The sequence below is a fragment of the Hydractinia symbiolongicarpus genome, chromosome 10, assembly GCF_029227915.1.
Source record: "Hydractinia symbiolongicarpus strain clone_291-10 chromosome 10, HSymV2.1, whole genome shotgun sequence".
NCBI classification, from domain to species: Eukaryota; Metazoa; Cnidaria; class Hydrozoa; order Anthoathecata; family Hydractiniidae; genus Hydractinia; species Hydractinia symbiolongicarpus.
Genome location: NC_079884.1, coordinates 11,640,535 through 11,774,450, shown reverse-complemented (window position 1 = coordinate 11,774,450; position 133,916 = coordinate 11,640,535). Strand labels below are relative to the sequence as shown.

The 133,916-nt window shown below is 33.3% G+C and overlaps 15 protein-coding genes and 2 long non-coding RNA genes across 24 annotated transcripts; 9 read left to right on the top strand and 8 right to left on the bottom strand.

Moving 5' to 3' along the window:
- Positions 1-7,587: 7,587 nt before the first annotated feature.
- LOC130612727 (beta-1,4-N-acetylgalactosaminyltransferase bre-4-like) lies at positions 7,588-9,053 on the bottom strand. Its single transcript, XM_057434076.1, has one exon. It carries the CDS (start codon positions 9,018-9,020, stop codon positions 7,827-7,829), a length of 1,194 nt encoding a protein of 397 aa, XP_057290059.1. The 5' UTR covers positions 9,021-9,053; the 3' UTR covers positions 7,588-7,826.
- Positions 9,054-14,325: 5,272 nt separating this feature from the next.
- On the top strand, positions 14,326-16,001 carry LOC130612503 (uncharacterized). Its single transcript, XR_008975474.1, has 3 exons — positions 14,326-14,430; positions 14,787-14,825; positions 15,289-16,001. It is a non-coding gene; the product is annotated as an uncharacterized LOC130612503 (long non-coding RNA).
- Positions 16,002-34,339: 18,338 nt separating this feature from the next.
- LOC130612860 (transient receptor potential cation channel subfamily M member 2-like) lies at positions 34,340-38,719 on the top strand. Its single transcript, XM_057434201.1, has 7 exons — positions 34,340-34,943; positions 35,650-35,730; positions 36,993-37,022; positions 37,416-37,474; positions 37,586-37,724; positions 38,024-38,191; positions 38,315-38,719. The coding sequence occupies exons 1-7, from the start codon at positions 34,929-34,931 to the stop codon at positions 38,717-38,719; spliced, it is 897 nt and encodes a 298-aa protein (XP_057290184.1). The 5' UTR covers positions 34,340-34,928.
- Positions 38,720-38,757: 38 nt separating this feature from the next.
- LOC130612635 (transient receptor potential cation channel subfamily M member 6-like) lies at positions 38,758-40,370 on the top strand. Its single transcript, XM_057433978.1, has 4 exons — positions 38,758-39,078; positions 39,170-39,236; positions 39,377-39,543; positions 39,704-40,370. Exons 1-4 carry the CDS (start codon positions 38,782-38,784, stop codon positions 40,076-40,078), a joined length of 906 nt encoding a protein of 301 aa, XP_057289961.1. The 5' UTR covers positions 38,758-38,781; the 3' UTR covers positions 40,079-40,370.
- LOC130612859 (transient receptor potential cation channel subfamily M member-like 2) lies at positions 40,316-50,874 on the top strand. The gene is made up of 20 exons (XM_057434200.1): positions 40,316-40,363; positions 40,450-40,518; positions 40,630-40,841; positions 40,940-41,183; positions 41,314-41,438; positions 41,548-41,662; positions 42,093-42,221; positions 42,400-42,651; positions 42,997-43,174; positions 43,766-43,895; positions 47,224-47,408; positions 47,521-47,641; positions 47,782-47,884; positions 48,413-48,544; positions 49,025-49,101; positions 49,189-49,275; positions 49,351-49,456; positions 49,729-49,896; positions 50,023-50,136; positions 50,380-50,874. Exons 1-20 carry the CDS (start codon positions 40,316-40,318, stop codon positions 50,494-50,496), a joined length of 2,712 nt encoding a protein of 903 aa, XP_057290183.1. The 3' UTR covers positions 50,497-50,874.
- Positions 50,875-53,052: 2,178 nt separating this feature from the next.
- Positions 53,053-54,721, bottom strand: LOC130612238 (uncharacterized). The gene is made up of 2 exons (XM_057433544.1): positions 54,328-54,721; positions 53,053-53,845 (listed from the first exon to the last, which is right to left on the bottom strand). The coding sequence occupies exons 1-2, from the start codon at positions 54,365-54,367 to the stop codon at positions 53,064-53,066; spliced, it is 822 nt and encodes a 273-aa protein (XP_057289527.1). The 5' UTR covers positions 54,368-54,721; the 3' UTR covers positions 53,053-53,063.
- Positions 54,722-56,600: 1,879 nt separating this feature from the next.
- Positions 56,601-60,379, bottom strand: LOC130613142 (uncharacterized). Its single transcript, XM_057434470.1, has 2 exons — positions 60,245-60,379; positions 56,601-58,292 (listed from the first exon to the last, which is right to left on the bottom strand). Exons 1-2 carry the CDS (start codon positions 60,285-60,287, stop codon positions 57,496-57,498), a joined length of 840 nt encoding a protein of 279 aa, XP_057290453.1. The 5' UTR covers positions 60,288-60,379; the 3' UTR covers positions 56,601-57,495.
- Positions 60,380-61,201: 822 nt separating this feature from the next.
- Positions 61,202-68,756, bottom strand: LOC130613139 (acyl-coenzyme A diphosphatase NUDT19-like). Of its 5 annotated transcripts, none has more exons than XM_057434467.1 (7): positions 68,269-68,756; positions 67,540-67,907; positions 67,012-67,254; positions 66,467-66,569; positions 65,815-65,998; positions 65,095-65,140; positions 61,202-61,331 (listed from the first exon to the last, which is right to left on the bottom strand). In XM_057434467.1, exons 1-6 carry the CDS (start codon positions 68,395-68,397, stop codon positions 65,106-65,108), a joined length of 1,062 nt encoding a protein of 353 aa, XP_057290450.1. In that variant the 5' UTR covers positions 68,398-68,756; the 3' UTR covers positions 61,202-61,331; positions 65,095-65,105. The 5 variants fall into 5 exon arrangements, 4 of the variants coding, with proteins under 4 accessions (XP_057290450.1, XP_057290449.1, XP_057290448.1 ...); XM_057434466.1 differs by lacking the exon at positions 61,202-61,331 and adding an exon at positions 62,668-64,859; XM_057434465.1 differs by lacking the exon at positions 61,202-61,331 and having other exon boundaries at positions 62,668-65,140.
- On the top strand, positions 63,709-65,039 carry LOC130613143 (uncharacterized). Its single transcript, XM_057434471.1, has 2 exons — positions 63,709-63,856; positions 64,638-65,039. Exons 1-2 carry the CDS (start codon positions 63,844-63,846, stop codon positions 64,973-64,975), a joined length of 351 nt encoding a protein of 116 aa, XP_057290454.1. The 5' UTR covers positions 63,709-63,843; the 3' UTR covers positions 64,976-65,039.
- Positions 68,757-68,913: 157 nt separating the features above from the next.
- On the bottom strand, positions 68,914-69,580 carry LOC130613144 (NADH dehydrogenase [ubiquinone] 1 beta subcomplex subunit 7-like). Its single transcript, XM_057434472.1, has one exon. It carries the CDS (start codon positions 69,328-69,330, stop codon positions 69,004-69,006), a length of 327 nt encoding a protein of 108 aa, XP_057290455.1. The 5' UTR covers positions 69,331-69,580; the 3' UTR covers positions 68,914-69,003.
- Positions 69,581-70,077: 497 nt separating this feature from the next.
- On the bottom strand, positions 70,078-71,613 carry LOC130613141 (DNA repair protein RAD51 homolog A-like). The gene has a single exon (XM_057434469.1). The coding sequence runs from the start codon at positions 71,359-71,361 to the stop codon at positions 70,351-70,353; it is 1,011 nt and encodes a 336-aa protein (XP_057290452.1). The 5' UTR covers positions 71,362-71,613; the 3' UTR covers positions 70,078-70,350.
- Positions 71,614-75,919: 4,306 nt separating this feature from the next.
- On the top strand, positions 75,920-99,178 carry LOC130613138 (spectrin alpha chain, non-erythrocytic 1-like). 2 transcript variants are annotated; one of them, XM_057434463.1, is made up of 56 exons: positions 75,920-76,271; positions 78,569-78,694; positions 78,793-78,933; positions 79,057-79,140; positions 79,268-79,372; positions 79,615-79,706; positions 80,610-80,754; positions 80,838-80,954; positions 81,042-81,106; positions 81,274-81,382; positions 81,500-81,739; positions 82,372-82,482; positions 82,575-82,652; positions 82,722-82,877; positions 83,316-83,520; positions 83,727-83,839; positions 84,183-84,251; positions 84,344-84,587; positions 84,667-84,719; positions 84,800-84,869; positions 85,114-85,181; positions 85,292-85,441; positions 85,698-85,790; positions 85,865-86,145; positions 86,275-86,389; positions 86,545-86,628; positions 86,917-87,021; positions 87,113-87,204; positions 87,358-87,502; positions 87,925-88,106; positions 88,200-88,299; positions 88,429-88,577; positions 88,746-88,929; positions 89,234-89,337; positions 89,469-89,631; positions 89,781-89,865; positions 90,394-90,578; positions 90,832-91,046; positions 92,011-92,109; positions 92,393-92,635; positions 92,756-92,987; positions 93,170-93,329; positions 93,618-93,694; positions 93,823-93,879; positions 94,516-94,652; positions 94,727-94,799; positions 94,871-94,987; positions 95,097-95,212; positions 95,346-95,409; positions 95,565-95,677; positions 95,772-95,826; positions 95,919-96,013; positions 96,853-97,008; positions 97,294-97,440; positions 97,945-98,095; positions 98,605-99,178. In XM_057434463.1, the coding sequence occupies exons 1-56, from the start codon at positions 76,014-76,016 to the stop codon at positions 98,728-98,730; spliced, it is 7,299 nt and encodes a 2,432-aa protein (XP_057290446.1). In that variant the 5' UTR covers positions 75,920-76,013; the 3' UTR covers positions 98,731-99,178. The 2 variants fall into 2 exon arrangements, with proteins under 2 accessions (XP_057290446.1, XP_057290447.1); XM_057434464.1 differs by lacking the exon at positions 93,823-93,879.
- A 1,935-nt stretch (positions 99,179-101,113) lies between these two features.
- LOC130612185 (protein max-like) lies at positions 101,114-101,923 on the bottom strand. Its single transcript, XM_057433482.1, has one exon. The coding sequence runs from the start codon at positions 101,809-101,811 to the stop codon at positions 101,287-101,289; it is 525 nt and encodes a 174-aa protein (XP_057289465.1). The 5' UTR covers positions 101,812-101,923; the 3' UTR covers positions 101,114-101,286.
- Positions 101,924-104,986: 3,063 nt separating this feature from the next.
- Positions 104,987-111,525, top strand: LOC130612333 (high choriolytic enzyme 1-like). The gene is made up of 6 exons (XM_057433638.1): positions 104,987-105,256; positions 109,023-109,331; positions 109,657-109,777; positions 110,457-110,632; positions 110,919-110,989; positions 111,132-111,525. Exons 1-6 carry the CDS (start codon positions 105,181-105,183, stop codon positions 111,396-111,398), a joined length of 1,020 nt encoding a protein of 339 aa, XP_057289621.1. The 5' UTR covers positions 104,987-105,180; the 3' UTR covers positions 111,399-111,525.
- A 6,257-nt stretch (positions 111,526-117,782) lies between these two features.
- LOC130612685 (uncharacterized) lies at positions 117,783-124,035 on the top strand. 2 transcript variants are annotated; one of them, XM_057434038.1, is made up of 6 exons: positions 117,783-117,993; positions 120,821-120,967; positions 121,370-121,506; positions 122,388-122,465; positions 122,885-123,061; positions 123,772-124,035. In XM_057434038.1, the coding sequence occupies exons 2-6, from the start codon at positions 120,937-120,939 to the stop codon at positions 123,982-123,984; spliced, it is 636 nt and encodes a 211-aa protein (XP_057290021.1). In that variant the 5' UTR covers positions 117,783-117,993; positions 120,821-120,936; the 3' UTR covers positions 123,985-124,035. The 2 variants fall into 2 exon arrangements, with proteins under 2 accessions (XP_057290021.1, XP_057290020.1); XM_057434037.1 differs by lacking the exon at positions 117,783-117,993 and having other exon boundaries at positions 120,782-120,967.
- A 5,744-nt stretch (positions 124,036-129,779) lies between these two features.
- On the bottom strand, positions 129,780-132,801 carry LOC130612183 (uncharacterized). Its single transcript, XR_008975404.1, has 3 exons — positions 132,664-132,801; positions 131,453-131,636; positions 129,780-130,087 (listed from the first exon to the last, which is right to left on the bottom strand). It is a non-coding gene; the product is annotated as an uncharacterized LOC130612183 (long non-coding RNA).
- Positions 131,478-133,353, top strand: LOC130612182 (uncharacterized). 2 transcript variants are annotated; one of them, XR_008975403.1, is made up of 4 exons: positions 131,478-131,651; positions 131,763-131,944; positions 132,552-132,983; positions 133,276-133,353. XR_008975403.1 is itself a non-coding variant. In XM_057433481.1 (3 exons), the coding sequence occupies exons 1-3, from the start codon at positions 131,483-131,485 to the stop codon at positions 132,618-132,620; spliced, it is 420 nt and encodes a 139-aa protein (XP_057289464.1). In that variant the 5' UTR covers positions 131,478-131,482; the 3' UTR covers positions 132,621-133,353. The 2 variants fall into 2 exon arrangements, 1 of the variants encoding a protein (XP_057289464.1); XM_057433481.1 differs by having other exon boundaries at positions 132,552-133,353.
- Positions 133,354-133,916: the final 563 nt, after the last annotated feature.

Below are 133,916 nucleotides of genomic sequence, written 5' to 3'. Positions count from 1 at the left end.
GGGCTCAATTTGCCAACGAAGGAATATAGAACAGTCATTTTCTAACCTTTTTATTTTCTACAAGCTTTTAAAATTGTAACTTTTATTTTCATATGTTAAGATAAATATATTGTCACGTTTCCTAGCTATATATAAATCTTAATCAAACCAATAGATTTGAAAAAAGGAATAACTAGATAACTAGCGTTATTCATTGCCATTCTTTTCAAGGTTTTCAGTTTGTTATAAGTAATTCTTATACTAGCAATCCTAGCCAGTTGTTATGTCTTATTGTGTCATCTTAACCTATCTGATTTTCTGCAACTGGGGTTGTGGCTATTAGCTGTTAGATACCTCTAGCTAAAAACTAAAAGTAGCAAAATACCAGTTGGCTGCAACAATGTTTTTACATAGTATTTTTGTGGTAAATGCAGTTAGTAGCTACATCTCATACTGTAATAAACTTTGGCGAAAATCTAAAGTCTATTGATTTAAAAGGAGACAACAGTCTCAATTAAATTGTGATACTTATAACTAGGGATTTTTTACCCACAAATTGCTTAGTGGTTGTTTAGGCTGGGGGGGGGATGACGGGCTGTTTCCTGTATTTTTATTCAAACCGAAGTTGTGAAAGGGTTTTACGCCTATACCGATGTGCGGCACGATACTTGCATTAAACACTCAGTGTCACGATTAATTTTTGAACTTTCACGGGAACATATTCCGCAAAATAAAAAAAACACTGGTCGACTGTTTTTCAACACCGGGTCTCTGTATCGGTGGGAGCTCTCCACTGGATTTGCGACAAGAATTATACCCATGCTAAAGCGCCCAGCCTGGATACATCCAATTTTACACTAACTAAGACCGAGGAAGGAGTTACAAACAAGAACCTCGAATTGGCCCAAGAAAACCTAGAGAAAGGTAAGAAGTTAATACGCAAACGTGTGAAATTGATTAGACTGGATGAAAGAGAAAATTGGGCGATAGTTAATGAGTACTTAAGCGATGATATGGCGTCAGACTCTGACGACGAGAAAAGGATAAGCAGGGCAATAAGATCAGCCAACGCGAAAATAGAAAACAGAAAGAAATCCAGAAGTGATAAGAGAGGCTTTGATAAGTCTAATGCGCTTCATCCTTTTAAGAGAAATTACAAAGGTTATTCGAAGCAGAGTTGTTGGGGTGGTGGTAGAATGGAGATTTCTATTCGCAATACCCATTCAAAAGAAATCCGAGCAGTTCAAGTTCTTGTAGACATTCTGCTTCTTTAACCAGGACATATAAAAGTTAATTATTACTTTACATGTTTTTGTAATTTTTGTGGCTTAAATATGCGTTGAAGTTTAGGTATATATAGTCCGAATCGAGGAAATCGACTTTTTTATTAGGGATAATTTCGGAGCATCAGGAGACTACGCAAAGCGTTGTCGGAAAAGTATCGAAAAATTACAAATTCTGTCGAAGCGACCTCGAAGCATCACCTTTCCTTTTAAGCATGGTTATGCATGGATATAGATTACCTTTTTCTTCAAGACAGATCCCTTCTTTCTACGCTAAAAACAACGCCTCTAGTCTAAGACACAGCGATTTCGTTAAGGCCAGCATAAACAAGCTTCTACATCAAGGTTGCATCGAAGAGGTAAAAAGTATGCCATTTTGCTGCAATGCTTTGACAGTTGCCGCAGGAAAAAAGTTGAGATTAGTCATAGATTTGAGGCATGACAACGAATATTTAAATTTTTCAAAGTTCAAATACGAGGATCTAAAAATTGCTAGACAGCATCTGGAAAAGGAATACTATATTACTACTTTTGATTTAAAAAGTGGTCATCACCATGTTTCTGTTCATGACGAAGACAAAAAATATTTAAGATTTGCATGAACATATAAAAATGGCACAACAAGATTTTTCAATTTAAAGCTTTACCTTTTGGCTTATCCATTGCATGCTACGCTTTCGCTAAGCTTACTAAACCTCTAGTGAAAAAAATGGGAGGAGGGGACGCTTATTTACAAATATTTTCCTAACCCCGGAGCGCTTATTCGACAAGAGCGCTTAATAGACACGGAGCGCTTAATCGGTCATTTACGGTAAGCTGGTAAAACATGTTTTAAGTAACAACCCCGAAGGTGCCACCTGCTCTATTGTTTTGTCGTTAATTTCGTTTTCCAAATTGCAAAAACAAAAATAATGGTATTCATTTTAAAAGGATATTTTTGTTGACCATTTGAATCTAGCTAATAATAGTTAAATTTTTTCAGGCGGGCGTGGTCCAAATGCAATTTAGTTCTATTTTAGTATGCTGTGATGATCGATCGAATTACTGTGCATTTTCACGGGCTTACAACTAGTCTCTTTAATAATAGCCGTATTCCGTCTGTTTGAACGTCCGCGAAAGCCACGTCCTGTTACGGAAACACAAAATGCGATATATAAAGGACGGGCAACCTCATGGATTTTTCCACGGGTTAACGACTAGTCTCTTTAATAAAAGCCGTCGTCTGTCTGTCTGTGCATCCGTGAAAGCCGTGTCCCGTTGCGGAAACACGAAATTTTTAAAATTGGCACTAATATCAAATGCGATATATTTTTGTCCACTTTGCTGCAACGGGTTAATTTAAAGGACGGGCGACCCCGCGAATCTTTCCGCGGGCTAACGACTAGTCTATTTTATAATACTCGCTGTCTATCTGTAAGCCAAATTGAAATCCGGGTGTTTTGTACGCTGGTCGAGAACGGCCACATGAAAACACTGTTTAAAATTGCGTTTTTAATCAATTTATCTATAATCAATTCTCTTTCATTTTTTATTTACTTTTATCTTTTTATTTTCTTCCAGATGTTCACCTTCTAAAGAAAATAGAGCAACAAGATGTCTAACACTACACGTTGTTATGATAATACAGAAACCAGGTGTCTAAATTGCACTATGCAATAAAGTTGTATATTTTTTTGCATCTTTTCTCACATCAGGACGGCGATACGAACATGACACTGGCGCAGGGCTGTCGTTTCTGGGCTGTGATTGGATGGAGTGATTTCACTAATTGATGCGTTAACGCGGCTAGTTACTTCAAACTGCTCTCCCCCCACTGGAGTAAAAACAATAAAAAGACATGGTGGATGGTCGTGAGTTCAGCTGATACTAAAGACTACTACTTGATTTAAATTATTTGAGAGTGACATTTGAACAATTTATGTAACTCTAGTTAGTATTAACTGGAGGTGCTATAAAACTATAAAACTATAAAACTATAAAACTATAAAAACTCTTCTAAATATTGGTCAGAACATAGTCTATAGAAAAAAAAACTCTGGTCTGGAAGCGTATTGTTTTATCTCTTTGTATAAAGTTCAAATGGTCACTTGACCAAAGTAGATGCACGCACGCTAAGCGACAGTTCACAACAGAAAACAGTAGACCTTTTGATCGATAGCGACGCCATTTTGAATTTCCCGCTTTCGCAATGCATCTCCGGACGACTGGGGTATCTTAGTGTCAACAGAAGAATTTGTTGGATTGTATTTGTTTTAATCATGGTTTTTACTGAAAAAGAATTAATATAATGGAATGTAGAGGCACTTAAGAAATATTTGTCTTCCCGAGGTATATCTTTATCTGAGGGAGGGAGTAGAAAAGCTGATTTAATTAAGACAGTCCTAGCTGCTCAGTTACTTGAACTTCCAGTGTTTACGTCCTTGGAGGAGAAAAGCAGAGAGATACAGGATCGAAGAGGTGCAAAATTATGTGGTGACTGTACCAAAATTCTTTTTTTCTGAGGAATTAACATTAGGCTGGATGAATTCCTTCTTATACTTTCCACACATCACCACAAGCTGTCTCAGGGACTATGCAAAAAAATGTATTTCAGAAAACGGTTGCAAAGAAGGCCACAATATGATGTTTGCAGGTCATGTTAGGAATGTTGAATTTAACAATAATTCAAGTTGTTTAAAGTATTGTCTCATTCGAGGTAATGTAGTGCCACAAACAACAGTTAGTGAAACACCCTATAATGTACAAGGATACAACGAGTCGTACAAGCATATTTTCGCACTGTTACATTTTGTCGAAAATAAAGTATCACTGGGACTTAACAAAACTTGCACTTCTAAAAACAAAAGTGGCAAGAAACTGTACCAAAAAGGTTAAAGTTCATCAGCCTGTACCCTTAAACTTAGTTAACTTCAAAAGACCTCATCCAGAAAACAGAGATCTTCCTATAAAATGTCCGAGAAATATGTTTGATCCTCGTCCATCTCAAGAGCGACATTCAACTATTAACTGGAACGAACTTGTATCAGCATCAGAAGGCAAAGCTTCTGTTCTGTGCTTCAAAGACAGTAATATTGTTTGTGAGCACAGTTATAATGAAGTAACACCAGTGGCAAGCAAACCATTAAATATGAAGGAACTGGTGGTCGGTAAATTGAAGGGAGTACTTGAATATTATTTTACCAAAGGTGGTTGCATATTTAATATTGCCCCAGCTATTGTCCAAATGTGGTCACATAGATCAGTCATTGATACTGATAAAGTATTACAAAGGATTCTAAATTCCTTTAATCTTCCCATCACTCCTTTTATGTGGATCCTTGTTCTAGCAACACGTTTACCATGATATACCTCTGATCGAGTAAGCTGTCTCTTTTGACGAACCAATGGGGGCAAAACACAGGTTACCTGATGTGATAAGAACAAATCTTGTATGTTAAAACCTTTTTGATAAAATTAGGAGTGACATTTTTGTAACATTTGTGTCTTCTGTTATGAATCGGTCACTACATGAACCAGCATATGCAGGTGATATGTATGATATGGAACCAGATTTTGTGCAAAATATTTTTTTTTTAAGGTGTTATGACTTTTATGTGTGCTATAAGTCTGATATTGTGCAGCAACGTTGTTAGAATGTTCTATCCACTGTTCAGTACAATCCCCAATTCCTTCACACTTGTTAAAGGTCCCAGAAAAGTGATTATGCTTGTATGATAATGTCTCATCAGGACCAATAAATCAAAGGTTCTAGCCCTAAACTAAGAAATAAGTCGTCCGCCATTTTGATCTTTGTGCATTCACTTTTATCACGTGATGTATTTTAAAATTTGCGCGAGTTATGTCACAGAACAATGGTAAAAAACAATGCGCTTCAAGACCAGAGTTTTTTTCTATAAACTATGGTCAGAAGGTACAAGTGAGGTGAATCATATTCTATTAAATCAATAGAGGGTTTAGATCTTGTAACAACAAAGCAATTGATGTATTAGAAAATCTCGTTGCCGGTTATGTTTTGTTCTTAATCTTTCAAAACTATTTAGGCGGGGAGGAGGAGCAATTGTCCCTTCCGCCTCAGCTTACCACCAGTTTCTACAGGTACGTCCGTTATTTAGTCCACAGAAGTGGTGCCTTAAAACATCTTCGCTGCCAACAGCATTACGTACCCCTTCACAACAAACTTTCTTTAGCATGTCTAAGTAAACGAACTGACACTGGTGACATCATCCGCAGAACTAACACATTTGACGTAAGAATTGGCGTACTAAGAAATCAACTTTGTGGTAAACAGTTTGCACACATCGATACAGAACAACATAACCCTGTCAGCTAATTTATTACACCTTCTTTTGTAGTGCCTTTCCTCATAAAAAAGCGATATAGAACCAACGAGCACAAGACAATCACACCAAAAGAACAGAAGCAATCGGAAGCCAGTCTTCTTTTTTTTCTTTCATATACAACATCATGTCCACAGAACGACCACCGACGTTGTCTAAAAATTATTTACAAAGACAGCACGATAAGACAGATAATGCACAGATTTTGCATCCCGGACAACCCTGCAAGACAATCCACTCTGTATATAATCGTTAAATTGTGATCCACATTTTTCTCGCGTATTGCATAGCCAAAGTCTGTGGTTCCTAGCATTCTCTTTTCCCAACCTTTTCTGTCGCCTTGAGACTGCAGAATACACCAGTAAAATTACTGCAGAGTTGGACAACTTCCTGAAATCTGCTGATTGGTGCCTACCAAGTCATTCTATACGAAGGGAACAAATCCTTGTTTAAAAAGTTTGATGATACCAAGGCTTACATTAGCAATTGTCTCAATTCGGCCTATCAATCTGAAAGCCTTTATAACATTGATGGTGCTAATGGTGTTTATAGCGGTTATGGCTTAAAAGCGTTATCAGCGTTAAGTTGTGGAAAAGGTGTTTTCGTGTTAAGGTGTTAACTAATTCCATTTACACTACGTTAAGGATATAACATCGCTAACGCAATTAGTTCTATGTTTCATCTTGTCATAGTTGATAAAAATGAAGAATGCGATGAAAAAAGCAGCAGCATCTCATTTACTTCTGGTCTTACGATAGGATTAAAGGAAAATATTTAGGGAGGAAAACAGACAGTATGGTCGTTTTCATGCACTTTATTCACATTCTTTACGTTTTTGTCTTTTAATTTTTTATATTATTGCTGAACAGTTTCGGACAATTTATGGTCTGTTTGTTCCGCCATGTTGCTTAGCAAGAATGTTTTCATTCTAAAACATTTGATTTTTGACGTAAAAAACGTTCATTTTGTGAAGTGAAACATTTGATTTGAAAATTTCTAAACTAACACCGCCCTAGTACGGAAATAAAGGAAAGTTTCAACACTGTTAACGCCAACCATTCACACTGCATATTTATTAACGCCTTTAACGCCTAACTCTCTGAATACCATCAGTGTGAGCAAGGTTTAACACATCATTGTATGTCAACACAGGCTACTAGATTCATTTAAACTCATATGACATACTCATACGACAACTCATATGGTATTATTTTCAGTATTAGTGGACACTCATATTGCATTACGTTTTGTTGAAAATTTGAAGTCAACTTAACCTGTACTGTCTGTCTCTCAATAAATGCGACAGTTTTACAATAAATAATACTAATATTTATTCATTTATTTAAAAAGGTGGTAAGAATACTTACTGTATTTGTGTTTTTTATCCAATTTGTGCCTGCCCATGCTGTCCGAGAAGGTTTTTTCTGGTTTAAACAACTAGTATGGCAAAATATGGGTAAAGGTTATATGCCTGCCAATGTTGTCTGGAACAACTAAGACAATATTGGTAAAGGCTTTATGCCTGCCCATATTGACCAAGAAGGGTTAAGACCATATAGGTAGGAGGTATATGCCTTCCCAAGTTCTATGAGAATGTTCTTGTTGTTGTAAATTTCAATAAAAGGTCTTATTGAGGGTCTGAAAAGATATATTTGTTGAAAATTAATCAAGCGAGAAAAGTGTATTTTACTTATCCCGACAATTTGGGATGGATTCGGACAATATGGTTGTTGCCGTTTTGCGGCCAAGATGGGTCAGCCAGACAATATGTGTCGGAACACAAGGAATTGCTGTCAACTGCACTAAGAAGTAGCCATTATGAGATTATTTTTTTCTAAAAATCTTCTGAGCGTTACGATCAGCCATGACATGAATTTCAAGCAACTGAAAGCACCTGTCAGTTGCTCGAGCTTATTGCGGCACTTAGCGGCATTTAGATAATAGATATAGTGGCTTACGGTACTGGGATCAATACAAGAACTAACATATGGACAACAAGTATTTTTTAAATTTATACTTAATTTCAAATATGGTCGCTAAGTTTTTAAAAAAAAAATAAAAGTTAAAATTTGATATGTGAGAATTAAACTAAAGGCTGTTTGTTCAGCTTCTACATCTTTCAATTTTCGAGATACCACCTAACTTCGTTGATAAATAATTTTAAAAGTTGATGGTCTTGATGGGACATAGCTGTGGTTTAACATTATCCGGTAGCTAATCACTTTTCTTAGCGTGGAAACTCGCCTACCCCAAACAGTTTATCTCTGTCTTTTCTTAAATCTACTTTAATTAAGGTAAAAAGCGAATGCTCTATCCTATCGATGAGGTCATATTGAAGATTACCCAATCCGTCCTGAACAAAATAATTTAAAGAGTTCCTTAAGAAAGACGTTCTCACATCGTGCGGTGGTGCATTGTCTCGATTATCGTGGTGCTTTAGCATGGTATATCGAGCAATTTGTATTGACTGTCTGTGTATTGTCAGGTTGTGTTTTTTACATCTCCTGTATAAGTTATCGTCCTCCGCACCCCAGTTCCAAAAAGAATTAGAAAATCCATTTATTCTTTTGAAATCTTGCGACAAAAACATTTCTATTCCTCCAAATAATTCAGGGTAAGTGAGGATATAGCGGAATTTATCTATACCTACAGATAAATGCATCGGAGAATGTTTACAAGCGTAATTTATGCGATCATTTTCGGGGATTAAATCGACATCATGAAACACAAAGCACGAGTATGGAAAATATTTACCAGCTTCTTGATAACCCACATTCATTAGCTTGGCTCGATTAAATGTGTAGTTGTCACTTTGCTCAATAACGAATATTCTGTAATGTAAATTGTTTCGATAAAGTATTGGATGAAGCTGACGAAGAAGAATGGCAAGATGTTCTTCCCTGTCTCGAAATGGAATCACAATCGCGGTTTGCTGTTTTTCGTGACAATCTACAGGACTCCACCAACCGCCATTGTTGACAAAGCTGAGCTCTGTTTCATGCAGCCAATCTAAGGTGATTCGCTCTTTGTGGACATGCAACGGACCAACTAACGTATCGCTAATGCATGTTGTTTTAACTGAACTATTGCAGTGTATTCCATGATATGTTTTAATTTCTTCTTGGTTGTCGTATCTATCATCACGTTGATGCCAACGCTTAAAATCACCGCTACAAACACCAACCAACTTTCGTTCTTCTTCCTTTTTGTCTTTGCGAATATTGTTATTGTGTTTATGCTCAGGAAATTTCTTTCTGACGTGTTTGATGCTTCCGTTACAGCACTTAACATAAATATTCTCTAACGAACAATTTCTGATATTTTCTGACCATAATATTAGCATACAAAACATAAAACCTAAGAGAAAATTAAGGAAATATTTTAGTGTTTTTTCCATGCTATGTCTTCTGACAATTAACATCTATTAAAAGGCCGAAATTCATCGCTTTTTATATGTCAACATGATATGCATCCGGCATTGCAGGGGCATATCCGAGCGGTTACCTAGCAGCACTGTCTCTTTACGACAAACCTGTTTTGTAATTCAAATGTTCTTCGCAAACATCGCACGTGTTAAAATAATTACGTGGTAATCATTCTATAGTTAAAAATCAACAAATAGTATATTTTTACACTATGTTTGCGAAAATATTAATTTGGTTTTTCCTGACCATATATGGTACCTACGCACAAAAAAGAATGATCGCGTACTTTAGCTAAATGTTGTTTTATAAAAGATTTCAACATAATTTATATAGCGAAGTCTTAACTTTATTACTATTCAACAACCACCTTTTTAGAATTAGCGCGCTCTTTCAAAGCGTGCTGGGGAAAAACTTCGTCCCCAGGTTTTTTCCTTTTGGCGTCAAAGGATGGCGGCAAAGTTAGCCGTTATAAAAGGCGCTAGCGGCTTTTACAATAGGCATCAAACCCTGGGGATGATGGGATGATTTTAAAAGGCGCAAAAAACACACACCAACAGACGGCTGTTTCTCTTGAACGATTTAAGTTTTTTTTGCTCTATAGATTAAATTTTTTTTTTAAATTTTTAATTTTCTATTATTTAGCGTCTACCGTCATGGACCTATGCGTCTATGCCTTAAAGCAAGTATGTTCGGTCAAATATCTTTCAAGTGCATTGCTGCTGTATCTACATAACATGAATCAGGTTGTTTTGAACGTGAATTTTTTCATTATAGCACTTTTGTCATAGATTTTTGATTTTTGACTCGGCGGCAAATAAAATATGAAATGAAATGCTAAAAAAAGGAAAATATATTTTTAAAGAAATGATGATGTCAGAAAAAAATGTTAACAATACCATCGACTTTGGAATTTCAAATTATTGCCTTTAATTTTTAGTTAGTTAGTTATTGTGCACCGTTTTATGCATACCACCCCTTTCCCTCTAAAAGTTACGAAGAAGACACCGTATAGCCACAAAAATTGGCACAAACATGTGTGTTAGCTCATTGGGATACGAAAGCCATAAAAAAAATTTGCGCGACATCCTAAGTTCAACAATAACATCATTCTAGCTGGAAAACCACTTTTAATTAGGTATTATCTGAAAAATTTTTGCGCCTTACTTGCAACAATAAACTTTGTGCAATGCAAATAATATACTTTTGACATTGTCACGTAAATACTTTAAGCACCAATCGAGGATTGAAATCGGTATTGACAGTAGTGAAATTGTAGTTGAAAAGCACGTCTTAGAGCGCCTTTAGTTTGTTTGCTGATAGTTTATAGATTTTGCTAATTGGGAAAGTTCAGATAGGTTAATAATTCTTCTTCTTCTTCTTTTTGCGTTTATTACAGTACTTGATCAAACAAAAGCGAATTTTGAGCAATTTATGTTATGCTCAATAAACGTGACTTTAGAATCAGCATTTCATCAGTCATCCATCATGCTCAAAGAAGTAGTCCAGCAATTTGAAATTATTGACCGTTTGGTCGAGACTTTAAAACAAGGTAATATTCAAATAACAGCTTCCACGAAGAACCCTGTAAACAAAATCTGAGCTCGATTTCAGTATTCAGTATATACACGAATATGGAAACAGTTGCACAGCGGGGCACTTGTTGGTAAGGACACAATTGTTGATTTATAACAAACCGTATTTACGAGGAAGTTATTTCATTTTGGGTTCCTGGTTCCATAAGGCATACAACGTCTGATACCAGTGTGATGTCGATTGGCGCATCAGCCTAACTGGACGTAAACTTGAAATTTCCAAGTATATAGCGAACATTAAGCCAAAATTTTGTGTTGCTTATATGAAAAAAATTATAAAAAAAGATTTGTTTTTAATAATGAATAGGAGATTTCTCCTTGGTCAATCTGAATGTTATTTCACAGACTAATGCGAAGCTTTGAAGATTTTTGTTTAGTTTTATAATATTTTGTATTTTTATTTTAAGATTTCGGTCTATTATCAGAAGCGAGAATACTTATCTCTGAAGCTCTCAACGATATACAGTACGATGGAAATAGCGCCAACTTGCAAGATAAATTCGTTTTAACTTTGAAGTCACTAAAATACACATACATTGAAATAAAATCAACCGTTACGTTAAAAATTTTATGTTTTTTTGTTGTCTTATAACGCATGCTGTTGCATACTGGTAATCTTTCTGTCTTTATTTTTCGTAAAATACTGTAACAATAATAGAAATTTTCTCCTTTCAGGAATCTATGATATAACACCCATTCTTAGAATCTAGCAACTTTTTTTACATTAAGCCGGATGTTTTCTTGTATGGAACAACAAACATGTACAGGTTCATACAATATTTTTTTAAATCTAAAACAAACAAGAAGAAGCATAAAAGAACAAAAAATGTATAGACAACAAACAAATGTTTTTGACACAATCTTAGTTGAACAAATAAAAACGGCGTCATTTATTTTTCCTCCCAATCCGGCTACTAAAAGGCGTTATTTTCGTTATTCTTCGTATTATTCGTAACAACTACTATTTTTTTCCTCGGATAATGTTCCAACCTTTAAAATTTAGTTATGTCAGTATGCTCTTATCTTTTTACAAAAGGTCAGCCTAAATGTTTTTGAAAATATAAAGGAATAACTCAAAAAATCTGTATCAACTTGATGTACTGCAGGTTGAAAAATTTTAACGAACGCTGTAATAATGTACGAGCGAGAGCGAAACAAAACACCTATTAATGCTGGCGGTATAAGCTTAGCAAACAAACAATCATTTAGCGATGATAAATTTATAGTTTTCGAAGTAGCCTTAAAACTAGAGTAATTGCTAAATTTTAACATGAAATGATATATAACAATAAAGGTCTTAACATGTTGATTCAAGTAAACAATGTTTATCGTCACGTGATCTAATAACAAAAGTTAAATTAAAAAATGGCGGCACGATGTAAACGTACGCCGAAAACCAAACAATGATGATAAATCGGCACAGGGTTTTGTTAGTATGTAATTACTGAAGAAATCCAAAAAAATACAACATATGACGTAAGACAAATATTCATGTTAAGGGAAATATGATGAATTTGGAACTATTAATATTTACCGCGTCTTAATGTTAGGGTTAGAATTATGTTGCCTAATGTCTTAGGCTTACATGCATAATCTGTAATTTATCTCAATCACCATAAAATATACAATACGGCACATAGTCAATCACCTGACTAATACACAAATCGTTAATGCCTCATAAACCGTCATGGACCGAAGGCAGTAAGGTCCATGTAAATAACCGAGGTTGCTTTTTTCACAAGTAGCGCCCGGCTAAACGGTTGATAAGTTATTTAGTATCTAAAAGCCTGCTGGAAACATATTCGAAATAATTTATAGCTAAAGTACATCAAGTCTATTTAGTCACGAGAAAAATGGTAAAAACTGGTAAGTCGTCCGTGGCTAAATCCATGTGTTCGCCCTGCTTTTATTTACCGTATTTCGTGTGTCTCGCTCCTGCAGGTACCATTTTGCTTGACAGACAGACGTATTAGGTATTATGATATAGACAAAATACAACCATGTCTTCTGACAATAGTATACGTTTGACTAACTGAAGGCAAATAATTTCATTTCATATACGAAAAAACATTTTCATAGTTTTATTCTATAAGTTTTAAACACTGCTGTGGTGTTGGTGGAGTGGTTGTGTTTGTTCAAATTGTCAACAGGAATAAACAAAAAGAAAAAGACTGTTAAAACATCACACGAAGGTAAAGTGATGATTTGATGATAATAGGGAGTGTTTAGCAAGTTTACTGATTAGAAAACAGTGAGTTTTGTTAGCTGTTAGTAGTTTTTGTGGCATTGTCCATATTTTATGACCACTATGTTGCCGACATATATACTTCGGATATGTTGGGATTTAACAGTACCTTATCTTTCTACTTAATGATTTACTTATTTTCCTCCAACCAAGGCTATGAGACTTTAGTTTAAAACTTGTGTACAACTTGTATTCTTATAGACATGTTACAGCTTCTGAATCTTACTAAAGTTAGTTTACCTTTTTTGTTTAAATTTTTTGCAGTCACTAGAAAAAACTACCGGCAGCTAGCGTGATCGATATAAGTATCAAAATGTCAGATATGTAAAGAACATTACGTATACTATGTGTTCTTAATATTCACGCTAGATAAATTTTATTGGTTCTTATTTTGAGATGTTTAAAATGTATCCTAAAATACTGTTGTATTTGTTTCATAGGCTTATAGACTGGTGCCCCTTTAAAATTTCTTTTAAAGTATCCCTCTTGTTATAAGACTATATTATAAGACTAATTAAGGTTGAACTAATCCAGTTCACGAACATTAAAATTTAAAAGACCAAAAATTCAAGGCAAAAGAATATTTTTTCGGGCTTCTATGGAATAGTCTTTTATTAAACCTATTTCTATAGCTATACCTGTACTTATCTGTTTGTGAGCCAAATTCGACTCATGTAATCTTTCAACTACATAAAAAATGAGATATATTCTTATCAACTTTGCTTTTGCTTTGCGGGCTAACGACTAGTTTTTTATAAAACGTGTAATATCGTACAAAGTCCAGAGATCTGTGGTTCCTAGAATTCTATTTTTTCAACGTTTTCGCCTTAAGCCTGCAGAACGTCAAGTAAGTTGACAACTGTCAGAAATTCTTTAGAAGCAGTGCAGACTAGTGCCTACCAAGTTATCTGTATGACAGGAACAAATCCTTGTTTAATTTGATTGATGATAACAAGGCTTACATTGGCCATTGTCTAATTTCAGCTTATCAAATAGGCCTGTATATATAGCCAAAGATACCTTGTTAACATTAATGGCGTTAATAGCGTTAAGTTATAAAATAGGTGATTTCGGTTTAAGTTGTTAACTAATTTCATTTGCACTACGTCTAGGTTATAATACCGTTAACGCAATTAGTTTCATCTTGCTATGGTCCACAAAAAAGAAAATCCAAACCAATCATCCACAAAAACGAAAAAGTTGTCATGTTTTCCGCGCTTAACACAAAAATGTCAAATCTGTTTTTCCTAGATCTACGTTTACCGACCTGAAATATTATCAAGGCATGCATAAAGCTGGCTCATTTTTTGTGTGATTGCTTTCTATTTTCAAATGAAATAGAATCGAAAGTCTGATTAACCGTCTTGGCTCTTCTCTCCTAAAACGTCTTTTTGTACACGAAATTAGAACTGCTACGAAGGAGAGTTGTTAATAGGGCCTTAATCATTTAAATGCGACGAATTAAATATTATTTCAAGTTTGACGATGTTATGAAGTGAAACATTAAACCAGAGCATATGGAGTATGAAGCTATGTTTAAATTTTTTATATTCTTACTTTGCTTTTGCGGTATGTTTTCATATCTTTAGACATTCTTATTAGCAACCAAGTTATAAACAAGTCAGCGTTGAGTGTAAAAATAAAAACTTCCATACTAGAAAATTTATGCACAACTTTTATCTCTATTTTTGAAGACCGAAGATAACGTTGATGTCAGCAAAGTCACTCGGATTAGGAACTTGGTTAGGAATTGTAGCAATTATCCGTGCGATGTTTTTATCTGATTGTGTAATGATCACGTGACAATAACAGTGCACAAATAGCAAAATATACCTTTTTTGAGAAAGCCATAATTACAAGCTCTGAGAACGAGGTTGTGAAAGAAATTTTAGCTACGGAACTTTTGATAAGTATACTATTTTTAGTTTGCCTGTATTGTTCTAAAGACGAAGACCTTCCAAAGGGTGAGCCTTATTTGTTTGTTTTCTCCCAAAATATAACTCTTTTTTCTTCGTTTTGACAGCTATTGATACGGAAGAAATATGGCACTTTTTTGTTTGTTGTCAAAGAAATCAAATAAAATGCTAAAAAAATTAAACATTCTTTTTGAGTTCTTTGTGAAGCAATGGAAATAGTGAATAGACATGTATATTACACTTTACAATCACGAATGTTAATTTTAATGCAAAGGTGTTTTGCTCGTTAATTCTTCCCATAATCCACAAGAGAAAGCAAAAGTTTAATTTTGCTGATAAATCAATATTCTGTCCGGTGATACAACACAATATTGTAAATCTAAGTTTGCAGTGCAAATTACGTCTGTGTAACATAGAAACAGTTTCCTTGTGCGCCTTCTTCAAATAATTCCTTTTAGCTTGGCCAGAAAAATCAGTTAAAATGTCTAACATATCTATTCAATTTTTTAAGAAATGAGGGACAAAAGCAACGTTCAAGTACATTTCAACGACAGAGATGGAAAGTATTGGGGGAAAACGCAAATGAGACGACGGAGAAGATTTGGTTATCGAATATCACGTGATATGTTGTAATTACGAATCATTTGTTAATTTTTGTCACGCATGGACTAACTGTAACTTTTTATAGCTTTGTTCTATTGTTTTACCTAAAATACACACAAGAAATTGGAATAAAAAAATTATTTCCACATTCGTAGAAATGTGTGATTTGGTATGGGCTGCGGTCTGTCATGGTGGTAACGAAAAGTTAAAAGGGGCGCGAATAGTATCAAAATCAAAGCCACCACAAATAGCGCGCTATATTAACCAAAAGTTTTTGTTTCTGTATTGTTTTTGCGTACAGCAGCGTTTTGTTGTTGTTTTCTCATTATTGTGTAGCTTTATATAGTATACCCAAAATAATGAAATCAGTAGATATATATTCTGTTCGAATTTCGAGAAATCTCGCATCAAATGAGGGTGTTCATTGTCTTGAAATGATTGTTTTCATTTACTGTATGTTGACAATGTTATAATGTTCGAAATTGACTCGAGTTGTGTGCTCTCCAGCCATATCTCAGTTATCGAAAAACAGTCACAACTTTTAATATGATTCAATTTATCATCATCTCTTTCTGTAAGTTTGTGCCTTAATTTTTTATACCAAATTTTATCATTGTATATTTTATATTTTAATAAATACATTTTTATTATCTATCATCGTAGTGTTGTGTGAGTGTTCAAACTGCTTCAGTTCTTGTTGTTTTTACATGACACTTAAAATTTGATTGACAATATTTTATGTTAAAACTTGGATATCATGTGTATGTGTACAAATTAAAGCAACATTTTACGACGTTTCGGGTTTCATACACCCATTTTCGAGTAAAATAAAAATTGTACAACAGGTCTATATAAACAAGAACGTTACCATAGATACAAGATATATAAACATAATCAATACAATATTTAAGTATAAACATGTATACAATACGAATGTGTGATCAAACCGGACGGTTTTCTTGTTTAATTTCATGTTGGGCGGTTCAGCAGTGATTTTTGAGTTGTAGGAGAAATAATAAAAATGGTAGCTTCTGCTGCAAAGAAATACAATAAAATTTAAGGCAAGTATTGGCTCTTGAAATTGATTAACTTTAAAAAGAAATACTATGTGTGTCTGGAGCAACTTTTTGTTAGGTTCAGTAAACATGATTTTAAAATAAGCATTTCAACAGTCATCCATTATAGTTACTCAAAGAAGCAGTCCAGCAAGTTGAAATTATTGGTCGAGACTTTAAAACAAGGCAATATACAAATAAAAACTTCCACGAAGAACAATGTAAACATATTCTATGCTGGATTTCAGTATTCAGTATATACACGAACATGAAAACAGTTGCACAGCGGGGCACTTATTAGTAACAATGGTTGATTTATCACAAACCGTATTTACCAGGAAGTTCTTTCATTTTGGGTTCCTGGTTCCAAAAAGCATACAACGTCTAATAACAGAGTGATGTCCATTGGCGCACCAGCATAAACTCGGCAAATAAACACGTAAATTTTAAATTTTCAAGTATATAGCGAACATTTAGCCAAAATTTTGTGTTGCTTATATCACAAAAAAATAAAGAAAAAAAGATTTTTTAAGTAATGAATGGAGTAACTATAGCTAAAGGGGGATTTCTCCTTGGTCACTCGCCATGTTCTTTCACAGACTATTGCAAGCTTTGAATGTTTCTTTTTTAGTTTTATAATTTTTAAGATTCCCGTCGATTATCAGAAGCACGTCATCGAAGGAGAATACTTATCTCTTAAGCTCTCAACGATGGAAATAGCGCCAATTTTCAAAATAAATTCGTTTCGACTTTGAAGTCACTAAAATACACATACATTGAAATAAAATCAACCGTTACGTTATAAATTTCATGTTTTGTTGTCTTATAACGCATGCTGTTGCATACTGGTAATCTTTCTGTCTTTATTTTCCGCAAAATACTGTAACAATAATAGAAATTCCCTTCAGGAATGTATGATATAACAACCATTCTCAGAATCTAAAATCGTGGACAAAAATGTTGAGACTAGGCAGTTTTTTACCCATTATCTCATTATCCAAATATGGATAACACAGTCAAATAGTCAATGCTCTCCGAAGTAGCCTCGAAATCAAAGTAATTGTTAAATTTTGAAGCTAAGTGATTTTATTAGCTCTTTTCACTGGTCGGTGTAGTGTAAATTGTTTTCCTTAAGCTGCATCGTTTGATTTAAGCTCAAAGATAATACCTTGATAAAAAGATGACATCATACTTATAAAAATAATATGCGATGACATACAGCAATAAATTTCTTAGCATGTTGATTCAAGTAAACAATGCTTACAGTGACGTGATCTAATAATAAACGGGGGACGAAGGCAAAACAATGTTGATAAATCGGCACAGGGTAATTTAGTCCATACTTACTTAAGCAATCAAAACAAGATGCAGGAGCTTCATCTTGCACGTCAATGTCAATTACACATTATCACTGCAACAATATTAACGGGGTGATTTCACAAAACCTAAAAATTGATTTACAGCATTTCATGGCGTGAGGAATCTGATGTATGGCTATGATAATTACTGAGTTTTTATATTTAATTATAAGACACCTACATAATAATAAAATATTTAAAAACAAAATACGAACTAAAGATTGAGTTCCAACAATATACATTTATAAAAAGCTCCTTGTCTTGTTATAAACAACAACCTAACGGGCGCAACTAACACCACGCTGTTAATCTTCTTCAAACCCGATTAATGTTCCGAGTAATAACCTGGTTCCCGAATTCGTTTCCGAACGAAAGAGTTGATGGCGTTATTTTAAAACCTTTGAGCATAAAATAATCTAAGTAACCATTCGTCGAAACATAGAACAAGAGATCATATACATATACATTTTCATAATCACCTAATTGATATGCAGAGACTTTTAATATGAAACAATCTAAGAAAATCAGATCAGTTTTTGTTGCCGTATAAACCGTCATGGACTGAAGGCAGTAAGGTCGATGTAAACAACTGAAGTTGGTGTTTTCTCACAGGTACCGCCGGGCTAAAGGTTTATAAAGTATTGAGTACCTGGAGGCCTGATAAAAAACATGTTTGAAGTAATCTATAGCTAAATTAGATCTACGTTTATTTAGTCACAAGAAAAATGACATTCAGTAAAAACTAGTACGTGGCTCGTGCATAAATCCATGTGTTCGCCCGGCAGACAAACGTATACGGGTATTATGATATAGACTAGCCGTCAACCTGTGGAAAAATCCATGGGGTCACCCGTTCTTTATATATCGCATTTAGTGTTTCTATCATAGACAGACAAACAGACAGACGGCGGCTATTATTATAGAGACTAGTCGTATGGGATCCTCCGTCATTAAATACACGCTATTTCGTTTGCCCGTTGCACAACACTTGTCATGTGGGCAGACAGACACAATACGGTTATTATTATAGGATAGTCGTTAACCCGTGAAAAAATTCACTTGGTCGCCCGTTCTTTATATTTTGCATTTCGTGTTTCTGTAACAGGACGTGTCTTTCGCGGACACAGACAAACGGAATACGGCTATTGTTAAAGAGACTAGCCGGGAAACCGAAACGCTGGGGTGAGCCACAAGTCAAGGTGTGACCCGGAGTTGAACACTCTGTGGAACGCTTAATAAGACCCGTAAACTGTGCAACACGGTCAGATGGAGCGCTTTGGTACATGTATGTAGTATATCGTTAATCAAGTGAAGCGCACCCACCATTGTAGTGTTGCAATTGTAACATAATTTTCCAAAAATGGTTTTCCGCAACAAAAGCCGAAATAAAAACAGAGTTTACAAACTGTTGTTACTCCGTCATAGCAAAAACAATCGGTCAATATTATTTTATTTTGCGAAATAAGTTTCAGTAAACTTTAACAAAGTAACTGTGACATTGGACTGAACGCTTACTGCAGGTAAACCGTGTCGCATATGTTTTTAGACTTAATAAGCTTTTCCAAAAAACTATATATTACAGGTTTGGTTTACAAAACACAGGATACACTCTTTTGAAATTCCGGGTTAAGCCACAAGTAACTGTGTTACCCGAAGTGACACCCGGATGAGTGTTTAATAAGAACAATCAACTATGCACTGGACTAAGCGCTAAGTACAGTTAACTGTGCCGCACAAGAGAAAGGCTTGACACCATTTTTAAAAAAACTTCATCGCGACTTCAGTTAATAAAGTCCAGGGAACTGCCTGTAGTTGTGATGTTAAGTTAAGTATATATACCCATCAATTTTCATGGCGAATCATACCAATGCTGAATATTGTTCTTTTGTTCTCCAGAATTTAAAAATTATGGCACTTATCATCTTTTTTAAGGCGTTATTTTTACTCCAAAATAGGACAACATTTAAACTTTATACCTTTGACTGTTAGGTAAAACATTAGGCATTAAACATTTTTAATTCCAAAAAGCAGCCCTTAAACTTGAGTAGTAGACTAAATTTCTCACATGATATCAGCTTTTTGTATAGCATTGGCATTGGCCTTCGAACAAACGTCATCGAACCGAGTGGTATATTTTTATTACTGCTGTTTTGTTACTAGAAAGATAAGTATACATTTACAATACCTTTTGCAAGCTGTAACAAGCCTTTCCTTTTCATATCAATAATATGTATCTACTCAAGTGGGGTCATTTAGTTGCACTATACATAAAAGTAGAGCTAATAAAGGTATTAGAATGTATTTTTACAAGGGGAATTTTAAGAAGTCTTGGTTCCTTGACAGTGAATTTTAGTTATAAAGTGAGAAATAAAGCTTAAAATAGCTTTGCCTGTTGGATACATAGGCCGTCGTTCATCCACTTGATTAACTGTATGTTTGTTTTTGGACTTTGTTATATGAGACTCTAGATTTTTCCTCGATTCATCAAACGTATTGAGAGGTAGGGTTGAGATTTGATATAATATTTATTACTCATGATAAATCCCAACCAGGTTTCCAGTCTTTTTCAAGAATGATTGGAATTATTTTGACATGCCTTTCACGAGCGTATATTGCGTCTACAAAAACAAAAACAAAAAGACAATGCGGAAGAAATACTCCAATATTTTTTTTCCGCCAATTTAATTTGCTTCAGCATACATGTTAAATGTCTATTTCGATTCTCGCATTGCACCAAAATTTAGAAAAGGGTAATGCTGTTGGTAACACAAAAAGTGTTGCTGAAAAGTCCAGCGTCTACAAAACTTCTGTTTAAATTGTCATCTGTTGCACAAAACATCAACCTGCAAACTTTTGCTCCTTCAACATCCCTAATAATTACTCATCAGCGTAATTCATTCCGCCAATTGCCTTAACCAATAGTTGTTGTCGTATTGTTTATTAATCTGATAAATGCAGCGATTTTGTTTCTGTGTGGTGTGTATTTAATATATGGTATAAGCATCAAAAAGTAAGTTCCTGCTAAACTTTGAAACATTGAATGAACATTATAGCATCATACTTGTGTGACATTCAAGTAATGATATAAAGGAATCAGACAATTTACATAGTTCAAGTTTATAGGTTAGTTTTGGTATTGCTTGAGAAAGAAAAATAGATTTAATTCTGTTGGGATAGCAATATCGTATTCCTGATGAAAGTAAAGCATTCACTGATGCCCACGCTTTCTTATTTGGTGAGATGAATAGCACGACTGTAAATAGACACAGCGGTTACGACTCAACGTTCAGTGAAATTCCAAATGGACAAGAGAAGACGTGAGATAAATAATATCGCTATGGATCTTAATTTGATGATTTGTTAAATGACGTTTTCTAGAAATAATAAATTCTGTTTTTTTTTTTTTTTTATTGAATCTTATTGAAATACTTTTTCCATAGTCAAAGCACGTATCGATTAATTTCTGTAAATCAGAAAGGATTGAACTCATCAGTATTATGTCATCTGCATAAGCTAATAATCGCTGTACCTTCTCCTCTAATGGTGGTTACAACATTTAGTGATTTTTTTTTAATAAGAGTTGATTGATTTGCCTATATTTAAAACTTAAATTTCTTCCAATAATATCCGCAGAAGATACGGCAAAAACCACTGTTGATTAGGAGGTGAAATGAATGATGTGGCATAATTTTTGATAATCTTGATATGTTAAGAAGATGGTTAAAATGACTTTCAATTTTTTTGCTTCTTTCTTCCTTACATTCTTTGTTATTGATTTTGAACAGACGAGATGGTGATTTTTTTAAAGATTTCAATTTTTCCAGCATTTCTGTGGGTGTGTGTTTTTTAACTTGTCGATATTATTGTATTGGTGAACTAGTTTATTGTTATGTGCCATTTTGATGCCTTCTTTAATTTTTCGAGCAAATATATAGATGTTAGGTCTCTTTGAAAGATTTCTATTGGTTGAAATGATATGATAAGTTGCCTTTAGCTATTGTGAGGTCATTATGTTCGCAATGCACATGCTTTAATCTCAGCAAATGTTGTAATCCCACTCAAAATTCGTTTTTATAAAAATATATTTTGGACTAAAAAAAGCCTTATTTTGTAATACCAGACTCCACCCTTATATAATTCAATATTATGGACAGGTAAACGAAAACTGTGCAAAGAAGAGACCAGTTAAAAAAAAACGTAACTTCAGGCTTTTAATTTTTAGTTTAAAAACTAGTTAATAAGCCCGTATAATAATCCACTTAGGCTAAAAAAACAATGGCAAAATCTGTCATTTGAAATTTGGTGACTTTAAGAAGGACCCTTGAATACAGATTTTTTTTTAGAACTTTATTTACTCGTAGCCTGTACTATGTAGAGCTTGAAGCGCTGATAAAAAACGTATAGAATCGTGCACTTTGAACAAATGGTTGTAAAAACATTGAGTTTTAAAGGTATTTTGATGACGTCAATAGCCAGTCTGTTCCGAAATTTTAAAAACAAAATGTTAATTAAAATATACTTTAGTGATATAAACCAGGATAAGGTTAAACAAGAGCTAAACACACTACAATCTTGTCTACAACTCTTTGGAAAATGGCAAAACAGGCATGGCCTGATGATTGCTCTGCAGCGACAGGCTGTGATATTTTCGCTTTGACAGATGTGTAACGCGGTTAAGAAGGGTTGAAAATGCACTAGTTGCAGTTTCCGCAAAGTCTGCGTGAAGGAACAATTAGCACGACGGCCCGCAAAAGTACAAGAAGAGTGAATAGGCCATGCTGACTTCAGCAAAAATTATCACAGTTTAAAGTTTCGGGTCTAATCAAATAACCCGAGTCCTAAGTCTGTTGTGAACAATAACAGGTTCAAAATGCGTGGGTCTAATATAAAAAGCATTGATTCTAATAATTGTTTGTACATTATTGCTTCAGTGAAGTGACCGTTATGTTTTTATCTCTTAGAGACAATTTTATTTAAACACCAATGTTTTAATAGCACCTTTAATATTTGGCTAACTATATGTAGGTGAAGGGTAGAATTCATGAAGGGAACGTGCCACCAACATAAGAAAAATGTGAAATCAAAGAATTCTTGATATTGAGATCGCTTTTATATTTAATTTGAATAAAATGCAGGAGGATTTTCTATAAATCTTTTCAGACAAACTTTCCAACATAATATTACGGACTTATTTCGCTCTTAATAGTATAAAGTGTTTTATTGCTATTTTGGCACGACAGTGAGAAGGATGTATAATAATTAGACAAATATTGTAGCCGAATTTTTGTTCAAAGCCATAGGAAATTTTAGGATAGATTTGACTGAAAATTCCACGTTATTATATTTATAATTTCTATTCTCATCTTATGTCAATTTTCATCGCTCAATTTTTTGTTTTTAATTGATCTTCAATGCATTTGAGAAACGAGGATATAACAAAAATTGGATAAAAGACAATAATTTTGAAAATTACATGTAACTTATTTGAAGAGGTTGTATGCATGCAACATTTCATGTCTACAACTGTTCCCCAACCAGACATGGGAAGTCCAGGTTCCACCTTCCTCAGCCGAAAAGAAGAATCTGTAACAGATTCGACTCTAGTGGAAATAGGAATATTTATTTCGACTCGAAATCATTAGCATAATCTCACAAAAAGTGTATATTATTTCAATTCATCAGCTACCTGTTTATTTTTGCTTTAAACAGGCATTAAGTTTCGCGTTATGGTCACATCTTGGGTGTCTTGAGACAAAATAGGAAATACTTCTTTCATGTGTATATAAACACAACCCAACGGGCCCTTGACTGTAGATAACTTTTTCTTCTTTAATCCTTTTACTTGAACTTCTAAAACTAACAAATGTAACTGCTCATTTTTAACGTTGTAAAATCGAAAAGGTGGAGGTAAAAATGCATCCAGTTTTTGATACTCAGTTTCGTAGTTCGTTTTGCCTTTCATTTTCTTTTTAACAAAAGAAAGTTTCGTCTTGAACTTTATTTTTTCTGGTCCACCATATGCTTCCATTAATAAATCTGTCACGTTTAATATTATAAGAACCAATTCTTCTGTTGCAGGAGAATATTTTAACTTCAGTTCTAATTTTGTTCGGCGACAAGCATCTTTTATAGACAACTTAGACGAGGAAGATGAGAGGTCACTCGCTTTTTGAACCATCGAGCTTGTTGAAAATGTATCTACGACTTCTTGATGATGATGATCATCATTGTTTAGTCTTATATATGTCTTTTTTTCCTCCATAAAGGGAGGAACATATTCATCCGAAGATTCTTCGTCACTTGACTCCACCTGATGTTGTTTTTCACTTTCTTGATTTTTTAATCTTCGTTCTGCAAGTTTATAAAGGAATGGTAGCAATAAAATGATAAACAGGATACAAGCAAGAAAGATGGTACCTTGAGCGTATTCTAAAGTAAAAATAAAAAACAGATACTTGAATATATATATCAACTATTCCAAGAATATGCAATTATTTAATTTACTTGTTTTATTTTGAACAGGTGCATTACGCGAATAAACAAATCAGGACTTTGGCAAGATAAGCACGTACGAAACTTAGAAATAGTCAACCCACACAACGTAGCGGCTACACTAGAGGACAAAAAAATATTCATCCAAACTTAAAGACAAAGAATTGATTCAAATCAGTAGGACGGCTATTAGAGAACGCGTTATGAAATTAGATTAGTTTAATATAGATTAACCGAAAATATTAATCTTTTTTTTATCAGTAGTTTTGAACCTTTAAATTCTTACACAAAATAGGCGTAAGAATATTATTGCAAAAAATCCTGTCGCAAAATAACAGGCGCCAAACAAGATGAACATACTTCTTCGCGTTTTGTGTACCAGGCAAACAATGTCACACATTGGACTGAGCGTTTAGTACCAGTAAACTGTGTCGCCAATGCGCTTAGCAGGCGTAATAGTCTTTTTAAAAAAACTGTTGTAACTTCGGTTTACATAACAACAGAGGATACACTCTGTTAACACTTGGCTAAGCGCTTACTACGTACAGGTAAACCGTGTCACATATACATATAGGCGTCATACCCTTTTCAAAAAAACTTATCACAGCTTCCATTTAAACAAAACAAGCAGGAAACAATCTGTACTAACAACAGGTTGAACGCTTAGTACAGGTAAACGGTGTTCCACGTGTATAGGCGTGATACCCTTCTCCAAAAAAACTTTATTGCAACTTCGGTTTAAAATAAAAACACGGGAAACAGCCTGTTATAACCCCGCCTAGCTAAAAAAATCACTCATCAATTTTATTTTTTAGAGTAAGTTTTCATGAGAGTAACAAAAGGTGTCGCTACCCACTATCTGCATTTAACGTAAGAAATATTGATTAGGAATTTTGTTGTAGTTAGCCAAACTGCATTTGCCTAATTTTACTCTTCATCCAGCAGAGGTAGCTAGCTAGCTAGCTAAAGAGCTAGCTAGCTATAGGTGAGCCACAACCCCAACATAAAAATATATAATAATATACCAAATTTGAAAATAATAGGAATAAACAAGGTTATTTACAGCTAGCTGGCTTCAACAGGATGTTGCCTCGAAATCTACGTTTGAAGCTAGCAAAAATCTTGAATCTTGGTTTGTTTCAGATTTACACATGGCTAGAAAACGTGATGATATTTTTATCTTAATATGTTAAAGTATAGACACAATGAAGAGAATATCTTAAACGTTGATAAAACTGAAATTTAGGCAGGTTAATTATGCTAGCCCAACCAAATATTTTTTTTCACTTCCAAAAATTTTGATTCACAGCTTGGTGAACAAGATAGAGTATAATCGATATGGCGTCCTTGAACTTGATCTCTCGAAAGGAACGACTCGTACCATAACCCCTAGAGCTCAGTTGAATAAAATCCGCCTCGCAAACAAAACATAACTGGAATCAAAAATTTAAAGGAGTATCTAGCATAACTCATTAAATAATATTAAAATAACAGTCTATAACAATATTTGTGATCAAATTCGTAACGAAGTCTTTATTCTTTCCCAGTTTCACGAATATCAAGATACGCACACAGCCAGCGTAGCGCTAGATCGCTGGGTCAGGTCGGACTTAAAAGTCGTGACTTTACGGCAATCGGTTAAAGACATCGATCGAAGAAAAAGGAAAAGAAAAAGACCGCCCGTTTTAATAAGATCTCAGATGTAATCCGAAGCCTTGTAAACTTAGCAAAAGTTGAGCAAGTCCAACTTTTAAAAAAACTTATAAAACCGAAAAAGGTTGTACATCTTTGCTGTATTTTAGCCTTAAGTACTAATGCTAAAGCAATAACACAGCAATCCGTGAACAGGTGTTTTTTTTTTGCCATTTGCCATTTATTTATTTGCCAATTATGACAAAAAACGTTTATTTACGTGGATTTTGTTCGCATAGTTTATGAAAAAAGCAAATGTTTTAATTATTACTATCATTTTAGCATGTCAAAATCTTATAGAAAAAAGAATCAGTTTTCAGTATTACATTCATACCACCATTACGTTCAGCTCCTTTGTTTTAAGCTAAAATACACGGTAAGTTTAACCGGACCGTTTAAATGTAAGATAAAGAAACTTACCGTGTAAGGCAACCTCGTCCCCAGGGCATCTTGCATCGTTTCTGACCCTGGGATGGCGATACGAACATGGCCCTGGAGGAGGCTGGTCCGATATGAAACCTGATTGGCGCGGATATTTCATATAATTATTGCGACATATAAAACATTTTGGCGAGGTGGTGAGTCTGGGGGAAGGACAGGAGGAAGCTGTTCGTATTAACATGGCGGAGGAGCTTTATCAGTATCATGTTTTGTTTTAAAGTGAAAAATTTAATAAAAAGCATTACTAAGCAATGAGAGTATAAAATAAGACATCATAAAGTAATACTGCTTACATGACAATATTTCAATAGCTGGGAATGTTTAATAGAGCTAAAAAAGTAGCTAGCTAGCACACTATACCTAGCAAGTTATCAAGATAAGAACAAAAAACAGAAAGTCAACATGTTTTCAAATGGCCAGGTTTAATTTACAGCTTTTTGCAAAGAATGACGTTAGATAAAATTGCTAGTTGAAAGAGATCTAGTGTCGCCCATGTCCTTTATAGACAAAATAATTTTGCACAAAATATCGAAAATGTTTTTTATACAAAATATATGTACCGTTATTTTTAAATTATATCAGGTTGTTATTAGTGGGCATGTTTTATTACTTTATATGCTTTGGTTACAATAAAAATATATAAAAAGCCAGTAGGTTAACCGTCGGAGCCATTTTATCATTGACTGCATATTTACTTGGCCTAATTTAAGAAAATTCAAAGTGCAATTACTTCGGTAAAAAAAGTTATTGAATTGTAACTTGCTATGGAGTACTTTTAGACTAATCTGATAAAAGATAATTTTACATAAGGGATACAAAAATTACACAGCCATTTTGAGGAAGAGAAAAGGTAGGAAGATTTTCTTAAACTGATTCTTGCTAGTCTTTTTTAACACACTACGAAGAAATTTCAGAAAATCGAACTCAATCAAATTTTAATCACTTTGATTGAGCGCTCAATCTGGCACATGGTTAAGTCCAGGATGTACTGAAGATTGTGGTAGATATTGAATAGCTCACCACTGTGATATATTATCTCAAGAGTTTTAATACTAATTACAAAGCAGTGAACATAAATAACAAAAAAAGTCTAAACCGAGTATATAGTATATATAGCGTCCCGTAACTTCAGTAAAATCTTCATGAAATTGAGCCAAAAAAATAGTTCTATTATCATCATACTTTCTGAGTTTCAGAATTTAGCAATTTTCAGGGAAGCCGATAAGCCGTTTTTTACAGCATATCAATTTTGTCTCAGATACAGGCTCAGAAAGCATTTTAAAAGCATTTCTAACCTCAGAAATAGGTCAGATAAGATTCAACCTAAAATTATGCCGGTAAACGAAAAATTTAGTTGCAAAGAATATCTTTTTGCTGATATATTTTGTGATTGGTTGGTTTTATGAGAATACTGAATTAATCTTCACGGTTACCTAGTTTTAAATATTTTCCAACAGAATGATAAATAAATAATAATGAATAATAAGGAATGATAAATAAATAGATCTATGTATCAATTAAAAACCGTTGTTTGAACAACAGCAAAATTTTGATGAGCTCTAAAAAATCATTGATACATTGAATCGACAAAACAGATCACATGTGGACTTGTCGATTTCAATTTTCAAACCAGCATAATGCTTTTGATAAAATTTTTGGATTATTTATGTTTTAAACAAACAAAACCTTGTTTTTGTGTATCTGTGTGTGCAATAAAATTCAATAATGTGAGCTTGTTGAGTTAAAAATAAAAAAGCTGTAACGCGTTTTAAAAACATGTCATTAGGGAAAGAAAAAGCAGAATTTATCAGTATTGGGTGGCTTTTTGGATATGTTAAGGTCATAAAATGTAAAAGCAAAAAAGACTTCTAAAGAAAGCTTTCATGGACCTTATAACTTTCAAATGTTTGATATTTGACGCTATGGGCTTTGAGGTAAGGAAATGGTGTCTTAGTTAGATTTTCAAATTATAAATTTTTAGAAACCCCTAAAAAGTATAACACTAAATCATCTATGAAACATAAAGAATGTAATTAATTACACGAGGATCGATAAAAAAGTCAAGAATAACTGACTTACCTTTAAAACCCATAGTTCACTCAAGCAGTAGAAGCTTTGATATAGACATCACATTACTAACATAACATTTTTCAACGATACACATATTGATAAAAACGTAGATATGAAAAAAAAATTAGAATTTGTATTCGTTATTATTTTGAAGCTGAGAAAAGATTTTTAATTATAAAAAAATATAAAGAAAGCGATTAGACTGATTAAGCTACATACAAAAATGCGAAACCGAAGTTACAAATGTTCGTATTTCCTGTTACAAGAAAAACAAGACAGCGCTTGTGGTTTTAACAATGGTTTTACTGCACTCAATGCTTTTTACAAAGGTTCTTAATGCCTGGGATGGTAGATACAGGGTTTAGAGTGATTTTTTCGCTCGGTATTCGCTCACTTTTCTTAAAAGACTACACTTCCCTGTCTGTATTAAAAAAATGGGTATTTACTACAGAGATTGGATCTTACAGTGTACAGTAATCTGTGTGGGACATGTTTGTTGGTTTGATATCTGATAAGTATGCTGATGCAATAAGCCGGTCTGTACATTTTTTAATAATACCCCGTTTCTTCGCAAAAACAATAATTACAAATCTTTATATAGCTAGTTATCTTAAACTTACGACACTTTTATTATGACGTATCGAAACTTTTACTATCAAAATATTGAGCTGAAATTTACGGTGAACCCCTTCATATAGCCGAGCTTCTTAAGAATAGCCTCGTTTTTAAAATAATTATTTTCTTCAAATATAAGTAATATCCATCCAGAATATTGTGTTGCTCTAAAAACTTCATTTTTGTCATGATAATTTAATGTTCTATCTGAATATTTTTATTTGCAGACCACAGAACCATTATAAAATTCTGGATGACTTCGTAATTATTATAATTTATGAAATTCAGGAAAGGTGTATTAATAAATAATCTACTATTCAACAATAACACTAAGACAACATTTTTATTTTCCCTTTAAAAGTGTAAAGTAAAGCGAAAGAATATTGATAAGCAAGTTCTTTTTCTGACACTATTGTTAAAAAAAAAATGTTGGCATAACAAACGTCTTTGTAACGTTAATGGTTGTTAAAAAGTATTTTTGCACATTTTTGCTGTTATCAGTAATACACAGGGAAATAAGCTAATGTTTTCCATGTGTTCTAAATGATGCCCATAAACTTCGCAGAGTGTAACGTAATGCCGGATCATAAATTACGGCGGGCTCTTTATGCAAATCCCCGCCACCAAAATGCTTTCACCACGACAGCAGCTTCGCATCTGTTTAGTCACGTGATGGCTTTTGATTGCTCTTTTATTTTGTGAATTTTTTTTCGCCAAAAAAATTGTATATTACATCAACCTTTTCCCCGGACTTTTTTTTCGCTTTTTCGATATCGGGAGCGATCAAAAAAAACGAAAAGAGGTCCTGGGGACGAGATTGATATAACATTCCATTCTCTAATTAACAGACGCTCCAAAAAGCAGACATCTATGATTAACGTAGTGATTTCATTAGACCGGTGACATGTCAATATCATATATCAAAAAAAGCAGGCAAACAATTAGCAGATACCCTAAATAATGAAAAGACTCGAGTTATCAAAAATCAGCTTGAAAATATACCCTTCAAAAAGACGTGACAGTTCTTTCACCAATGTTGTCCTCTAATGAGAGTGACTACGGTAAAATTACATTGAAAAAATACACTGATGTTAATGTTAAATATAGGCGATGAAATATTTTACTTGGTAACCTACTTGATCAGTTCTCTTCAAAGTATTTTACTGTTCTACAAACTAGCTAGTTTAAATTGCTTGCAACTCATGTACATGCTTTCTTAAGCTAGGTAGAAATGTCAACTTAGCCTAAAAATAAAGAATGAACACGACGAGATGTCACATACCGCTGGATTGAGAATGATTCGCTGCAAGTTCTCCATCAAGTTGCTGTAACAGAAGACGTCCTAGAAAAACATTTTAAGTAGTCTTTGATCTTTACAATAAAAAATATTTTATCTTATTAACTAGGGCGAAAATTTAAAGCTTACCTCCCACTTAAAAAAAAGAAATCAAAAATCAATTTAAAGTTTTACGAAAAGAAAATTCTTTTCTATTTGTTTAGATTTGTTTGCAAGATCTTCGTTGTTAAAGTTGCAAAATATTAACTAGGAAAGAAGCTTCGCATCAATCGCCATCTTTTCTCTCGAATGTAAATATATTAGGGCTTGGGAACTTAGCCGCAGCCCAGGAATCAGACAGACTTTTTGTTGTTTTCATCATTTTACATTTCGTCATTTTACACACAAACTTTTGAATGCAGCTACCTATACTACTTTACCAAACACCTTGGCCACAGAGGTCACAGTTTTTATTCTTCGGGGTGAGGAGGGCAAAATACAATAACTTATTTAGCTTAATCACATGGTTTGTTTATAAACTTTTGCACACTTCTTTACACACAACTACTTTTCTTTGCTAACTAGCTGGCATAACATTTGTTTTGTATGTGTGGGAACATTAACACTACAACAAGTTTTCATATTATTTTAAAATTCAAACACACACTTTGGAATCACATGACTAGTTTTTTTTCAAGCCAAACTTCTAAAAGCATATCTACAATAGCTATGCATTTCTTTTGTAGTAAAAAGATGTGATTTTACATGCTATTATCAATTTTCCATGCTAGTACATTAATAATAAATAATGACAAAATCCTAGAGTTGGAAGCATAAAACTTCACAAAAGATGCACTACTGAATCATTCCCATTGTAACCCTTTTGCAGTCGCTTCTCGCTTGTTTGTATTTCGATAATCAGTAGGCAATACTTTCAACCAACGGCAAGCTTGAAAATGGCGATTTTTATGTCCTCTACACAAATGTTTTTCATGTGGTTTATTGATGCACCAAGATACAAGTTATTTACGTGTTTAATTGCTACAAATTAGTAGTTTTTTCCGCGCTTTGTTTATTAGAAGAAAATGATTTTGATCCTATCCTCAGCAAAAAAGACTCGGATCAGCGAGATAAGCATATGATTCCATTGTTATCAAAAACAATACAAAAATTGAATGGCTCTCAATAACTGCGAAATGAGATGGTTCTCCTTCTTTATCCTTCTAGATTATTACATTTGAGGGAAACCAAAAAATCTTTTTACACAAAGCATTTTTTCAAACCTTATCCACAATAAAATTAACCAAATTGCATTTCTCACAGAAGTTTCCAAAAGCTGAACCGACAGTTTCTACAAGTTGGGTAAAAACTAGAATAACGACTGCGAACGTACTATGGTAAGTTTTAAAAAACTATGACAAAATTCACCCAAAAATGATTTTTATCATAACTATAATTCCCGCGTTCTTAAACTTAGTTCTCTCAAGAGACGCCGATTACCTGTTTTCTAAAGAGTACCAATTTTGACAACAACACATCTACCCTCAAAAACGATGAATTAAATTAAAACCCAGGCAGTTTACTACCTAAGTCATTGGGTAGTTAAGTCAAAAAATGCACCATATATAATAATGTATTTTAATTATGTGACCAGACGGGTCCAAAGCTACTGTTGAGGTCTATCTCAAGGAACTCTGGGGACGAAAGTACGATTGAAACGTATCTGTAGATAATTAAATCTAGCTAATAAAGTTTTACGTAAACATAAATTTTTGTTGTTTTAATTTCGAATGTAGGCATATAAAAATAAATAATGGATGTATTTTGGACAGGTAAAGAAAGGGTATGAAAGTGCTAAAAATAATAGACTCGAAAATAAAAACATAAGTTTATCCGGAAAGGAAGAACAAAGGATCTTTCATAAATTCCTCTTTAAAACTCACATCAGTCACAGTTCCATCACTTTGAAGAGTGAGAGACAAGAGAAAGTTATGGTAAGTGAAATCTTGATTGGCTAAATATCTTTCGTTTAAAATTATAGAATAACTTTATTTTTTCTCCGAAACTCCACTCGTTTTGTGAAGATTGTGATACTAAAAAATTATATATTTTAAGTTGAAATAAGATGTTCTATGGTTGAAATAAGCTATGCAACTTGTGCATTAATTTTTCAGCGTAACAAGGTTTTCAACTTTCGATTTCTCCTTCTACCAACCACTTGCCCAAAGAAGACGCGTAAAATCAGCAGGTTACGTGTTCGTCTAAAAATTATATTTTACGTGCATAATTTAATGGCTTTGTGTATGGAATATATTTAAAACAATGGCGGTAAAAAAAAGGTTTTTTTGTTGAATTGCTTTTTTTTGAGCTTCAAATAGTTTTACTCCCGTTTCCTGATTAAGTAGGCCAAAAGGATGTATGAAAAACTGATGTAGCATAAAAGTACGACAGGATAATTTCCATGCATTTCTCCTAACGACTGGTATAACAAGGAAAACTATCTGTTGTTGTGTTTATCTGTCCTGGTGAAGTTAAGCATTTTATATGTTTGTAGCTAAAACACACCTAAATCTTTTACTTATACTGAATACACTGAGAAACTTTTACATTAAGGAAAAGAAGTTGACATTTAGAACTATCAGAGGAATTATTAAATATTTCCGCAAGTATTTACAAATCAATAACATGTTTCCTACGACCTCTGTTTCTGACCCTAAACCTTTTCTAGTGACCTGAACCTTTGATAAGGAAAGTTTCTTTAAATTTTTATTTCTTTTTTGCTGCAAACTTGACTTATGTTTAGCTCACGTGTTGAGTGTGAACATATACGTTTACTGTGTAGCTAGTAAGGTGAAGAATAAACACACTTTATGTGTGAATTCATCATGATGGGAGTTAGAATAAAATATTGTGTTTACATTAAACAAAAAACAACTCACATTTTTCCTGTTTTGTGCAACTAACGAAATATTTAAACTTTTTGTAAATGCGAGTATCAATTTAAAAATAAAAAAAAGTTCATTTTGGTAGCTAGCCCCAAAAAATGTTTTGGTTTTTATCGCTAACCAACAGTTGGACCTTGTTGTGTTAAATTTTTGCAAGAGTGTCTATATTATGATAATGTTTTCTATCTATTTTAACCCTATTCGGTCCGGGGTTTTTCGAACATACTATGACCGGGGGGGGGGCGGATTCCGCCCCCCCCTCCATAACTTTTCATAGGGTTGTTCAAATTGGATCAAACTTGGCACACTTATAGTACGTCATAAAAGGAACAAAATGGCGCCAAAAAAAATTTGCTTGCGTCAGCACATTTTCTGTGACGTCATCAAAAGCTTGAAAATTGTTAAAAATGTCACTATCTGCTTAAAATATAATTACTTTTGTTCTAGAGCGAATTTTTACATTCTGTTTGAAGTTTCTGAAAGCTAAATAAAAGTTATTTAACATATTTTCCGGTTTTTACATGGATCGGATGAAAAATTGCCAAAAATTGCCCGAAAATCCGTTTTTTTTCGATTTTCGGGTAAAATCCGACAAAATCGGGAAATCGGATTAGTCACGTGTTCAAATTATTCAAAATGATTCTTCTTGATGAAACAAAGTTGTGTTGCAAGTTTCAAGTTCTAAGGATAATCCTAACAGGAGTTATTATATTTTCCCCATTATAAGGATTTCATAGAGATTTTTAGGGGTAGTTTCGAGTAATGGCCAATATCAAAGCCTCTGAAAGGTATGGGACCTAAAAAATTAGCATGCAGGTGTCTAATAGATAAATGTTGAAACTCAGTAAGTATCATAGCCATATAACAAAGCAATCAGGAGTTATTAAAAAAAAACCGTCAGGGGGGGCGGAATCCGCCCCCCCCCCGGACCGAATAGGGTTAACAAAGAGTCATTCATCGGTGTATTAAGCTTTAAGTTTCATACGAAAGTTTTTTCTGACATATGCAAAATAAACATTCATAATCTGTGTTTTTCTTGCTTGCGTCATCTTAAATCTTTTTGCTATCATTTTCTCTAACAACAGAACACCATTTAAATTTTTCCTATATTTTTAAAAGTGCAAGTTAAACAAAACCATTCATTTGCACTTCTGCATTTTATGACAGAAAACGTTGCCATCCAATCTGTTTGACGCATTTCAACTTTGACCTTCAAATTATTTTGAAGTCTATTCCAATTACCTCAAGCATTAGGAAGAAAATAATTTTGCAAAAAAAAAATTGCATTTTATATTGACTTAGTAAGCATATTCCATTCTAAGTTTAAGGTGGTAAAGAGTTAGGTAATACAAAAAATAATAATTACTGAGTACTGTACTGGTAAAAATGATTCCTAAATTAATTATCAAACTTCTGTGAACTTGTGATGTGAACTATCTCCCACCTATTTTATAAAGGGACATAAATTAGAAAGGTCATAACCTTGAAAGGAAATATGGCTACATATTTATTAAATTCAGCATTAGTACGTGTCAGTTGCATGTCTGGCAGGCGCAGAGAGATAGTGAAAGATAGCAAGAAAGTCAAAAGCATCAAAAGAAGTAATGTCAAAGACAAAAGTAGGCTTTAAAAAATATATTCCTAAATTTTGTTGCTTTCTGTATTTTATTAATTAAAAGCGAAATAGAAACACGAAGCCAAAAATTGTTAAGAACTTAAAAAAAAGTTTTTTCTAAAAAATTGTAACCTATCTTTGACTTGTTTTCATTTTGCGCATCCTCTTTTCCGTTTTTACCAAACATTTAAATTTTCATTAAAAGGCCATTAAACCGGCTCACATTCCGTATATCCCGCGCACATATTAAAAATCCGGCTAACGAGGTTTGCGCAATGAACAGACCAGCATACTTTGCTCGCTGGTTCATTATTTTTTTCGAAAAGTATATTACAAAGAAATATTTCAGCGAGACTCATTCTGGATGAAAACATGACCAAGGCTAGAGAAGATAAAAATTCTAGATCCATATGTTCGAGTCCGTAAATTACATACATGCTGGAAAAATAGCCAGTTTTGTTTTTCGCTGCCATCAGCTCGACTTTCGTGTAAGTCACTAAAGTCGAAAACCAATAGCCGTTCCGTAGCCCTTTTAAAAACAAACACGTGTTTGTGCACTTGTCAGTTTTAAAAACAAACTAGAAATATAGTTAGTCCTGAAAGTATGGCCTATAAGAATATATGCACAATTTAGATATTGTTATAAAAAAGCGTGTATTAATTGTTTTTTATATTCTTTGTTTAAAAGTTGTTTTTATTTGTTATTATAGAGTTTTGACGGCGATGACGAGTTTGAGTTACGAGTTGATCCAGTAAAGGATAAAACAGCCCTCATCAAAGACAACTGTAATGTATGTAGCACGTATCGTGCACATTTTAGCGTAAATACATGCCATTTTTTTCAACTTAAAATTTTCTTCTTATCTTATATCAAACGAACCTTTTTATTAATTACTAATTCAACGAATCAAAAAGCTTATATGTTCTTCATTGACATGCAATCATTACGATGAAATAGACTGTAATTAAAAAAAATTCATACGTGCTGTAAGGATTTTGCAAACGTACCAAAATAAAATTTTTAACTAGCATTGAATAATATCTTAACTCGGTCGTTTTAAATGTAGAAAAGAATCTAATTGCTAAGTATTACTTTTTTAAATCGTCATTAAAGATTAAAGAAAATGGTCCCATTTACCTCTCTGCTTGACAAGTGCTACTTAGAAAAGTAACCGTTGTACAAATGTGATCAAATTGCTCCATTTGACCTCTCACCTTAGAAGGAAATGATTTTGTAATTTAATACATACCATTAAATTTTGTCCTGTTAAATGTGTATGTTGTCATAGATATCAGAAAAAAAACGTTGACAAGCAATTTTAAACTTTCAAATTTAGACTTAAGTTAAATTATGACAAGTATAAAAACCTCACATTTGTAGGGTAGACGCATTTTCATATATTTTATTTCATAAGGACACTAATTAAAACACTAGACATTCGTAATTTCACCTAGAACGAAAAGACGATTAGTATTGATCTGAATAAGCGTCCAGCATTTTTCAAGCGCCCCCTCAAATAAGCGCCCACCTGGTAAAAGGGAGCACTTACTTGAAAAATGCCTTGAGAAACAAAGGGCACTTATATGAAAACTTTTATGTTATATTGAGAACCCTAGAATGACTAAATTCATGTTGTTACATCTTTTGTTCATTTTTTATTTTAGGAAAAAAAATTTATAACCACCCAGCATTTTTAAGCGCCCCCTCGATTAAGCGCCCATGCAAAAAAATCAAAAAAATTAATAAGCGGCCAGGGCGGTTGTTCGGATCATTACGGCATTCAGAAAATATACTGAGGATAAATTTCAAATAATTAAATCAATTTCCCGATTTTTTCTTGCTACACGCAGTATATGATGAGAAAAGGAACAAACCAATCAGAAACACATTTTTCTGATGGATGGTGCTCAATTTTACCAATTACATTTAAATAACTTGTGACTTCATTACTGCTAGCTATGCAAGAAATGTCTGTAGCCATAAATAGACAGGATAGCTTTGTACATAGTGTCTCACTTAAAATCGGTAACATATTGAACGCTTTTGTTATAGGGATACGGTTCATTTAACAATCCCATTAGCGTAAGTTATTTTAAACCTTCTATTTCGTGAACTAAGTAAGGAGTAAATAAAAGGAGTGAGCTACTCATTTTGATACCATCGCCACAACCCCAAATCCTTAATGCTAGCCAATAGTAAGAACCGAGCTTAAGAAACGAAATACAAACATGCCAGATAAATAAACTACTTGGCTCAGAAAAATCTTTGTTAGCATATTGTACACTTTTCTTTACTCAGTCGTATACAGCTTTAAAAAATACTCTTACTTGGATTTTAGTTAACTGATACACTTCTACTAGTGTTGAAACGTTTTATTTCGAGTTTCAAAATCTTTGAGGTTTTATCCAAACCGCAGATAAGTCACAGTGAGAACCACTTGTAATAGTTTTTGATTTTATGCGTCTTCGTTCTTAGGAGAATCGTATGCCATTTAAGAAAAAAGAAAAAGTATGTCTTTGTCAGGTAGCGAAATGGTAAGTCCTGTTGCCTCATTTTCGTTCACTTTCTACCTCCAACGTGAAATTTATTATATACTCAATACAATATCTTCAGCGACATCCTAAAATATTTTTATCGTACTATAGCTGTGGTTGCCATACCAACCCAAAAACTGATGAAAAAGTGGTATGTAGTGATTGTTGTACTCACAAAATAACTGAACAAGATACAGATGCATACGGTTCTATCACCTTTGTTGGGTTTGAAAGAACTACGCAAGCGCGGGTAGGTAAAATAATGAAAAAAAATGACAAAATATTAGGTCATGTTTACATATTCATTAACGTTTTAATTTCAAAAGTCTTGAAGGTTTTGCAGATTTGTTGATCAATTACAAATTTGACAGAAATTTTTCATAAAGTGCTTAGATGTTGCCGTGATAGTAATCCCCCAGAAAAGTCATTACCCTTTAAACTCCATCCCCAAACAACCGACCATGAACGTTATATGGATATATCGTTTCTTTTGTTCAGACTCTCAAATCATTTTAATTGCATATACTATTTATTTTTTAATTACTTTAGTACGTCAGATTATCAAATTCCACTGATCCTGCAGAAGTAACCAAATTCATGATGTCACAATGGCAATTCGGAGAGAAATCTCAGCTCCTCATATCCATTATTGGCTCTGCAAAGGCATACAGTGCAAAATCTGACTTTGAAAAGAAATTTAAGAAAGGTTTGAGAAAGGTTAGATAAGTACAAAAACTTCTTTTTTTTAGTTTGAATATTTTCATGAAGTTTTAAAACCTAATTAATTTGATGCTATTTTGCAGCATTGCATTACTAAAAAGTTATTATCACACATTGTAGGTATCGAGAATGACAAATGCATTGGTGTTCACTGGTGGTACTAACTTTGGAATAATGAAGGTTGTTGGAAATGCACTGAGAGACGTGTCACAGCTAGACAGCACATCATCTGTTTACGCACAGTCGAGAGCTGTGAGATGTATAGGAATTTTGCCTTGGGGAGTTGTACCGAAATCAGCTGAACTGGTAAAACCATATGAAGAAAATAAAGTGAAGTTCAATATCAAACTACCGAAGCAAAGATTTCTTGATCAAAATCATACTCATTTCCTTATGGTCGATGATGGGTCTAAGAATAAATTTTACGCTGAGATTGACTTTAAACATGCGCTAGAGAAGTACATCATTGACAATGGAGTGCCTGGGAAAGCAGGTATAGCATCTTTTTATTTAAAACTGGAATAATACTCTAAGTTGATTCAGTTTCATGTTAATCATTTTGTCGCTTTTACTTTTTCACAGGTGAAATGAGGAGAATTGTTGGTGTTAAGTTAGTTGTAGGTGGTGGGCCTGATACTATCGATAACGTCAAAGCATCCGTTGGAAACAAGATGCCAGTTATTATTTTTAAAGGAACAGGCTTTGCTGCGGAATTATTTATATTTGCTTACGACTTGAAACCATTAGAAAATTGCAATCTGAGGGATTTGGAACAACATCAAAAATTAGTTGAATTAATTGGGGAGACATTTCCAGATTTCACAATAGCAAAGAGAATTAAATATTACGAGACAATCATGGAATGCATGCTTTACAAAGATCATGTAAGTCACATCTTTTGTGAGTTGAAAATGGTTATAATGAAATGCATTGTTCACAAAATATTTTCTTAACCTATTTCTCACATAATTTTAGATTACTTTGGCTTCTTTTGATGATGGTACTAAGCTTGATCAGATGATTCTCAATGCATTCTTGCAAGGTAAAATTTCTTGAACTTGAAGCACGCTTTTTTTCTTTCTTGTAAGTAGAGGGTGATCAAACTAAACTTTTCAAGTAAGGTAGATTAACACATTGCATACTAAGTGATGCGTTCATAGATATTGCTATTTTTATCTGCAGTTTACAAAGCCTCTGAAGCTACGCGAACCAATGATGCAAATTCTTCCAGTATCAGCAATCAGTTAAAACTGGCTATTCATTGGGGATGTTGCGATTATGTGGAACTGTTATTGAAGGAATTTGATGATGAATTGAAGGATTTAAAAAAGGACGCCAGTGATACAAATGTAATTCAACCAGCTACTATTAACTGATAGATTAAACATTATATTTATGTGAACTTCTACCACCCGAAGGAATTTCTTATATTTTCTTCACTTCTAATTAATTAATACTACTTTTTAATTTGTTATCCCTACCTTAAGTGTTTCATATTTATTTTTTTAGATTGATATTATCGTAGATAATTTGCTACACGCGATATCAATTTCACGACACGACGAAGCACGTGTCTTGCTAGAATACACGCTTGATTATTATAAAGGAGATTTAAAAGGTGTGGTTACTGAGGAAAAAATACTATGGTTGTATCAGAAAGTAAGAAATCCTTGTTTCCATTCCTCCATTATTTCTTTGGGGTACTGTGTTAGATTAAAATTATATGATTTATGTTTTTTTCTTTCGCATAGAAATACAAGAAGAAGAAAATCAACATTTTGCATTTGCTCACAGATACGGAAAAGAAGGTATGGTAAATATCTTCCTAAACTTAAATTTTTTTTCTTTTATCTATTTAATTTTCCTTTTATATCCTGTAGTTAGTTTTCAACTGGTAGATTTGAAGGGGAACTGTATTTCATTTTCCCCTTTTCTTTGAATTCTTCATCTTTATACAACATTTTGCACACAAAATTTAACAAATCATCATCAGGAGTTTTCCTACTAATGAAGCCAGCGAGAAAATGACGGAGGGGTGGGGGAGATTACTAAGTAATAGAATAGAACTTAATACAAGCTACAACTAAACATCGAAAAATCCTGGTATAATTTTCTTTGTCTATGGTGCAAATATTTGTGCCAAAACAAATGAAGAAAATACAGAAAACTGTAAAAAAAAAAATTCTTCCAAATTTCATTTACTTTTCCAAAAAAATTATCTTTTCTTTTTAACTACTATCTAAAATCTCATTTAGCTAACATTTCAAGACGTTCAAGAAGATTTTTTAAAATCGTTAAAATCTTTTGGAGATATCGACAACAAGGTATGAAACTCAAATTTGATATGCTCTTTCATTTCTTTTATTCACAAAAAGTAGCTTTTACCCTTTTTGTTAACTTTTTCATGCAACAACTACAAATAGTTGTTCTTTTAGGATTTTGAAGATGATATTTACATGCAGCTGTTTTTTTATGCTGTTCTTTCCAACATGAAATATATGACAGTACTGTTCCTTCACTATGGAGGCCAGACGTTAGCAAAGATCTTAATGGCAAATAAATTGTACGGTAATATAAAAGAATTTTATCAAAACAACAAAAACACGGAAGAAAAAACATTGGTGTTCCGTCTCAACAGAAACGAACAGTAAGTAATATTCGCGTTTAGGAAAATAATATTGACATTTATAGATAACGCTTTTCGCCTCATAACAAGAAACGCTATAAAACCTTTCATCGTTACAGATACTTTGAAAGTCTGGCTTTAAGCATGCTGAACGAATATTCACAAGAGCAAGAACTATTTACAAGAAGAGTTCTTTGCCAGGAATTGGAAAACTACGGTTCTAAATCTTGTCTTGCACTTGCTGCCTCGACAGACCATATTGACTTTGTAGCTCATGATACATGTCAGATAATGTTAACAGAGAACACATGGTGTGGAAGAATAGTGTTGAAAGGTGACTCGTGGCTTATGCATGGCTTACAGGTAAAAAAGACTAAAAGCATTTATTAGCACAAGGACTTTACTGCCATTGTAGTTATGGCAAGTAGAGATTTAAGGTAGAGCTAACTTTACATGTTGCAATAAATAAATAAATAATATTTTTATTCAACAGGTGGTTTCGTGCTTAGTCCCTCCATTATTTTTGCTTCTGGAGTACAAAACTCGAGAGATGGAAAAAGTTGAAGGAAAAGCTAAAATTCATTACGAATCTAATCAACTTCGATCAAAATTAAAAAGGTAATTTTATTGCGCGTATACAGTTGAAAATTTGTAGTATTCATACTTGACTGCATTAGCAGATTGATGAGTTCAACAAGAGCTTGATAATGTGTTTTTGCTTTCGTAGTTATCGCCAAGAGAAAGAGACTTACTCGGATAAAACCAAAGAAACTTTGTCACGTGTTTACTACAAAGGAAGATATTTCTACGAATCTCCAATAACAAAATGCGCTGTTAACGTGGTACGTTTTTCAATTTCTAGTTTCACAATGACGTTGAGAGGCTGGTTATAGCAAGGCCTTTAATCATTACTTTTTTCTGTGTGTTAGAATTTTTCCTGATATCTTTACAAAAAAAGGTAATATTCGGAATATTCACATCAAATTTAAGAAATTCTAAAACTTCTGGTAATATTGAGCAAATCGGTAACCTGTTGCATTTTTTTGTCCTGAAAAAAAACAACTGAGAAATTGAGCAAATCACTTCCACAAGTATGTGATATTAAAAAAGCACTTCGATATTGTAAAACTAAAGCGAAAAAGGTGAGTTTAAATTCACTCAAAGAAGAATAAACTTTTATTTCAATGTTGGATTGTGTACGCTTTGAAAACGTTTAAACTAGCTACATAAAGCTAAAAATCTCTTCTTAACAAATCAGATATGTTTTTCCAGGTGTCCTACTTTATATTTCTTGGATTCTTCGCCTTCGTTTTGACTCACAAACTGGAAAAGAAAATCAAATTCTCCGAATGGATTGTTGGACTGTATATCATTGCTTTTATTTTTGAAGAAATCAGACAGGTAAGTAAACAAAATTCTGTGAGTTCTTAGATTTGTTTTTAACAACTTTTAAGCTTGAACTAATAAGCTTTAATAGATTCGTTTTCAGATAAAATAAATCTTACATCGGACAGTTGAACCTGTACTAAGATATCTCATATCTTCAGATTTTTTACATAATTTCATTTTTTTTTTTTAGATAATTCAAGCTCCTGTTGGACGAACATTAACTCAAAAGCTAAAGAATTATTTTTCGTCATTCTTGAATATTTTGGACGTTATTGCGCTGACGCTTTTCATCGTCGCGTTCATTTTACGTTCGTACACGGACAAATTAATTGAGACACGTCTGCTGTACGCCGCTGACATTTTTTTCTGGATCATCAGACTGTTGAGTGTGTTTTCAATTAGTCCTGAGTTAGGACCATATGTGGAAATGATTCGAAGAATGGTTAGTTATTTCAGCGCTTTTTTTAAATTTGATTGTGTTTTTCTTGTTGCAGGACTATTAGCAGTTATATATAAACCATGTAAATTTACCATGCAATATCGTCACATTTGCATAACAATTGTGCGCTGTATCAATAAATAAACATGGATTATAGCGAATGTTGCAGAAATGAAAGCTAGATATGATTTATTCGAGTTATTAGTGTTAGATGCGCCACTGATACGTTATATTTAGCCATACTTAATGTCTTTATGCGAATCAAAATGACATAAATTATCAGATAATTCTCCCAGTAATAGACCTTAGTAATTTTTAGGCTTTATGTAAAAGTTAATATTTATTTAGATTGTTGATTTGTTATACTTCGTGTTCGTATTAGCAGTCTTCCTGTTAGCATACGGCATAGCAAGGTTTGCCATATTATCTCCAATGAATAATTCCACCTTAAGAGCTGTGACAGCGATTTTTTCGGTGCCGTACAAACAGATGTACGCAGATTCATTAGATGAAGTCGTTATGAAAGGTAGGTTGGATAAATTCATAACTTACCCAGCTAAATACTATTCCTTTTCGTTTATGTTTCACTACGCAAATCTTTTTTCATTTATTTAAATTTATCATTTGCATAACTTTTAGTTTTCGTTAAATCACACACCCGCAAAATATTTTTCAAGAATTCATTCGCAAAAATTATTACTAGCAAAAAATAACGGAAATTAGTACTCGTGAAATGTTTGGCAAACCATCATCCGCGAGTACTAATGTCCGCGAGATGTTATTTTTATTTTTTTTTTTTTGACTGCAAAATTAGTGCCATTAAACAAGGATTACTTTTTATTTTCTTTACTGACCAAGAACACTATAGATTTACAAGTAAAACATAGAATTTCAACAACAAAAAATTACTGCGTTAAAAATTCTTAGGTTTGGAAGTTTTCAGGCAACTTGTTGACCATTCTTAATAAATTTGGTTTTGAGCGTATTTGTATGAAAAACTTATTTTTGCATTATTTACAATTTCTCGCATTTCTTCTGTGTAAAAACTTCGTAATCACAGGTGAAACATGTTTTCATTACGATGAGATCGTAATTAATCCCTTTTGTGTTTTTTTAGCTCCATCTGGTTTGACAGTGTTCAACATGGACTATTCCACATTAGTGATACCAATTGCAAAAATTCTGATGGCTGGATACACTTTACTAGCAGCGGTCTTGTTACTGAACCTTTTAATCGCTAGATTCAGGTAAAGAAAACAGAACTAAGGTGGTGCTTCTTTTAAAGCCTTCCTTAGCTTTTCTCATCTATATTTTAATATCAAATCATTTTTGATCTACCACTTGTACGCACTATCCCTGTACCTGAACCATATCTGAAGTAACTAGCTACAGTACTTTTTCACCACTGTCACATTAAAGGTGGGTATCTACTCAAATTAAATTGGTCGAATCGGTAGACATTAATCGATGCAAAATTAGGTTTGCTCCGTCGATCGATTTAACCTTTTTCCGGAACCCCACCTCAGGTCGAAAAACTACAAAATTAGATTTATTTAACGCACATCTTTTAAGCTAACAACATACTTCACATTACAACAATATACTTCACGTTGCAACAATAAACTTCACGTTGCAACAATAAACTTCACGTTGCAACAATAAACTTTTCACATTACAACAATATACTTCACGTTGCAACAATATACTTTTCACATTACAGCAATATACTTCACCTTGCAACAATAAACTTCACGTTGCAACAATAAACTTTTCACGTTGCAACAATAAACTTCACGTTGCAACAATAAACTTTTCACATTACAACAATATACTTCACGTTGCAACAATATACTTCACGTTGCAACAATATACTTCACGTTGCAACAATATACTTTACGTTGCAACAATAAACTTCACGTTGCAACAATAAACTTCACGTTGCAACAATAAACTTCACGTTGCAACAATAAACTTCACGTTGCAACAATAAACTTTTCACGTTGCAACAATAAACTTCACGTTGCAACAATAAACTTCACGTTGCAACAATAAACTTTTCACATTACAACAATAAACTTCACGTTGCAACAATAAACTTCACGTTGCAACAATATACTTTTCACATTACAACAATATACTTCACCTTGCAACAATAAACTTCACGTTGCAACAATAAACTTCACGTTGCAACAATAAACTTCACGTTGCAACAATATACTTCACGTTGCAACAATATACTTTACGTTGCAACAATAAACTTCACGTTGCAACAATAAACTTCACGTTGCAACAATAAACTTCACGTTGCAACAATAAACTTCACGTTGCAACAATAAACTTTTCACGTTGCAACAATAAACTTTTCACATTACAACAATAAACTTCACGTTGCAACAATAAACTTCACGTTGCAACAATATACTTTTCACATTACAACAATATACTTCACCTTGCAACAATAAACTTCACGTTGCAACAATAAACTTCACGTTGCAACAATATACTTCACGTTGCAACAATATACTTTACGTTGCAACAATAAACTTCACGTTGCAACAATAAACTTCACGTTGCAACAATAAACTTCACGTTGCAACAATAAACTTCACGTTGCAACAATAAACTTTTCACGTTGCAACAATAAACTTTTCACATTACAACAATAAACTTCACGTTGCAACAATAAACTTCACGTTGCAACAATATACTTTTCACATTACAACAATATACTTCACGTTGCAACAATAAACTTCACGTTGCAACAATAAACTTCACGTTGCAACAATATACTTCACGTTGCAACAATATACTTTACGTCGCAACAATAAACTTCACGTTGCAACAATAAACTTCACGTTGCAACAATAAACTTCACGTTGCAACAATAAACTTCACGTTGCAACAATAAACTTCACGTTGCAACAATAAACTTCACGTTGCAACAATAAACTTCACGTTGCAACAATAAACTTCACGTTGCAACAATAAACTTCACGTTGCAACAATAAACTTCACGTTGCAACAATAAACTTCACGTTGCAACAATAAACTTCACGTTGCAACAATAAACTTTTCACGTTGCAACAATAAACTTTTCACATTACAACAATAAACTTCACGTTGCAACAATAAACTTCACGTTGCAACAATATACTTTTCACATTACAACAATATACTTCACGTTGCAACAATATACTTCACGTTGCAACAATAAACTTCACGTTGCAACAATAAACTTCACGTTGCAACAATATACTTCACGTTGCAACAATATACTTTACGTCGCAACAATAAACTTCACGTTGCAACAATAAACTTCACGTTGCAACAATAAACTTCACGTTGCAACAATAAACTTCACGTTGCAACAATAAACTTCACGTTGCAACAATAAACTTCACGTTGCAACAATAAACTTTTCACGTTACAACAATAAACTTCACGTTGCAACAATAAACTTTTCACGTTGCAACAATAAACTTCACGTTGCAACAATAAACTTCACCTTGCAACAATAACCTTCACGTTGCAACAATAAACTTCACGTTGCAACAATAAACTTTTCACGTTACAACAATAAACTTCACGTTGCAACAATAAACTTTTCACGTTGCAACAATAAACTTCACGTTGCAACAATAAACTTCACCTTGCAACAATAACCTTCACGTTGCAACAATAAACTTCACGTTGCAACAATAAACTTCACGTTGCAACAATAAACTTTTCACGTTACAACAATAAACTTCACGTTGCAACAATAAACTTTTCACGTTGCAACAATAAACTTCACGTTGCAACAATAAACTTCACCTTGCAACAATAAACTTCACGTTGCAACAATATACTTCACGTTGCAACAATATACTTTACGTCGCAACAATAAACTTCACGTTGCAACAATAAACTTCACGTTGCAACAATAAACTTCACGTTGCAACAATAAACTTCACGTTACAACAATAAACTTCACGTTGCAACAATAAACTTCACGTTGCAACAATAAACTTCACGTTGCAACAATAAACTTCACGTTGCAACAATAAACTTCACGTTGCAACAATAAACTTCACGTTGCAACAATAAACTTCACGTTGCAACAATAAACTTCACGTTGCAACAATAAACTTTTCACGTTACAACAATAAACTTCACGTTGCAACAATAAACTTTTCACGTTGCAACAATAAACTTCACGTTGCAACAATAAACTTCACCTTGCAACAATAAACTTCACGTTGCAACAATATACTTCACGTTGCAACAATATACTTTACGTCGCAACAATAAACTTCACGTTGCAACAATAAACTTCACGTTGCAACAATAAACTTCACGTTGCAACAATAAACTTCACGTTACAACAATAAACTTCACGTTGCAACAATAAACTTCACGTTGCAACAATAAACTTCACGTTGCAACAATAAACTTCACGTTGCAACAATAAACTTCACGTTGCAACAATAAACTTCACGTTGCAACAATAAACTTCACGTTGCAACAATAAACTTCACGTTGCAACAGACTTTACATATTATTTTTATTACAATCTTCTTCACTTTGATCGTTTAGTTACATCTACGATGGCGTTCAAGGTGATTCGAGAAAGATTTGGAAATTCAATCGATATTTTACAATGCAAGAGTACCAGAACCGCTCTGCAGTTCCTCTACCATTCTCTTTGTTCCCAAACATTCATGTCCTCGCCACGACTTTCTTGAACTCAAAATGTTTGTCTCGACCTAAAAAGACCAGTGGTAAGTAAACGTATTTTAAAAACTTGTGCTGCATTTCCGTCTTGTAAGTGTAATATTGATTGCCAGTGGCCGTGTTGTCTGTATGCCTAATGCTTTTTTTTTGTTTGGTCAGATTTTACAATAGACGAACAAGATGAATTGTTTGGTTTTGAGAGAGAATGTCTGATAACTTGTTTGAGTATGGAAGAAGAGCAAAAACAGTTGCGAAAACAAGAAAAAGAACAAAAGAAGAAGTATGTTGAAATAAATACTGCATTATTTTATTTTTACGTTCGTCTACTTAGCATTGTCTATTTTCAGCAAGTTGAATGCGAATTAAAGTTTAGCCGCGAAAATAACGACATATGTTTTCTACGACAACTTTTGCATTTAGTCGTGAACGTCTCGAGAAAAAAGAAAAGCAAGATGAACTACATCCAGAACTTACGTCGAGACTAAACTTAATCGAAGATCAGTTGAAAGGAATAATAATGAAGGTTCGTGTAAACAGTGCATTAAAATATTAGATTATAACTGTTTTTTTGATATACGATGAACGCACTCATAAAAATATTGTTTCGTTTATTTCCAAATTGACATCAACATTAAATTTCATATTCAAGACTTTTTACTCTTTTATCTTCTAGAAAAATAAACAAGCCTTTCCACACCTATTCCTAAGTAGAAAGTATTAATTTAGGTTACACCCCCTCATTATTCAAACGCGATTTACAACCACTAATGCGCTATACATAACGTCGACCCTTAAGCATTAGACCATCAGCTGGTTTTGTCGCCAACATTGTTAGTGTTCTTCTAACAATATTTGAGTATTTTTTACGCTGTGAAATGCATCACTTGATAAAGATCTGTTGTTTGCTTTTTAACACGTGTCTGTTGTTTCACAAAATGAATTTTAGTGTGTTTTAGTGTGGTTATTTCATCAACAAATACACCTTGTTGATGCCATACTCTTTCTGTAAAAAATGTCTCGTGATTCAATAAAAACTCTGCATTGATTATAGGAACCTGAAGGAGATACGCGTAAAAGGCTTGCATCTGCATGTGACTTTCATACTACTCTGAAAGCAGATGTACATTATCCTTTGACAGATACAAAAAGAGTATTCGTGAATGAAGAAAATATACCTTGGGAGGTAACATTACATATGTATACGGCATCAATGAAACCACGTGGTTGCAACCTACAGCTTAGTTGAAAATTCTCTCACTCGTTGATAATAAAAAAGAGCAGATTGATTATTTTCTTGCACATGACTGTGATGAATAATATCGAAATTATCATACAACTGTGATAAAAAAACCTTTAAACCAGTTGCTTTATAAATTTGAGCCACAAAGAAGTTTAAGCAGAAAAGGTTGTTACTTCACGTAGTATCCGCTTAATAGTGATAATTGAGTTTGAAGGAATGCGAGTTCTACAATATTTAATCCAGGAAAAACCTTCATTCAGGGATTTACCAATAAAACAAAAATGTGAAATGGCAAAGTTATGCTGTGTTTTATAAATATGTAACGTTTGTTAACTTTCAAATACTTTTTTCAAAAAAAAATAAAAAAAATTGAAATGCGTAATTTAGCAAAAAAATATCACACATCACATTTTTTTTGCGCAGGTTGAATTTGAGGATTACAAACCAAACACTCCAAAGACATTCTTTCCATCAAATGATACAGATTCTGATCATCCACGGTATATGCTCATAATATGTTTCTTTAAGGAAATGTTAGATGATTTCAATCGAGAAACTTTTTAAATATAACTTTTTCTACAATTTAGCAATCCTCGCGGTAGAACTGGTGTTGCAGGAAAAGGTTTGCTTAAAACATTCGGACCGAACGAAATCGTGGAAACACTTCTCACAAGGTATTATTAAAGTTGCTTTAAATCATATAATTTGAAATCCTCGGACAACTTCCTTTAATATCTTGTTATTTTTAGATGGAAACCAGGTTTGACCGGTATTGAGATCGGAAGTAGTGGTTTAAAAATCCTTCAAGTTCTTGTCGTGAAAGAAACAAAATCTGGCACCATCAACATTCCAATTGTAAGTTGTAAGCGATTAGTGGGGAGTCACAGCTGTGTTTAGGGTGACACACATATTTCAAATTCTACATTAAACGCCGGTTTAATTTACCAACATTTTGTTCTAAGTCTTTTAAACCATGGACGTATTAAAGAAGTTCTTTTATACTCCGATAGTTAAACAAGTGTGGGTGTTGTTGAAAGTAGTCTTACCAGCAAAATTATATCACCACAAACCATGCCTATAATTTTTATATGTTTTTATGCAATGATTTAGTACTTTTTGTCTTTCAGGGACCTGTAACAAAATGTGAATCGCACCGTCAAGAAGAACTGATACCCCCAATACTGAGCGCACTCTTTCACGTCGAAGTTTTAAGTGATAAGGGTCTTTGGCTTGATGATGAAAGAAAGAGCAGTTATGCCGAACGTTGTCAAGAAATACTAAGTCATGGACTTGAGGTAAGAAAATAGAAATCTTATAAGATCTTTAGATTTTTTATAATATGCCTAATCCAACACAGAGTGGGTTAATGAAGGTGAATTTAGGCTTTTCTTTTCTCTTGCTAAAACTTTTACGTCTTGTAGCTATACAACGGTCCAATTGAAGATCCCCGAAACACAGATGAGGCTTGGATTGAGAGTGTTGTGATTAATTATCATGATCAAGATGGCAGAGTGATTTCAAAGTATTTGGAAAGTGTAAGTAATCTGGATATCAGTTTCTGCAATTTGTTGATGCTCACATGCTTGCATAAAAGTTTGTGAATGGCGGATAAATATTTAAAACGTAAGGTATACTTTATCCATTGAAGGAGAAGGTACTTTCATTATTTCTTCATAACCATTTGGAACATATTGTTTGGCCAAATCAGACGACAAAATAATTATATTTTTGCTGTTTTAAGTACATGAATTGATTTGAAAGATTAATTTATTTTTCAGAAATTGGCATCACAGCTTAATTTAGAATGGATGGATGTATCGACGCGAATTCCACTCGGATGGCGATATATAGATTACTTGAAAAAGATCGCTATGCATTGTAATGCACAGTTTTAGACATTTTTTTATTTTTTTGTTAATATTTTATATTATTTTTTATAGTATTATTTTTTGTTACATATCCACAACAAGAGAAAACCCTTTTTAATCAAGTTTTGTAAAAAATTATTCGTCAAAAGTACTATCCCTAGACGATTTCTGAAAAATTAATCTTATTCAGAAATTTCTTCTTTTATGTCAGATGTTGTAAATTGTGTTTTGAACAGTTACCAGATTGAGCTGGTGGTTTTTTTTAGTTTGTACTTGACTTTTTTTTAAATATTAAAAGTTAAAAATGTTAGTTTTTCTTGCTAAAGTTACAATAACCTTGGCACGATATCAAAGTAACCAGTGATGTTCAACTGATGCAGCATTGCCATGCGCTTTTGTTTCCGTCAGCAGATTGCAATAGAAATAATAATTCTCTGTTATTTGCAAAGTCATTTCTTTAGCCATAACTTTCTACCATATATACTTCGTTCAGTTTATTAATATTTTTATTCCAATTCCGTTATATTGATATAATGGCAACTCAAAACATGTTTTAAGTGAACAAATTTTCCTTTCTTTTTCACTTAGTTACAGCACAATTGGGTTTCAAGAATTAAGTCCGAACAAAGCGCGTCTGTGATTAATTGAAAATTATTGTTAGCTGGCTTGGAAATATACTCAATGTCGGATCTCTGCTTTCAAAGAATTTAAATACTTTGAAGTGTATGAATATATCGATACCTACCCATAGCGGACATCCTATATAGCAAACATTCGTCGACAACGGACAAATGTCTCATGAAAGAATTTAAATTTGACGGCAAAACTTTCATGACAAAACCTGTATGTAGAAGCGGACACCTCTCTATAGCGGACTTCCTTTCAATGCCCCAATTTGCTTTAGCCCCTAAAATTAACAGACGAGTAAAAATCACACAAACACACCTTTGTTTGGGATCTGAAGACGTAGACATGCAACAGAAATTTCATGTTTTTTGAAACTTTTGATCTAAGATTTTTTCTTGTCGTTGAATTCAGTTAGAGTTGGATTAATTTGTTAACTCATTTTAGCTTCAGAAAGTCTTGTTTTTGTGGCATTATTATCACAAACAAACACTTGTGGCTTTACTATCACAATCACATACTTACTTTTTTTTCCTTAAGAGCCTCACTTTCAAACAAAGATGAAATATATCGTTTATTTAATTTCATTTAATTAAACTTATTTTTACTATGTTTTTGAGAATTTACACTTCATTCAAAGATCTCAAATATTTGAACCATTTTTCTGTCAATATTTCCAAGAAAGTTGCGGCACATCAAAGAGAATAAATAAAATAAGTTCAGAAAGTGTCTATTTAATGTGCGTACATGAAAGTGTTTAATGCAACAATCTATTATTCCGAACAACAACAGGAGACAGGTATAGTATTCAGACCAAGATGAAAGTAATGTACATATAGGAAAAATAAACAAGTAGCGAATGGCAAAGGAATTTCTTGCCATATATATGTCGAAAAATTTGGTTTTTCGAACTATCACCATAAAAATAAAAGAACAGCTTATGTTATATTTCCAATAACCTTTGAAATTGGAGAAGGATAAAAAAATGCTTAGAGTTTCCATCGAAATAATGATATGGACCGACTATACATAACAAAATTCCAAGAAAGGGGAGAGGATTGAAATCTGTACAAATAGCTAACATACTAATGTTTTATCACTACTCTGAACATTCGCCTCAACTAAATCAAAGAACGAAGCGAGTTAATGGAATATGTCCACCAATTTGGATAAAATAATACAGTACCTGTGGGAGGTGTAGGGCGTGAACTTTTAAACACAAACAACATTGACACTTGTCCAGATCAAGTATGAAAACAAGTTTATAAGAAACTCTGATGTAAACTTCCGAAAAGAAATTTGAAAGACCATCAAGGAAAGGTAATGCATGGATATGTGCAAACAGTAATTGAACGTGAAGACGAAATCAACAAATGTCAAAGTTATTTATGATTACATGGTTTTTATTTTTTCATTTTTAGTTAGTTTTTACAATGTCCTTCTTCCCTGGTTGAAACCAGATTTTTTATGTAATTCATTTTATTACAAATAATATTAAAATATATTTGATAAACTGAAATGACTGCATGACGTTGACTGTTGCGAGAATTAAAAAATAGATACCTGTTGGCAACTTTAACGTTGTAAAACTTTGTATTTCTTGCACATTTCTTAGTATTGCAAACAGGGGAGGTAAAGTAGTTATGTGGGTTCATTTTTTCGTCAATAACAGCACCCCAAAGAGGTTTACAGGTTGAAAGCTGTTTAGACGTTTTCACTGCATCAAGGTTACAATCTAAAAATGCTTTCGTTCTATTCACTTTGTCCGTTCTAAATTTCTAAAATGCTTACATTTAAACTCTCGAGAATAACGCATAATTTTCGCCATTATTTTACCGCCTGTTCTAAATTGACGTCAAATCATTGTTCTACAAAAAGGTGAACAGGAATATCATGAGGGGTAATAATTTATTCTACCTGGTTTTTAAAGGCTTAGAGCTAAAAGAAAAACAACGTATCTTGTATAACTACTACCTTATTTCTTTTCCTAAAGGTAAAAAAAATCTTGTGAATGCCACCTCTTTCTCTACTCCTGTAAATAAACCAGCTAAAGATGCATGTATGCAACCCAACAGCTTCTCTGATTTAGATAACATGTTGTGTCTGGAACCAAATAATTTTATCTTGAGTGTGCAGTTCAACAACACAGTGTATGAGACGTTAGGAAAACGGATAGGTGGCGGTAACTCTGTAGCAAAGTTATTTGAAATATTAAAATAGCCAGTGCAATATTTTCTTTTGTATTTTCGTTTATTCTTTGATTGTTTTAGTTTTAAACTGAATTTTAATTTCTCCGGACCACCATATTCTCGTGCTAATAAGTTGTTAATACATTTTATTAAAATGACTAATTCTTTTTCTTCTTCGATATATTTCATTTGTGTTTCTAATTCTACATGATGACAACTCTCCACCGCAGAGCTTGGATAAGTTTTAGGAACAGTGTGCAGTGAAGGGTTAGAATTTATATCACTTTTTATGATTAGCGTATCTACATTGTTTCTGATTTCTTCAACATGATCAAAGTAATTTGTATACAAAGCTGATGTTTCATTCACATCTTCTTCTCTGTGTTTTTTGTCCAACAGAGAGAATTCATTCAATGAGTCTTCATCGCTAGATTCCACCTCCTCATATAGCGGCTTGTTGCTTAAGGAAAATTCTAAGCATTTTTCTGCTATTCGATGGACGACAGGAAGGAAACAAATAATAAGCAAAACACATGATAAAAATATCAGCGCTGCTCTGTACCCTAGATAAAAAAATTATGAGCCATAAAACAACAACAATGGCATACTGGTTACTATTGGAAACATTAAAAAGAGTAACATCAAACGACCACAGTTTGAGAAAACCATAGCCTGAAGATGTATTGAGACATTTTCGAAATCTCCAAGGTTCGTCGACCATCGTACATATTTCCCAAATTGATTTTTTTTGCATCCTGGCTCACCTTCATGTTCAAAATTACCTTGGACAGGGGGTTATTACTATGATTATAGGTGCAATCATAATGGAGTTTTCGATTAAAAAACACTCCTGTTTTTAAAGAAAAAGATTGGTATACTTTGACTTACAAACAGACAGGCATCGAGTATTATAGTATGGATAACAAAAACATTCGTCATATAGGCAGCAATGTTGTTATGTTTTTAATTCAAAACAACTTAAGATCTTGTTTGGTTTGTTTCTTGTTAAAAAAAGTTGAAACAAATCAGAGGGGTAGCTACTTACCATCGAGATCACCCATCAACATGACAAGATGATAAAACATGAAACACACGCTTTTGGTCTGAAAATATTCATGTGATGTAGTTATATGATAATAAATTCTTGGACGAAGCAATACATACTGCAGTAAATATATTTTATGTTGTGTGGAAGTTACTTCGGTTTTTTTTCTTTAGCATGTATTATTGCATAAATACAAAGCTTTTATTTCTTTAATTAAACAACAGCAAACATGGGAGTTCAAAAATTAACAGAGATGATCTCCAATCAAATAAAATACTAAAGATAACAATATTTTAATTAGTTTTTAAGAGAAAAAAAATGAGATTACACGTTTGTTGCAAGTAACATTGTTCAAGACTTAGTTGATAACTTCCCACTCTTTTTAGATTGCGATTCTCCTTTGTTATTAACACGAACAATATCCCAAACGTGATTGGCTAAGAGAAGTACGACATTTTGAGCATACATTTCGCTTTCAGTGAAAATTATTAAAAACACTTTTTATGATAACGGAAACTGGTGGAGTCTACATTCCATACAGTCCAGTTGTAAACAAAGACATGACACACTTAACAAAACATCTTTCACTTACTATAAGCAAAACTATCTATATCTTGATATTATTAATAGCCGTAGTCCGTCTGTCTGTGCATAAAAATGCGATATATTTTTACTGACTTTTTTGTGACCGCTCGTGCGTAGTAAGCCAATCACAAGCCCTGATTTTTATGAATAACCAATCATAAATTTTCGCAGCTTTAACATGCTAATGAAGGAACATGAAAATATCAAAGCTAGGGTTAGGACAGCCATTGTGAATGTTGTGTTGTTAAGGTCTCTCTTTGTTGCGCTTTTTATTTTCTGAATTTTTATTACATGCTTGGATAAGTAGATCATCACGTGTTTACCCATATCTTACCAAACCAAATATTAAGATTTTGGTTACAAACGTAGATTGTGGTGTAGCAGAGCATATTCAGCCAGCTAGCCAACTGCTTCCCAGCTAGCTTGCTGCTTCCCATCCTAGTTAATATTATTATTTTTACGTGTTATCCTTACCAACCTGAGCCGTGCTAAACCGATGTTAAACCTTTAACTAAAGAGTAAAAAACTTTCACTTCACTATGGTTAAATTCGCTATGGCAGCTACTTCAATTAATTTTGTAACATAATATGAGGCTGCATTTTTATTGAAACTGGTCATAATTTTGAATACTCTCACTAAACCATTATCAACAAAAATGCTGGGACTGGTTTAGATTTAGATTAAATGGCTAAATTTTTGAAAACTTTTTCACAAAATAAATTTCTGTATCGCTGTTTTAGCTAAACGGGGTAACAAGACGAACTGTAGCTCGTGCTTTTATTGTAGCTAATCAAAGTTGAAGATATATATGTGGGAAGGTTATTTTTAAAAAAAATATGTTACATCCGAAACGCACTGTGAGCACTTCACTGTTATTGCACTTGGATGAGTGTCAAGGTTTACCTGAACTTAAGCGCTCACCCTGGTATTCAAAAAGTCGTTGTATGTATGTACTCTGAGCAGCGAAGACGAAGTCCCATGGGTTTTCCACAGGTTGAAGTCTAGTTTTTCTAAACAATCAACTTGTCATTTACATTCAATATAGTCAAGCACAAGGAAGAAAAAAATATCGCGATTTTAGCAGTCATCCATAGTTTTATCTGGACGTCTTAATTTTCAAATATTATGGCAGGCAGGTAGCTATTACCTTATTTCATCAAGCAGGAAGTAAGAGAGATAGGAAATTAACATGCAGGACTGGATCTTAGTCTGAATTCAGTTTTACTGTGACGAAGATTAACTTAGAAATTACGTCACAAATATTTAATCTTTTCTATTTTTTGTTTCTTACAGAGATTGAAAAAGGATGGCGAATACATAGCAGACATTAAATGTTGCATTTTGGCAGTGTAAATGTTGAGACAAACATTTATTGCATATTCAAACTTGATACGCAAGTGCTAGTATTAAAAAGAACGTTTGGTTGGAGGTAATATATTAAAGAGGAGAGTTTTTTTTTAATTTTGTAAATTTCACCAGTGTGTTTGTTTGAGAGGGCGAGAGCTATATATCTATGAAGCCATGGAACTAATGTTATAACAAAGCTGAGTTTATTGCTTATCGACTTGCGACTGATTTATAGCTTATTGAGAGATTTTCTCCTACTCTAGGGTTCTCATATGTACACGAAACCAATTTCTAATCATCAACATATCGCCAGCGAAAAAAAACTCAAGTCTTGCTTGCCTAACAATAGCACCAGGTCTTGCAAAAGTAATTACTAAAAATCGTTCACTGAAATATAATGGAAAAAAAATTTACATCATGTTTTGAGTAAATAAGGTTATTAATAAAAGTTGTGCCAGTGAAAGCATGTTTTAATAAAACAAAATCCCTGCAAAAAAGCAAGTTTATGTCAATGAAATATATACAGCATCGAGGAAACACTTTAAAATGGAAAATAAAAAAAACAATTAAAGCAACAAACCAGATAGTCCAGTTAAACCATGTTTGCATGTAGTTTGATTTACAACATTCATCAGCAAAAAGATGCTACTAAAGCCTAGCCACAGTAGCATCTCTTTAACCGTAACTTAACCAGTCAGGGAGACCTGATAATTAGCGTGCCCAGGATAGTTAGCAAATACCGGATGATTATACGGTACATGCAGTAAAATTATCCGCTTATACAGCTAATTATACGGGTGACAGGCTAATTATAGTTCTCCCTGATTGTTATTTTTCTTCGCCTATATAGTGTACAGTCTACACTCGATAATATGCCTCCTTACTACTTTCTTATTAAGGCTAGCTTCAGATTGGTAAAGCATAGCATGCATATAGCTAGAGGTATTCAAAAAATATTTTAAAAGTATTTACAAGACAAAAAAATCAAGAAGAGAACTTTTCCAAACTTGAGCTATGCAAATTTTAAAATGGCAGATTGATCGTCAATTTTATTAACCGCGTGTACGAGACACGCATTTCTTCACTTAAACCGCAGAAGATCAGGATTTTGTACGAGTTCTCAACGAAAACCGGAAGCTGTGTGTTCCATAGCTATTTTAACGGTCACATTACGTTCTTTGCTGTCACTTTTCACATTACCAGTTAAAGAATATGTAATGTAATATTTTATCTGTCTATTTAAATTCATTTTCGAGTGGAAATAAAGATCTTGTCACAGACACTTCGTTAGATTCATGAAAAAGTTCTCCCACATTAAAATATATAGCGCCCAAAGCATGCTCAATATCATTTGGAAAGTTTTTTCTCTTTCCCAACACCTTTACTTTAATAATCATTGTGCTCAAAAGTGAATCGTCAATATTGGATATCTGGAAATAGGGAGGAAGAAGTTCATTGACGCCAAAATATTTTGTGGTTAATTTTCGTTGACATTTTTTCTGTTTCTTGTTTTGATAAAATTTAATAACAAATTTTATTTTCTCAGGTCCGCCATGTTGTCTGTCTAGAAAATCTTTCACACTGACTATAATAAATGATAATTCTTTAGTTGAAAAGTCGTGCCGGAATTTAAATTCAATCCTAGTTCGAAAGCCACTGTCATGTAAACAGGAGACATGGGTGTATTTCTCGTTTACAGTTTCTACTGGCAATAAAGTCGGATTAAAACTTTCACCATCCTTGTAAGCTTTATTGTCATGTATTTTGCGCCCACATCGTTCGGCTTCTGATAAATATTCCGCAAAGACTGTAGGATTATCTTTTTCTTCGTAGGCTCTCTGCTCTTCTCTAAACTTCTTTGCCATATTCCTAGGAACGTATTCATTAAGTTCCTCATCATCACTTGATTCCAACTGTAGGTACTCAGTCATTTCTTTTTCATAATTTTCTATAGTCCCTTTTGCGAAGCAGTACACCCATAGTAATACCACGAGCAGTAGAAGTAAACATCCAAGAAACATCAAACCTGGCCCTAAAACGTACATGGGAACAATATAAGAAAAATTTGAACCTAAAATCAGATAATTTTCAACTGTTACTATTTTTGAGATACACTTTTAAGAGTATCCAAAATAACATGTATTGAACTACACCTCAGACTATGTTAACAAAGATTAGAAAATGTTTTATTAATGGAACTGCGCAGATATGTCTAGGAAGCAAGGCATGGCATGATGTATAGGAGCACAAATACTACTGTTATTAAAGTGATTTAATTTCTGACAGTCTTTAGAGAAGAAATACTTGCGAAGCTCAAATTTGCGAAACTTATGTGTGCAATTTTAAAGCATACAATCATGTTTCAAAAAATTGGATTTTTTGGATGGACGATGATCAATCTCCAATTTTTTTAAAACATATATGGACTCGCAAAACGTTGAATCAGACAATAGTGTTTAAAGAATATATTTCCATTACGCTGGAGCCTGATGCCATATCTGTTTTGATATTTCTTTCTTCTCAAAATATAAGTTCCCTTTTTTTCATGACGATTTCCAATCGCATAAGTAAGTTTCGCAACAATTTCTTCCTGCAAAAATTTTCTTCCTAGGTATATGCGCATATGCAACAAGAACATCTCAATACCTGTTGTTGCAAGCACAAGGTTAGAAACAAAATTCTTTGAATAAGTTATTTGGAACACCGATGCCACTTACAGAACACACTGATGGAAAGGCTGCAATACAAATTGCAATACATTTGTCAATCCCGTTCTACTCAAGGTGGGCATGTAATATGTGGATATTATTATTGGAACACATTTCGAAAGTGGATAATTTGTGTATTAAGGCTAATAACGCTGAGTTGTAACAATTCAGTTGACTCTTTGTAATTTGAACAGTGGGCATATAAGTTGCATAATATTTTGAAAAAACAACTTGACTTATGTTTTAATGGTTGATATTTTTTACAAATATAAGTCTTTCTTTTCCAGTTTCTAACTTTCTTTCCCCGCTGTTTATTTGAGAACCTAATATAACTTTCACGCGCTGTAGCATTTTCGAAGTAAAACGTTTTGGATTATTTTGTTCTTGTTTAGTTCTCGAACGTTGCTAATCTAATAAAGATTTTTTCAAAAAACCGAGGTTCGGTAAGGTCGGGACACAAAAAGCGTATTTTGCAATAGCTAAACCATACCAACTAATCAAAAGTTAAAAACACGCTTACAATCAGTTTGCAGCAAATAACACAATGTTCCTTAAATTTAATACTGAATTTTAAATAGGTGAAGTTTCTTTAACACTAAGATTGCTCGAAACACATTTTAACATGTACGTAGAATGTTACCATGCGAAATAGAACTTTAATAAGCAGAAGTTTAAGGCCGGCTTTATGATTGTTAAATCTCACATAACAATTCTATGGCTAAATTCAACAATTTTTCATGGATCACTTTACAGGGATCACTGCAGAAATTTTATAAAATGTTATTAAAAAATTATTGATTTCTATTCCCTTTTCCACAATCCGTCACCATATATTTAGACAAAACGCTTTTTGGCCATTTTGCAAAGTGGCAAAAAGCATGAAGTCGTGAGGCGTACTGACAGGTGCTACCATTTCAGATGGGGAAGGTTAGGTAAGCGGCGTTTAAATTGCCCTAATCGCAGTTTCTAGCACGTAACGAAGTATTCAAAAACATTACAAAAATGCCTACGCCAGCAACAACTCGCATATTTGGAAAGTTTGGATCCAACCAAAGAAACCGTGAATCTAGCATAGAAATAGTTTATACAACATTCTCTAGAAAAAAACTTTAAAATTTGTGACCTATAATCCTGGAAAAATGCGCTACTGGCAGTTTTTGCCATGTCCGCATTTTGGAGCAATCTACACGACGGCCTGCTAAGGTGCTTAAATTCGGGGAAACAGGGTGTGCTGACGTCAGCAAAAATTAGTATGGGTTAAGAATTTGAAACTCACCTAATAAGCTAAGACCCGAAGTCCTAAGTCCGTTTGCGATCATTGACAATTGAACTTTGACAAGTTCGTAATGCCTTTGTCTTTTGTAGAAACAGTGTTTATAACTGCTTGTGGGACGAACTATGAAATTCGGCCCTCTTTTCCAATAAATTAAGTCCGGGATAGTAGTCTCAATATATTTTTAGAATTTCGATAATAAAATGATGATCTTCTTTTCACCTAGAACGTCACAATCAAACTTGTGCGCAAAATTAATAAATTTTAGTACAATAATGTAAAACAGTATTTATTTAATTTCTTTGCTGTGGCAACAACGTTGTTGTCACAGACACTTCGTTCGATTCATGCAAAAGTTTGCTCATATTAAAATATATATGACCCAAGACAAGTTTAATATCATTTGGAAAGTTTTTTCTCTTTCCAAACACCTTTACTTTGATAATCATTGTTTTCAAAAGTGAGTCGTCAATATTATCTATCTGGAAATGAGGAGGTAGAAGTTCATCGACGCCAATATATTTTGTGCTTAATCTTCGCAGATATTTTTTCTGTTTCTTGCTTCGATAAAATTTAATAACAAATTTTATTTTCTCAGGTCCGCCATGATTTTTAGTCAGTAAATTTTTCACACTGGCTATAATAAATGATAATTCTTTAGTTGTGGAATTGTAACGGAATTTAAAATCAACACTGGTTCGATACGTACTGTCATGTAAACATGACTCATGGGCGTGTTGGTCCCATAAATTTTCTACTAGTAATAACGTTGGATTGAAAGTTGGAATGGGTGATTGTAAATAAGCATATTTGTACAAAGCGTTTTCATTTTTTTTATATCGTTTTTTTCGAAATCTTTCGGCTTTTGTAGCGTCAATACTATCTTCAAACATTTTTTCATCTTCTCTATATTTCTCTTTCATATGCCTAGGAATATAATCATTAATTTCCTCTTCATCACTGGATTCTACCTTTAGGTAATCAGCATTTTCTCTTGCCTGATTTTTGATACTCCTTTTTGCGATGCAGTAGACCAACGATAACAGGAGAAGGAGCAGAAGTAAACAACCAAGAAATATCAAGCCTGGTCCTAAAAACGTATACGTAAAATACGTAAGAGAAGTTTTGAAACTAACTATTCTCGTTATTAATTTCGTTATTTTGACCTCACCATATTTATTACTTGTAATAAAATCGGTGATTTATAAAAGAATTCCACTTTTATGCCATTTCGTCTTATAATTTAGGTTTGGCTAACGGGATTTAACTTTTATTTTTTTGTTAAAACATTTAACAGGTATGCCATAAATAACTTATTTATACCTCACAAGCGTTAAGAAATCTGATTGATGGTGTGTTAACTTGTTTCCTTCGTGATCTGGAAGTTATTTTTCAACAATTTCGGCAGTGTTTTATCATTGTATTGCTTATTGAATATTTAAATCTGTCCCTAGATTTAAATATTTTAGTTACCCAGCTTGGCAGATTTTCTTATATTTTTTGTATTTTGTGACGACAATCCATAGCCTCCTTTATACAATCAAATAATTGTAATTTGTATCAGACAATTGCCATTAAATGCGGCATGTGAAAACAAACGAGGCAAAATCCCCGATTACAAACATCCAATTAAATATTGGATTTAATATTTTAAACTACAGATTTAGCGTGTTAAAACCCACCTAGTTTTCTAAGACCGTAAGAAGAAAAATTCTTCTCGAATTTTCATCACATTAAAAATAAACTGGACAACCACGTAGCCTCAGACTCCTTAAGAATCCTTTATGGAGCCATTTGCATGGCAACAAGTGCACAATCTACCGTACAATACTCACTCTACAAAATGTTTCCAATCAAGACTTTAACTGAATTGCATCAATACATTTAAAATTCAAGTCCATGCCAGTCGTATTAAAAGAGAGAGAAAATGTGAAACTCGATATTAAATTTGAGGATGTAATGATACTGCATATATTTTAATACACACTGAGCAGCACACAGCTTAGTATACCTGATTGATTTCTAAGTTACGCAAAGAAATGCTTATTGCAAATTTACCTTGCAGTAGAGAAGTTGGTATGTTTAAAATTGTGAATCCCAAGCACGAAGATACGGTCGTCTTATATAGATATTATCATGTCTGGAGGACTACAATTAGCGAGAGCTGGTCATGTTAGTCAGGTTGTCGTCTTATACAGTAACACATGACTCTAATGTGGTCGTCAAAGCAGGTGTCGCCAAAGACAGGTAGTAATACACATTGCGGAAACCCCAATGTAGTTCTCTAAGACAGGTGGCTGGCTTCCTTACCAAGGTGGATTGGCTATAATGCTTTTTAAATTGTCGCAATCGCTCCGCATCGTTATTAATCACAATTTTTAAATTACTGAACCTCAGCGTGGTCATATTTTTGTAGTGTTATTCTGTAAATCTAACTTAAAAAACACAAATAACTACAAACATTTCACAAAAGATAACACACATAAAACTAATTGGACGCTAGCACTACAAGTCCATTTGATGATACAAAAATAGTACTCACTATAGTTAAAGTCATCGCTGATTGGTGGAGACATTGTATCACACAAACACAACAATGTTTCACGCGTTACTTCCATCAAATGACAATGACAAACAGAAAAGCGAAATTTTACAAAATTACCTTGAAAAAGGAAAGAATATGTCATCATGATAAGAAACAGTGTTCCATTGATTGTTCAAAACCACAAAAATCCATTGATCTGTTTTCAATTTATTTAGCACGTGTGCTAGAAAACCGTTCAAAACTAAAATTTTGAACTTTTAATAATAATTTTAAAAAAATATAGGTATATATATATTTTGCGTCCTTTGGATAAATGTAAACAAAAAAGCCCTGCTACAACCCATTGTATATGACTTTTAAAGCCGGAAAATTTATTATTTTTTTTTTACAATAACACAATTAGTAAAGGGATATATAAGCTTTTAGGCTAATTAGATGCGAGCATAAAAACAGACGTTGTGTTTTCTTGTATATTTCTTACAGCCTGAGCACGCTAAATATAAATTTGGCTTTGTGCCAAAATTGACGACAGATATCGAACAACTCGTGCTGAGAGAAGAGGAGTTAACAACACAACTTAGCAGACATAAATTGAAGCCCTAAACAAGCAGGACTTTTCGTCTGTCAGTATGTCAAATTTCTCGTTCTTCTTGCATTTTTCAGCTGGAGTCCCGAATAAATCTGCCTACATACGCTATTATAACGACATTTACAGGGCAATCCTAACTTGAAGACGGTAATGGATTTTTTTTTTAAAGTTAACCAGAATCTTATAGACAGGTACAAAGGTCCAATGTCGTTTTTTCTGAACTATGCAACACTCCTCGACGTTTAAACTTAATGGAAACGCTATCTTAAAAATATCACCATGGTTACAAGACATTTTATTCTATCATTTAACAATAATTATATCACAAATATTTAATATTCTTTATGACCTAAGTGCGAAGAGTATATTAGTTTGTAATATGTTTTCATGTTTACAAAAGTTCTTCGTGAAGATGGAGGTGATATAAAGTAACCAGAAGATTTTTATGTTTTTTTTTTTGGTTGAGAAATGGAAAGCGAAGGTAAATTATCCTAACATTTGATTGTAGCAGTCTTATAGCTACCTAATTGTAGCAATCTGATAACATGTCCAATAAAAAAGTTATGAAATATCGACACGCATTTTATAAGTGCATACTGACGCAATTTAAATTTCCGGTTTCTTATTAAAAGATTTTTACTGATAAGGTAGACACACACGAGTAAAAAAAGCGTACTTCAAATAATAAATGCGTACTTTTTATGAAATATAGGTATGACTTATTGGAGATTGGTGTAAAGACCTCTTACACCGTTTAAAGGTTGGGCTTGTGGGGGGTAGAATAGTTTCTAGCCAAGGGGTTACGGTGGTTGGGCCCGATAGTCAAAGTTTTTACAAAATGTTTGCCTCATCTGTTCCACCGCTCTTCTCTCATCGGTCCTTCGGGCTGATAATTTTCTTTTTAAGGAAAAAACTGGTAAGAAAATAAGCCTCAAGGTTGAAGTATTAAGAAAATTAAAAGGGTCAAGTGTCAGAAGATGGTTCTAGCCAATTGTAATACTGTCAGTACTTAACATCGATATTCGTTCAGTAACAGTGTGTCTTTCTTTCTTAATGGTGTTGCAAAAACAGGAACAAATGAAAGTAATTATGTGTAACAACACAGGTATGCAGATAAAAATTAAGAAAATATGAAAATATATCAACCTCATTTCACGAATCATTTTAAAAACTTACGTTCTGGAAGAATTTTATTTTCTTACAAAATAAAAATTTTTCTGAAGTTCACACTTCGTATAGACAAAATTGTTTTTTTTTTTTAGATTTCGTAAGAGCATACATATTTCTTGGTTTCCTCGCTCTTCTCATCTGCATGTTAATATATATAAATATTCGAATTCATAATTGTCACCCAAACGAGGGAAAAAAGAAAAACTTGGAGAATGAACACAGCAGTGAAGATGAAGAATTTACTCCAAGACACTTACTTCACAAACGTAGTAAAAAAACACAGCAAGCTGTCAAGAACGATTTGAAGTCTTTGCCTAACAGAGAGAAAGTCGTCAAAGATGATTTAAAGTTTACTAAATCGGAAACTAACGAAGATAGTCAACCTCTTCTGAGCGGGAAAACGAGAAGCGCTGAAGACAAGGCTGGATAAGCAAGTCAACAAGGATTTAGAACTGTTTCGCTTTTCTCAGAGCATATTTTTTTACATTTGAAAGTTGATAAACCTTAGAGCTAGCTTGTTGAAGTAATTAATAGTACACTGGTACTTACCTAGATGCGCATTACTTTAGTAAACCACTGGCAAAAACGTGTTTGTCTAAGGAGAAAAACAAGAATTTCATTATCTTTTCTATCGTCCCAGCTTCTATGCAGATACGACGCCATTCGACATTTTTTTATAGCCTGTAAAATCTTTAAAGGCGTTAGACTTTTGCGTGGTAGAAATTGACTTTTTTTGGAAATTTTTTTAATGCAAATAGAAGACATTCTCGCGTTATCATATATTTGCATGGTCTTTCTCCATATTTAGTGCAATAAAAGTTAAATAGTTTATCTGTATTCACTAAACAAAGCGTCAGGCAAGACTGAACTTTAAACTATTGGATAAATTGTCATGAAATGAAATTTTTGTCAAAAAACAAATTTTATAGAAGTTATTGTATTTAAAGTATTAAAACTTATAAATTTGTGAACATAAATATATATCCTCATGCAATTGTAAACCGCTATTTTTTTCGCAAACTTTTAAATGTGCCACAGAAGCATTACACAAACAAGATAACTGGTGCAAAATTCAGAATTCTTTCTTTTTAACTGGAAAGCCTTGTTTATTCTAAACCGTAGTTACTCGAATATTGATGCTTCGACAAAGGGATGAATCTTCTATTTATTTATTTATTTATTTATTACAAAATGTTGATTTTTAAATTCAAAAAACAAAGACCTTTAAAAATTAAAAATAATTTTATAAATCTTTTAACGTAATTTGACCTAACGAGGGATGACCAAACCAGTCTATATTGTTCAGAACAACAGCGCCACTTGTGTCGTCAGTAACCAATTCAATGCGGTTCGTATTACGTGACATTTCTCTTAGTTCGTTAATTGTAACATTCATAGTGTCTGATTCTGCAACAGGATCCGCATTGTGAAAATCATCACCCGGATATGTCCACTGGAAGGAAAAGGGAGTCATGATTTAAAAAGATATACTCTTTGCAAAGTAATAGCCATTTCAAGTTTGCAATTTCACAATCCCAAAAAAAATCGTATCAATCACACGTTATTCTGCATCCAGCATTTTACTCAACATGCGAAAACAAAGATATTTAATCTGATTCTTTGGCCTGTCTTTTGAGCTATCCCCCTCTGTACGTCATAAATGTTATCTAATCTAACTTTTACCTAGATAAGGAAAAGCTTACGCGCGAACCCGGTTTAGGAAATACAATTAGTGTACCTTCACAGACTATTATACGAGTTCTAAAGCGCTACCGTTATACTATGGGCGCTGAATGGAAAGGTGGCGACTTACCTGTTTGAGAAAAAACGTCAGTAAGGAGTGTTTGTGAAGCGGAATATTTTAAATTGCTTGTCAAAAATTTTATCATTGAATAAATCCCAGTGTAGAAAAATCACTCACTACAAAACCATCTTTTAAAGTTTTCTTAAATGCACACCAAGTATTTAGTCCAGATGCTTCACGCTGAATTGTGAACTTTTTCAATTCATCGAATGTTTTGTATCTAATCAGAAGTAGAAATTAGCAATGTCTGATTTGCATAGTCACAAATAATTCGGTATTTCTTTATCACAGCTAACTCCTAAATGAGAATTAAAGCGTTTTTTCTACCTCATCAAACGACTACACTCGTATATTTGTGGATTTTATTAATATGCTGGCGAATAGCCTCAAGGGATTTAACCAATCAGAATACACCATTTCAAATTCATCTTCAGACTGCAAAAGAACAGCATCGATGAAGCACATATGTAAAACAGTCTTAAATCTATTCTTCAGAAACGTAGGTAGCAGCCATGATAGCCACTGATAAAAGGAGTGAAAATTTGGACGAGCCTGTATGCTCCTGTTCAAATTCTATAAAATTAACAATGGAAGAACATAAATTTCAACCGCCGCATATGTTGGTCACCATGGCTGCACCAAGACGTTTCACGCAAAACTACCTTGACAATCGCAACATTTCATGAATTTGAGGCGGTTTGAAATTATAAGAGTTGTCCCAAACATCAAAAGGAGATAACCACACAGTTTCAGTAACTTCTTCGCCACAGTCTCTTCCGTGATTTGGTATTTCATCAACAAAACACGTATAAAACATAGTGTCAAAACGACGAGATACAAAGTTTGGTGTTAGCCATGTTGACCAGTCGAATAACTGATGAATACTTGGTGAACTCTTCAAAGATCTACAAAAACACCATCAGTACAAAACTATTGAAAAAGGTTACGCTAAGAAACAGAGGGGTTGCGTAGTCGTATGACCCTATGGCCAAAATTATACATAAAACGCTTTCAATAATAAATTTCCACAACGGACTGTTCCTTTGCACGCATAAGAAGATTTACCGGTTTTACTTTAGATGAGCCAAAAAGGTTTTTAGGTGGAAATTAACAGGATTTTTATCTGATGACAACCAAGCTTGCAAGAGCAATAAATTTTTATCAACAAATATTTACAATAACAGACAAACCTGAAAAGTTTCAAAAAATTATTATCGTCTTCATTGATCTTGTCTCGCCAACTTTGCAAAGTTCCAAACTCACCACCAAGATTATGAGTAGGGTCATCAAGTACTATTTCCTTTCCATTATAATCAGTTAACAGCAAAATGCCTGACTCTTCAAAGGTTTCTCTTATAGCACAAATTCTGAACGCAAGTTCTGGTGGAATCCTTCCCGGTGAGATGTTGCTTGTATACGCAGATGGTTGAGGCTTCGTAGTGTTCAACAGTCTACTGAATTTGTTGGAGTAATTATTTCGTTTGAATATATCATTCCACTCTTCGGTAAAATCTGTTGTCAGTGACGTCACACCGCCAGGGAACACATACGCATTTGGCTGGAAAAAAAATTGAGGTGTGTATTAAAAGAAGCACACAATAATAATATAATTTAACACAAAGAATTCATAACATAATTGAAATGTCTCATGCAGAGCAGTAGAATTTCTCAATTTATTCTACGTGTTCTTAAGGACCACCTTAAGTTGATTAATTTTCGAGAATTTCGCGAATTTTAACAACATTCGTGTGTGTATGTGAAATATTTCTTACTGAATGCACAAGGTTTCCATATCACAACATTTAAACTAGCTGCATTCCAGACGGTTATTGTTATACATGATGTCCACACTTTCTTCAAAGATTATTCACGACTCTTTGTAAAAATTATTATAACAAGAAATTTAAAAATATTCTCACCATAAACTTACTTTTTGCACTTCTTTTTAACATTAATATTTTGTATCCATTCCTTTTCGCTCCGGATCGTGCAACAAGCATAAGAGTAGCTGCGTCACGCCACTGTTTCGTCGCATTTAATTTATTCATATCTAAACGTATTAGTGATAAATCTTTTAATAAGTTTGGTTTAGACAAAAAAACTACGACTTTTTCGAGAACTAAAATTTGGTTCAATTACAAAATTACTTTATCAGGATTAACTTCGCGGAATTTGACCAAACCCACTAAATTTAGAGAAATGTAATCCCCCAATTGCTGTCGTCCGTGAAATTAAATTCCGGCAAAAATTTAAAACAAAATATTTTTTCGCAAAATGCACAAAAAAGCTATGATTCAGTTATTATGTAGCGAAATCACTATTTTTCATCCTAAAATTTCTAAAAAATGTTGTTTTTTAATTAAAAATTGAAACTGTAACGCGAAAAAGGTCGAGTGTTTCTGCGCACAAAGTCATCCGAGAAAATTAACTTCAAAAAATAAAAATAAAAATTAATATAAACTAGTTGTTAGTCCGTGGAAAAATCTCCTGTCGCTGCAGACAGACACACCCCACAAGAAAATTAAATTAATGGTAATGTTAGTAACTTAAAAACTCTAACAAAGTAGGCAAACAAAAATTTGTGGTTTGTTGAGTGAGTAAACTTCTGTACATGTTATATATATTGAAAAACTATTGGAAAAATACAATCCCATTTAATTTGCAGTGTCTTCTAATTTTGCTTGTTCTAATTTTTGTTTTTCTTCAGCACGTTGAGCTAACGTCTGGCGATGCTTGTCTCTCATTCGTCGATAATAATCTTGAACTTCACACTCTTCCCATTCGTGTTTTTCTTCTTTACATCGCCATGGCACATTCCCTGTTTCAAAACGACACTTCATCAATGGTATATACAGATGCGCACAGAAATCACGAAATCGCAACGGAACTCTGGCATCCATCATTTCCTTTTGAGTTGCTTTCATGACACGAGGTGGTTCATCTGGCAAAAAATCAGGAGCATTCTTCACCAACCCAGACATTTTGTCTGAATGTGGAAGTTACAATTATTACTTTAGAACGTCTAAATAAGTCAATAAAAGGATTAACAGGACTGTACCAGCGACTTAAACTTACATACAATTTTATAAAATGCTTTTTGTGCAAAAATGTTTCAATATCAAAACTTTGGACATTGAAAAAAGTAGCAATGTGTATATGCATATAAACAATAATAAGGTACCAACTATTTCTGACTTTCAGATACGAAAAAGACTGTTTTCCCCGACTAGTATATTAAACAAACATTATATATACAGGAAGTTAATGTAATTTTGATGGTTTGAGCTTAAAGCAATGCTAATATTAGTCACATTGCAATAAAATCTTGACATGCCCTGAGTTTTCATGATCCTTCTTAGATTAGTTTCTCCAGTTTCCAAAAGCTACAAACTTAGTTTACAACCACTCGTCGATTTACTTCTTCGGAAGTAAAATCATTTCCTTTAGAATATATATATTCTATTTTGCGAAGTTAATTTTTGCGATTTTTGACCCTATGCAAACGCAAAAATAAGGTCTGCAATTTTTTAAAAAACGTATTGAATCATAAAAATTTATAAAATTGCTCAGGATGATGAGTAAAACTATAACTTTAAAACACATTTCACTTAAAAGTTAAAATTAAGGTATGCCTATACTTACACACATTGTCATCCATCTTACTAATTTTATTTAGTCAATGCAAAATTTAAAGCAACTGTAAAGCACATAAAAGAAGAAGGCTTGAGTGTAACAACATTTTCTTAAAAATATTTGCTTAAAGGCACAAAACAGCCATATACTAAAGTAATTTTCATGCCTCAAACAACTATATAAGCATAAAAGAGTTTTTAAAAAAATTGCCATTAATTTTACATAAACAAAACCAATAAAACACAGCAAACCAGTTTATAGACTATGTACAAAAAGTGAAATATAGACATGATTTAGCAGTATCTTTACGTCACAAGACCTACTTAAGAACCCTTTAAAGTGACTAAACACAAGAAACAAAAGTATATTTAGTCTTTAGAATCACCAATACCATCTGGATTTATTGCAAACATTGCTTCAGCTTCAGGCAGACATGGTGAATCGTATATTTTACAGATTCTAGTTTCACCACGTCCTTTTCGAAGGTACAGTCTTGTTGTTGATGCATGAGCCATAATGTGTCCACCAATTGGCTTTTTAGGATCAGATTGAAACATTGAAGCTCCGTCAACTTGTGCAACAACCTGATTTGTCATCACAACAGCAACACCATATTCGTCAGCAAGTCGAAGTAATGTGCGCAAAAAACGTGCCAAATGCATTTGCCTAGCAGACAATTCGCCTCTACCAGAATAATCTGTTCGGTATAAAGCGGTAGCACTGTCAACAATAACTAACGCATATCTAGATTCTGACATCATTGCTGATGCATGTATAAGTAACTGGGTTTGGTGGTCAGAGTTATATGCACGTGCATAAGCAACATTATCAAGCACTTCAGGTCCATTTAAGCCATATCTTTCAGCAACTGCCAACAAACGTTCAGGACGAAATGTGCCCTCTGTGTCAATATACATGGCTTTACCTTCAGCACCACCACAATCTACAGGTAGCTGACAGGTAACACATAGCTGATGACACAATTGTGTTTTACCAGTTCTAAACTCGCCAAATATTTCAGTAATAGATCCAGTTTCTATACCACCTTGTAATAATTTATCCAATTCTTTTGAACCAGTTGTAACTTGAATAATTTCAGAGCGCTTCTGATGAAATTCAGTGGCAGTAGTAAAACCCATGGGTACTAATTTAACAACTTCATTCAATATTTTATCAGCTTTTGCTTCACTTATTCCTTTGATAGCTAACAATGTCTTCTTTGGCGTGTATGCTAAGGATTCGACTGTATAAAACCCAGCTTCAGACAGCTTTTTTATATCACTTGTACTTATTCCATGTTGTTCAAGCTTACTCACTAATATTGGACCACAATCTTCTTCTTCTTCTTCTCCTTGTCGTTCTTGCATTGCTGTAGCCATTTTGTATATAAAATTGAACTAGGAAAAAAGTAAAAAAATCAACAAATGATGAAAAATTACATGCACAAAAGCTACTTCGTAGTCTTAAAAATTACAATTTAATTAATAAACAATGTCTGCTAGTCAAAAATTGGTACATCCTATACATTGCCTCAAAATTTTAAGGGAAAATGAGGCTTTACGATTAGATTTAAGTGCATGCGTGGCAAATGCAGAAAGTATCCAGATGCACAAGGTGGTTTTTTAAACATAAATTTTCTAGGTCATACAAACATACAATGCAATTTTGTTTAGTACATTCCATTTATGTAACATTAAGTGATTTTAATAAATAATCCACCATTGGACAGAGCTCAAATTAATAATAAAAAGAATGGTTAAATGCATCGTAATTTACAGATTACACGTTGTAGTCTATCATATGCTTAAAAAAGTCTTAATTTCGTATTTTTATGTTGATGTCAACATTTCTGTTCTAAATTTTACAAAAGAAGAATGGAATCAATGAAAAATGGGTAGAAAGTTGCTTTGAAAATATTGTATGGTGATTCTTAATATATGTGACTGTGTAGCTTAGCGGTTTTAACTATTAGTTTAGCAGATTGGGGTTCAACATAACCCCAGGTTTCGACATAACCCCAGGTTAACCCCAACCATGCGAGGGAACTGTGGGGACCCATTGGATGTTGCAAGGAGTTGTGTGGTAGAGTCATTCCCATCTAAGCCTCCTGGAATTAATAGAGAAGGGGTACATCCAAAAATAATTGCAGGGGTGGCCACGTAAAATATGCATATCTATCTATCTATATTATGTTTCTGTGACTTTACTAGATTTCTTTGCCGGCTTCCACAATCACTGGGATAGCAGTTTTAATGCAATTAAGCACAGAGGTCTTATCACAATAATCCAGTTATATCTTTAGAAATACAAACAAATGTGAAAAAAGTATTTATAGAAGGATGAGTAATAAAGTTAAATCTTCGATTTTATAGCAGAACATAAACTCCCTATTGATGCGCTAGTTTAGAAACAATCCAAACACACGAAAAAGCATGTTTTGAACTTTAACAATCATAACTGTCAGTTTCAAAATATCAGCCAACGTGACTAGAATAGTCACAATCGTAGATCTCTAACAAACGTGATCAAGCAAACATCACGCCTTTTAGAAACCCAAAATCATTGTAACCAGATATTAACATCAGTTGCTACAGGCTAAATTTTGATTATACATCCTTGAAGTATAGCTAAGTTACTTAGAATAATATTTGTTAGACATTTAGTGAAAATGTGATCTATACTTAAAGCAGGCCATTCCTTGAGACAAGTGTGATCGCACGCACACTCGCCCGCACACTCGTAAAATGATTTACCAGTGCTTTTTATCGCACTCGTGAATTTTTTCTTTTTCTAAAATATTATAGAGCGATGAAAAAGGCTATTACATAACATTCATTTCTTCGTGATTGATTTGTTTAAAAAGTATAGAGAACATTAAAGTCGCCCACTTTCCTTTATGCCGACACTCTTATGCTCGACTGGTGCATTACACTGAGACTCGAACGAAAAACGGAAGACCATTTGGAACCACGCCACAAGTCAGTCCGACCTTCATCGTCACAGAATACTGCGAGTAGAGTGCCCACCCATGCAAGTTAAATATAACCAGAACATGGGAGAGGTTAGGTGTAATACCAAAAAAAAACATGTTGATTAAAGTTTAAAAAATCTTTCTAAAAGGGGAAAGAGAAATCAAGAATGTCTAGAAATATATTTAATGCCAAAAACATATAGCGAATCTGCCAACACATCATCGCGTTCAACATTGTTCAACCTTGCACCTGTGGTAAATACGTTTTACAAAATTCATTTCTATACAGCTTAAATAACATATAACGTTGTGATAAACAAAAAATAGTTAAGTGTGAATCACACTTGCAAATATTAACATCACACTTGTAAATTTTGCTTACGGTCCTAATTTTGACATTTTCTGTCATCAGTAATTTTAGACCAGATAAGGGATGTGCAATAATAGAGTTTGAGGCTCACTTGCGCTTAATACAGAAAGCGCATTTAAAGAACTTGAATCTTGTTTTCTCATGCCAATGACGTGGAATAGCTTGTCCAGCAATTTTAAAGTTTTATTCAACCTTTATGTGCTAGGATTTCATGATTATAAAGATGTCTGGTCTCCTATAATTGATGAAGACTATTTGGGCCATAAGCATGAAAATAAAATAAACATGACAAGTTTGCAGTAGCCGTTTATCCCTGTGACCTTGTGGATAAAAAAATAGTTGAACATATGCCACTCAACTTCTCAAGGCAGCTTGTAAGTTTTTAGATCTCCCCTAATTCTACAGCATGCTGCAATGTCACTGGAAAACGTTAGAACAGCAGGGGTGTAGAATATGGACTGGAAATTCCTGTTTCATAACCCTCCAAGAACCACATAAGGCAATTGAATGTGTTAAGGTCATAGGTCAAGAACTCGAGTTAAACAATGATATGAGAAAGAAGTGTTCAAAATGAAGAATATGTTTTTTTTTTTGTAGAGGGTGCCAATAAGCCACAAACGCACGCATAAAGGGCGACATTTTGAATTAAATTGGTGGTTGTCCTCCGAAACCACCCGCACTTTCCCGAACTCGTCCGGATCATTCCTGAAATGCAATTCCTTGTTGGACAGTTGAAGAAAGAGCTTTTTTCGGGCATTGTTCAGGTCTATGCAGGTTTTTACGAGCAAATTACGGGTAAATACGACCTTTCCCGAAAACGCCCGCACTTTTAATGGCGTATGCGGCTTATACATCCTCGTTTCTTTTGTCCAATAATTAGAAGAAAAAATTTAGGGGGTAAAGTTTATTTTGTGCAAATAGAATTGTCCGCTAATTATAATGCCTGCTTATTCACTGTTTGTTATTTTAGAAAGTTTCATAGGTCATATTAGCCCCAGGTTAACCGAAGGTGTCTGATAGAGACACTAATTACAAGTCTGTGTAGCTCAAAATGAGCATTAAATACGCTACAGTATTGTAAAAAGGTATCTTAACGTCGCGATCCTCTATTGTGCGCGACGCGAACGATACGCGATAGCTTTTTGAGCATATTTTTGTCTCGAATGAAGTGAATCATATCGCGTCTATCAGGATGTCGCGATAGGCTCGATCTATCGCGTAGTACTACTCAATGACGTAAATTGCATTATAATACTTATTTTAAATTAAATACTGAACTTCAAACGAAACAAAACAATGCTTAAAAGAGTTTCTTTTTTTCTATGATAATTTAGGAATAATAATTCTTGTGTGAATAAAGTTAAACAAAGTTGCCTGACTTTCGACGAAAGTAATAAAAAGTAAATTAAATATTTTCGCTGGGTTTATCTGGAGGCCTAAAACAATGTTAGTTTACACACATTTTTATATAAGAATCATTCTTTTTTTTTGTTTGTTAAAAATCGACATTTCGAGCCTTGAATAATTCTTAAGATTTTAAAATGCAATCTAAAAAAACATTTCTATCGCCGTTCTTCGTTCTTAAGTTCTTAAAATGCGATCTAAAAAAGCTTTTCTATCGCCGTTCTTCGTTTTTAAGTTTTTAAAATGCGATCTAAAAAAGCATTTCTATCGCGCAAGCAATATTATTTAAACTTATTATTTAATTTTCATAAAGTAAAGTTTAGCTTTTTTATAACAAGACGCAGTGAGTTTATTTTGAAAGTTTTTCTTATAATAAGACGCGTAATAAGCGTGAATAATATTTGTTAAAAGAACTTCGTTAATAAACAAATTTTGTCATTTGTAAAAAATATTTAAATATAAAAACCTAATAAGTTCAAATAAAATAAACGAACTTCGTATAACGAAATAAACTTTATAATTGTTAAATAAATTTAAATATAAATACTTTAGATAATAGTCCAATTATAATAAACGAACTTCGTATACGCAACTTCTCATACAAACTTCTTTGAAACGATACAAACTACAAACAAGATACGCGTTCCTCGATGTTAAGATACCTTTTTACAGTACTGTAGGTATCCTATATTAAACCATGGCCCCTCCATGGCTATCCTGGAAATAGTAGTCGGGTAGCTATAACCCTTAATATTTGTAAGGCTAGCCATGTAAAATATGCACATCTATATATCTATCTACTGTTTCGTCGCACAACTAATACCTTAGCTATTCTATTCACAGATTCTTCCCTGCTGCGAGCCAAACACACGATAGAAACAAGTAATTTCAAATAAAATCATAGCTAGCTAATAATAATAATAATAAAAATGATATGGCTACCAAATATTATAGCCTGAGTTAAGTTACTAAAACAGGATAAGATAAAGATAAACAGAAAACATGGAATTCCTGGAAGAGTCCAGCCGCCATTACTTGCAAATTTTGTGCTTCGCTTACTCGAACTCATATTAAAGCAGAACTTTTCACGATTAGACACCCGGATTACCACTAAAGTTTGCCTATATCGTCACTAATATTATAGTTAGCCGGGGGAAGAAAATAGAACTCTTTTCCGTACGCAAACAGATGTTGTTGAAAATCAAAATCTGCAGCCAGCTACGATATATATAAGAAATAAAGGTGTGGACGACACTAAAAATAAAAATAAATTTAGCTTGAGTAATATGGAACAAGTCCAAAATGATACTCCTAAAACGGAGATTAAACTTTTAGAAACTGTTGAAGATATAGAAAATAGAAGAGATCAAGTATTGCGACGCTATGCTGAGTTTAAACTTGCTACCCAACAGAGAAGAAAGCGGTTAGAAGATGCAAGGAAATTGTTTCAGTTCAAGAGAGATGCAGATGAAGTTGAACTATGGATTAATGAAAAGCTCTTGGTAGCATCTGATGAATCTTACAAGGACCCTGTTAATTTACAGGTTTGAATGCCCACTATTTATTTTTAATCAAAAACTAGTGACGAGGATGCCAATAAGCCGCATATGCGTCATACGCCGAAAAAATGTGCCCACGTTTTCGGGCAAGTTCGGCGTTTTGGAAAAAGCCGCATAGACATGAGGGTGCCGATAATCCACATACGCCGTAAAAAGTGCGGGCGAGTTCAGCGGTTTGAAAAAATTCAGGTATTTGCCCGAAAAAACCTGCATAGTCTCGAACAATGCCTGTAAAAGATTCACCACAAATGACTCTCAAAGAATTATTTAAAAAAGTATAAAAATTAAAATGAACTAACTATGTGGTAGCGAAGTTCTGTTTTTTATGTTTTTTAATAAGATAAATAACTTGATAAGTAACTTATATATAATTTTTATTAACTCCTTTATCTTCCAACTGTTATCCTTTATCTTCCTATGAATCATATTTTTAGTAATTTTGAGTTTTTTTATGTGATTCTAAAAAATAAGAAATACTCTGAATGACTCTTATGTTGCTATCAGAAATATTAAACAGAATGCTAAAATCCGTTTAAGAACTAAAGTAATTGGATTTTAGGGAGATGAAGTACTATAAAAAACACTTCTTTTTCTTAAGAAAAAGTTAGAAGAATTTCAGTTTATTTTTTTTTCCACTTGATATATAATAATAATGAATATTTAAAAGGGCCAGCCCAGAAAATCACAAAAACTTATAGTTATAGTATAGTTATAGTAATTGTTTCCACTGTGAGCCACTTTTGTGTAACACTGAGATTTTACTTTGAGAACAATTAACATGCAAGCATCATTATGTTTTTTTGTGTTCTATTTTTGGGGATATAAAATTAATTCTTTGAGGAAAATCCATGAAACTGTCCCAAGACCAATTAATTAAAAAATAATTTTCTGAGGAAACAATTTTTGTTAAACAGACAATAAAAACACTAGTGAGTGAAAAGTGATTTGTTTTTGCTGTAATGTGCTTTTGTTAAATTAAAGTGAAGTTGACGATAGGTTACGGTCAGTCAGTCAGCAAAATAATAATAATTTTATTGAGAATATATGATTGGAACAACAAAAATAATAATACTAAAAAATAACAACGGAGGAGGGTGTTACGACAGGCACATTTTTCTCTGTATTTTGCATCACGCACGCAGTTAATATTTTTTTGTTATAAAGGGAAAGTTATACAGAATGTACTTGTGATGTTTTGAAAGTTATACAGCAAGTTATTCTTCACCCACTTAAATGATAAAAAAACAGACAAGTGATTTTAATAAAAAAAATAGGTGTTTATTTAATGTGTTTTACACAGTCGTATAAGAAACTCTAAATTTAAGTGCAAAATATTTTTGAGACTATAATTTAGTTGACAATATTTAAAGTCCCAGCATTTAAATTATTTTTTTAAAATTCATAATGGAGGAGGGTGTTACGACAAACATATTCTACCTTGATTTTATTATTTTTCCTAAATGGTATCAACTAAAGTCTTGCAGTATTACATTTTGTCTAGTGTAATTTCAAACATATATATATATATATAATCATAACGAAGGAGGGTGCTACGATAATAATCTGTCTTGTTTTTTTCACTATTTTTAGCGAAAGTAGCTAATTTTGTGGCGCCGTAGATTAGTGGTTATGTGGCGCCGTAGATTAGTGGTTATGTGGCGCCGTAGATTAGTGGTTATAGCTCTCGTACTCTGTGCGGGAGACCGGGGTTCGATTCCTCTTGACGGCGATTCAACATGGGCGAGTGAATGTTACCATAGCCCCGGGTTAACCCAAGCCATGTGAGGGAAATTGGGAAGATGGCACACTGTGTGGGCCGTTGGATGTTGCCGGGAGTTGTCTAGTAGAGCGCGGGCTCTAATTGGGTCTGTGTAGCTCAAAATGAGCATTAAATACTCTAGGACTCTCCATCTACGCCATGGCCCCTCCTGGAAATAATAGACAGGGTATATCCCTCGATATTTGTGAGGCTAGCCATGTAAAATATGCACATCTATCTATCTATCTATCAACCAACAAAGTATAACATCATTGATTATCTTTTAAGCTCATATTTTCACGAAATGAGATGAGACAATGTGTTGTTGTTTCAAAAAAAAATTTTTGTTTTCAAAAAAATTACGGTCGGCCGGCCGGTTGAACAACTAATTAAGTTGGAGTAGCCTAAGTGAAGGCAAGACTAATTATTTTAAAAAAATTTAGAGGAAACAATCTTCACTGACGCACTATTTAAAAGTGTACGTGTTTTGTTGGACATCAATTGATTTTATGAATTTATTTAGGTAAAAATCCAGAAGCATGCAACATTTGAGGCAGAGGTTCAAGCTCATGCGTTTATGATGGAATCTATTGAACATAATGGTAATGAGATGATCAATGAAGAACATTATGCTGCTGATTTTGTGAAGGTGAAGTATAATAAACTTTCAAGTACAACCAATACTAACATGCTAACAATTTTTTTGAATTTTCAAAGGAATTTTACCGCGCTCACTTTGTATTATAGCAACGTATTGAGGAATTGAAAGTTTTGTGGGCATTGCTTTTGCAAAAGTCAAAAGAAAAAAGTGTCATGCTGGTTTTTATCCAAAAAAGGGTCAACTATTATTTAGTTGTTGATGAACTATTGTTGTGGATAAATGAGAAGGTATGAAATTATGATTTAACAGTATGCAGGGAGTTTAATTACAAGTTCAATGAATGCAATGTTTTCTCACGTATATTAATTTTTTCGTGAAACACTAATGTTTAGAAAGTTGTTTCTTTATAGCAAGTGATATGCTCTGCTGATGACCCAATACAGGATATCAATCATGTTGAAGTCTTGCTAAAAAAGTTTGACGACTTTCAGAAGGTAGTATGTTTATATTGCGTATAGTCATAGTCATTTTTTTTTTTCATTCTTTTGTGACTTACTTATAGTTATAATTATTATTAGTATATTTTCCATGCTTTTTATGATTAAAAAAAATTATTTGTAGGACCTAATTGCAAATGAGGCTAGAATTACCGAAGCAAATGAAATTGCATCAAAATTGGAAGGTGAAGAGCATCCAGATGTTGATGAAATTAAACAAAAGCGTGATGTATGCATATGCCCTTATGCTGTATAATTAAAAATATAAATAGTCAAAAATATAAACATGGTTACATTTAATGTGAAATCAGCCAAAATTCTTACGGATTTTCAAGAAAACACTTTATTTAAAAATTAATAGTGTTACACTATCAAGTCACTTGTTAATGTAACACTGTTACGATTTGAAAGTGTTTTTTTTAAAATGCATGTTTACATTTGTTTCATTATTTGTTTTTGTTTTTTATACAGGGTCTAAATGAAGCCTGGGAAGCATTAAAATTACATGCAGAAAAACGAAGAAAGAAACTAGACGAGTCGTTTGAAGTGCACAACTTCTATAGGTACACAGTTTGAATGTGTTTACACGTGCACGCCTTTAAGCACGCCTAAATTGTTTCAGGCATGTGATTAATTGCACGCCTAATCCACTAGCAAGCCTATTCATAGCCAACCTGACCTTCCTAGCTAATTCACCAACTCCTGACTTAGTTAAAAGTACTACGCAGACTTAAACCTCTTTCGCCTGGCCCCTTCGTCGTTGCTAACCAGGTCTTTCACAAGAAATCAAGCCATGCGACGGTGCACGGATGAAGCAAGCCTGCAAAACGGCACTTACAGGCGGAATAGACATTTTATCATGGATTTAATTGTAGATAATTTCTTCATTTGACAAAATAATTAGAAACTATAGCAGTTCCTAATTTAATGGATTTTTTCTTTATCCCTGTAAAAACGAAACCCACGGACGGTATAAATTTTTGTCTGTAAAAATTTTGTTAAAGTGTAGCTGAACTTTCTGAATGAATTTTGAAGTTTTATTTAAGACACATGGATAAAGATTTCTTTTAATTTGAAAACAAAGCATATTTTTGCCTATTTGCTTGTGATGACCTCAAAAATAAACAATAAATATAAAAATAACAGTATAGTCATGCATACTATTTCAGACATGTAGAAAAGGAAGTTAAGATTGAGAGAGTCACTATACCAGTAGGGGCTCGATCATCGTGTTTGGGGTTCATGATTTAAAACGTTCTACCGCAAAGTAAATGCGGAACAAAAATAACCTTGGAGCCCGTATTGCAGGCGTAATAACATTCTTTGCACGTGCGTTTTACATTGCATGCGTTACTTAATTTACACATGTGAATCATCGTACACCTACTCAAATATTCCTGAAAAAGACTGTTGTGTTGTGTGTGTATTAAAGCTTCTAACATAAACTTGCTTTCTTTATCTTTTAGGGAAACCAGTGAGACTGTGAGCTGGATTAGTGAAAAAGAAACTGCATTAGCTACTGATGATGTTGGGAAGGATTTGTCCAGCGTAGCAACTTTGCAAAGAAAGCATGAAACTTTGGAGAGAGACTTGGCTGCCCTTGCTGATAAGGTTCGAAGTTTATTACAGAACTTCAGTTTTAATTTTTCTAACTAGCATTTAGCTTTTGCTAAGTACTTTTTTGTTTTTGTTAGGTTAAGCTGCTTAACTCAGAGGCTGCTGAGCTAAAGGAGAAATATCCAGAGGAGGAAGAACCAATTACTGCCAAGGAAGTTGAGCTTCAGCAACACTGGAATGATTTGCAGGAGAAGGTATAATAATTATAACTCGTCATATTTCAAATATTTAAAAATTTATTTATTTAAAATCTCTTAACAAAATTTATTTCTAAACTTTAGGCAAAAGTTCGTGAAAAGAACCTTGACGATTCTCATAATTTGCAAAAGTTCTTGGCAGATGAAAGGTCAGTGCTCGAGACGAAAGTACATTTTTTAAACTAAATTAAAAAGTTGACACTATTATTTTAGTAATATTTTTATAACTTTTGACCTAGCCCAACAGTACAGATTTTATACAATATCTGTATTTGCACTACATTTTGTTATGTATACAATATCTTCATTGCATTAGAAATTATTTGGCCTTTATTGATGAAATGATGATGCTGATGTCAAATGATGACAAAGGAAAAGATGTTGCCACTACTGAAGCACTATTAGAAAGGCATGCTGAACATAGAGTATGTGTTTTGTCTGTTGACTTGTGAAAAATCCAGAAACGTTGAATTGTCAAGTGTTATAAACAGATGGCTGATCTACACATACAACTTGTATCTCTTCCAACTACTACTATTTAGGGTTATATTGATGCTGCTGAAGAAGGCTTTGATAAGGCTGTGGAATTAGGAAATTCAATGGTTGCACAAAACCATTATGGTAAAGATGAAGTTGCTGAGAAAAATGAACACTTGCAGAATGAATGGGCAAAGATGAATGACTTGTGGGGAAAGAAAAAAGCAGACTATGATCAATGCATGCAATTGCAAGTTTTTAATAGAGATATTGAGCAAATGGAAGCTGTTATGGTCCAGCAAGAGGTAAGATACATATATCTACTGCATTTATCTAGTCCATTTTACTTTGTGTAATATTTAGAGCAATATTGAACCAGCATCTTTTTTAATGTGAATACAACATAACACGATGTAGAAAATATCATTTTATTCGGGCGTTTATGCTGCAAAAGATTAAGTAATTGAAGATCCTTAATTGAGAAATCTGGCTAATTATTTTTTATATTCTACCAAACAATAATCCATATTCACCCCTTATTATATGAGATGACAGTCGAACATTTTTGACATGTGATGTTGTGATCTTTAGTCTTGAATCTGATGCGAGAAATGGTTTAGCTGCATTAAAAACATTCGCTTATCTTCTGCCAAAGTTGTTTTGTTGCATAGATACACATGCCACTACATTCTAACTTTTAGGAAAAAAACACAACAGTATTATCATTTAATATGTGTCGTGTATGGCATATTTCTATGTATCAAAAATTTCACCATAAATGCCAGAAGAATTCATGGTGAACAAAATACTAATTTACATATAAGTATTAGACCAATAGTAACTTAAATTAAACTTTATGACTTAACTGGATTGTTGATTCAAAGGAAGAAAAAAACATTTTCTTTTTTCCTAAAACTCCATATTTTGTTTTGTCTAGAACTTTCTCTACCAAGAACCAAATGCAGATTCTGTTGATGGTGCTGATAATTTGAGCAAAAAGCAGGAGGATTTTGAAAATATTTTCCAAGCTCAGGAGGAAAAAGTCAAGGTAAATTTTAGTGATAACAGATTTGGTTACATTGTTCTTTGTTTCAAATTTTATCTATATATTTTTATTTATTTTATCTATAATATTTTCAGGCTATTAACGCATATGCTGACAAACTTGTTGCTGCTGGCCATTATGCTATACCAGAAGTTAGAGAGAAACAGGAGAAGGTATTTTATTTTAAATTGTATGGTAGGTGCTTCTTGTGTAATATGTAAGCAATAATTTTATGTTTTCAGTTGCTCAAAAAACGACAACAATTAGCTGAGCAGGCAAATGAACGACGAACAAAACTTGGAGATTCTGCACAGTATTATCAATTTGAAAGAGAGACAGATGAAACCAAATCTTGGCTTAATGAAAAAATAAAGATAGCTTGTGACGAATCGTACGAGGTATTAAATTTAATTTTTTAAACAGAGAGTGAATTTAACATAAATTTCTTATGGCAAACCTACATTAGGAAATCTACCTAAAAAGTCACCAAAGTTGAATTAAAAACTGAACAAGTACTGATGTACTTCATTTCAAACTATTCAAAGAAGATTGTATGTGGTGTGAAAATTATTGTGTTTTGTTCTATTAAAGTGCTTTCCCAAAAATTTTGTTTAAAGTTTAAAATAAGCTACAAGGAATCCTGTATTTTGTTTTAAATACACTTACATAAACTCGGACAACATAAGCTTTTTTTCAGTGTGTGAGATTTTGCTTTTGCAATTTTATAAAGTGGAACCATCTGCAAAAACAATACAGTCAACCATTGAAATTAAAAAATGGTCTTCAGTGTTACATAAGAGCTTTCTTTAGTATATTATTGTCGATTTAATTTGTAGGATCCAGTTAACTTGCAAGGAAAATTGCAGAAGCATCAAGCATTTGTTTCTGAATTAAATGCAAATGACAATCGAATTAATAACCTGAAAGAAAAGGGAAAAGAGTTAATCGATGCTGATCACTATGCTAAAAGTGACATAAATAACCAGTTGGATGAAATTGATGAACTTTGGACTGAATTAAAAACAAAAGCGGATGAAAAGGGTAAAAAAAATATTTTCTTATCTGTAGAAACTGGAAAATTTAAAAAAAAAATTTATAGTTAAACAGATAGATAAAATATCATTTATTAGGTTTGGATGACACAGGTCTTTTATTGCAAAAAAAAATATGATTTTTTAAATATAATTGTTTTAAAGCAAGAGCAAAAATAAAAGGAGAAGTAGATATACATTTTCTGTCTTTTGCAGGTGAAAAGTTAACAGAAGCTAATCAAGAACAACAGTTCAATAGAGGCGTGGAAGATTTAGATATGTGGTTATCTGAGACGGAGAACCAACTTCATTCTGCTGATCTTGGAAAGGTAATGTGTTGTAACTATAATAACTCCAGCAATTTTAAAATCTGAACTTAAATGCCATGTGACCATATAATTAATTTGGGGACTGGATAAAATATACCCACTTCATGTGCAATGCATTTTTACAACTTATTCTTCTTATCTGTGCTCTTTTATTTATCTTAACAGTAACAGTAACAAAGCGTGTAACAATGGAAAGAATACAGTTCCATTTATTTTTCACAGTAGAAATAAAACATTTTAACCTTGTTTTTTAAAAAAACATTTTTGCATCTTTTGTGCAATTTCCGACTCTTTTTTATAGCGTGGCATGTAATTTAAAGGCCTGATATGTATCTTTTTTTAGGATATGATGAGCGTAAAGAACCTTCAGAAGAAACATTCTCTTCTTGAGGCTGACATTGTTGCACATCAGGTATGTTCATCTTTTAGTTCAAATATGCAGTTTTAATGTTGTACAGTGTATACAAGAGTGTTTACTTTAAAATATTTTGTATCTTTGGGTAGGATCGTGTTCGAATGGTAAAAGAAAATGCTGACCAATTTGCAGAAAACAACCATTTTCATGCTGAACCTATTACAGCGAAAGCAGAAGCACTCGTTAACAGATTTGAAGCATTGAAGGAGCCAGTGAACAAGAGAAAGAAAGAACTTGAAGATGCAAGAAAGTATCATCAGTTTTTACATGATGTTGAAGATGAAGAGAGTTGGATTCGGGAGAAAGAACCAATTGCTTCATCTCTTCACACAGGTGTGGTGTTAGTCGAGCAATGTTTTTGTCTAATATTTTTTTGACTGTAAATCTTTTATTTTATCTTTTTTGTTTACAGGACGTGATTTAATTGGTGCACAAAACTTGTTTAAGAAACATCAAGCCCTGATGGTATGTGAATTATAAATTTTATTACTCAGGAAGAATTGTGCATATCAGCAGTACTTATTGTACTCTTTGTGTGTTTTTAGAGTGAAGTATCAAATCATGATCCACACATTAAAAATGTTTGCAAAAGTGGTGAGGGAATGATCAGTGAAGGTACGGATTTCTTAGTTAAGTTCTATTGCATAATTCCTGTATTTAGATACCACTCTGAAACTTTACTGCATATAAAGTTGTGAAGTAGTGACAGGCATAAATTTTCCTATATTTAATAACATGCTTGTTAAGGAAAATAATATTAACTTTCATTCAAATACCTGATGACTTTATATTATTTAAAAATCAAATGAGTTTCTTTTTTGTTAAAAATATTAAACAATTTGTGACACAAAATGTTTAGATCATTTTGCGAAAGATGATATCAAAGAAAAAATTGATGATTTGCAAGCTCAATGGAAGGAACTGTTGGTATGCTCAAATACTTAACTGTTTTACACTTCTTGCATTGTGATGGATATTGGCAGTGATGCTTTTTAGTTCTACTCATTTTTATTTCGTTTTACTTTTTACTATTATAGGCAAAAGGGCACCTACGCAAAACAGACTTAGATGATGCATTGCAAACGCATCAATACCTTGCTGATGCCCAAGATTCCGAAGCATGGATGAGTGAGAAGGAACCTCTTGTCACAAATGTGGACTATGGAAAGGATGAAGACACAGCTCAGGTAGAAAACAAACTAAATGTTTCAGATACATACCTTTTACTTGTCATACTATTTTGTTTGTTTGTTCATTTATTTATTTGTTTCTTTGTTTTTTGTTTTGGTTTGGTTTGTTTTGTTGTTTTAATTTGGTTTGGTTTGTTTGTTTTGGTTTGTTGGTTTGTTTGGTTTTTTTTTTTTTTGTTTTTGTTTTTTTGTTTTTTATTTGATTTTTTGTGTTTTTTTGTTTGTTTTTTTATTTATAATTTATTATTTTCAGGCCATGTTAACAAAACATGAAGCTTTAATGGCAGACATTGAGGCTTATAATACGGTTATTCAAGGGTTACGAGAACAAAGTCTAGAATGCAAGGTAGGGTTTACCCTTGATGTCACATTTTACAGCTACCAAAGAATCTGTTATAACAAATAATGTTTTGACTCTAGCCACTACTGTCTGGGGACATAAGTGATAAAGAAGTTGTAGAAGTAATACAAGATTATGAAGAGAAAAATCCAAGAGAAATCTCTGTGCATCAAGGCCAAATATTGACACTGCTGAATAGTAGCAATCGAGAATGGTGGAAAGTTGAAAGTGATGATCGACAGGGATTTGTGCCAGCATCATGCGTGAAGAAAGTCGATGCTAAGAAAGCATCACAAGATCTTCTCTCTAATATTCCTGAGCAAGAAACTATTAGTGATCGACAAGCACAAATTGATAGCAAGTAAAGATATTATAATTGTATATGCTCCAGAGATCGTTTTTTTGGTTTATGCTTACATGAAGCCTACCTAAAAAGATAGTTGTCAATCTGCATTTTTTCACTTTTTTGGAAACATATTTGGTCTTTTAGATATGCAGATTTAATTGGTAAAGCTCAAGAAAGACACGCCAAGTTAGAAGAATCTATGAAAAAGAATGCAATGTTGCGAGAGGCAAAAGAAATTGAAGCATGGATACAAGATTCAGTATGTATACTCTTCTTTTATTAATACCTATCGATTTTGTCACTTTTGTGCTAAAGTAGCAATTGACTATTGAATATTTTGTGATATGGTAAACTATCAATGGGTCATGTAGTAATAGACATAAAAATATATTTTGTTTCCATAAACTTTTATAGGAAGCTGTAGTAACCTGTCAGGAAGTTGGTGAAGATATGGATGGTGTCGAAATGTTGCAAAAGGAATATGATGAGTACAAAAAGGTATGGAAATTGGAAATACATTGATTTCTATAGAATAATGGGAATTAAGCACCTTCTTTTTCAGAGTTGTACGTTTTCTCTCCCTACTCTTCACTGGATGGCTAATTTTTATAGCAATAACTTCACAAACTTCTTCATTTGGATACAAAATAGGATTAAGTTGTGTGATTATTCAGACAGAACATGTCTTTTTATCCAGGCCTATTTCATATGCTGTTTATGTCTCTTTTCTATGCTGTTTGTTTGGTTATCTTGTATTACTTATTATAAATATAAGTGTGTCTTTAGGACATGATTTCACAAGAAGCACGCATACGAGAATTGCAAGCCTTGTGTGAACAACTGAAAGAGGAAAAATCATCAGAGTATGAAAAAGTACAAGAAATTCTGACAGTGAGTAGCCATTATGGTTTAATAAGTATAGATGAGTTGAGTATAGATGTTTTAATTCGGAGTGTTGGAAACAAAACTTAACTATTTTTAGAGAGTAACTCATCGTTGGGAAGAAATGAATGAAGCCGCACAAAAGAGAAAAGAAGCTTTGGAGAACGCTGCTGAAATTCAAAAATTTCATAGGTAATCAAATCCTTTGTACACTGTGTTTTGAAATTTACTTAGAGTATTTTAGTAGTTTTAGTTTGTAGGACCTGTTGGGCACATGTGAAATACATGAACTTGGTGTTTACTTGTAATATTAATCTTCATTATTATTTTTTTTTATTCACATAGAGATGCTGAAGACACCAAAGTTTGGATTGATGAAAAAGATGCAGCTTTATCATCGACTGATTATGGTCGGGATTTAGCTACTGTTCAGGCTCTTCAAAGAAAGCATGAAGCTATTGAACGAGATTTAGTAGCCTTAGAAGAAAAGGTAAATTTTAAAATGTTGATTATTTTTCCCGTGATAAATACAAGCCAGTCTGCAAAAAACACCAGATTTTTAGATGTATTTCTTTTTCAGATGTAAAATCAATCAAAGTTTCCCAATTTATTATTTTTAGAAAAAATGTGTTTTTAAAAAAAATATTTCGCAACTTAAAACTAGATAATTTAACAAGTAACGTGCAAAGTGTTGTTTTTTTTTAATAATAATGACAAATCATTTTTCTGACAAATAATATTATTAAGGTGCAAAAATAGAAATCTTGTCTTGAATATTACGCTTTTAGCAACTTTTCAGCAACTTTAGGAATGAAATCAAATTTTCTACCTTGGCAACTGAGGTTGAGATGAAAAATGGAGTTACTTATGAAAACAAACATGTAAATGGCTATTTTTACATCTTTTATTCAGGTCAATTCACTAAATTCAGAGGCTGGTCAACTCATAGAACATCACCCAGGATCTGCTGATACAATCCAACAAAAGCTAAGCGAGTTAACTGAAGCTTGGGGACAATTGAAAGGTAAAGCATCGGAAAGGAAGAGCAAGCTAAATGAATCATATGTTTTCCAGAAATTCCTAAGCAGTTACAGGTAGGTGCATTGTAAAGAGCATGACTTCTGCTTTCAGAGCATTGTCAAATGCTCTCTTTCACCTTTTTTAATCTTTAACCTCGAATTTTATAGAGACCAAATGTCTTGGGTACAAAGTATCAATGCTTTACTAACATCTGATGAGCTTGCCACTGATGTCGCTGGTGCAGAAGCCTTGTTAGATAGACACCAAGTAAGAGAATAGCTGAAGTTTAAAGCTGTAGAAAGCTACCTATATTTCTGCTTGTTTACAACTGACTGCTGAAACATCTGAAGGTTGATTGATTACACAATTGTATTCCAAATTAACTTGCCATTGTAGGAACACAGATTGGAAATTGATTCTCGTGATGCAATATTCAACAATTTCAACGAATTTGGTCAACAGTTAATTCAGGAGGAACATTGCAATGCTCCAGAAATTCAGGAAAAGTTAAATGAAGTTCAAACAGCTAGAGATGACTTACAAAAGTAAACATTACATGTCTTTTGTTTTAATTCATATCATCCTGACACATGAAATCCTGAGTTTTAAATTTAGCAAAGTTATCTAAAAATGTAAAAATTTTGTGTTAATATGCTTGATATATGCTTTAAGTTTCCATTTTTAATGTATAAATATAAAATTATTCTGTTTAGGTCTTGGGATTCCCGTAAGAAGATTTTAGATGACAATATGGATGAAATGCTGTTCAACCGTGATGCTGAGCTTGCAGAATTTTGGATGGATGCTCGAGAAGCTGTTCTACAAAGCGAGGATAGTGAATCAACTGACGTTTTGATGAAAAAACAAAAAGACTTTGAAAAGGCCATTGCAATTCAGGTAAGCGTATCAATTTGTGGAGGTATATTTTTGTTTGTATAAAATTATGTGTGTGAAAACCACAAGTGGTAATTAATTTTATGATTACACCTTTTTGGATTTTTTTCCTGCAATTTATATATCTTTTGCTGAATACATTCAAATACCGAATAAGAACTTCGTAGTAATTTTGATATTTTGAAAGGGTTAAATTATTGTTAGCAATAACAAACATTTTTTTCGGATATGAGCTTTAATTTTAATTATCCCAGATTACTAAATTAATCGTCGTATCAAAATATTGTAACTTTAAAAAAAAATTCAGGAGGCAAAAATTCAAGCCCTGGAGCAAACAGCTGAAAAATTAATTGGACAAGACCATTATGATTCTAATGTCATTGCGGAAAGAATAAAAGCTGTTATGGAGAGGTAAAATCTCATTTTTTTCAAATAAAACATGGTGATAGTTGAGAAAACGATATAAAAATTCTCATAATTTACAACCACATGCAAGAGCAATGCAAAATTCTAAAAGGTACTGGTTTTGTCATTTCATGTAGATGGGCATTGTTAAAAGCTGCTCTTGTTGAACGACGTTCAAAACTTGGTGAATCACAATCACTCCAGTCTGTTAGCAGAGATGCAGATGACGTGGAGGCTTGGATAAGTGAAAAGTTGCAAACTGCTAAAGATGAGTCATATAAGGATCCATCTAATATTCAGGTGAGTTTTCAAACACATTTAAACAATAGAATGTGTTTACTATACCTTAAAACACGCCTATTTTTTATAATATGATCCTAGATTGTCCAGGTTGTAACAAGGACTATTATGATTCTTATTTTTATATCATGCTTTTTTATCAATTGCAGGGTAAAGTGCAAAAGCATCAAGCATTTGAAGCTGAAATTGCAGCGAATGAAGACAGAGTTCTGGGAACCATAAATGTTGGCAGAGGTGAGAATTAAAAATTACAACATGCTCCATTTTTTGAAGTCAGTAAAGTCATTTAGCTTCTTCATGTTGCTACAAAAAATTTTCTTGTCATGTATTTTTTTCTCTCATCCCTAAAATAAAGAAAAACTTAATGGTACTTAATACTAACGTATTATTTTCGCGAATAGAAGGAGTGTTATCAAATATTTTAGCAAGTGTTACAAACTGTAGGTTAACTAATTTAGTAAACACAAAAATGACTAGTTCATATGAATTAACATAAAAGCTTTTTCTTTGTGTGAATGAAATTGTGCGTGTGTTTCAACTCCAGCGTATAATTTTTACGAATTGTTTTTCGTGTTTTTATTTTAAGTATTAATTTTTGCAAACGTTATCTTGAATGATATTTGTGGCTACTTAAATTCACAAACAAAATTCATAAACGAACGCTAAAAGTTAGTACTTTTAAGGTAGATATTTAAAAGAAAAAATTCAAAATGAACTGTTACAAATGAGTGGTTGTATATATGCATAACGTTGTATTGTTAGGGTTGATAGATCAAAATAAATGTCAAGGTAGTGAGAATTTCTTAAAGGAAAGACTGGACAGTATTGAAGAAAACTGGAAATTGTTATTGCAATGTTGTTCCATTAAAACACAAAAGCTTCAAGAAGCTAGTGAACAGCAGACCTTCTCGAGTGGAGTTCAAGATGTTGAGTTCTGGTTAGGCGAGGTATGGTTGTGTTTTTTACCTTTTCTTTTCTGAATCGAATTATGGCTTGATAAGTAATTATTACAGCTAAGGTTTAATTTGTGTCATGTAATCGAAATGTATGAATTAGGAACACAGAAAATATTAGTAATAGAAATATTTGGGAGCAATAAATATATGGTAATAATAACTAACATTTTGTACCATTCCTATCTCATTTGCAACATTGATTAATCATTATCAACCGCCTTAATTAAATGTTATTATTTGTTAGATGGAGAAAACATTATCTTCTGAAGACTATGGTAAGGACCTACCAAGTGCGCAAAGTTTACTAAAGAAACATCAGTTGGTCGAAGTAGAAATAGCTACACATGAGGATCGAATTGGTTCGTTGCAAGCTCAATGTAAACACTTTATCGAGATTAAACATTTTGATGCTGTTCGAATTCAAGAAACAACAGAAATCATTGTCACCAGATTTGAAAAGTAAATCTTTTTTTATTGACTTTTGCAATCAGTATTTTTGTATTGATATTTAAGGGTTTTTTTAACCAAAGTCATTACAAAAATGAAATTAAAAAAAAAAAAATGGAAAGAGACTTCAGGTGTGTGTATAAAATTAATAGTAGCTTAGAAAGGTGATTTGCAATTTTATTTCATCTGCTGCTTCAGACCATCAGCAGGTTCCTGTTTCATGGCGGGTGCAACTTTTTGCATGGCGAGTGCAACACTTTTTTATGGCGGTTACAACACTTTTTTATGGTGGGTACAACACTTTTTTTATGGCGATTACAACACTTTTTGTACCGGATACAACAATTTTTCATGGCGGGTACAACTTTTTTTCATGGCAGGTACAATTTTTTTTCATGGCGGGTACAACTTTTTCATGGCTGGTACAACTTTTTCATGGCAGGTGTAACACTTTTTCATTGCGGGTGCAACACTTTTTCATGGCAGGTACAACACTTTTTTAAGGCGGGTGCAACACTTTTTCAAGGCAGGTGCAACACTTTTCCATGGGGGGTACAACTTTTTTTCATGGCAGGTACAACGTTTTCATGGCAGGTACAACTTTTTCATGGCGGGTATAACTTTTTCATGGCAGGTGTAACACTTTTTCATTGCGGGGCAAAACTTTTTCATGGCGGGTACAACACTTTTTTAAGGCGGGTGCAACACTTTTTCATGGCGGGTACAACACTTTTTTATGGCGGCAACTTTTTTTCATGGCGGGTACAACTTTTTTTCATGGCGGTACAACTTTTTTTCATTGCGGGTGCAACACTTTTTTTCATGGTGGATACAACACTTTTTTTCATGGCGGGTACAACACTTTTTCATGGCGGGAACAACACTTTTTCATGGTAGGAACAACACTTTTTCATGGTAGGAACAACACTTTTTCAGGGATGTAATCAGTATCTACTTATTATGTTTTATTTTTTAGTGTCAAAATTTTAAGGACTACGAGAAGAGACAAGCTCGAATCATCGTTAGCTCTTCATCAGTTCTTAAGAGATGTGGACGATGAAGAGTCTTGGATAAGGTAATGTTTTAGTCGCATGTTTTTATTGCTAACAATAAAACATGCGACATATTAAATAAAGTACATACATCTTTCTCCATTTTTCCCGCTGTTTTCTCACAAATGCTATTCACAGACCTTATTTGTGATTGTTTCAAAGACGCCTAATATATACTCCATTACATCTGTTTATTGTATTTTGCGATATACAGTGCGCATTTTGAATTTTTTTGCGATATGAACCTGTCAGCATGTGGCTATAAAGTGGCGCATTTTGTGGCTACATAATTTCGTTTTTTTTTAGGGAGAAGAAGTTGCTTGCTTTATCTCAAGATTATGGGAAGGATTTAACTGGAGTTCAAAACCTTCGCAAAAAACTTCAAAGATTAGTGACTGAGTTAAAAAGTCGAGAGGCTCGCATTCAAACGGTTTTGCAGAATGGTGATTTATTTGCTGAAAAAAATCCTAACAAGGAAGGAGAAATCAAATCACGATGTGAACAATTAACAGAGAACTGGAAGGAACTGAACAATCTCACTTCTGACAGGTAGTGTCCAAAAAATCATTTCCTGTAACCTATTGTCGATATTTTTATTTTGTATTTATTTCTTATTTTTGTAACGTTCTTGAATTATATTTATATATTAAAGTTAACTGAATATTTTAGGGAAAAGAAACTAGGCGAATCCGAGGAGTATCAACAACTGATTGCTAACATTCACGAAGAAGAATCTTGGATTGCTGAGAAGTTAGTGTTGGTCTCCAATGATGATTATGGCGACAACCTAGCTGCTGTGCAAGGTCTGCTGAAAAAACACAAAGCTTTTGAGAATGATTTTACTGTACATAAACAAAGAGTCAGTGATATTGAAAAACAAGGAGAAGAATTAATCGCAAAGGTATACTTGGTTAAACAGTTGCCTTTACACTGAAGGACACGCTCTTTTCTTTTTTCTTTGCTTGATATGTTTTTTAGTGTTAAAAAAATCTAAAGGAGATTAGCCTGAAGTGTCAACGTTGCTGTGCATGATTTTTTACTCTATGTTTTTAAACGTTTTCCTGCATCTGTTTGTGATTTTAGGAGAATTTCAGAGGAGATATGATAAAAGAGATTCTTCACGAACTAAATGAGAAGTTATCAGGTTTACAAAAACAAGCTGAGATCAGACATCACAAGCTTCAAGATAATTCTGCGTTCTTACAATTTAACTGGAAGGCTGACGTGGTAGAGTCATGGATAGGTTAGTCTTTCTTTTGTGCGTCTACACAACTACATAAAATCCTTATTTGGGCAATTGGAGAATGAACATATTAAAAACAAATAAGGATTTATGACCTTTTTTGGGTTTGAGCTGGTTAGAGTTTAATTTGTGATATAATGTACCAGATGAAATGTCGCTGGGAAATTAGGGATATGTAAAAGAAACGGAAGCCAAAGTGATGTGAAGTTTAAAATCGTGATGTGTCCTATTTGATTAATTCTTGATCTAGTAGTTATCCTTGACTTTGTTGTATTTTATACCTCGTAGGTGGAAAAGAAAGTTACGTTAAGGGTGATCAAGGCACGAAGGATATCTCTGCTGCTCAAACACTTTTAACTAAACAGGTACAACAATATTCTGTTTATTTGAAAGCTTGTGTATATATTATATACTTCTCACAGTTTTGTCTGGCTTATTGACACAATGGTCACTATGATATATATGTAACGTGATGTATATCTGCTATTTACAGGAGAAACGTCGCAGTTTATATATTCGACTCAATCCTCATCAGTTACTTAAAATGCAGGTTTGTGTACAAAACAAAAAAATAACTAAACTAACCATAACTAACATTTTCGTTGTTTCGTCAACTAAAACTCATTTAAAGCCTGTTTAAAAATGCTCGATCTCAAAACTTTTCTTTTTTTTTTACAAAATGGTAATTCTCATTAATATGATTTACCTCTCAATCAATTTTATAAATTAGTTCATTAACTGATTTGACCACTCCAGGAAAAAAAGATAGTAAATTTTAAGATAATACATAATATTTATAAGGATTTATAACATCGCTAATACCACACATACATACACACATGTTTAACTAACTTTTTATTTTAGTTACTAACCATTATCTTTTCATCATTTAGCATGCAGCATTGATTTTTTTGTATTGTTATTCCTCTGTCTCTTTGTATGTCAGGGCTGTGACCAAATCAGGGAAATCGAGGATTTTGATTTAATAAGGGGAAGTGAGGAAAAAGGAAGGATTTCATAGAAAATTAAAACTGTTTTTTCCCTAACGGGGGCAACCGTGTACGAGTTTTACAGTGACCTTACAACACATTACGTTTGTTTAAAGTATACCCGTCTATCTTTGTCAATCTCTCTTTTAGTTGCGACAGAATTGACAGGCTGTGAACTAATTTGTAAATCATTTTAGGACACGTTTGACGCAGGTTTGCGTGCGTTTGAGAACGAGGGTATTGCACGTGTGACTGCGTTAAAAGATGAGCTTGTGAAAGCAGAACATGAACAATCACAAGCTATCATACAGAAACATGATAACTTAATGTCAAGGTTGGTTATTGAAAAGTTAATTATTTTAATTGATTTTTATGAAACAAAGTATTTATATCTTTGTTTTTTTTTAGATGGCAACAACTTCTTAAAGATGCGAAAGAACGTCGAGACAGATTGATTGAACAACAAAGACATCACCAGATGGTTTGTTTCTTTTTCAAATACCTTGGCTTTCTCAACAATTATGTAAGCTAAAAGGTGAGCTCTTTTTACAGGTCGAGGATTTGTTTTTGATGTTTGCAAAAAAAGCTTCTGAATTTAACAGTTGGTTTGAGAATGCTGAAGAAGACCTCACTGATCCTGTTCGATGTAACTCGGTTGACCAGATTAAGGTTTGTTAACAAATTTTCTGTATTCCAGAAATGTTTGGGACACGACACTGTTCGTTTGTATTTATAAATAATATCAGATTATATCGCATATGTTTTATTCCCGTTTTAGGCTTTATTAGATGCACATTCTGCGTTCCGAAAAAGTTTAGATCATCCAAAAGCTACTATTTCTCAATTAGCTGATTTGGATCAACAAATAAAAGCGTACAACATTGAAGTCAATCCGTGAGTTTTGAATATATTTCACGACATATTTTGCTATATATATTCTACGTTACTAATTCGCGGCTTCGAAAATTTCAAATTTAGGGGTATTTAAAAGTATGTGGGTAGCATTCATTTTTTCCAATCTTCATAGGTACACATGGTTTGATATGAACGTGCTTGAAGAAACGTGGAAAAACTTGCAAGACATCATTAAAGTAAGCCTTGCTTTAGCCAACTTTAAGTGACTACTGGTTGCTTCGTTAAGTTGTTCTTTCGAGATATCACTGCTTCATCTCGTAAATGGTGGTTTTGCGTTATAAACATGGATATTAAGTTTTTTATGCAGGTGGTTTTACATAATTTTTTTTAGGATCGTGAAAATGAACTTGAAAAGGAGGCTCGACGTCAAGACTATAACGATGAATTGCGCCAAACCTTCGCTGAAAAAGCAAATTCTTTTTATCGATTTGTTACTGACACAAGGTAATGATGCTTTCGTTTGTCATATTGTCTATGCGCCTGGCGTGTGACGGGTTACTTTGTTTATTTATTATATACGTTTTCAACCGTGTTTCAGAATGTCCATGGTTGATGTAACTGGTGTATTGGAGGATCAGCTTGTTACTTTAAAGGTAAAATAAAACTGATGCAGTCGCGATGCTCACAAACTTTGCTATTGCATAAAACTCGTTGAGTTCCTTCTCTAATGCCTTTTGCTTTATAGGAGACATCAAAAGTAATCACATCAAAACGTGAAGATCTTGCTGATATTGAGGATGTGGGTGCGCAGTTAGAAGAAGCTTTGATTCTTGACAACAAGTAAGAACGTGCACTCATTTCTTTTCTCTTTTATATTAACATATTATGTAGTATGTGTAGTTAACAATTGCACATTTCGTCTAAAGTTGAACAGTTTATTACATGTATAAAGAAATGAAGGTAGTGTCTTGTGTCAGTATGTATGAAAGAATAAAGGCAGTGTATTGCTTCAGTATGTACGGAAGTTTGAAGGCTATGTATTGCTTCAGTATGGGTGAAAGTTTGAAGGCAGTGTATTGCTTCAGTATGTATGGAAGTTTGAAGGCTATGTATTGCTTCAGTATGGGTGAAAGTTTAAAGGCAGTGTATTGCTTCAGTATGGGTGAAAGTTTGAAGGCAGTGTAGTGCTTCAGTATGTATGAAAGTTTGAAGGCTGTGTATTGCTACAGTATGTATGAAAGTATAAAGGCAGTGTATTGCTTCAGTATGGGTGAAAGTTTGAAGGCAGTGTATTGCTTCAGTATGTATGAAATTTTGAAGGCTGTGTATTGCTTCAGTATGTGTGAAAGTATAAAGGCAGTGTATTGCTTCAGTATGGGTGAATGTTTGAAGGCAGTGTATTGCTTCAGTATGTATGAAAGTATAAAGGCAGTGTATTGCTTCAGTATGTATGAAAGTTTGAAGGCTGTGTATTGCTTCAGTATGGGTGAAAGTTTGAAGGCAGTGTATTGCTTCAGTATGGGTGAAAGTTTGAAAGCAGTGTTGGACAGTTCGGCAGCCAAAGCGAATTTGCGGGATGAAATTGTACATAATTAGATCAAATTTTTTATTAAGGATGTAAAGTACTTGTTGACTTAGCATTTTCTGTAAAAAGGACTCTTCACCGCTTTTTTTTACAGGTATACCGAACATAGTACAGTTGGGCTTGCTCAGCAGTGGGATCAATTAGATCAACTTAACATGCGTATGCAGAAGAATCTCGAACATCAAATTAATGCGAAGAATATGACAGGAGTGGCTGATGAAACTCTGAAAGAATTTAACCTCATGTTTAAGTAAGTGCCCCACGTTGAACTGTTTTGCTAGCAAAGCTGGCAAAACGTTTTGAGAAGAGCTATCATAACTGATAATTAGCACAGTGACCGGACCTTTAAAATTGTTTTTTGCTGAAATGCGACTGCTGTGTTTCATAACTAAGGAGTAAATAAAAATTTTGCAACAATTTGAACAATGTAATTCAATGACATGTGTTTAGACATAAAAACTCTTCAATTTACCCTGATAGTAATGTATATTTCACAGTGAACAAAAAAATGTTATTGCCATAAATTCTATTACAGGCATTTTGACAAGGACAAAACAGGCTTCTTGGATCATATTGAGTTTAAATCCTGTCTTCGTTCGCTTGGTTATGACTTGCCTGTGGTCGAGGAAGGTGAAGAAGATCCAGAGTTTGAAGCTATCCTTGCAACTGTTGATCCAAATGGGTGAGTTTACTGAAATTATATGAAGAAGAGAATGTGCTTCTTTTATCATTTCCGTGGCTCCCTTTTCTCAGTTTGGGAGCTTAGTCGTAATCATAAGACCTGATGAAAAAAGAGCTCAGGTATTGAGTGGCAGAAATCAGAAATATAAAAAGGAAATATAGTTGCTTTAAATGAAAAATTTTTATAAAACATGAAGTTTTTAAAGCAACATATTTTTTACCTGATCACAAGAAAGAAAGATAAGAACTTTTACTCATTTGTTGCGTGCAGAAGTATTCTCTCTATTTTAATCCGTTGATTGTTAATCTCCATCTGTCGTGAACATGGTTTCTATTAGAATTGTTGTTATTATTATTGTGTGTTATTGTTGTGTGAAAGATGTACAGCAGTGACAGTCATTTTTTATGAGAACATATATTGTACAACAAAGCGATGCGCAATAATAACAGAATGTAATGAAAATCAAACTAAAATCAAACTTGTTAGCTGTCGCTTTTTTGTTAGTGATGGTGTTGTGTCATTGAATGAGTACATGGCGTTCATGATTAGTCGTGAAACGGAAAATGTAAGATCTGCCAGTGAAGTAGAGGAAGCCTTCCGCGCCATTACCGACGGCGGTAAAATGCCATACGTCACAGAAGAAGAACTTTATCAGGTGAACATATTTTTACTGGAAACATATTTCTTATCCTTTAATGTTCTTTAATATCTTAATAATTTAGTTAACTAATAAAATTATTAGTGAGAATGTTTTTTTCGACTATAGCATACCAAACTTGCGTAACTTTTATTCGCACTGAAGCACAGTTAATCTTGACTTATTTTCACAATAGCAAGGTCGACACTCCCTGTCAAAACTCCTCAAATCTCCTCTAAAAGTTGATTTTTCACAAATTTCTCAAATCTTCTCCACTGGGTTTGTCACATGTTTTTATTTTTAAATCGCATTAAAATATTACATGGGTACAGAAGTAAATCGTTCTTCATTCGTAGCATTACCTTTAAAATCTCCTAACGGCCGTTGTTTGTAAAATGTCGGCTTAATTGTGAATTCGATAGGAAATAACTTTATCGTGTACTTTGCTTTCAATAAAAAAAAGCATCTTAAAAACCGTTAAAAGTGTTTCATAAGAATGTTTTTATTTTGCAAATTTTTCTATTTAGGCACTAACCAAAGAACAAGCCGAGTACTGTATGGAACGCATGGAAACTTACGTTGATAAAGATGGTAGAGAGTTGCTTGGTTACTTCAAATACAAAACATTCGTTGATAATCTATTCGTAGCGTAATTAATGACATGTTGTAACGAGAACACGAAATTATGAAAACTAGTTTGAGAAGCGTATGTAAAAAAAAGACAGCGATCCGGTTAAATCATCCGTGAACATATGTAGTAATTGATATTTATTGTGATTTTATTACGTTTTATTCTAGTTAGTGTGCACCAGTAATCTTATTACTGCACTGTATGCAGGTACCATAAGCATATTTTGGGCATACTGGATATGCTTTAACTAATGTTATATAATTATTGGATTGTTAATTCATTAGGAGTTGCACATTCTACCGAATGTATCATACATTTTACCCATTTTATTGCTTTGAGCGCATGTTAATTTTACTGTACACTTGTTATATCAAAAGTAGATTGTAATGCACTAATTCGTTGTCCACTTATTTACTTTTCAATCTGTTCATTTGATTTGATTTGATGTAGTAACATTTACCAATCTGTGATACATCTCGTTTTAACTTTTTACTTTTGGGTGTTTTAAATACGAATTGTTCTACTGTGTCATTGTACGTGGTTGTGTAAAAATTGATGGGGTGGACTCGCGAGGAGGTTGACTCGAAGTTCTGAGCAACTGCTTTATTTTAGAGGCTACTTAGCAGGAATTATACCCACCACAAGCTGGAAAGATGAAGCTCTCTATTTTATGTTTTATCACGTGGCTGATTGCCGACGTTATCAAAAGTCAAAACATTGCGATATATTAGTTGTTAACTTGTGTTCCACAACTAGCCATCTGTTCTAAATCAAATCTTACAATCTATATCATACTATCCGTGTCTGTTGCGCAAAATGGTAGCTAAATAAAGAACTATCGTTATTATTATTATTATTATTATTATTATTATTATTATTATTATTATTATTATTATTATTATTATTATTATTATTATTATTATTGTTATTATTACCTCAGAATCGTTCATGTAACATAAAACTCTTTCAAACTCGGGGTTGAGCACATTCTCAATAGCATAAATATCGTTGTTGAAATAGTAGATTGCGGTGTCATCTGCATACATTAGAATACGAGCATGATGAAGATGGTCTGCCAGGTCGTTGAAGTAAATTAAAATCAGCAGTGGGCCTAATATGGACCCTTGCGGTACCCTCCTGACGTTGTATTGAAATGTGTGCAATATTTTGAGGTGAAAATTACTTGCAGAAAATTTTCTGTTTTGCTCTGTTTCTGTCCTTCTTATAGTACAAAATGGCCTTTTAGAATGCATTAAAAGTTTAAACTCCTTGATATGGTTTTTTCTTAGCCCTGGAAACGAAGTTGTTTTTCCTAAGATTCGTAGGCATAAAAGAATTTGTTGAGACACTCCGTTGTCAATACCTTTTGATGTTTGAAATTAAACTTGCACAGCTGTTGAGATGAAAATGCACTTTTTAACCTCGTATTATCCCTTATCCCAGTCATTTTCGTGTTATGGAAACAATTGGAAAACGGTTATTTCGTCTGTATTACATTTTCGTGACATTTATTATGAGTTTTGGTGCTTGAATTATACTTTAGAACGCACGACGCACTTCTGCGTTAAAATAAGGACGAAATACGGACATGCGATCTACTAGCCATAGCTCATGATCACATATATCAAAACAAAAGTCCATACGATGGAGAACTAAATTTTCCACCCGACAGTGCAAAATACCGTTGACGTTGCTGCGGTAGGTGATCAGAAATCGCGTTTAACGACAAAAGAGACAACAGAAAAACCAGCGTCATAGCGTTCACTATTTTTTGACAAAGATTCCAGTTTTGGTTATTCTCTACTTTCTCCAGCTGCACTAACATGGGATATTCGTTCCATTGTGGTTTGTTCACAAATCACGTGTGTCTTTACGCAGGTTTTTTTCGCCCCTCGCTCAATATGCCGTCGGTGAGGGTTGATATGAAGTAATTTTAAAAGTGATCCCAAAGTAAGACAACAAAACGACATCTAAACAAATTTTTAATTTTTCAGCAATCCAGCCGCGATAGAAAGTTAGTAACCGTTCACAAGTTTTTCTGAAATCAAACATTAGAATTAGAACCCAATGAAAGTTTTTATTCTTAAGTGACACCAAAAAACTTTAAGAAATCCCCAGACAAGGAAGTCTGGGGACAAGGTTGTGCAGACGTGACCAATAAACTTTTTACCCATCCCCTACAATCATTACGTTGGAAAATAAAAAAAAGATTATTTTTTGATTTGGTACATGGCAAGCAGACTGTGCTATGATCGCCAAAAAAAGTTTGCGCATGTGCCACTGAAGCATAAAACAAACGCTTCCGGTAGAAAATTTTATATAAAAGAGCAGTCCCGGCCCCTAGCATCAAGCAACAAATTAGCCGGCGGTGATTAAAATGAAGGAGTGAAAATAAAAAAGTCTGCTTCATACGATAAAGAAAATTGTACTAGCTACATGTCATGTAAAATTATGCAAAAATCTTAATTTCAATAAGTGTTCCGCAGCTTGTATAAAAAAAATTATAGTATCAAGCTTTGACAACAGTAACCCAACTCATCATTTTCGTTACTAATTTTAATGACGTCACTTGAACATATCACATGTGGCCACTGATAGCCTCGTTCAAACCATTTCCATTGAACCAATGAGCGGAGCATTTTAATGCTTCATCGCATATTAACTTTTGATTTTCATTACATGGCATAACTTGCTTCGTGTTCATCGCCATGTTTGATTGGCTTGCTTCTTCCATTTCCAATAACAACTGTTTTATCTCACACGATTGGGCGTTGCCATTTTTTAATTCTGCGATTTTGGACTGCAGAAGATTATTTTCGAGAGTTAACTGTAAAATATCATCAGCATGCATAGCGTTTGTTTTTTCCATCATTTCGACATACTGACAAGCTGTGTTTAGTATGATACATCGAGAACTTCTCTCGCTTCGATTATTCGTTCCAAACACTCCAAAAGGAATAGCATCGCGAAGTTGGAGAAACCTCGTCGAAATTAATTCACGTCTTTTTCGTTCGAGTGCATTGTGATAGTCTCTATCGCCGACAGAAATACGACGCCGTTTCTTTGACGAGGCTGAAGACACTTCTTTCGAACTGAAGTTCATTTTCCAATTTTTAAATACGCGCACAGCAAAAATACAAAAGTAGTTAACATGAAATCGACGTGTCACTGCTCTTACAGATTTTTACATCTATGTTCTCCTTGTTTGAAATTACATTTATTTCATATCAAACTTTTCGATTCTCCAGAGAATAATTACAATTTAGCAGCACATAAAGGAGTTTAGGGAAACCACCATTGATTTTTCATTGAATAAAGCTACATATAAGTTTATTTAGCACGGTTTTTGTAACTCACAATCCAGTACCCACATGGTATATGTGTGACAATATGAAGTTCTACTTTCCACTTGCTTGTCTTTATTATAGTAGCCTTTATTTTACTGTAACTTGAGGTTAGGGGCGTGTATGTACATCTATGGGTTTTAGCACTAAATGTGGGTTTTTAATCGGTGGGTGGTGGTTAAGGGCCGAAAAGAAAAGTTCGGGTAATAAATGCTCTACTCACACCTGGTTTCAAACTGTTTTTTAATTAATTTTAAGAAAAACTGATAAAGCAAAAAAAATTCATTCTCCTTTTTCACGACATTGGTAAAAAAATAGTCAATAAAAATATGGAATATAGAGGAAGTAATTTTGTTACGTTTAAGTCTACTCGAGTAAAAACATCTCCACGCAATATGCAGTACAACCTTACCCGTGTATGGGCCCTGCGTATAAAGACATGTCAGATAAAAAAGTCATTTTTTTATACAATCTCCAACTTCTTTTTTTTAATTTTACCACTTCCTTAAAAACTCTTGTACTTTTTAGCTGCTTTTCTGAACTGTGTAAACTTGTCGTGTAAACTTTTAAGGGTTTTAATACGCGTTCGTTATAAATCCTATTTAATAAAGTCGAGACTGCAAAAATTTAAGAACACCTAAAAAATCCTAAATTACTTCATAAATTACAAGAGCAAAAGTCAATCTAGAAGTATTAACCCATAAAGGCCGTCCATTTTGAAAAGTGCTCTTTTTTAGTGGACGCAAAAGACGAATCATTCGCGTTTGATTCTTAACAGCGTCTTCATCTTTTAAGATTAAGCCACATCAGAAGAACTCGGTTCTTTTGAGTAAAATTGTAGAACGAATTAAAAATATTTAACGCTTCATATATAACATCTTGCGTTACAAAGTAATTATTCGTTTTATTATTTCTGTACAGTGTTCTCTAAGAGCTATTACTTATGACTAACATGGTATAAAGTCTGCTAGTTAAGTGGTGTATACGTTTTTTTGGCAATGAGAAATCAAGGAAAAGTTGAACAATTACATTGTTGCTCGCGTGTTTACTTTTCTAGTGTTAAAATGTTCAACATGAATATTTGTGTGTTCCGTGTTTTCCGATCATGTACCGACATATGCCAAACCCTTCAGATCCTTTTTGTTTGAGATTTCCTGCTTTACCAATTTAAATAACAAAAATCGTCTTTAAGTATGTTATATAATATATTTATTTTTTCACCCTCACGAATATACAGGTCACGGTTTTAAAAACATCGCCTTTGCGTGTAGTGTGATCAAAATGGCTGAGATTACCGAAAACTTTTGGTGACTACAATCTAAAATTCTCCACTATCCAGTTTTGTAAAGAAACTCCCTCTACATTGTGTATCTCTATTAAGGCAACAAAGTTATAGACATTCAACGCTTGCGTCCATATCTCTGTTCCTGGTATGATTTTTTTCCGTTATCTTCATTAGGTTCAGAATCCGCATTCATTGAAGTCTGCATTGCACTTATTTTTTAAAAAAAGATGTTGTAATAACAATCTGTTTGGGATTGGTTAAAAAAAACACTAGGGATATTTTTAGGATATTGTTATCTTTAACCCATTTTTACCTCTATGTTCTATAACGCGTGTATGTTAATATCTAATTTGCTGTAAATGTTGCTAAACCAGGTTGTCACTCAAACGAAACTTGTCAATTTGAGTGGTTTTGTCGGCAAACTTGTGTTGATACAATCACTTTTGTAGTATAAAAAAAGCTAGGATAGGCCTTGGGACCGAAGTTGCATAAACATTTAATCTCAATAATTTTCTGACAATTTTAATTTAGAAAAAAAAAAAGAAAATTATTCTTTTGTTACAACTGAATTAGCTTGTTCACCTCTGACAAAAGATGTACAAAACAAAAACGCAACTACGAATTATGTCAACGCAGTATTTGTAATATTCTCTGTAGCAACTTCGATCCCAAGTTATATTGAATTACAATAAACAACGCAGATGTTTGGTTCTGCCTTGTAAATATAATACGGAATAATGTTTAAGTAAAAAACTGAAATAGAGGTCAAATAAACGTCTTTTAAATTTTTGGTCTTTGTCGTGAGCACTTTATCCGAGGCCTCATTATTCCACGTTACCTGTGTTTTAATATTCATCTTGTGTTAAGAGAGACCACGGCGCCTGGCGCAACCGTTATACAATCGTCATCATTTATCTGACGTCGATTTTAAGTCAAGAAATGACGCCACCATGGCTGTTTATTTATTTTTAATTAGAAAAGCAAACAATGAAATAAAAATAATGTATAACAACCGGTTTTAATATGTTATGTACACTCTCCTCCCTACATTCCCTTCAATATCATCCGTCTTAAAAACACACAAAGAGGCTTTCTTGTAAAATAAAATTCAAATGCTTAACAATGAGGTTTGGGTACAAGGTTTCGAATGATATTTTCTTGTGTGTTTCATTTCCAGATTTTATATAATGCGTGATTTTGACGATCAAAGACATTTTGCGAAAAAAGATCACTGCGGAGGAATTTTCTAATTTGTCATGTCGACGGACGATTACGTAAAAACAACAACCTTAAAAAATCTTCCTGCGAGAAAAGATTATTGTTGAATGACTTTTTGACTGTTGTTTCCAATCAGAAAAAGAGAGAAAAATAAAAAGCGTCTTTGTTTAGCGCTGAGTCAGCTATTTTTTGACAAGGAATGATTGGTTTTTGAAATCATCTGTGAGCCATCTGCGATTCTTTTTTTCTGCTCGAAATCATATGTTTCTGAAATTTATCACATCAAAACTTATTAGAAGCGATTAAAGATCCCACATCTATTTGATTAAAACATACAATTTACAGAATATTTAAAAGCTTAGCTGACTCTTTTGTTTAAGTTTTTTATTAACTAATCGAAATGTTTTTGTGTGTTAGAACAATAAGAGTTAATTGAACGGAACAAAGTTGTTGTGAGAAATAAAATGTCTAGTGGTTTGCAAAATAACGCGAGTTTAAAACTATCCTGACAAAATCTTTAACGTTTAAAAAAACTTGAGTAGAATATTAAAAAGCAAGAAGAAGAAAAAATAGAGGAACGTTTCTGACGGGGTGTGTGAACGGCCAACGTCTTAATAAATAGACGATGTTCCGACATGTCGTGGTTGGGTTGACGTTTATTAATGTGATTCTAACGACACCGACGTATAAGTACTTACAAGGTAAGCGGGAAATTGTTTTCTTCCGCCTAGAATATTATAAGCAAAACTTAGGCCAATTTATTTGAGAAAAGAACGAAGAGAATGAATAAGTAACTACCTCAAAATTTCTTCTTGAAATTAAGAAAGTAGATACATAAAAAAACTTCCACTTTTCCGTAGAAATAAGATTTCAGACAAACATTGTTTGACTAAGACAATTTTGTTGTACTTTCTTAACAGCGTAATTCCAGAATGAAAATACTATAATCTATTTCTCACCTTGCAATGAAATATTTACAACTAGTCGGTAGCCCGTGGATAAATCCACAGGTTCGCCCGTCCTTTATTTATCCCATTTCGTACGTTTCGCTACTGAACCACTTTGCGTGACAGACACACGCATACAGGTATTATAATATAGATGCAGAGAGCCAGTCTGTATGCCTTAGAAGTAGTAAAAAAGGAGTACTGGAATTAATAGAACGTTTCGAAATTTGCTTGTACGTTGCTAGATCTATGAGTGTTGCTAAGGCCGATTTCAGTTCAAAGCTGTTTTTTTAAGGGGAAGCAGAAATTTTACACGTTAACCAAAACACTAAGATTTCCCCGAAACTGTGGAGTGTAAAACAGGGCACCTCCTCCAACCTAATGAGGTTAACAACAAAACTTGTTTCTGTTAGCAGCTACCATGACCATCTTTTACGCCTTTGCGAAACTGGTAGGGGCTGCAAAAATTTATGTACTGTAAAAAAACCTTTAAACACAAGCTAACGCTAATTTTTTTTATTGTCTGTACACAACAACAGCGACAACAAGTGCAAAAAACATTCCCAAGAAAAACCTCTATATAAAATTAGTTCTTTATCAGATCTTTAATTTCCCTCGTTCAAATAATGCATGCTTATAAATTTCATGCTCTATGATGACGTGTTCAAACATCTACGTCACAGGTGGGAAATAAAACAAAAAGGATCTGTTATGGGAGTTTGGAAACTGGTATCTTGTGAAAGTAAATATTCGCGAGTTAAAAAATTTAAATAACTAATTATTCTTCAGAGGATATTAAAAATCATAAAACCAATTTAAATAGTCGTTTTTGATGTGTACGAACTTTGTACTGGCTTATTTAATTTTGAAGAAATGTTTCAAAATGTTTAATACGTTTTATTATCTCCTAATAAGAAAATTAAAAAGAATGAATACGAAGAAAAGGAAAAAAGAAGTTATAATTAGGGAGAAAAATACTTTTAAACATTCCCACTAGTTCAAATATTTGAATTTTGAATATATATTGTTGTCTAAAATAAAATGTTTAATCGGATTTTAGTGTGAATATTCTGCTGCCAGCTTTAATTTCTTACCCAGGGTGCTTTTCTTCCATTCAGTTCTTCATAAGGAACATCCTTACATATATGTCTAAGACAAACAATATTTATAAAAAACTTTGGAAATAAAACTGAATGAATTAGAACAATTCAAACGCGAACTGGTATATTGGGGAAAATAATTCATGGTAATATTAAAGACTAGTTGTTAGCCCGTGAAAATTTTCACAGGGAATCGCCCTTCGAAGCAATATAATATACATCATATTTAGATGCACATCACCTCTTCCCCCAAATTATCCAAGCTATTATTTACTGTTCATCTCTTGTGAGTATTTGATATTACCAACTCTTACAAATGGCTTAGGGTTAAGCGAGGCAACAAAATAATTGTTTTATTGATTTAAAAATGGTAGTATAACGATTTACTCCAGGTTATTTTAAGGAAGGAAAATTTTAAACTAGAATTTGACAGGATAAATGACAACAGAAAAGATTAAGCCGGAAGTCAATGCTTGTGCGCTTACGTTTTGTATCATGTGATATTTTTATAGTATAACCATGGAAATTAGCTGTACTTCATCATTTTGTAGCTGTACTTCATGATTTTGTAGATGTACTTCATGATTTTGTAGCTGTACTTTATGATTTTGTAGCTGTACTTCATGATTTTCTAGCTGTACTCCATGATTTTGTAGATGTACTCCATGATTTTGTAGCTGTACTTTATCATTTTGTAGCTGTACTTCATGATTTTGTAGCTGTACTTCATGATTTTGTAGATGTACTTCATGATTTTGTAGATGTACTTCATTATTTTGTAGCTCTACTTCATGATTTTGTAGATGTACTTCATCATTTTGTAGATGTACTTCATCATTTTGTAGCTGTATTTCATCATTTTGTAGATGTACTTCATTATTTTGTAGCTCTACTTCATCATTTTGTAGATGTACTTCATTATTTTGTAGCTCTACTTCATGATTTTGTAGATGTACTTAATCGTTTTGTAGATGTACTTCATGATTTTGTAGCTGTATTTCATCATTTTGTTGATGCACTTCATGATTTTGTAGATGTACTTCATGATTTTGTAGATGTACTTCATCGTTTTGTAGATGTACTTCATGATTTTGTAGATGTACTTCATGATTTTGTAGATGTACTTAACCGTTTTGTAGATGTACTTCATGATTTTGTAGATGTACTTCATCATTTTGTAGATGTACTTCATGATTTTGTAGCTGTATTTCATCATTTTGTAGATGTACTTCATTATTTTGTAGCTCTACTTCATCATTTTGTAGATGTACTTCATTATTTTGTAGCTCTACTTCATGATTTTGTAGATGTACTTCATCGTTTTGTAGATGTACTTCATGATTTTGTAGCTGTATTTCATCATTTTGTTGATGCACTTCATTATTTTGTAGCTCTACTTCATGATTTTGTAGCTGTACTTCATGATTTTGTAGCTGTACTTCATGATTTTGTAGATGTACTTCATGATTTTGTAGCTGTACTTCATGATTTTGTAGCTGTACTTCATGATTTTGTAGCTGTACTTCATGATTTTGTAGATGTACTTCATGATTTTGTAGATGCACTTCATTATTTTGTAGCTCTACTTCATGATTTTGTAGCTCTACTTCATGATTTTGTAGCTGTACTTCATGATTTTGTAGATGTACTTCATGATTTTGTAGATGTACTTCATGATTTTGTAGATGTACTTCATGATTTTGTAGATGTACTTCATGATATTGTAGATGTACTTCATGATTTTGTAGATGTACTTCATTATTTTGTAGATGTACTTCATTATTTTGTAGATGTACTTCATCGTTTTGTAGATGTACTTCATGATTTTGTAGATGTACTTCATGATTTTGTAGATGTACTTCATGATTTTGTAGATGTACTTCATGATTTTGTGGATGTACTTCATGATTTTGTAGATGTACTTCATTATTTTGTAGATGTACTTAACCGTTTTGTAGATGCACTTCATGATTTTGTAGCTGTATTTCATCATTTTGTTGATGCACTTCATGATTTTGTAGATGTACTTCATTATTTTGTAGCTCTACTTCATGATTTTGTAGCTGTATTTCATCATTTTGTAGATGCACTTCATGATTTTGTAGCTGTACTTTATGATTTTGTAGATGTACTTTATGATTTTGTAGATGTACTTCATTATTTTGTAGCTCTACTTCATGATTTTGTAGATGTACTTAATCGTTTTGTAGATGTACTTCATGATTTTGTAGCTGTATTTCATCATTTTGTTGATGCACTTCATGATTTTGTAGATGTACTTCATTATTTTGTAGCTCTACTTCATGATTTTGTAGCTGTATTTCATCATTTTGTAGATGCACTTCATGATTTTGTAGCTGTACTTTATGATTTTGTAGCTGTACTTCATCATTTTGTAGCTGTACTTCATCATTTTGTAGGTAACACATACGACTATCATAAAACAGAAAACGTTGAAGATTACCTTCGCAAGAATGATTTTCGCGACTTCCAAATTCCAGTGCCAAAACGAGACGAATATGAACCGCCAAGTGATTCATTTGAAAGTCGTGAAATGAAAGAGGCTCTTGCTGACTTGCCAAAAAATGGAGAACTGTTTGAAGGTGATATACAGATGGACCAAAGATTAAAAGATGCTGTGTTGGGTGTCTCCAAGAAATCGGCGTTGCGATCGGAAAATATATTGTGGCCCAACGGAGTTTTGTATTACGTTATCGATAAATCATTTGGTATGGCTATAATTTGTCATTGTTTCTATTTTTTGACGGGACTTTGTTTGGGATTTTACCACCGTGGCCTAAAAATACGACAAATAATAAACTGCGGCATTAAAAATTCCGGAATTAAGGAAAGAATTCTTAAGTAAACCCTTTTGTTTTCTGCACCTAAACATCTTTTCTGTACCATTGCGTTTAAGACGTAAAAGGCAACGCTAATTTGGCAGGTAAAAACTCCGGCAATTTCTTAAAACTAAATATTCAAAAAACTTTTTGCGAAAGTGTACTTTATGTAACTAAGAAATTTTATTTTATAATTATCCTATTTTTTTAATAGTACCAAAAGCGAGGGAGCTTTTAGAAAAAGCCATGGTCGAGTTTGAAAGGCGAACTTGCATTACATTTAAGAAGAGGACAACAGAACCAAATTACGTCATCTACACCTCCAAAAAAAATATGTAAGTGAAATACAAATATCTTTCAACTTTAAATAATGATGCAGCACACTTAACTGGCAAAATGTTTAAGTATTAAAACAGTTGTTGAATGCTTAAATATAAACTTATTCCAACACATTGATAACCACCCCACTAAACAAAAATGCAATAAGGGAGGTATTGCAAAACACCAAAATACCAAAATCTTGTGAGTCCAGTTAGCTGGGCTGGAATCACCTCTTCAGATCTTCACTCTTCATACAAGCTGGATTAAAAAGTACACAATTATCATGTAACTATTTTTCATCCCAGACTGAAATGTCATTGATAGCAAGTTGATTCCAGTCCGGCAAACCAAACCAGCCAGGCTAACCGGGCTCATATGAGCACGCCCCAAAACTATATCTGCTAGTTTTATTACCCGAGTGTGTTTTATCCTTTTAGCAAAGAAAGCAATTTTTAGCAGCGAAAGTAAGCAAGCTCCAACTCCTTTTCTATTATGCTAACATAGTAGATACTTTAACTTTTGTCAGCAGGGAATTTTGTCACAGCGTTGTCATGTGTGAAGATGCGATATACGCTTTTTTATATCCATTATAGTTGTGTACGTATCCAGAGACAATTTGTAGTCTTAATAAGTCCTTGCAGTGGATTAAACTTTATGAAATATTGTGACTGTTGGAGTCCTATGTTTCTTTAGATGTTCTTCCAACATTGGTCGAATTGGTGGTCCACAGCAAATCTTTATTGGCGCTGGTTGTGTTGTGTTGGGTACAGTTGAACACGAAACAATGCACAGTTTAGGTTTTATACACGAACATTCCAGACCTGATCGTGATTCATACGTGAAAGTAATGTGGGATAACATTGAAAAACGTGAGATTCTAACTTTGCATGATTGATCAACTATACCGCTGCTGCCTAGGCCACGAAATCTACACGACCCTTTCGTCTTCTTGTTATGAAGATACTATTAATATATTCTCTATGACATGCTGACGTGAGTTTAAGGAAAGATCTACACGATAAACCTTGTAGAATGGTTAGGTATTTTTATCCAGAAATGTGACCAGCATAAGAACCTTCGAATTGCTACATCACCCATAGTTACGTTCTGATGGCGACAGCTAGAAATTAAGTTGCCTTAAATTGTGTATTTTAGGTGAATGGTCAAATTTCAACAAGTACACTGTGCATGATGTGAAGAACATGAATGTTGATTACAACTATGCGGTAAGTGATTTAAAAAATATGAGCTGCTTGGAACATTTATTGAAAATAGAAAAGTGTAGTTAGAATTTGTCATCGTGTAGTTATTTACACCTAACATTTAGCAACATAATATCCTTCGTTCTTATAAATGTTTCTTTTTTAGAGTGTGATGCATTATAGAAATGACGCGTTTACAAAAAATGGAGATGACACGTTAATCGCACAGGATGAACCATCTTTAAAGTTTGGACAACGCATCAAATTTAGTGAAGGCGACATCAAGGAAATAAATCTTTTGTACAAGTGTCCGCAAAAGGACGGAGCGTATAATGGATTGTTTAAGTCCTATTCTGGTCAGAAAAAAGACATTATCAGAAGATTGAGAAATGATAAAAGATTGTTTGAAGAAATGCTATATTCTGATATTTGAAAAACCTCGAACTTTTTTCTATTTTGCTTCATAATCAATAATTCTTGACTTGTTACATTTATTTATTAACCTAACTGCTGGCGTCTTCAGTTGTTTTTTTCGAAAAATTACACATTGATTCTTTTAATTTTTATATCTACCTTACACTGTGTATCGGTTTTCCAAAGATCAAGACAGACATGATCAATTCACCCATTTAAATTCACAAACAATGCGACTTCTTCGCCTTCATCAGAGCCATTGTTAATGTTGACATGCGCACAATGCTTTTGCGGACAAAACAGCACCAGCATTAAAATGTTAAAAATCTCGAAGTGCAGTCTTTCTATTAAGGGAGGTATTTTGCAATACCTCCCTTATAGCATTTATGTTTTTAGTGGGGTGGTTATCAATGTGTTGGATTAAGTTTATATTCAAGCATTCAACAACTGTTTTATTACTGAAACATTTTGCCAGTTAAGTGTGCTGCATCATGATAATTATTTAAAGTTGAAAGATATTTGTATTTCCCTTACAAATTGAAAAGTGTGTATACGCTAATTTTGCTGAGAGCTACCAAAATCTACCAATCTAAAATTTATTTAGGTTCCATGTCACAAAATTATTTTATCATTCTAAATTCCTAACCATAACAAAACCTCGACAACATGCACAATTTAACAGAGCTTGCTTTCGTACGCAATGCCTAACATTTCGATACTAACTTGTGTAAAAATACTAAAGTTTTGGGTGCGTAATGCAAACCAGTGATGTTGAAATGAAAAAGACAAGGATGTTTAGTTACAGTAAAGCCTCTCTATTGGAACTACAAAGTATCCAGTGTAAAGAAGTATCTGCTACATAGAGGTTCTTCACTTTACTTTGCGGTGTCAAGTGTGGAAATAAAATGTAGGCCAGAGTAAAGAAAGTAGACAAAGATGCTGGTTTTGGGACCACAAAGTAGACCAAGATGCTGGTTTTGGGGACCACAAAGTAGACCAAGATGCTGGTTTTGGGACCACAAAGTAGACCAAGATGCTGGTTTTGGGAGAACATGTGATGCTAATGCTTTTTTTATTCAAAAAACGAAGAAAAAAAAATATTTGAGATTTTTCTTTGTCTTAGTGAAGAAAATTCAGTATTTTTAATTTGTCTTGTAAAATAGACAAATTTCTTGCAAGAATTGCTTTTGATGACCATTTGTTTGCTGGGTCTGTTGTAGAGAGAAAGTGCGCATTTGGATTTGTTATTAGAGTTTGGTTGAGAGGCGTCTATGAAGGATGTCTTCTACATGGAGCTTTCACAGCACTAACATTCGAAAGATTGTCCATTATAATTAGGGTGAAAATTTTGAACGTCGCATTTGACATCTTGTCTTAAGGAATTTTTTTTTTTAGTCAGTAATTTAACAACAGAAAGATATTGTTTGTGTGGTTTGATAATATCATTTGATAGTTGTTACTTAGAAATGTCTTTGATTCCAGCGAAATCGTGTCAATGACTAAGAAAATCAAGGGGTACTTTTGTTAATTGATTTGCGGACCGACAGGGCATTTTTATTATACTGGATTTGCGTGCAATATAGTAGTTATAACCATACAATAGGGATGAACTTTGTGTGTAAGTTCTCTTTTAATTAATGTTGTCAATATTATTAACTAACGTGAGTAAACTTTAAAACTAAAAAAATTTGAAATCCTTGTTATAATTTTCTATTTTAACCTTGTTGGATTATTTCTATTGCTATTTTTTATTTAATTGAATTTAATAAAACTGTTAAATTCCATTTTTTTTTTTTCATTTGTGCGTATTTTTGGCAGCAATCTTTTTCTTATTCCTTTTTTAGAAACTAAAAATAATGACGTTAATACGGTATGTGAGAAAAGTGAGGCCGGATACCAAGACCCTACTAATTCAGAGGATCGAAGATCCAAAATATCTCCTAATACTTATTTTCGATATCCGATATCTTGACAGACATAAAATATTATTTTTCTTTAAATGTTTCCCTCCCTAATTAAGTGAATATTTTCACGGGTCAATTCACTAGCTTTTCTGAAATTAAAACAAAAAGACATGCGTCTTTTACATCTGCGCTGCGAAAGAAATGAAATGGTCATACGTACGGTAATTTGCTGCTTCAAGTGCGTGCGGCATATAAAGAACTAATGATACATAAAGACGTTCATAAAATAATGTGCACCCAAAATGTAAAATGTCACAAGACTGTGCGCTTCTCTGTGCGCTAGTCGTTCAACTTTGATGAAAAGAGAGGATTTCTGAAAGGCAAGTCTTTAGTGCGCATGCGTACTATTTTGAGAAAATCGAAAACACTAGTGTATGAAAATCGATCAAAGAAGTGAAGCGCGTTGGTTCTACAGCTAGGCTAAACACAAATACACTATTCCATCGCGGTCCTGCTCCCCTATCTGTGTGACCCCAGAAAGGGACCGCGAATGATGTTACACTATCGCTAGACTCGGTGCGCCTTGCTAAAGATCTCAAAAACTGCTCAATTATGATTCCGCTCTATTTGAGATACCAACAGACACCAAGACAAGTCACAAGACTCAGTACAACTCATATCAGTTATTTTAATAATGAACACTAACAGGAGCTTCACAAGAACATTGTCGTGTAAGTCTGATTCACAACAGTTTGGTATTTTTTCTCAATGCTCTTGAAGACATCATTAGCAAACAAAGAAGTTACTGGTACGCACAGCATTTCACAGCATTTGAATACGCTCACAGAACATAAAATGTCAAAAGTTTCAAGTGGAATAGTTCACCGGTTCACTGTTTTATACCAAAACACGTGTTTCTAGTATTGCAAATGATAGTTGATACATTTTCAGACAACGTGAGCACGAACAACTCTTCATAATAAGCAGGAATAGTCATCCTTTTTCAATCAATTTTACACATTTTTTACACACTTGGATTCGACCATGTGAGGAACTTTTCCTGATGCCGATGTCCGGTTTGTGCACAGTTTACGCTTCCCAAAAACAGGGTCCTGGGAATGACTTTGCTAACTTCAACATGGTAGCTTAAAACTTAACGTTTAATACGAAAAAGCGCCCAATTCAAACACATGCGTGTAAACACGCAGATGAACAATAAATTAAAACGACGAAAATCAACACAGTTTTTTCTTTAAAACACACACTGATAACGTGATATGCATGGCTATTTTTCTTTCGCACAATTTGTTTCTTTTGTACAATATACGACATATTTAATCTTTTGAGTTCAGTTTATTACAGTCCTCTAACGATTTAAGTGATTTTTCATCATATACTTCACTTTATTCTAGCGATTTTCTAAATTCAATTCGGTAAAGTACTATAAGTGCAGTAAGTCACGAGGCACTGATACATATTACTTTATATTTTCTGATAATTAAGTATTTTACAAACCAGAATCGAAATTCGCAATCTGGTCAGTGTAATACATGTTAGTTGGGTTAAAATTCTTCTAACCAGTGGATGATCTGTTGTACTTTTACATGACATAGTTTCAAGTTAATAGCTCCTATAATTACACGGTGTTGATGTTTTCGTGCTTTTCTTTTTTCCATTAACCTCGTCTCTAGGGCAGCTTGCTTCTCAACGACGTTTTGCTTTATGATAGTTCGTGCTTGGGTCGAGATTGCTTCCTTATCGAATCAGTAAAATGCAGACAAGCTAGAAAGAAAATTTCTGCTTCATTTATTTCCCCATGTAGCATTCTAACTAATCCAAAAAATTACACAAAATGTAAACAAAATAACTAATAGACACAAATATATTCTAATTTTCAGCCCAAAATAATCTAATTTTATTATGCTTATTTTTTTTATATATATTTTAGTTGTTGCACTCTGCTGGTCCGCATTTTAATCATTCCCATAGAAGAATCACTTTGCTCTTTAAGGCCTCCTTGTTATAACATAACAGAAAATGTGTGGATATTTTTATTTTGTACTGGAGATATTCTTTCAGTTTGTCTGTTCAGTGTTTATATTATTGTGGAAATTTTATCATTTCTTGGACATTTTGTAGGCGACGTTTAACGAGTAAAATGATGTTGAGCATGTATTTATATAATTGCAGAGGATCGAAATTCATAAAAATTAAACAATCAGAAACGAGCTGATAATTACAGTTAATTACGGTAATTAACATTTTAAAACTTAGATGAAAATAACTACTTAGGGCGAGCAACCAAATCTCGGGAAGTTGATACGAGATGTTGTTTATTCAAGGCAAACCATCAGAAGTGTTGCAAATCTTGACAACTACAACAAAAAGATATTTCGGTTTTATTCAAAATTTTATTGTCCCAATACACAAGGAGTAAATGCGCTAAATTACGATTGGAAAAGCAAAAACAACTACATAGTACCTCCAACAAGTCTTGTAGGAAAGAACATAAAACACATGAAAACTTCGAAATTTAAAGGGGTAATTGTGTTACCTTTCTGGTTTTTTCTGGCCACTCCTGTTTTCAGAAAACAAAACCACAATCACATACAAAAAGGTTTTTGGTGACCCGAAAGTCTATGTAACACAACGAAAAAAATAAGAAGTGTTTTATCGGCAGCGAAAAATTCGTTTCACGAATAGTAGCTTTCAATTTGGATTTCAGCTAAAAATGTCACGGGGCAAATGCGTCCGCTGGGACTACAAAACATTAGAGCAATATACCACAGGGTATACGTGCTGTTCACTGCGACTTTTGATCAAGAGCAAGATACTATACTCTTCTCTATTTTAGACTTTATCACAAAACGCTTGAAAATTAAAATTAGGAATGACTCTTTAAAACATTTACCTGCTGAGCTTTCAACATATATGTCATTTTGTGGAGTGTAGAACACCCTGAAGAAATATCAATCGTTGTTCAACCTTTGGGAACGCTGGTGTAATTATTTTAAGTGTCAATTGCGACAGACAAACCAATCACCATTGCGTTGTTTATATTAAGTGAAGTTCAGTCCAATTGATCTTTTTTACAAATCGAAGGTGCTTATTATGCTATAAAGTTTTTTCATGTTCTCAGAGGGTACGAAAACCCGTTGTAACTGAAATGCTTATGGCTTCTAAACGAATTATTACAATCCAAGAAAAATAGAAAACAACCTGTTACAATTGAACAGTTATTGCACACAAAACATTTGCAAAGAAAATATATTTACAATATGAGGACATTAGAAATATGCTTAATTGGCTATGCAGGGTTTATGTGATTTTCCGAGATAGCCGTTCTACTGGTTTCTGGTTTTCACTGTTTTTTTAAGTAAAAACAAGATTAAAAAAGTAAGATTATTTTTGCAGTAATGGTTTATTTAACGTTTCTCTGTATATGTTAGCAAGATAGCTAACTATCGGGTTTTTTCACTTAGTTAAATTGTTAAAACTTATGTTTTTTACAAAGCTTTAAAAAGAACCCTTATTTTCATTTAAAATGTAAACAATGACAAAATCTGCCAAATAAAATCTTTTATAAAAGTTTTACTGCTACCCTTACCATTTTTTAGCCAATTATTTAACATATTGTTGCAGGTAGTGTAGATGGATTCGGCTGCGGCTCCCAGGGCCGTGGATCGAACTCCGTTTACTGCCAGGCAGTATGTTAGTGATGCGCTAAGTAGCTTCTCGTGAAATATACGGATTATTTTTGCCCTTTACTACTTGAGGTCTGATCGGGGTGAATCATTCTCTGTTGGGAATGAACAAACGGATGTGAAATTATAAAAAATCACCTATATATACACACCATCCGAATAAGTGCATAACTAACATATTGCTGCACGTATTGTAGTGGGTTTATCTGTAGCTCCCATTCTGAAGACCGCGGATCTAATCCCGCTCAATGCTAGGCAGCATTTTAGTAATGCGCAAAGTACTTCTTTTTCAATATGACGGTTGCTTTTATAACTGTGTTCATTACGAACTGTAAATCTGCCGTTTAAAAGTTATAAAAGTAAACATTTTTTGATACGTTCGTCAAACTTGCATATAAACAACTAGCATCTCAAACTTTGCTCAAAACTATAATCTCGTTTTCATGCTTAGCAGTTTGTTATGTATATTTCGCGAAACGAAAATGAATACAGAAGAAGGTCTATATTCAAACAAATCCTCTTCTACACATGCCAAGATTCTTATGTTATAGTCACGGTAAATTAAGTTTCATTGTTTGTGTTTTGTCATTTATTCATTTGTGGCACGCTATTTACCGTCACGGGTTTTATGCTACACATAATTCGATTGTTGTCTATTTCATTAAGAAGTTTTAATTATTCCCGCGCTTGATTAAAATCCACAATAAACTTTTTGATGAAAGAAACATGAAATGACCGTACCGTTCGATTTTGGAAGTATGTTTTGAACTAACGATAAACTAATTATGTAACTGAAGTCGCGTACAATATGACATATACTTTTTGTTGTAATATTTTTATTTTCATTTTCTTCACTTATACAAACCAGATTAAATGTCATAACTTAATAAATAGATGCCTCATATTCGTGTGTACCATGTGATAACTAGTACCATTACAGTTCTATTAGCTGAATCTTCAATAAAGCTACAATTTGGATGGATCAACAGGCTATAAATTAATTTCGGTAGGGAGGAAGTTTTATCTTTTTCTATCCTCCTTAATAAATATTAATGCAAACTCATATTCTGGTGAATTTCCTGGTGAGCTTAAGATGATAATCAAGCTCCTTACTGTCTACAGCCAATAGCGTTTTTACTCATACTTTCATTCACAGTTGGATTTGCCTACAAAAACCCAGTGCCTGAACTCATCATTGAAAAAAAAGAACAATCTAACGCGTCTTTTAACCACTCCAGTTTATCACTTACTTTTTACGCGGACTTTTATTCCTATTTAGCCTTAGATGAAGCTGATACATTTTCGAAATGCTAAGAAATAACTTCTTTTTCTTTGCGAAGAATTTCCAAAAAGAGTACTTTCTCAATCAGCTTACCAACCTTGCAAGCTCAATTAACACATAGACCTTGTGAGGTACGACACGTGGTAACGTATATTATTGTAATACTAGTTATTTTCTTATCTAGGAGTAGATGCTCTTGAGTAGGTAGCGTACCAAAATAAACGGAATCATATTTAGAAGTATGCAAATAAATTGCTACTTGGTTTTTTTCTTCATCTGTTAAAGCCATGACCGTAGAAATATGACCACAACAAAGTATAGTTTCGTATCAGAATTAGATCTATAATTAAGGTTTGTCTGTTGTTTCCCAGTGAAATAACAACATTAATTACACAGTTTAAACCGAAAGATAATGCCAATAATGGAGATTAAAACTCGCCATTAACTTTCGTCGTGTTTACATGGAGTTTTTAATACCAGACTTATGCAAAATGCTCATGCGCAGTAGCTTTGTGGACATAAAACTTTCCCCATTTCGAGCGGAAAGTATAATTTTTATTTAGTCCTGATATTAAGCTCCAAATAAACTTTGGCTAAGTTTGTTAACACGGCGTTGCTAAAGTTGTGTTTGGAAGTGGGTTAAGTACATTTAATACTTCAACTGTTAGGATCGTATACAGTATTCTCTCTAATTAGCGCCCTGTTGGTACATGAACAAAGTGTCCGCTAATTAGAGGTGTCCGCCTATTAGAAAATTTTGCAATGTAAGCTCAAAATTTGAAGAAAATGGGATTTTGTATAAGAAATGTGTAACTTAAAAAATTAGCGGGTACGTGCTGGACTTAGACACGAAAAAAGTAGAAAACAACTAAATTAAACGTAATATAACTTTTTTTAAATAGCAAACAAATATCAACATCGTAATATCAACTAAAACTAACGAAAAGATTATTTTAGAAAACTTTACTTGGAGAATTTTTTTTTAATAGATTGTTGTTTTAAGTTCCTGACTCGAATAATTTCAAGTCTGTCTTTAAGTAGGGATAAAAAAGTTCTTTCTTCTATATTGAAAACCTCTTCTTTACCAACTCCAGATTCTTTACGCATATTTTATTACACAGTTTTCTACTGAACTCACTCTCCAATCTACTTCATCATTTTTGATTGTAGACAGTCAACTACATGTTTCAACACAATGCATGCATGAGCCATGTAACGAGGTGGACGGAAATGCAATAGCAATAATAAGAACTGATTCTTTACAAAACGAAAGCATTGTTGTACACATGCCACAAAACATATCAAAAATATGTTTCATGTTCTTGAAAGTCTCGAACACTTCGACTACAGCTGAGGTTTGTGGAAAGAGGGTTAATCGTGGAGGTGGATATGGTCTGGACTACCAGTTATATATAATTTTATAGACAACAAAAGTTGATTGACTGTCTTGCGAAGAAATTTGAGGCTGTAAAAGCTGACATTTCTTGTATAGTTTCAAAGTGTTCAAAATAAATATTTTAAAATTATTCAATTTTTTATTATTTTTGTATGCTGCTCCCTACTTTTTGGACTGTTTGGAGAGAAATTGTTTGAGAGAAATAATTGGAGTGTCCGCTAAATGAGTGTCCGCTAATTAGAAAGTTTTGAGACTTTGACCAGAAAACGGCCGGTGCATGGACAAAGTGTCCGCTAATCAGAGGTGTCCGCCTTTTAAAGTAAAGAGTAATTTATGATGTAAAGCACAATAAGAATTTTTTTTAATAATAATCTCACGCTGAAGTTGGAAAAAAGGGCATTACGTTTCTTGAAAGTAAAAATCTCTTTAAATATCCATGTTAACAAAGCTTTAAAATTGACAATCTGTTCTTTTAAGTACTTTATGAACTGACTGCTGTGATAAGATCTATTTTTAATTAGACATCTTTTGCACAACTAACAATGCCTGATTGATGAAATAATTAATCTATTTTATGCTATTTTGGTTCGTGTGCGGTTGAACAGAGTGGTGAAAAGTGCGATGGGGGTCATAATTTATTTTGAGTAAACAAAAAAAATCAATATTACAAGAAGTTAAAACTTTTTTTTCTACATAATTTTTAAATGTTCCGGGATTGTGTCAGTTTTTCAGCTTCTGATTCTTCTTCCCACTTGACTGTAGCTATGTTGTATGATGTGGTAGAACTAGGCATAGTGTTATTCTAGCTTACGTTTTTACTATTCTCTAACATTCAGCATCGCGTTGTTTGTAGACGAATTGTTTTACAAGTTGTTTTACTAAACTATTATTTGGATATTTTTGAAGAGGAATTGTTAAAGGAAAATTACAGCATAATCCCAAATAAAAAAATCTTAAGCTGGAAAATTATGCAGACAACTGAAATGCTGTTAATCTCTCAAATAGAGCGTTTCCAATCCAATTTAGATGCATACATGCGATAAATTCTATTAACTTTAAAAGAACAACTGTGAGATTAGTAATGTATTTAAAACATAAAAACATTTGCTAAAAGCACGAATTGTTATCTAGTATAATGACGCAAATTTTATTTAGAAATAAACAACGACAGTGAATTAGGATTCAGACTGGGCTAAGAAGAGATTTTTACACTTCCTTCTTTAGGAGGGCCCTAGCTGCGTTGAACATCAGATGTTTTCCCAAGATTCACGATGAAGTTATATGGAATTATTTTTTGTATAGGTAAGACTTATTTTAAAATGAATTAAGTTGAGGTATATACCTATAAATTAAAGTCGTATGCTTCTTGAGTTATCATGACCCGTGTCAAGTGACAGCCAGTTGAAAGAGGTGTTAAAAGAATACTAGCAACAGATAACTTCAGTAAGTTTTCTGAGGAGCTAGGAGTTTGTGATTTTACTTTTTCATTTTCATTTGAAATTTTGAGGCTGGTTTACTACCAGAAAATGTGAGAATGAAGGCTTTTATCTTTGAAATGTGTTGGTTTTTTGTCCTAAACAATATTTAAAGGAATTTTAACTGAAATGCATCTGTATTAATGCATTTGTTAAATTATTTTAAATATGAAAAATAAAAAATAATTGTTTAAAGAATAAAAGTTTTTTAATTTGTTGTCTATTGCAGCTTTACTAGATAGCTGGCAAGATCTATTCGCTAAATCTACAAAACTAAATTTGTCATCGTCAAAAAAAGCAAAGGAAATTGTAAAACGAAATATAATTTCATGTCACAGACAATCTCGTCTTGCAAGATGTGATTTAGTAAGTAGATGCATTATCTTTATTTTATGTATTGAAAAAAAAATACGTGCTTTGGGTTTCCGTTGGAACTAGTGTAATGTCAGTATATCAATATATTAACATTCTTGTATTTATGGAAAATTCTTTCGCTATATGTATAGTCTCATGTGAAGTCTCGAATGTTATTTCTTATTTTAAATAATTTAGCGTAATATGTTTTAAAATAAATACATAAACTCTGGCAAAATATGTTGTGATTGACTAGCTCGACTTGTCAGAGATATGTAAAAAAGCTCGTGCAAAAACCTTTAAAGTAGTTGTTTAAAATTTCAGTATTTCGAAGATAGTATATCGCGTGCCAATTTTTTTGCACATATTTTTATTTACAATTACCCACAATACTCTATTGTACTTACCACGTTGCATTTGAAATATCTCCATCATTGGTTGTCCATAATTGTACATTTATAAACAAAAATTTAGGGTATCAGATTTTCTGAAAACAATAAAGGGTAGACCCATTATTAAGAAGAAAATTGAAAATAAACTGTAACTGAATGGATGAGTTAATATTCTATATCTAAGAACATTTTAGAATTCGAATTCAACAAAACTAAGAGCATCAAATTCATTATAAAAAATATACACCATGCTCCTACAACAATAAATTTTTGATTTTTTAAGGAGAGACAACTTAATATGGATGATAAATATTTTGCAAAACATAAACAAAAAGCCATGGGTTAAGACCGACAAAGCAGACCAAGGGCTAAAAGTTAACAAACTTTAAAGTTTATACGAAATTCTAAAAATAAACCAAAAAGAATGAGCTTAGAAATAAAGAAGTCTATCTGCTATGGTTGTAACAATTTATGTACACTTTTTTATCACTTATTGATTAGGGTAACTTTATCAGCGAGCGAGGATGCAATCAAACCAATTTTTGCCCAACATTTATGGTGCCATTGGATGGAAGGAAAGTAAGTAGAAATCTAATTATTTTTCAAATCTTGCTCTGTCTCAATGATACATCTAACTATTTTTCTACCAAACGTACATAGCTACATTTTTAAATAAATTTACTATTGAGCCATATTAGTGGCAGGTTTAGCGGGTAATACTCACTAGTGTCAATAAAACGGAAAATTTATTCAGTAATTAGGTACACTGCCAACATTCTCAAAATATGTTATTTTAGCAGGAAACCAAATTACAATTTTAAGTATAATGAACTTACAAAATGATAAACAAAATCTTGTAAAACATAACATAAAGACAAGAACAAAATTAATAATAATATGGTTTTTAACAGTGTGTAAAAATTTCACATTTTATAGGTATGGAAAGGGTATTCAGATATTTTCTGCACTTTATGATTTTTAATTGCTTATTTTTTTAGGATCAAGATATTATGTTAGAATTCTTTGCAATCACCAAAAATACAATCCCAACAGTAAAAGCTATTTTCACAGAAGAGAAATATAATGGTGCAAAACGACAAGGCTTATTCAAAAGATTGAAACGTCTCCTATTGTGTTTCAAACGGCTAGCAGTTGTCCTTCAAAGTAGTGTGAAGGTATGCCGGATGATACTAAAAAATAGTCTATCTTGAAGTTGCAAATCGGGGCAATATAGACTACAAATCGGGGCAATTTAGATTAAAAATCGGGGCAATTTAGATTAAAAATCGGGCAATATAGATTAAAAATCGGGCAATGTAAATTACAAATCGGGACAATATGGATTACAAATCAAATTAATATAGATTAAAAATCGGGCATTATAGATTGCAAATCGGGGCAATATAGATTACAAATTGGGGCAATATAGACTACAAATCGGGGCAATATAGATTAAAAATCGGGGCAATTTAGATTAAAAATCGGGCAATATAGATTAAAAATCGGGCAATGTAAATTATAAATCGGGACAATATGGATACAAATCAAATTAATATAGATTAAAAATCGGGCATTATAGATTGCAAATCGGGGCAATATAGATTACAAATTGGGGCAATATAGACTACAAATCGGGGCAATATAGATTAAAAATCGGGGCAATTTAGATTAAAAATCGGGCAATATAGATTAAAAATCGGGCGATATAGATTCCAAATCGGGCAATATAGATTCAAAATCGGGCAATATAGATTCAAAATCGGGCAATATAAATTACAATTTGGGGAAATATGGATTATTATTATTATTAATTAACAAATAAAAAAGTCAAAATAATATCAGGGAAAACTTATTCTCTAATTACAAGATTACTTTTTTATTTTAGTTTTTTCAAGAAAAAGCAGAAGAAAGAACGCCAATGATATTCCTGCAATCCAAACTAGATACAACACGTGACGTGTTCCACAAATTTCCCATCACTGACACATGCCCAACCACAGCACCGTTATCAAATGATTTACAAATGTTTGCCGTTTTGGAAGAAGTGGAGATCACGTTGGTTAGAATGCACTTAAGATTGATGTATAGTTTATTATAAAAGAGAAATATTTATTAAATTTTTAAATACATGTTTGTCGTAGTAAAACAATGTAGTCATATATTTTCAGTGGACCGCTCACCATTTCTTTTTTAATGTTAACCAAAACATTGTCTGGGGCTCGCTGGCATTTTTATCTATCCAAATAGTATTTTTTTTTTCGTGATAAAGGTACAATGTAGGGTTCCAAACATAATAACAGCAGAAACTATAATGACATCCAATAATGCTAATTTGATAGAAGCGATTTCCCTTGAAGATTTCGAGCTTTCGGATTCTGCACTGCATGCAAGTGCGCAAATTACGCGCATCCATAATCTAAAAAAAGGACAGCCATGCACTCCAAGAAGAAATCAAGCTGTCGACTTGTGAAGGAAACACACGCAATTTGAATTTTACCGTCGCTACGAAAAATAACGCTCTACTACATTCAACTACAAGGAAAGGAAGAGCCTGCTACTCTGCAACAGACAATGATGTCACAGACAAACAGACAATGAAATAGGTTCCATGCTACACTTAGCAATCTTTATCCTAGTAAAATTTGCATTAGCACGGAAGTTAGATGGGGCTTCAAATATGTTATCTCCGTTATATTCAGGAAGTAATACGTCAATCATTTGCTAAACAGTTTTAAAAATAAGAAATATCAGTTTCTAAGGTTTCATATAACACAACATATTAACATGAAAACACAACTTCCAAGCAAATATCTTGGTTAAAACCTCTGAGGTCGTGCTTTTTAATTTGCTAAATACCCCTCTCGGGTGGTGCACACCCCTTCTCGGGTGGTGCACACCCCTTCTCGGGTGGAGCACTAAAATTTGTTTTTTAAACCCTCTCGGGTTAAGCGGAAACTTCTCTCGGTTGGTGCACTGAATAAGTTTAAACCCCTTGCGGGTTGTGCACTGGTGTTTAACAAACGTCTATTAAAGCAGGTTCTTAAATTACGATAGGTTACAACTCAAAAAATTCCTCGGTTGGGATTCTTTCTTACTTTTGGCACTTTTCCTGACTTTTGGCTGTTGGCCGTTGCATTAACTTTTTGACAATTATATTTAACCTACAAATTACAAAAATCTATATATAACGCTAATGTTCTAAAGTTTGCGTGCCCTTTAAAAACGGAATTATCACAAGTACTTCTATAAAACGGATTGAAATAGTAAATTCGTTTAACAAAGTCATAAAATTTTCCATTATGAGATAGATATGGCTAAAAGGAGCTTGAATACCATTCTGGGATTATTAATATGCCTTTTGCTTTGCACACTTTTAAATGTTTAATAGTCGTGTTTATTAATTTGATTGGTGAGCAAAGCCAATTATTATCGCAATCTGACCAGTCTTGTGTAAAAGCATCAACGCCTAATGAACCGGGACATTAAAACTTCGAATTAAAATCGATAACTTTGCTGTTAAAATTGTCCGCAAAACGATCGAATTGAACTTCACCAAAGACCTTAATAATGCTTGTGAATGAAGAATTATCAATGGACCAATCATCTGTGTCGATCAACTTGCTTAATTTGTCAGCCGTATGATTTTGTTCCCTGTGTATCCACGTTGGTGAAATTTGGATGTCGTTTTGTACACAAATTTTAAAATTATCTACAGCTATAGAATGTAAATGTGGTTTTGTACTTCCAATTTCTAGAATTCTTGAGGCAGAGAAGTTATCGGTTCTGATATTTACGGACTCGTTTTTCAAGGGATGTGCGAAAGATTCCATAGAATATTTTATAGCTAATAGTTCGCGTTCGGTTGAACTTGTTCTTATCTCAGTGTTGTTGAACTTGCCATGACATAACATCTTTCCTAGCCTTTTTAACATAAAGCTCCCGTAAAAGTTCTCGCTTACGTCAGTAAAAAGAATTTGCGATGTTGTATGTTTATCAAGGTAAAAAGCTTACTTAATTTTCTTTCTAGGACGTAAAATTTCATAGCAGTGGTATCGACGACTGTTCCCAACCACTCACCTTTTTGTCTAGGCTCTAGCTTGCCTTTTTTCGTAATTAATCACAAAACCGGCTTTTGTTAAATCTTGAGTAACTAATTTGATGGCTTCCTTACATGCGAGAAAAGAAGATGAAGCATTTATTCCGTCATCAAGATAGACTACCGACTTAATTTCTATTTTTCTCCACTTTTTTATTAACGGTCGTAGCAATTTCGTAAAAACGTAAAATGCAGTAGCTAAACCAAATGCAAGTACTAGAAACTGGAAATATCTTGTTATGCCATTTTTAAATACCCACCTAAAACCAAGATATTTTTTATGGCTGGGGTGTATTTTTACGTGATGGTAGCCAGATACTAAGTCAAAAGTGGTAAAAAAGTCTTTTTCCCCAATTATCGGCCAACGTTTTCAGATCTTCGAATTTAAATTTAATTTGTTGCAAATAATTGTTGACGTGTCTTAGATCGAGTACCATTCTAAGTTTTTTACCCTCGACGACTGTGAGAGGATTGCAACAGTAAGGTTGTTCTGTAAGTTCTTGTATTAAACCCTTATCTAAAAGTTCTATAATAGCTGTTTCAACAAATTCACTGTGTTTAAGGCTCGACTAATTGTGTTTTGCGAAAAAAGATGGTGGATGTGCAGTAAAAGGAAGATATATCCATGTGCTATATGTTCAATACAAAGGTAGAGCATTCAAGTTCCTTTTCCCAAAACTGTATATGTTTTCTTAAACGACCTTTAACTGAATTTGTTTTTGTCGGGGCAGTTGTAGAGTAAGTGTCCAGCTTTTCCGCAGACATAACAGTTTCTATCGAACTTGTTCTTTCTAAAATCGAAACCTTTTTTCATTAAATCAGTAGGTTCATCACGATAAGATCTTGGAGCAAAGTTTTTAGAGTAAAAGTTCTTGGACTCGTACTGATTGAAATATTTCTTATTAGCGTACTTATTTCTTTTAGATTGTTCGAATGTTTTTCGCTTTGCTGATGCTTTCGACCTTGCCATCTTAATTTGTTTTTCATCGGCTGAATCAGATGCTAAGTCATCAGACAAATACTCCTTAACAAAATGCCAACCGGTTTCCTCTCTATCAGCCATACGAATAAGTTTCTGATACTTTTTAAGAAGTTCCTTACCTTCTTTAAGAGATTCACTAGATGCATTGAGTTGTTGGTTTTCAAGCTGCTTATCTGCTTTATTAATGCATTTTTCTAAGCAATATTCCTTTCGTATTGCGCTTTATTGCCTTCGCTCCGGAAATTTGGCTTTTCTATTTTTATTCGTTTAACCGATTCTTCCAACCTCGTCCCCAGGGCATCTTGTATCTTTTCTGACCCCGGGACGGCGATACGAACATGGCCCTGGAGGAGGCTGGTCCGATATGAAACCTGATTGGCGCGTATATATTAAATAATTATTGCGTCATGCAAAACATTTTGGCGAGGCGGCGAGTCTGTGACCAACAGGAGGAAGCTGTTCGTATTAAAATGGCGGAGGAGGTGTATCAGCAGTATCAAGTTTTTTTCAAAGTGAAAAAATTAATAAAAAGCATTACTAAGCAATGAGAGTATAAAATAAGACATCATAAAGTAATACTGCTTACATGACAATATTTCAATAGCTGGTAAAGTTTATTAAAACTAGAAAAATAGCTAGCTAGCACACTATACCTAGCAAACTATTAAGATAAGAACAAAAGAAAAAAACTCAACTTGTTTCCAAGTGGCCAGGTTTAATTTGCAGCTTTTTGCAAAGAATGACGTTGCATAAAATTGCCGCCCATGTCCTTTATAGACAAAATAATTTTGCACAAAATAATGAAAATGTTTTTTTTACAAAATATATATACATTACGTTTTAAATTATACCAGGTTGTTATTAGTGGGCATGTTTTATTACCTTATATGCTTTGGTTACAATAAAAAATGTAAAAAGGCAGTAGGTTAACCGTCGGAGCCATTTTATCATTGACTGCATATTTACCCCGCCTAATTCAAGAAAAAAAGTGCAATGGCTTCAGTAAAAAAAATAAAGTTATTGACTTGAAACTTGTTAAGGAGTGCTTTTAAACCAATCTGATAAAATATAATTTTACACGAGGCATAAAAAATTTACAAAGCCATTTTGAGAAAGAGAAAAAGGTAGGAAGATTTTCTTAAACTGATTCTTGCTAGGCCTATTTCAACACGCTATGAAGAAATTTCAAAAAATCGAACTCAATCAAATTTGATCGAGCGCTCAATCAGGCATATGGTTAAATCCAGGATGTACTGAAGATTGTGGTAGATATTTAACAGCTCACCACTGTAATATTTTATCTCAAGAGTTTTAATACAAATTACAAAGCAGTGAACATAAAAAAATAACAATAAGTCTAAACCAAGTTTATATAGCGTTCCATAACTTTAGTAAAAATTAAAATATTGACTTGAGATTTGGTATGATATGGTTTTAGATTGGTTTGATGAAATTGAGCCAAATAATAGTTCTATTATCATCATACTTTCCGAGTTTCAGAATTTAGCCCTTTTCAGAGACACCGATAAGCCATTTTGACAGCATATCAATTTTGACTAAGATACAGATTCAGAAAATTTTAAAAGCTATTCTAACCTCAGAAATAGGTCAGATAGATTCAACCTAAAATTATGCCAGTAAACAAAAAATTTAGTTGCAAGGAATACCTCTTTGCTGATATCTTTTTGTGATAGGATGCTCTTATGAGAATACTGAATTAATCTTGACGGCTAGCTAGTTTGGCATTTTAATTATTTTCCAAGCAGAATGATAACAATAAATCCCAGTGGGCACACGACGTCTTTTCAACGTTGATTAGACGTTGAATTCTGGTCGCGACGTCGCAACCAACATTCAACGTCTAATCAACGTTGGGTCTGCAACGTCGATGCAACCGACGTAAATTCAACGTCTTTTCAACGTTGCCCTCCGACATGAATACAACGTCGCATCATCGACGTCTTTTCAACGTCGTTTCCACAACGTTGTTTCAACCGACGTGATATCAACGTTGATACAACGTCGAAAAAAGACGTTGTTTCAACGATCGTAAAACCGACGTTTATTCAACGTCGTACTGCAACGTTGATTCAACCGACGTCTTATCGACGTTTATTCAACGTCACTCCCGCAACGTTGATTCAACCGACGTCTATTCAACGTCGCACCCGCAACGTTGATTCAACCGACGTCTTATCGACGTTTATTCAACGTTGCACTGCAACGTTGATTCAACCGACGTCTTATCGACGTTTATTCAACGTTGCACCAAATTAACTTTTTACCGAGAATCTGTTCCGTTCAAATCTTATTTGTTTTAGTTCGTCTCACACTGGCCTGCAAAGTTATATCTCAAACAGACGTTCATAGAAGTGTTCCAAACTGTCCAACAAAATAACGAAGCGTACTCGGTGTTTGTTAAAGATCGTCATAAACTAGAAATAAAGAACGCACGTTTTACTTAATTTTTTTGTAATTTGTCAGCGATTGGATATATTAATGCCGACGTTATGTTGTTTTTCATATATATCGCTAATTTTACTGCAGTTTTACTACTTCAAAATATTACCATTTGTTTGCAACTTTACAGCCGCATCTATGTACTTTTTTACATAAGAGCCGAATGTGCATTCATTCTCTTATGCTATGTTAAAACTTTTGTGACATAACATCAGAGAATGAATGAACACAAACATGAAATGTACACAAAACATTCAATGGATTTTTTTTCAACAGAGCGTACCAAACGTTCGATTTATTTTTTGTAATATTTATCAGGGGGTTTTTTGTCCTCGTATTTTGAGAGAAACAAATATTTCAACTTGTATTATGGATGTGAGACATTTAAAATACAATCCATTTTGTCAAATTATAATTTATAATACAATAATAACTGTTTATTTACTTCGCTTTCACATATTTAAACCTTTACTTTGTCGCATGTAATATCCCTCCTAGTCATTGGCGGGAAACTTTCGATGAGGAAATTCGCGCCTAAGCCCCTAAGAAGTTCGTATCAACTCACAAGGCGAAAAGGGCGAAGAACCACAGACGTGAGTAAAGTATTTCTGTACAGCATATGCTAATTCGTAAACTTTGCTTCGGTAGCATTCGTAGCAGAATCTAAAGAAAGAAAAAGTTAGCTAAAATTTTCACGCATATTTATTTGACACATTCTAGAAATAAATCGTTTGACCCTAAATTATTTTAAATCAAATTTTTCCATGTCGGCAAAAAATTGCCGAAGTGATTTAATGCATGCCTGGCATATGCAAGCATACGTTTACTAATTTATTTGAAGATATAACTTTTGATTCAATAACCATTTAAATTTTTTGCTATTTTGCTTTCATGTGCACCAGTTATGCTTGACACATACAGGTGGTTGGAGCATGCTGACAGGCTGCCTTATAAGAGGGCGTGCCTGGCACATGCAAGCATACTTATAGCAATCTATTTGAAGATATAACTTTTGATTCAATAACCATTTAAAATTTTTGCTATTTTGCTTTCATGTGCACCAGTTATGCTTGACACATACAGGTGGTTGGAGCATGCTGACAGGCTGCCTTATAAGAGGGCGTGCCTGGCACATGCAAGCATACTTATAGCAATCTATTTGAAGATATAACTTTTGATTCAATAACCATTTAAAATTTTTGCTATTTTGCTTTCATGTGCCCCAGTTATGCTTGACACATACAGGTGGTTGGAGCATGCTAACAGGCTGCCTTATAAGAGGGCGTGCCTGGCATATGCAAGCATTTATAGCAATCTATTCGAAAACATTGTGACAAAAAAATATATAGCTGAAGCTAAATATCAAGTATTTAGTAATTCTTAGTTATAAATCATCATATTTAAAAAGCTGCATGTTTTGTTCCAAAGCCCATGTAAATTCTTTTAATTTGTTTTGACTTAAAAAATCCAACTTTTCATGAAAAAGGCATATTGACTAAAATTTAATCCCGCGAAATATCTGAACTCGATCGATTCGCAAAAAATTGTGACATTTAAGTACTTGAAAGACATTCATAACTATGCAGAAGTGAAAATGCTGATAAATAAACGTAGAGGATTGAAAACTTATGATTGTATTGTCTGCTTGAAGGTTCCTTCAATACATTTTGTGCACCTGTGGAATTCTATTAAAAAATAGAGTGCTTGCTTGCTTGATAAATTACAATTCTTACACTAAAATTATAACAAAAATAAGAAAATTAACTTGGTGATCACTACTTGCTTTATACCAGAGACCTGCACACACCACTAGTATTGAATAAGTGTGAAAATAAAAAAAGTGTGGGATTAATTTTAGTCCCTCAATTTTTTTAGATTAGGGCGGAATTAATTAGTGTTAATCGGCAACATTTTTAGGAAGTGCGATTTTAGTGTTTTCATGGGATAACAAGTTTCACACTTTTTTATTTTGCACGCTTTTATTCTCGCACTTTTTTATACCCTTAATACAACATTGATATTAAATACCTTTTTTATGTGCTTACAGACTCCTCCATCATGTCACCAGAAGTCAGACCATTGATACAACATCAAAACACAACACCAACACATACACCACCAAATAGTTTAAAGAGGAAGCATGTCAGTCCAGTAAGACAAACACCATCTGGATCACAGAATGCAGGTGGAAGTTCTGGAAACGATCCCTTTCCTATGTCGACAGGAAGTAAGTTGTAATTACAAAGCAGGATTCAATAAAATAGATATGTTTAAAATATCCCACTGAAATACATGGTATATATATATTTAGTAAATAAAAAATCCAATTATGATTTAGAGTTTCAGAAGAGGGTATTGTATCTCCTAACCGATATCAGGAATTTGTTGGGAAGACAAAATGAAAAAGCAGCAGAGCCGGACACAGCTCAACCACAGGAGCCATTTGAACTGCTAAAGAGTGTTCAAGAGCTAATAGAGTTTGAGGAGACATTAAAAGACAAGTCAAACTATGATAGATTGGTCAGTTAAACATTTACATTCATTTTTTCCCAAAGGATACATGAAACACACTATTTAGCCTGACAGCATGTTCACTTATTCTCGGATCCGGGTTAACATGCTTGGAATTTTCTGATCATTTTTAACAAAAATGACCAACATATTTAAATTCAGCATCAAAATTTATGGAAACATGCAAATTTTCAAGTTTATACACTAAGTACAACTGCCAAACTTTTGATGTTGTATGAAGAAATGACCACACAAATTAACTGCAGTGAAATTTTTTAACTCTTATAAAATTTAAAAACTTTAAATTACAATAAATCCTGTTCTAATAATCTCTTGGTATTCTAAATTTCCTATGTTATATAATTTTTGCTGATAAATCCAAATATGCCACTCATTTTTCTCAAAAGTTCCTTGTTTTCTTTTTCAAAATTTGATAATGTTAACCTGGATCTGAGAATTCTTACACTTCTAATGAAGTGTGAACACAGCTTAAAGAACTGCCTTTGTTGTCCCTCCTGGAAACAACTATAGCTAGCTAAATACTACTTTTCTACTTTTGTGTTTGTGTGCACCTGTAGCTAGAAATATATTTATTGATATATGTTTCATTTTACAGCTATCCCAGTTATCAAGAGTTGGTGGCTCAAAAATTCGCGAAAATGTGAAAAATGTTCTGTTAAAGTGAGTCAAAGCATAAGTACCCCTTAGAGAATTTAAAATGTACTAACCTTTGTTGTGTAGTTTACAGTGGTAGTGGAAAATCACTTTGTTGTGCCCACATGCTTCGTTTCATCTTCTCCATAAAAAAATCGTGCACGAGGTCCAAGAATTATTTAATTGAATGAATAGTTTACGGAATGCGGCCCCGCAGCCTAATGGACTCGCAACTATATATTAAATGCGCTTACGATGTCGATTGTTTTACTTTTATTCCACTTTCATTATAGAATCATGAATAATGAAGTAATGTCGGCACTCAACATGAAAGGGAAGGGAAAAAGTGAAAAGGTTGGGTTTGCAAGGATGAACTTATATAAAGCTGTTGTCGGTTAGTAAAAAAATCCTATTCCTAATATTCAATTTATATATGTGCTTGTAAGCGTTTTAGTTTGTTGTTGTTAATTTATTTATTGTCGGTTAAAATATGTACAAATAAATACAATAGCTCTTATTAAAGTGCTAATCCAAACCGACAAGTTTGTATTAAGTTTTTCCCGCCATTTCGAGGGGTCGACGTTCAGGGGGAAAAATACACATTAATCTGAGGAAATCTATTTGTCCAGCTGTTGTACTGTAAACTACCTCCATCAATATGTGATAAGAATTTTGTTACGTTGTAGAAACTGTTATCAAACATCAAAAGAATGCGACAGAAGGAGAAGTTCGTGCGTGTACGGCATCAATCCTTAAATATGCACCTGATAGATGTGGAGGAGCGGGAAGAACTAATGCCGAAGAAAATTAAATCGATTAATTTTTAAATAATTTACAACTTTTATATCAGAGAGGATTATAAATTTTTCAAGCGCCGTAATAAATTCTTCTAGCTTATATTAATTTTGATTGGGTGGCAGAAAATTAGAATGGCAAAATGTTAAAGTGATTTTAGCTCAACAATTTTTAGTGTTTCTACTAGAGATCGGACTTGTGACTAGTAAAAGTATGGAATATGCATGAGTGGGTGCTTTTTTTAAGGAAATACAGTGCTAATATAATATTCATTATATTTTTATTGTAATTTTCAACCTCGATTCCTGGACTTCTTGCACCTGGTGAGGACGGTGGCTTTTCACACTTTTTATAAAGTATAGCATCATGATCGTATTTATTCGCATCTGGTATCCTTAACAAACACCCTTGTATTCAACTCTGACTTCATTAAGAAAACATACTTTTTCTCTAACCAATGCTTGATTAAAGACTTCGGTGCAACAGTTTTGCTTGACACTTTAGGTGATTTGAGCATACTAACAGGCTGCCT

Excerpts from the sequence above, each read along its gene's own strand:
- LOC130612727 (XM_057434076.1), bottom strand. The coding sequence starts at position 9,020 with ATGTTAATTGTCAGAAGACATAGCATGGAAAAAACACTAAAATATTTC.
- LOC130612860 (XM_057434201.1), top strand. Across the intron at positions 37,023-37,415 it reads CATTTAACAATCCCATTAGC|GAGAATCGTATGCCATTTAA; the intron begins GTAAGTTATTTT and ends CTTCGTTCTTAG. Across the intron at positions 37,725-38,023 it reads AAAGAACTACGCAAGCGCGG|TACGTCAGATTATCAAATTC; the intron begins GTAGGTAAAATA and ends TAATTACTTTAG.
- LOC130612635 (XM_057433978.1), top strand. The coding sequence starts at position 38,782 with ATGAGGAGAATTGTTGGTGTTAAGTTAGTTGTAGGTGGTGGGCCTGAT. Across the intron at positions 39,237-39,376 it reads TCTCAATGCATTCTTGCAAG|TTTACAAAGCCTCTGAAGCT; the intron begins GTAAAATTTCTT and ends TTTTATCTGCAG. Across the intron at positions 39,544-39,703 it reads AGGACGCCAGTGATACAAAT|ATTGATATTATCGTAGATAA; the intron begins GTAATTCAACCA and ends TTATTTTTTTAG.
- LOC130612859 (XM_057434200.1), top strand. The coding sequence starts at position 40,316 with ATGGTGCAAATATTTGTGCCAAAACAAATGAAGAAAATACAGAAAACT. Across the intron at positions 43,175-43,765 it reads AGATGAAGTCGTTATGAAAG|CTCCATCTGGTTTGACAGTG; the intron begins GTAGGTTGGATA and ends GTGTTTTTTTAG. Across the intron at positions 49,102-49,188 it reads ACAGATTCTGATCATCCACG|CAATCCTCGCGGTAGAACTG; the intron begins GTATATGCTCAT and ends TCTACAATTTAG.
- LOC130612238 (XM_057433544.1), bottom strand. The coding sequence starts at position 54,367 with ATGTTTTATCATCTTGTCATGTTGATGGGTGATCTCGATG. Across the intron at positions 53,846-54,327 it reads GTTGATGGGTGATCTCGATG|GGTACAGAGCAGCGCTGATA; the intron begins GTAAGTAGCTAC and ends TTTTTTATCTAG.
- LOC130613142 (XM_057434470.1), bottom strand. The coding sequence starts at position 60,287 with ATGATCGCAAACGGACTTAGGACTTCGGGTCTTAGCTTATTAG. Across the intron at positions 58,293-60,244 it reads TTCGGGTCTTAGCTTATTAG|GGCCAGGTTTGATGTTTCTT; the intron begins GTGAGTTTCAAA and ends TGTACGTTTTAG.
- LOC130613139 (XM_057434467.1), bottom strand. The coding sequence starts at position 68,397 with ATGAATAAATTAAATGCGACGAAACAGTGGCGTGACGCAGCTACTCTT. Across the intron at positions 67,908-68,268 it reads GTGCAAAAAGTAAGTTTATG|CCAAATGCGTATGTGTTCCC; the intron begins GTGAGAATATTT and ends TTTTTTTTCCAG. Across the intron at positions 66,570-67,011 it reads GAAATGTTGCGATTGTCAAG|ATACAAAACATTCGATGAAT; the intron begins GTAGTTTTGCGT and ends ACTTCTGATTAG.
- LOC130613144 (XM_057434472.1), bottom strand. The coding sequence starts at position 69,330 with ATGTCTGGGTTGGTGAAGAATGCTCCTGATTTTTTGCCAGATGAACCA.
- LOC130613141 (XM_057434469.1), bottom strand. The coding sequence starts at position 71,361 with ATGGCTACAGCAATGCAAGAACGACAAGGAGAAGAAGAAGAAGAAGAT.
- LOC130613138 (XM_057434463.1), top strand. The coding sequence starts at position 76,014 with ATGGAACAAGTCCAAAATGATACTCCTAAAACGGAGATTAAACTTTTA. Across the intron at positions 79,141-79,267 it reads AGTTTGACGACTTTCAGAAG|GACCTAATTGCAAATGAGGC; the intron begins GTAGTATGTTTA and ends AATTATTTGTAG. Across the intron at positions 95,213-95,345 it reads TACAACATTGAAGTCAATCC|GTACACATGGTTTGATATGA; the intron begins GTGAGTTTTGAA and ends CAATCTTCATAG.
- LOC130612185 (XM_057433482.1), bottom strand. The coding sequence starts at position 101,811 with ATGAACTTCAGTTCGAAAGAAGTGTCTTCAGCCTCGTCAAAGAAACGG.
- LOC130612333 (XM_057433638.1), top strand. The coding sequence starts at position 105,181 with ATGTTCCGACATGTCGTGGTTGGGTTGACGTTTATTAATGTGATTCTA. Across the intron at positions 109,332-109,656 it reads CGTTATCGATAAATCATTTG|TACCAAAAGCGAGGGAGCTT; the intron begins GTATGGCTATAA and ends TTTTTTTAATAG. Across the intron at positions 110,633-110,918 it reads GTGGGATAACATTGAAAAAC|GTGAATGGTCAAATTTCAAC; the intron begins GTGAGATTCTAA and ends TGTGTATTTTAG.
- LOC130612685 (XM_057434038.1), top strand. The coding sequence starts at position 120,937 with ATGAAGTTATATGGAATTATTTTTTGTATAG. Across the intron at positions 120,968-121,369 it reads TGGAATTATTTTTTGTATAG|CTTTACTAGATAGCTGGCAA; the intron begins GTAAGACTTATT and ends TGTCTATTGCAG. Across the intron at positions 122,466-122,884 it reads TGCCATTGGATGGAAGGAAA|GATCAAGATATTATGTTAGA; the intron begins GTAAGTAGAAAT and ends TTATTTTTTTAG.
- LOC130612182 (XM_057433481.1), top strand. The coding sequence starts at position 131,483 with ATGTCACCAGAAGTCAGACCATTGATACAACATCAAAACACAACACCA. Across the intron at positions 131,652-131,762 it reads CTTTCCTATGTCGACAGGAA|AGTTTCAGAAGAGGGTATTG; the intron begins GTAAGTTGTAAT and ends ATTATGATTTAG. Across the intron at positions 131,945-132,551 it reads AGTCAAACTATGATAGATTG|CTATCCCAGTTATCAAGAGT; the intron begins GTCAGTTAAACA and ends TTCATTTTACAG.